Source organism: Pelodiscus sinensis, unplaced genomic scaffold (genome assembly GCF_049634645.1).
Source record: "Pelodiscus sinensis isolate JC-2024 unplaced genomic scaffold, ASM4963464v1 ctg181, whole genome shotgun sequence".
Classification (NCBI taxonomy): Eukaryota; Metazoa; Chordata; order Testudines; family Trionychidae; genus Pelodiscus; species Pelodiscus sinensis.
Genome location: NW_027466014.1, coordinates 249 through 110,655, shown reverse-complemented (window position 1 = coordinate 110,655; position 110,407 = coordinate 249). Strand labels below are relative to the sequence as shown.

The 110,407-nt window shown below is 69.1% G+C and overlaps 2 protein-coding genes and 1 long non-coding RNA gene across 5 annotated transcripts; 2 read left to right on the top strand and 1 right to left on the bottom strand.

Moving 5' to 3' along the window:
* The first annotated feature begins 19,492 nt into the window (after positions 1-19,492).
* LOC112544361 (uncharacterized) lies at positions 19,493-23,807 on the top strand. Its single transcript, XR_003087715.2, has 3 exons — positions 19,493-19,631; positions 19,915-20,472; positions 22,189-23,807. It is a non-coding gene; the product is annotated as an uncharacterized LOC112544361 (long non-coding RNA).
* A 32,502-nt stretch (positions 23,808-56,309) lies between these two features.
* SPAG8 (sperm associated antigen 8) lies at positions 56,310-79,868 on the top strand. 3 transcript variants are annotated; one of them, XM_075918192.1, is made up of 7 exons: positions 56,314-56,472; positions 57,777-58,122; positions 75,200-75,374; positions 76,496-76,541; positions 77,905-78,019; positions 78,242-78,304; positions 79,714-79,868. In XM_075918192.1, exons 1-7 carry the CDS (start codon positions 56,363-56,365, stop codon positions 79,834-79,836), a joined length of 978 nt encoding a protein of 325 aa, XP_075774307.1. In that variant the 5' UTR covers positions 56,314-56,362; the 3' UTR covers positions 79,837-79,868. The 3 variants fall into 3 exon arrangements, with proteins under 3 accessions (XP_075774308.1, XP_075774307.1, XP_075774309.1); XM_075918194.1 differs by lacking the exon at positions 56,314-56,472 and adding an exon at positions 57,567-57,629; XM_075918193.1 differs by lacking the exon at positions 77,905-78,019 and having other exon boundaries at positions 56,310-56,472.
* Positions 79,869-81,143: 1,275 nt separating this feature from the next.
* LOC142825943 (atrial natriuretic peptide receptor 2-like) lies at positions 81,144-108,187 on the bottom strand. The gene is given in 22 exon segments (XM_075918191.1): positions 81,144-81,727; positions 83,016-83,107; positions 83,259-83,357; positions 83,844-84,018; positions 84,102-84,170; positions 88,588-88,711; positions 89,791-89,937; positions 91,860-92,028; positions 92,710-92,865; positions 98,542-98,701; positions 99,032-99,103; positions 100,108-100,121; positions 100,124-100,211; positions 100,394-100,431; positions 100,434-100,470; positions 100,904-100,920; positions 100,923-100,977; positions 102,991-103,111; positions 104,877-104,961; positions 106,107-106,239; positions 107,601-107,695; positions 107,895-108,187. Coding segments are annotated over 22 exon segments (2,145 nt in total). The 5' UTR covers positions 108,031-108,187; the 3' UTR covers positions 81,144-81,664.
* Between the last annotated feature and the right edge of the window lie 2,220 nt (positions 108,188-110,407).

The window sequence follows — 110,407 nt, the reverse complement described above, 5'->3', positions numbered from 1 at the left end:
GTCTGCAGAAGAGAAGAGTGAGGGGGGATTTGAGAGCAGCCTGCAGCTCCCTGCAGGGGGGTCCAAAGAGGCTGGCGAGAGGCTGTTCTCAGTGGGGGCAGGTGGCAGAACAAGGAGCAATGGGGGCTGCAGGCAGGGGGGTAACGTGGGGACAATGGGGGTGACACAGGCAGGAACCAGGGATGTGGGGGGGGGGAACGTGAGGAGGGGCAGAGGCACAGGGCCGGGGCCATGGGCCATAATGTGAGCTGGGGGGGACTCAGGAGAGAACCAGGGGCCGTGGGACATGAGGTAATATGAGGAGGAACAGGGAATAACGGGTCAAGTTATTGGATTTTAAAGGGAGCAGGCAGGTCACTGCTGCGCCCACGGGGGAGGGGGTGCCCCGAAGTCTGTACAAAGGGGCCATGTGAGGAGTCGAATGAAAGCTTCTGTCCTGCTGACTCTGTGTCTGCTCCTCGTGTCCGTGTGCGGGGTTATGGATACGGGCTCCGGGCTGGCGTGGGACGTTCTCTGCCGGAGACAGAGCCATGGGCCTGCGCGCTGCAGTTACGGGTTGTCTGGTCAGTGACTGTGCTGACGAGCGCAGCTCCGGGGACAGTGGCCTCATGGTCGCCTGAGGGACGTGTCTGGAACCTGCAGACCAGTCAGCACCTCGTGGCTGCTGGCTTGTGACTCCCGCCGTCGTGTGACCAGCTCCAGTTGGGAGACCCAACGAGGCGTCTTCATCTTGTCTTCAATTCTGCTCCTGATCCCAGACACAGCCTTGCGAGGACAGAGCCGGGAAGGAGGCCGACCCGTCCTGACACGGGACGTGCACCAGAGACTGCTGAGCTGGCAGCTTGGAACATCTCTGCTCAGAGCCTGCGTCGAGAACAACCCCACTCTCCACCTTTTCCTTCTTTTCTTAATAAACCTTTAGGCTACGTCTACTCTGCCCAGTCTTGCGCAAGAACACATGCAAGGAAGCGCAGCGATGTATATTGCTGTGCCTCATCTGCATACTTAATGAACCGCCATTTTGTGCAAGAGGCTTTTGCACAAGAACGAGAAGTCTACACTGCTCCGTCTTGCGTAAAACCCCCCTTGCACAAGAACCCTTCTGCCTGAAAATAATATGGGACCCGTTCCAAACCCCTCATCATTTTTGCTGCTCTTCTCTAATCCTGAGATAAATAGGATGAAGTTTAATAAGGACAAATGCAAAATCCGTTTCACACACACAGAATGGGAAGTGACTGTCTGGGAAGGGGAACGGCAGAAAGGGATCTAGGGGTTATCGTGGACCACAAGCTGAATGAGTGAGCAGTGTGACGCTGTTGCAAAAAAAGCAAATATGATTCTGGGCTGTGTTAACAGGAGCGTTGTGAGCAAGACACGAGGAGTCGTTCTTCCGCTCTACTCTGCTCTGGTCAGGCCTCAGCTGGAGGATTGTGTCCAGTTCTGGGCACCGCATTTTAGGAAAGGTGTGGGGAAATTGGAGAGGGTCCAGAGAAGAGCAACAAGAATGATAAAAGGTGGAGAGAACATGAGCTATGAGGGAAGACTGGAGAAAAGCGCCAGTCTAGACAGGTATCGTGCGGAAAATAAACCCTTTTCCGGAAGATCCCTTATTCCTACTTTCTCCGGCAAAGCCCCGAGCCGGAAAAAAGCAGCAGCCATGTTCTTGCAAATGCCGCGGGGGATATTTAAATCCCCGGGGAATTTGCAATTCCGACTGGTCTCATTAGCATCCCTTTTCCGGAAAAGGGGTCCAGTGTAGACACAGCCCTGGAGTTTGTTTCCAGCCTTTGTTTCCAGGGACTGTGGGATTGTGACAGATCAGGCTGGTCTGGGCACAGCTGAGGGCGTCCGCTCAGGGCGAATTGCTCAAATCCAGGGCTCCTTACAGCCCCCAGACTGGTGACCTCTCCAACCAGGCCACACACCAGTCGCACAGAGCGCTTCAGCTGCCAATCCGGCCAGCAGCAACCTCATGAGCAAAACCCCTCCGACACCCCAGCTCTCCCTGTGCCCCAACAGCCCCAGGCCTGCACACAGGTGAGGGGTTACAGAACCCAATCTCACCCACCCTGAACAGGTCATTCCAGTCCCAAGAGACCAGCCCCAGGTCCCGGGTCAATGTACACTCTGGATCTACCCACAAGATCACGCTGAGCCAATCCGTTAGAATCTACAATCAGAGGCTGTCTACACTCGCGGCTTCTTGCACAAGTACAGCCGTTCTTGCACAACAATCCGCAGAGCGTCTACACTGCCCGCCCGCTCTTGCACAAGGGAATTTACACTCCGGCGTGGGAAGAGAGGGCGTCTCGCCCAAGAGCGATGCTCTTTTTTATCAGGTGTAAGCCCTCTTGTGCAGGAACTCTTGCGCACGAGGACAGCCTGGATGCTCAGCAGGGATTTCTTGTGCAAGAGAGCGTCCACACTGCCATGGGCGCTCTTGTGCAAAAGCACAGCTCACACATGGCAGTGTGGAGGTTTTCTTGTGCAAGACTCCTTGCACAAGAACCCTTGCACAAGATGTTCTTGCGCAAGAAGCCGCAAGTGTAGACAGAGCCTAAAGGTTTATTATTACAATAAAGAAAAGCATGAGAGTGAGGTTGTTAAAGTACAGTACATTACAGGCATCGAATCTCCCAGTTCTTGATGCAGGCTCTAGCAGAGATGTTATAAACTGCTGGCTTAAAAGTCTCTGGTTACATCCTATGTCAGGACGGGCCCGCGGTTCTTTCCAGCTTGCTGTTCCCTGCAAGGTTGTCTCTGGGATTCAGAGCAAAACTGAAGACAGAAAATGGAGTCTGCCACGTGGCATTTTATATCCATCCTGGCATCCTCCTGGCCATAGACGGTCACATGGTCCTTGTGTCCCAAGTCAGCAACCATGCTCCTGGCCGGCTTGCAGATATCCAGGCGTTCCTTCAGGTGTGTCTCTGGCACTAAGGGTCTGTTTGCACTGCCACACTAGTTCGAACTAGGGAGGCTAATGTAGGCATTCCAAGTTGCAAATGAAGCCCAGGATTTAAATATCCCAGACTTCATTTGCAACTTGGAATGCCTACATTAGCCACCTTAGTTCGAACTAGGCGGCAGTGCAGACAGACCCTTAGAGATCTATTGTCCCTGGAGCCCTGCTAATTAGCATGGCCATTGGCTGAGTTTTCCTTGCCCAATGCTCAGCCTCAGACAGAGGATTTTCCAGCATCACACAGAGTGCGTGTTCCTAACTCCACACACAGCCGTTATTCCGATATATGAAGAGCAGACACAGGATCAGGAGACCAGAAGCTTTTGTTTGACACCTCACAGGGCCCCCTTTGTACAGACTTTGGGACCCCCCCATGGGTGCAGCAGTGACCTGTCTGCTCCCCTTAAAATCCAGTAACATGACCAGGATTTCTTCAGCTAATTCCTCACGTGCCCTGGTGTGGCGCCGGGCCCTGCCCATGTGAATTGATGCCAACTGGTCGGAAGCCATGAGCTCCCCTCTCCCGCTCGGCTCTTTCCAGGGCAGGTTTAACGGGAGCCGGCGTTCCCACACCAGAACTGCCTGGAGTCTGACCCGTCCCGCCCGCGCTGCTAGGCAGGCGCCCACGGCGACACAGCCAGCGAGCCCCGGGCGCAGGCAGAGCCGCAGGCGATGGGCAGAGACCATGGCAGAGCCAGCGAGGAACAGAAACCCCAAGACGTCTCCCTGCGCTCGCTGGCGCCGCGGTGTGACGTAGTGGGGGGTAACCTGGTAACTCTCTGGCTGCTGTCTGTACCACCACCGAGCAGACAAGCAATGAGTCACTATGCAAAGGGTATCCCGACTGGTTTGGCCAGCTGACCCCCATGGAGAGGAACAAAGGAAGGTGGATGCTGCCCTGGATGGAGGGCAGGGCTGGAGGAGAGTTAGGGAGTGTGACGTAGTGGGGGTACTTGCTGGGATGTGGTGACCTCTGCTGTCTGGAGCAAGACCCAGCAGGGAAAACCTCACTAGGCAGAGGTAATGCCAAACTTGTTGAACCAGTGGCCAGACACCCCCCATGGAGAGGAACAAAGGAAGGTGAATGCGGCCCTGGCTGGGGGGCAGGGCTGGAAGTGGGTTAGTTGGTTGGTGGCTGTCTGTGAGGATGGATGAGACAGCCTAGGGAGAGGAGCTGGAGTTTAGGGGCCCAGTCTCCCCCATCTCAAGGGGGCCTGAGGCATCCTAGCCCAGTTCCTGTAACCAGATTACATCTGTGCTGCGCTGTGCTGGAGGAGCAATAAACCACCCTCAATTCCACTGGCTGGTACAGTCTGTTTGTGCCATTTCGGGGTGCAGGAGACGGGGAACCCCCAACGTGCCGTCACAGGGAGTTCCTGGCTGGAAAGCAGGGGAGAAGTAACTGGGGAGGGGGCTGGGATTCCCCTATCTCCAGGGGGGCACTGAGGCCTCTTAGCCCCAGTTCCTGAAACCTGATGACATCTGTGCTGTGCTGTATCCTGGAGGAGCAATAAACCCTCTCTATTCTACTGGCTGGTGGAGTCTGTTTGTGCCATTTCGGGGTGCAGGAGACGGGGGACCCCCAACGCGCCGTCACACTGGTGTCAGGAGTGGGATGCACTGCACCCCGTGGATGGAGCTCCCAACGGCGAGCGACAAGGCACTGTAGAAGCAAGAGCCCTGGAGCCAGGCGTGCTGGAGACAGAGCGAAGCGGTTCCTGGGAATCGTGGGGCGCTGCAGCACTAGACTGGTGAGTCTGCACCGAGGGGCCCAGCGGGCAGATGGCCTACGCCCGACTCTTGAAGGCAGAGCTGGTGGGGCTGTGCAGAGAGAGGGGCTTGCCTGTGCGGAAAGCAACCAAGGCCCAGCTGATTGCCCAGCTAGAAGAGAATGTCCAGCCACAGAGCCAGGATCTTGTCCCCAGGGGAAGCAGCCAGACCCCTCCTGAGAGTGTGTCAGGCTCAGAGAGGGGGAGGAGCGCTGGAACCCAACGGAGAGATGGGACAGCGTCTCCCGGGAGGCCTGCAAGCCGTAGCCCATCTAGGGCAGGGGCCAGCCCAGCGGAGCTGCAGCGGCTGGAGATCCAGCTGCGGATCAAGGAATTGGAAGTAGAGGACCGAGAGAGGGACCACCAGGACCGAGAGAAGGAGCGCCAAGATCGAGAAAGGGATCGCCAGGACCGAGAGAGGCAGCGGCAGCATGAGCTGGCCGTGGCAGAGCGGAGAACCGGCGGGGCACCGGCTGCGCCAAGTGCAGATGGGCCCCAGGGTCCGGGGACTGCAAGACGCTTGGAGAGGCTCGTGGTGGCCCAATTGAAGAACATGGGCGACATAGACGGGTTCCTCAGCTCCTTTGAGAGGGCCTGTGGACTGCTACGGGTTCCCCCAGCTGACTGGCTGCAGGAGCTCATCCCCGCACTGAACCAGGAGGCGGCCGGAGTGCTCAGTCAGCTGGGAGACCTACAGCCAGGGGATTACAACCGAGTCAAGGAGGCCCTGCTGCACAAGTTCGGGCTGACCCCTGACATGTACAGGAAGAGGTTCCGGGGGGTACAGAAAGGGCCACAGGAGACCTATGTGGATCTGGCCTCCCGCCTGTCACAATACGGCCGCAAGTGGGTGTCTGGAGTCAGAGCCCAGACTGCAGAGGAGCTGCTCAAGCTGGACCTGATGGAGCAGTTCTATGAAGCGTGCCCACCCAAACTGAGGCTCTGGCTCAAGGACCGGAGACCAGAGAACCCCCAGGAGGCTGGGAGACTGGCGGACGAGTTCACGGAGAGCCGGTCCGGGTGTGAACGGGAGTCCCAGAGAGAAAGGGAACCGCGCAGAGACCGGATCTCGGCTGAGCGACGGAGGGAGTCAACTACGGGGCGAGACCAAGGAACAGGTCATCTGCGCCCCAGAGAACCAGCCAGGGCCTGGACAGAGATAGCCCAAAGCCTAACTTGCCAGCGCTGTGGGCAAAAAGGCCACAAGAGGGCTCAGTGCACCAGGTCCCAGGACCGGGGACTTTCCAGGGTTAACTGGCTGGGGCGGGAGGAAGGGCAGGCTGCCCCAGAGGCAGGGGCTGGCAGGCAAACCTCAGCTCAGAGAGAGGGGAAGGATGCTCAGTGCACCTCCCCTGGGAGGTCTGATTCTCAGGAGGCGGATTTCTCCGTGTACCGGGTGGGGGCAGGACGGCCCCTGCGGAGCGAGTGCCTCATACCTCTGGAGGTGGATGGTAGGAAGGTGACGGGTTTCTGGGACACGGGGGCAGAGGTGACTCTGGCCCGATCCGACATAGTGGCCCTAGAGCGGATACTACCCCACGCGCAGCTGACCCTGAAGGGCATAGACGGGTCCCCGTTTAAGGTGCCTGTAGCCCGGGTGCATCTGAAATGGGGGGCCAAGGAAGGCCTCAAGGAAGTGGGGGTGCACCCGCACTTGCTCACCGAGGTGCTGATGGGGAATGACCTAGAGGAGTGGCCCCATGAATCCCAGCGGGCTCTAGTCACTACCCGGAGCCAGAGCCAGCGGGGGGCTGACAACGTGGGTCCAGGGAAGGACTCCTGGCAGCAGCCTCAGGGTCCCATCCCAGTGGACACGGGGTCCAGCCAGGCTGGGACTCCGGACCTAGGTAAAGGTGGGGGACAGGTCCTGATCCCTGCCTCAGCAGCTGAATTCCAGGCTGAGGTGCAGGCAGACCCCTCCTTGCAGAGGCTGAGGGACCAGGCTGGCCTCCGTGCAGCCCAGCCCCGGGGGAGAGGTGGCCAGGAGAGATTCCTGTGGGAGCGGGGATTCCTGTTCCGTGAATGGCTTCCCCCCAGGAAGGCGAGGGCATGGGGGGTCCAGCGGCAGCTGGTCGTCCCCCGAAAGTATCGCCTCAAGCTGCTGTATTTGGCCCACGACGTCCCCGTTGCGGGCCACCGGGGGATCCGGAGCACCCGGCTGAGGCTGCTCCAACACTTCTATTGGCCGGGAATCTTTACAGCCGTGCGGCGGTACTGCCGGTCCTGTGACTCCTGCCAGAGGGGCGGGAAGGCCCAAGACAGGAGGAAAGCGGCTTGGGGGTCTCTACCCCAGATAAAGGACCCTCTGGGCTTGCTGAGAGAGTTATGGGAGGGGAAGACCCCCCTGGATGGAGCGTCGGGTGTGGAAGCCGCCCTGGCTGTCCAGAGAAGGCTCACTGGGCTCATGGCCCCGGCCCGAGAGACCCTGGCCAGAGATCAAGGCCAGCGGAAGGGTGGGTGTGACCCCCGAGGACAGGCCTGCGCCAGTCGCCCTGGAGCGGTGCAGCGAGTGGACAGAGGGAAGCCAATTCATGTGGGGCCTCGCCACGGCCGGCCTGAGTCAAGGGGAGCACCCATGTCCCCAGGGCGGGTTCCCACGCAGAGGACCCGAACTTCCCTAGGTCACGAGCGGAGTGACCCTGCTCAGTTCGCTCTCGGAGGAGGGAGAACTGTGACGTAGTGGGGGGTAACCTGCTAACTCTCTGGCTGCTGTCTGTAGCACCACCGAGCAGACAAGCGATGAGTCACTATGCAAAGAGGGTATCCCAACTGGTTTGGCCAGCTGACCCCCATGGAGAGGAACAAAGGAAGGTGGATGCTGCCCTGGCTGGGGGCAGGGCTGGGGGAGAGTGAGTTAGGTCCTGGCTGGAAAGCAGGGGAGACGGAGCTGGGGAGGGGGCTGGGACTCTCCCCATCTCAAGGGGCGCACTGAGGGCTCTTAGCCCCAGTTCCTGTAACCAGATTACATCTGTGCTGTGCTGTGTCCTGGAGGAGCAATAAACTCCCTCTGTTCTACTGGTTGGTGGAGTCTGTTTGTGCCACTACGAGGGTGGAGGAGACGGGGGACCCCCAACGCGCCGTCACACTTGGGTTCGTGGTACCGAGCCCCTGGCCCACGCGTGGGAACTGGGGCTCACGTCCCTTTCACCACATCGGCTTAGAAGGGTAAAAGCACTTGCTGAAAACGATTCTCTTGGCACGCTCGGGTCTTGGCTTGGGCCTGTGACGCCCTTAAAAGCTTCCTGGGGAGTCGGGAGCCTCGCTGGGGAGCAAGGAGCCGGCGGCTGAGCCTCAGCGGGGGAGGAGGGGCGAGCGCTGCAGGGGGCATGCGGAGCGGGGACGGACTCGCCCGTCGTCTCTGGGGAAGCCGGGCTGGGTTGGCCGCACCACAGGGCTGGGCCGCGCTGGGCCACACGTGCCGTCCTGCAGCCAGCGCTCTGGGGGCGCAGCTCGTGCACCCTGCTGGGGGGCACTGACCCCCGGACACGCGCCAAGGGGGCGCCCGTCTGGCTCTTTCCGTCTCTTTGCTGCTTCTCTCAGGCTCCAGTAGATGGCACCGGCGCATCACCGAATACTCCCCCGCCGCTTCCTGGGGCCGTGAGCCCCGCCCCTGCCCAACTAGCCCAGCCCAGCCAGGGCTCTGCTGGCCCCTTGTGGGGCCATTCACCTGCCGCCCTTGGGGCCGGGAGCTCAGCTCATCGCAAGGAGCAGGAGACGCATGGAGGGGCACAGGGCCCCATACGCCCCACAGCGGGAGGGCCAGTGCCTGTGGAAGCACAGTGCCACGCACACCACCCACCGACAGCACCGTCCTGCTACGCACCCCCCCCACCGACAGCACCGTCCTGCCACGCACCCCCCCCACTGACAGCACCGCCCTGCCACGCACCCCCCCCCCACCGACAGCACCGTCCTGCCACGCACCCCCCCCCACCGACAGCACCGCCCTGCCACGCACCCCCCCCACCGACAGCACCGTCCTGCCACGCACCCCCCCCACTGACAGCACCGTCCTGCCACGCACCCCCCCCACTGACAGCACCGTCCTGCCACGCACCCCCCCCACCGACAGCACCGCCCTGCCACACACACCCCCCACGGACAGCACCGTCCTGCCACGCACCCCCCCCACCGACAGCACCGCCCTGCCACAAACCCCCCCCACCGACAGCACCGCCCTGCCCCGCATCCCACCCACTGACAGCACCGCCCTGCCACGCGCCCCACTCACCGACAGCACCGCCCTGCCACAAACCCCCCCCACCGACAGCACCGCCCTGCCCCGCATCCCACCCACAGACAGCACCGTCCTGCCATGCACCCCCCCCACCGACAGCACCGTCCTGCCATGCACCCCCCCCACCGACAGCACCGCCCTGCCACGCGCCCCACTCACCGACAGCACCGCCCTGCCACGCACCCCACCCACAGACAGCACCGCCCTGCCACAACCCCCCCCCACCGACAGCACCGCCCTGCCACAAACCCCCCCCACAGACAGCACCGCCCTGCCATGCACCCCCCCCACCGACAGCACCGCCCTGCCCCGCATCCCACCCACAGACAGCACCGCCCTGCCACGCACCCCCCCACAGACAGCACCACCCTGCCATGCACCCCCCCCACCGACAGCACCGCCCTGCCCCGCATCCCACCCACCGACAGCACCGTCCTGCCACGCGCCCCACTCACCGACAGCACCGCCCTGCCACAAACCCCCCCCACCGACAGCACCGCCCTGCCCCGCATCCCACCCACAGACAGCACCGTCCTGCCATGCACCCCCCCCACCGACAGCACCGTCCTGCCATGCACCCCCCCCACCGACAGCACCGCCCTGCCACGCGCCCCACTCACCGACAGCACCGCCCTGCCACGCACCCCACCCACAGACAGCACCGCCCTGCCACAACCCCCCCCACCGACAGCACCGCCCTGCCACAAACCCCCCCCACAGACAGCACCGCCCTGCCATGCACCCCCCCCACCGACAGCACCGCCCTGCCCCGCATCCCACCCACAGACAGCACCGCCCTGCCACGCACCCCCCCACAGACAGCACCACCCTGCCATGCACCCCCCCCACCGACAGCACCGTCCTGCCACAAACCCCCCCCACCGACAGCACCGCCCTGCCCCGCATCCCACCCACCGACAGCACCGTCCTGCCACGCGCCCCACTCACCGACAGCACCGCCCTGCCCCGCATCCCACCCACAGACAGCACCGTCCTGCCACGCGCCCCACTCACCGACAGCACCGCCCTGCCCCGCATCCCACCCACAGACAGCACCGCCCTGCCACGCGCCCCACTCACCGACAGCACCGTCCTGCCCCGCGCCCCACTCACCGACAGCACCGCCCTGCCCCGCATCCCACCCACCGACAGCACGGTCCTGCCACGCGCCCCACTCACCGACAGCACCGCCCTGCCCCGCACCCCCGCCACCGACAGCACCGCCCTGCCCCGCGCCCCACTCACCGACAGCACCGTCCTGCCCCGCGCCCCACTCACCGACAGCACCGCCCTGCCCCGCGCCCCACTCACCGACAGCACCGCCCTGCCCCGCACCCCCGCCACCGACAGCAATGCCCTGCCCTGCACCCCCCCCACAGACAGCACCGTCCTGCCACGCACCCCCCCCACCGACAGCAATGCCCTGCCCTGCACCCCCCCCCACAGACAGCACCGTCCTGCCACGCACCCCCCCCACCGACAGCACCGTCCTGCCACGCACCCCCCCCACCGACAGCACCGTCCTGCCACGCACCCCCCCGCACCGACAGCACCGTCCTGCCACGCACCCCCCCCACCGACAGCACTGCTCTGCCCCGCACCCCAGCCACCGACAGCACCGCCCTGCCCCGCACCTCCCCACCGACAGCACCACCCTGCCCCGCACCCCCCCCCACCGACAGCACCGCCCTGCCCCGCACCCCACTCACCGACAGCACTGCCCTGCCCCGCACCCCAGCCACCGACAGCACCACCCTGCCCCGCACCTCCCCACCGACAGCACCACCCTGCCCCGCACCCCCCCCCACTGACAGCACCACCCTGCCCCACACCCCACCCACCGACAGCACCGCCCTGCCCCCCCCCCACCGACAGCACCGCCCTGCCCCACACCCCCCCCCACCGACAGCACCACCTTGCCCCACACCCCACCCACCGACAGCACCGCCCTGCCCCGCACCCCCCCCACTGACAGCACCACCCTGTCCCACACCCCACCCACCGACAGCACCGCCCTGCCCCGCACCCCCCCCACAGACGGCACCGCCCTGCCCCACACCCCACTCACTGACAGCACTGCCCTGCCCCACACCCCACCCACCGACAGCACCGCCCTGCCCCACACCCCACTCACCGACAGCACTGCCCTGCCCCGCACCCCCCCACTGACAGCACCACCCTGCCCCACACCCCACCCACCGACAGCACCGCCCTGCCCCGCACCCCCCCCACAGACAGCACCGCCCTGCCCCACACCCCACTCACCGACAGCACTGCCCTGCCCCACACCCCACCCACCGACAGCACCGCCCTGCCCCACACCCCACTCACCGACAGCACTGCCCTGCCCCGCACCCCCCCCACTGACAGCACCACCCTGCCCCACACCCCACCCACCGACAGCACCGCCCTGCCCCGCACCCCCCCCACAGACAGCACCGCCCTGCCCCACACCCCACTCACCGACAGCACTGCCCTGCCCCACACCCCACCCACCGACAGCACCGCCCTGCCCCGCACCCCCCGACCGACAGCACCGCCCTGCCCCGCACCCTACTCACCGACAGCACCGCCCTGCCCCGCACCCCACTCACCGACAGCACCACCCTGCCCCGCACCCCACTCACCGACAGCACCGCCCTGCCCCGCACCCCACTCACCGACAGCACCGCCCTGCCCCGCACCCCCCGACCGACAGCACCGCCCTGCCCCGCACCCCACTCACCGACAGCACCGCCCTGCCCCGCACCCCACTCACCGACAGCTCCGCCCTGCCCCGCGCCCCACTTACCCAAGCAGGGTGCTGCTGCCGGTGAGTGGGGCTGCCTCGCGAGGGCAGCTGGTGTGACTGAGGCCCAGGGGCCAGCCACGGTCACTGGTGGGGCCAGACTGCAAAGAATGGGGCTGCCCCCTTCCCCAGATACTCACCAGGACAGCCAAGTCACAGAGCCCAGTGCTGCAGGGCCCTCAGGAGGCACCGAGCCCGGCCCCCTGCCCAGAGCAGGGCCAGCCCCGACTCCATCAGCCAGGCCAGGGCTGAGCCCAGCTGGGAGTTAAGCCCCTCTAGGGATGGGGATTCCCCCCCCCCCCTCGGGAACCCTCCCAGCGCATCCCCACTCTCCTAGGGAAACAGGTTTTCCTAATCTCCGACCTAGACCTCCCCCCCCACTGCAACTTGAGCCCATTGCTCCTTGTTCTGCCACCTGCCCCCACTGAGAACAGCCTCTCGCCAGCCTCTCTGGACCCCCCTGCAGGGAGCTGCAGGATGCTCTCAAACCCCCCCCTCCCCACTCTGCTCTTCTGCAAACTGAACAAACCCAAATCCCTCGGCCTCCCCTCATAGGCCATGTGCTCCAGCTCCCAAATCATTCTGGTTGCCCTCCGCTGGCCCCTCTCCAATGCACCCACATCCTTTTTGTAGTGGGGGGCCCAGAACTGGACACACACTCCAGATGTGGCCTCACCAGAGCCGAATAAAGGGGAATAATCACGTCTCTGGATCTGCTGGCAATGCTCCTCTTAATGCACCTAATATGCCACTGAGGATCTTATTGAACACACCAGAAAATTCTACCCATCCCAAAGGATCAGACCCACCCCCCGGCCACCAATCAATGCATGTCTCAGATCTTACCTATCGCCTATTCTGAATAACTCAAGGTGGGGATCCCATGGCCTGTGGCCAGATCAGTCTCCCAGATTACTTGGATCTGGCCCACCATGAAACTTGGGGCTTCCCCCATGGGGTGAGTCGGTGTTCACGCTCCATCCCTGTGTCAAGTCTCTGAGCCTCAGCAGGTACTGAGTACTGGTGGAAGGAGTGTGGGTGCTGAGTACCGGTGGAAGGAATGCAGGAATTGATTACCTGTGGAAGGAGCGTGGGTGCTGAGTACCGGTGGAAGGAGTGAGGGAAGTGAGTACTGGTGGAAGGAGCACGGGAAGTGAGTACCAGTGGAAGGAGCGTGGGTGGTGAGTACCGATGGAAGGAGTGCAGGTCCTGAGTACTGGTGGAAGGAATGCAGGTACTGGGTACCGGTGGAAGGAGCAGGGATGCTGAGTACCAGTGGAAAGAGCAGGGGTTCTGAGTACCGGTGGAAGGAGTCGGAGTACTGAGTACTGATGGAAGGAGCGGGGGTGCTGGGTACAGGTGGAAGGAGTGGGGGTGCTGGGTACAGGTGGAAGGAGCGGGGCTACTGAGTACCTGTGGAAGGAGCAGGGGTGCTGAGTACTGGTGGAAGGAGCAGGGGTTCTGGGTACAGGTGGAAGGAGCGGGGGTACTGGGTACAGGTGGAAGGAGCGGGGGTTCTGAGTACCAGTGGAAGGAGCGTGGGTGCTGAGTACTGGTGGAAGGAGCATGGGAAGTGAGTACCGGTGGAAGGAGTGGGGATGCTGGGTACAGGTGGAAGGAGCGGGGGTACTGAGTACCGGTGGAAGTAGCGTGGGTACTGAGTACCAATGGAAGGAGTACAGGTGCTGAGTACTGGTGGAAGGAGCGCGGGTACTGGGTACCAGTGGAAGGAGCGGGGGTACTGGGTACAGGTGGAAGGAGCGGGGGTACTGAGTACCGGTGGAAGGAGCGTGGGTGCTGAGTACTGGTGGAAGGAGCACGGGAAGTGAGTACCGGTGGAAGGAGCGGGGATGCTGGGTACAGGTGGAAGGAGCGGGTGTACTGAGTACCGGTGGAAGGAGCAGGGATATTGGGTACCAGTGGAAGGAGCAGGGGTACTGGGTACCGGTGGAAGGAGCGTGGGTGCTGGGTACTGGTGGAAGTAGCGTGGGTACTGAGTACCGATGGAAGGAGTACAGGTGCTGAGTACTGGTGGAAGGAGCGCGGGTACTGGGTACCAGTGGAAGGAGCAGGGGTGCTGGGTACAGGTGGAAGGAGCGGGAATGCTGGGTACAGGTGGAAGGAGCGGGGGTACTGAGTACTGGTGGAAGGAGCACGGGAAGTGAGTACCGGTGGAAGGAGCGGGGATGCTGGGTACAGGTGGAAGGAGCGGGTGTACTGAGTACCGGTGGAAGGAGCAGGGATATTGGGTACCAGTGGAAGGAGCAGGGGTACTGGGTACCGGTGGAAGGAGCGTGGGTGCTGGGTACAGGTGGAAGGAGCGGGGGTACTGAGTACCGGTGGAAGTAGCGTGGGTACTGAGTACCAATGGAAGGAGTACAGGTGCTGAGTACTGGTGGAAGGAGCGCGGGTACTGGGTACCAGTGGAAGGAGCGGGGGTACTGGGTACAGGTGGAAGGAGCGGGGGTACTGAGTACCGGTGGAAGGAGCGTGGGTGCTGAGTACTGGTGGAAGGAGCACGGGAAGTGAGTACCGGTGGAAGGAGCGGGGATGCTGGGTACAGGTGGAAGGAGCGGGTGTACTGAGTACCGGTGGAAGGAGCAGGGATATTGGGTACCAGTGGAAGGAGCAGGGGTACTGGGTACCGGTGGAAGGAGCGTGGGTGCTGGGTACTGGTGGAAGTAGCGTGGGTACTGAGTACCGATGGAAGGAGTACAGGTGCTGAGTACTGGTGGAAGGAGCGCGGGTACTGGGTACCAGTGGAAGGAGCAGGGGTGCTGGGTACAGGTGGAAGGAGCGGGAATGCTGGGTACAGGTGGAAGGAGCGGGGGTACTGAGTACCGGTGGAAGGAGCGGGGGTACTGAGTACCGGTGGAAGGAGTACAGGTGCTGGGTACAGATGGAAGGAGCGGGGGTACTGGGTACAGGTGGAAGAAGCATGGGTGCTGAGTACCGGTGGAAGGAGTGGGGGTGCTGGGTACAGGTGGAAGGACCGTGGGTGCTGAGTACTGGTGGAAGGAGCACGGGAAATGAGTACCGGTGGAAGGAGCGGGATGCTGGGTACAGGTGGAAGGAGCGGGGGTGCTGAGTACCGGTGGAAGGAGTGGGGGTACTGAGTACCGGTGGAAGGAGTGGGGGTGCTGAGTACCGGTGGAAGGAGTGGGGGTACTGAGTACCGGTGGAAGGAGCAGGGGTGCTGAGTACCGGTGGAAGGAGCGGGGGTACTGAGTACCGGTGGAAGGAGCGGGGGTGCTGAGTACCGGTGGAAGGAGTGGGGGTACTGAGTACCGGTGGAAGGAGCAGGGGTGCTGAGTACCGGTGGAAGGAGCGGGGGTGCTGGGTACCAGTGAAAGGAGCGGGGGTACTGAGTACCGGTGGAAGGAGCGGGGGTACTGAGTACCAGTGGAAGGAGCAGAGGTGCTGAGTACCGGTGGAAGGAGCGGGGGTGCTGGGTACCAGTGAAAGGAGCGGGGGTACTGAGTACCGGTGGAAGGAGCGGGGGTACTGAGTACCGGTGGAAGGAGCGGGGGTACTGAGTACCGGTGGAAGGAGCGGAGGTGCTGAGTACCGGTGGAAGGAGCGGGTGTACTGAGTACCGGTGAAAGGAGCGGGGGTACTGAGTACCGGTGGAAGGAGCGGGGGTACTGAGTACCAGTGGAAGGAGCGGGGGTACTGAGTACCGGTGGAAGGAGCGGAGGTGCTGAGTACCGGTGGAAGGAGCGGGGGTACTGAGTACCGGTGGAAGGAGCGGAGGTGCTCAGTACCGGTGAAAGGAGCGGGGGTACTGAGTACCGGTGGAAGGAGCGGGGGTACTGAGTACTGGTGGAAGGAGCGGGGGTACTGAGTACCGGTGGAAGGAGCGGGGGTACTCGGTAGCGGTGAAAGGAGCGGGGGTACTGAGTACCGGTGGAAGGACAGGTGTCCTAGAACGCCTGAATCCCGCCCTGAGAGCCACTTTCCTGGCAGAGTCGCTGAGCTCTGTTGCTACCAGCGGCTCGTGCAGCGCCGTCCAGCGTGCTCCTGGCCGTGTCCACGGGGGCCCCGGGATATCCTGGGGTCTCAGCCTGGGACGGGACCTTCCCCATCCAGCATCCAAGCGGAGAGGAGCCAGGACCGGGCGAGGCGTCTTCACCCAGCTCCAGGCCGCCCGGCGAGTCACTCGCCCGTGTCAGCATGAGGCCCTGCCCCTCCGCCCCCAGCGGGGATTCGAGTTCCCTGCCCGCCAGTGCGCCGTGGCTCAGGGACAGCTTGTCTCGGTGCCAGTCCCTGCCCGGCAGGCACCCCTCCGGCCGGGCTACGCTGCGCCCGAGCAGGACATGCACAAAGCCCCAGAGCACCCCTTGTCCCCCAGTGCCCGGGGGGCAGAACTCAGGCCCTGCCCCTGCTGACCCCGCCGGGCCACGGCCGCCCTGGGGTTCTCGCGTGGGGCTGCATGGCCAAGTCTCCGGCCTGCCTGGCGCGTGTTCCTGAGCGAGCGGCGTGGCGGCCTGTGGCTGGGGGACGTGCCTGCTGTGGCGGCTGCAGAGCTGTGAACGTGATGCTCCCTGAGCAGCGCCGGGGTCTGTTTTCTCTCCGGGGCTCCGTGCAGCTCTGGCAAGCGCCAGGAGGGCGGGCGTGGGCCTGTCTGGGAGCGGGGGGGGGGGGGGGGGGCTCCTCGTCTCAGCTGCAAACCTCATCCAGGCCCTGCCAGGGCGGCTCTGCGGCCAGCAACGCGGATTCCCTGCCCCCGCTGCCGCGGGACCCGCCTGCTGCCTGGTGCCAGGGGAAGGGGAAGGGCTTGTCTGGCCCCTGCCTGCCCGGGACGTGCCCCGGGGAAGGTGCAATTCCAGCGCTAGCGGCCCTGCAGCCCACCCTTCCGTGGGCGCGGGTACCAGAGGGGCTGGGCCGCTGGGCCGGGCTCCGCGCTGTGTCGTCTGCGCGGACCCTGGCCTGGCCGGAGGGGCCTGGAGTGACAAGCCAGGTCGGGGCCCGCAGGGGCGGCTGGACAGAGACAGCGGAGCCGCTTCCTGCTCACATCACGGGGGGGGGGGGGAGAGCCCCGGGACGCGCCCTGCAGAAGTGTCTGTGAGGAGACAGCAGCTGGTGGCAGAAGAGCTGTGGGGAGGGGCGAGTGTCACGGTCCCGGCCCCCACCCCGGGGAGAAGGGTCCTTATCTTCCACTGCCTTGCCTCTTGAATAACCCCCCGGTATCCGAGCGGGGCGGAGGGGGACCTGGGCCCGCCCCCTCTCCAGGTCCCAGCCCAGGACCCTAAGGGTGGGCGTCTGAGACCGGGGAGGCTACGGGGGGGTTCCCTCCGTCCTGGGCTGCTCCCTCCGTCCCTTTCGGGCCCGTTCGTCTCAGTCTGGTTCAGCGGGTGCCGGGGGTGACTCACCCACTGGGGCCGTGGGACCCTCGGTTGCCCGTCCTGGGGCCGCCGTCCGGGGCGATTGTCCGTTCTCCGTCCCGCCGGAGCTCCCTCGTTCTTCCTCTTGCGCCCTGGCCGTCCGGCCTTTAAACCTGGCGCCCCTGCTCAGGGACGCCGGCGCCTGCCCCCGGTGGGAGGGGCTGGCGAGTACGTGGGCGGCCCGTCGGGGGGAAGCTCCTGCGCCGGCAGCCGTCCCTGGGCCGGCGCGATGGGGCCGCTCGGGCATCCCAGCGGCAGTTTCCCGCGGCGCCCCTGGCGCGGGGCGTAGGGTTGGGGCCTAAACTCCCTGCTGCCCTGCCCCCGCCTACGCCGGCGGCCACCACCGAACAGGCGCGACAGAGCCGCTCAGGCGTTTCGGCGCCTGTCTCCCGCGGTGCCCAGTGCGGGGTTGGGGCTCGCGATCCCCGCCGCCCCGTCACAGCGAGCCAGCTGCAGCCTGGCTGACCCCTCCTTCTAGCCCCATTGTAGCCATGGATCTCGGCCCCACACCCCAGCCTGCCCGGCCCTGGAGCTCCATCTCCCCAGAGGAGTCGCACAGGGCTGGGGATCCAAGGCTGGCCGGGGGGAGGGGGAGCTGGATACGGGGCAGGAGGTTTGGGGGCAGGGGGCAGGGAATGGATAGGAGTCAGGTCCAGGGGGCACCAGGGCACAGGGAGCGGAAGGGTAAGGATGGGGGGCAGGGGTGCTTGGGTCAGTCGGGGCGGGGAGCGGGGCTCTTGCTACATTTCAAAGGCAGAAGCGCAGCAGTCGGAACACGGGGTGAGCAGGGAACGGCTTCGGTCCCTCGCCCGCGCTCCCCGCTGCTCTGCAGCCTTTGCAATGTTGTAAGAGCCGCGGAGTTTAAAAGACCCGGACTTTTCAGCTTAGAACAGAGGAGACTGAGGGGGGATATGACAGAGGTCTGTAAAATCACGAGTGGGGTGGAGAAAGTGAATAAGGAAAAGTTATTTGCTTGTTCCCAAAACATAAGAACTAGGGGTCACCAAGTGCAATGAATAGGCAGCAGTTTTAAAACAAACTAAAGGAAGTTTTTCTTCACTCAGTGCACAACCTGTGGAACTCCTCGCCAGAGGATGTGGTGAAGGCCAGGACTGGAAGAGGGTTCAAAGCAGAGCTAGATAGATTCATGGAGGTTAGGTGCATCAATAGTTATTAGCCAGGCTGGGTAGGGATGGGGTCCCTAACCTCTGTCTGGAAATGGGCGACAGGGGAGGGATCACGTGAGGGTTCCCTGGTCTGTTCCCTCCCTCTCGGGCCTCTGACCACTGTGGGCAGACAGACACTGGGCTGGACGGGCCTTTGCTCTGACCCCGCCTGGCCGCTCTTATGTAAAGGCAGAGGGGGCGTGGGAATAGCGAGCGCCCCACCTCCCCCTCATCGACTAACCGAGCAGTGGAGGGAAATTCCATCAACTACTCACTTAGCTGATTCGTCGCAGGGTAACACCCCTCCTCCCGCAGCACCCTCGGGCGCATTCCACCCGGCCCCGGGTCTGTGCACGTCCGGCTTTACTAAATCGTTCGCAACCTGCCCTTCCTCTGCTCAGGGCTGCTCCCCCCCCCTGCGCTGCCCAGTGCAGGCGTCTGGAGCTGCCCTGTCGGCGGAGGAAATACTCCCTTTGTTTGAAACCCGCGGCGACGCAGCTCGCTCCGTGGCCCCTAGTTCCCGTGTCATGACAGAGTCGATAACGCTCCGTATTCACTTCCTGCACCCTCGCGACAGCACGGACCCGATCAGATCCCCTTCGCTGAGCTGCCAAGCCCCGTCTCCGTAAGCCCCGTTCCAAACCCCCACTCTTTGTGCTGCCCTTCTCTGACCCTTTCCAGCGCCAAGAGATCTGTTCGGGGAGGGGCCGACCACGTCTGCCCGCGGGGCCCGGGCTGTGGGCGGCCCAGGGATTCACACAGAGGCATTTGGATATTTTTGCCTGATCTCTCCCTTTCCGGAGGGTCTCTGACGGTCTCTTTGCCCTCTGCCGGCGGCTGCACACGGCGTGGAAGTTTCCAGAGCCCTGGCCACGCTGCCACTAAGCTCAGAGGGGCGGGGGCTGGTTCCTTCCTCGGTTTCACGCCGCTAGGTAGGAGTGCAAGGCAAAGGGCACTGTCCGGTGCGCCGTGGGGGAGGAGTGTTTGCTTAGGGTCACCTGCCTTTGGACGCCTGGGGCGGCGTCTTCCCGGGTTCCCTTTCCTGCCAACAGAAGGTTTTCGCTGTCCCCAGACGCGCTGCTGGCGGGTGCAGGCGCCGGGGACGGTGGCCAGTTCTCCCAGGTGACCGGGTGGGGACCTGAGCTGGGTCTGTGTTGTGCTGCTAACAGGATCCCTTGACCAGGGTTTCCCCAAGTGCGCTCTGTGCAGCCCTGAGGTGCCGCGCGATGGGCCCAGGCTCCGCGAGAAAATCGTAGTGACGGTTTCTATGAGCCTGCTACTTCGTTACTCATTGTCTGAGCCTTTTCTTGGAAAAATGGGTAAGAAATGAAAACAGGGTCCCAAGCCCCGGCCTGTTCCTTGGGTACCCACTGAGCCGACAATCGCCCCGTGCGAGGGGCTCTGCGGGTGCTCAGAGCCCTGTCAGGGGCCCGGCCCTCCGGACTGGTGGCCTCGCTGTGCACATGGGCTACACTGGAGCAGGCTGAAGGCAGTTGCAGAGGAAAACCCTCCGCCAAGCAGCCCAGCTCCCTTGGTGGTGTTCAGCTTCCGAGGGAAATGCCGCCTGTGCGGCATCCTCAGGCAGCGCTGTCTCTCCGCCAGGCGTGCGAGCCATGGGACACGAGACACAACCCTGGTGAGACACAGGCGTGAGGCGTGCGAGCCACAGGACACGGAGACACAACCCTGGTGAGACACAGGCGTGAGGCGTGCGAGCCATGGGACACGAGACACAACCCTGATGAGACACAGGCATGAGGCGTGCGAGCCACGGGACACGAGACACAACCCTGGTGAGACACAGGCATGAGGCGTGCGAGCCACGGGACACGAGACACAACCCTGATGAGACACAGGCATGAGGCGTGCGAGCCACGGGACACGAGACACAATCCTGGTGAGACACAGGCGTGAGGCGTGCGAGCCACGGGACACGAGACACAACCCTGGTGAGACACAGGAGTGAGGCGTGCAAGCCACGGGACACGAGACACAACCCTGGTGAGACACAGGCGTGAGGCGTGCGAGCCGGGAAGCCGTTCCACAGAGACACGGCACCACGCCGAGCTGCCCCACCTTCGCCACCTGCTAAGCGCGTGGGCGTGGCCGGGCAAACCCCACACGTCTTCCCACCCACCGCGGGGGGCAGCTCTGGCCAAGGTAAGGTGCTGAAATGAACCCAGCCAGCAAAGGGGGGCTCGCGGCCAGGGGCGGTGCCAAAGGAGGCGCCTTCTCGCCGCTCCTGCTCCCCCCGGCACCGGGCACTGCCGGACACCCCCGCCCCACCCCCGCAGAGAGCTGCCCCATGGCCCGGGAGCCGGGTGTGGGGAGGGGAGGGACACTCAGCTGCAAGCACACGGCCCCTTTCAGGGACCTGAGCCCTCGGCTGCCGCGGCCCATTGCCCCTCCCACCGCCCCACTGGGCTACGGTTCGGAGCCGCTGTCAGGGACCCTGGTGTCACCGCTGTCAGGGACCCTGGTGACGTGCAACAGCTCCCGGCGCCCGTCCCCTTCCTCTCCTCCACTGAGCGTATGGTGCGAGGCCAGTCGGGGCCTTCTCTTGCCCTTTAACCAGGCCAGTGTTTAACACTGCTCCCCCCCGCTTCCCCCGTGTGTGCTTCCTGGGCCTGCTCCCCCCGCCATGGGCCCTTCCTGGGCCTTAAGGACATCAGAGCGGCCAGGCGGGGTCAGACCAACGGCCCATCCAGCCCAGGGTCCCGTCTGCCCACAATGGCCAGTGCCAGGTGTCCCAGAGGGAGGGAACACACCAGGGAATCCTCACGTGATCCCTCCCCTGTCACCCACCTCCAGACAAACAGAGGCCAGGGACCCCATCCCTACCCAGCCTGGCTCACAGCCATCGATGGACCTACCCTCCTTGAAACTAGCTAGCTCTTTTTTGAACCCTATTCAAGTCCTGGCCTTCACTACATCCTCCGGCAAGGAGTTCCACAGGTTGACTGCACTGAGTGAAGAAAAACTTTCTTTGGTTTGTTTTAAACCTGCTGCCTGTTCATTTCATTTGCTGACCCCTTGTTCTTATATTGTGGGAACAAGTAAATAACGTTTCCTTATTCACTTTTTCCACACCAGTCACAATTTTATAGACCTCGGCCAGATCCCCCCTTAGTCGCCTCTCTTCTAAGCTGAAAAGTCCAAGTCTCTTTAATCTCTCTTCATACGGGACCCGTTCCAAACCCCTCATCAGTTTTATTGCCCTTTTCTGAACCCTTTCCAATGCCAAGAGATCTTTTTTGAGATGAGGCAACCACATCTGTGCGCAGGATTCCAGACGTGGGTGTCCCAGGGTTTTATGTAGAGGCAGGGAGATATTCTCTGGCTTATTCTCTGTCCCTTTTTAAACAATTCTTAACGTTCTATTTGCTTTTTTGACGGCCGCTGCTCACGGCGTGGATGTTTTCAGAGAACGCTCCACAGTGACTCCAAGATCTCTCTTGAGCAGTTGGAGCTAAATTAGCCCCCATCATATTGTCTGTCGAGTTGGGATTCTGTTTCCCAATGTGCATTGCTTTACATTTACCCACATTACATTTTATTCGCCATTTTGTTGCCCAGTCACTTTGTGAAGAGCTTCAAAAAGATCTCACCGAGTGTCTGCTTTGGTCTGAACTCCCTCGAGCAGTTTGGGATCATCTGCACATTTTGCCACCTCCCTGTTTCCCCTTTTCTCCAGACCCTTGATAAATCAGTTGAACAGGATGGTCCCAGGACAGACCCTTGGGGGACCCCGCTAGTTACCTCTCTCCACTGGGGAAACTGACCATTGATTCCTCCCCTTTGGTTCATGTCTCTTAACCAGTTTCCAATCCAGTTACTTCCCTCTTATCCCATGACAACGTACTTTACTTTACTCAGATGACATCTTCAGCATCTGGACCCATGGGAAGGAGGCTGTGGAAGAATTCCCCTGTGATTTCTACAGTTTCCACCCCACCGTCAACCTCAGCCTGGACCAGTTTACACAAGAGATCCACTTCCTGGACACTACAGTGTGAATCAGTGATGGTCACATTAACACCACCCCAGACCGAAAACCTACCGAGCGCTATGCTTACCTACACGCCGCCAGCTTCCATCCCGGACACACCACACGCTCCATTGTCTAAAGCCAAGCACTATGGCAAAAAAGCAGCAGTCTGGACGGGGATCTGCAAGGAGGGTTACAGGATCTGTTGAAAAAGCCTTTCTTTCTTGGCAGATCCGCCTCTACACTGCTTTTTGCCGACAAAGTGCTGAGTTGGCAAAACGCGGTGGCCATTTTTATGCAAATTAGGCATGGGATATTTAAATCCCTACCTAATTTGCAATGTCGACCTGCCTAATCTGCATCCCCCTGCCGACAGAGGACAAACACCTACAAGATCTTCACCGAGCCTTCTTAAAACTACACTATCCGCCCGAGGAAGGGAGGGAAGAGAGTGACAGAGCCAGACGTGCACCCACCAGCCTCCTGCTACAAGACAGGCCCAGCAAAGAAAATAACAGGACCTCACTGGCCATCACCTACAGTCCCCAGCTAAGACCGCTCCAAGAGTGACCTGCAACCCACCCTGGCCAACGATCCCTCGCTTTCACAGGCCTTAAATGCGAGTCAGCGTCCTCGCCGTGTGGACACGCTAGCTTGAACTAGAAAAACGCTATTTCGAAAGGCATTCTGTGTGTAGAGGCGTCGTTTCGAAACAAGCTATTTCAAACTAACGCCGTAGTGCAGACACGCCGCCGTCTGGAAGGTGCCCCAGGACTCCTCCTTGTTTATGCAGATTCAGACTAACACGGCTCCCCTGACACTTTTAAACACCTTTTTATCTGTCACTGCTTTTTTTGCCTGGTTGTTAAGTGGCACTTTCTTGGGTCTCTTACTGTGTTTTTTAATTTGGGGGACACGTTTAAGTTGGGCCTCTATTTATGGTGCCTTCTCCCCCGTGGGCTCCCCAGGGTTTTGGGGTGGGAAGCTTGGGGCTCTGTCCCAGCCGGCAGCAGCAGGCCCCATAGCAGTGGGGCCAGAATCCTCTTGCTCTGGGTCTGGGGGCGACTGGGTCTCCCTACCCCATGGCGAGAGCGGCCACAGAGCCCCGGAGCCCCATTGTGTGGGCCTCGCGCTGGGGGGGGGCTCTCTGGCACAGCTCCTGATACAGCCTCTCCTGCCCCCTACCCCCCACAGCAGGACCAGGCCAGGCGCCCCGCCGGCCCACGCCCCACTGCACCCCCTGCACCAGCCACAGCCCCTGCGCTGCCCCAAGCCCCTGGCACAAGGGAGGCAGGAGGGGCCCTGGGCTGCCCCGTCCCGCCCCCTCGCCCTTCCCTGGCGCGGGCGGGAGGCGCCAGGGCTCACAGCAGCAGCTTGGCTCCCAGCCCACGGGCTATTTTTGGCCTGCCCCGGCTCCGGCTCAAGGGCACAGCCTGGGCTTGCATCAGGCCGGTTCCTGCTCAGCACGCCCGGGCCGGCCCCTCCCCCGCCCCCTCCCCCGGCCCCTTCCCCGGCCCCCAGCCTGGGCATTCCCCTCCCCCGGCCCCCGGCCCCTCCCCCGGCCCCCGGCCCCTCCCCCGGCCCCCAGCCTGGGCATTCCCCTCCCCCGGCCCCCGGCCCCTCCCCCGGCCCCCGGCCCCTCCCCCGGCCCCCAGCCTGGGCATTCCCCTCCCTCGGCCCCCGGCCCCCAGCCTGGGCATTCCCCTCCCCCAGCCCCCGGCCCCTCCCCCGGCCCCCAGCCTGGGCATTCCCCTCCCCCAGCCCCCGGCCCCTCCCTCGGCCCCCAGCCTGGGCATTCCCCTCCCCCGGCCCCCAGCCTGGGCATTCCCCTCCCCCAGCCCCCCGGCCCCTCCCTCGGCCCCCAGCCTGGGCATTCCCCTCCCCCGGCCCCCAGCCTGGGCATTCCCCTCCCGCAGCCCCCGGCCCTTCCCTCGGCCCCCAGCCTGGGCATTCCCCTCCCCCGGCCCCCGGCCCCTCCCCCGGCCCCCAGCCTGGGCATTCCCCTCCCCCAGCCCCCGGCCCCTCCCTCGGCCCCCAGCCTGGGCATTCCCCTCCCCCGGCCCCCAGCCTGGGCATTCCCCTCCCCCAGCCCCCGGCCCCTCCCCCGGCCCCCAGCCTGGGCATTCCCCTCCCCCAGCCCCCGGCCCGGCCCCTGGGCCCTGCACGCTCGGGCATTCCCCCCACCCGTCACCAGCCCAGCCTCTGCCCCTGGGCCCGACGCCCACACTCCCTGGTCAGTGCCGTGCACACAGCACCCCGCCACACGCCGGCGTGTACACGCACTGGCACCCCCACCCCTGCGCCGCTGGGCCCAGCGACCGTGGGCGGAAGGCCCGGTGATCGGCGTCACTCGCGTAAACGCGTTAACGAGAAGAACTGTGCGCCTAGTTGAGAACGCTAAACGCTATCTCTGGGTTGCTCATGAAAAACAAAACGGAGGCCGTGTACCAGTGACCCAGGCAGGGAGGGGTTCCCCGCCCCGAGGCTTTAGAAGTGGGGACTCGGCCCATACGGGGGCTGCGTTCCCGCGGTCGTCAGCACTCGCCTGAGCCCACCGAGGGATCCGACGGGGGTTGCCAGATGGTTTAACCCAAAATACCGAACACCCCCAACCCCCAAAAGAAACACCTGGGAAAAAATTCTGTTGAGGAAAAGAAAAGGGGGAGACCAAAGTTGTTGAGCAAAAAAAAAAGGGACCCCGAGAATTGTTAAGCAAAAAAAATTAAAACATTAAAAAAACCAGCCTGGCCCCTTTAAGAAATGCGTTAGAGGCTTTTTCTGCCAGCGGCCGTCCACCATCCCGTCTTCCTGCTCCGGCCAGACAGCTCCCCTGCGGGACCCGGTGAGCACCCGGGATTGTCGCCTCCTGGCCGGGAATAAATCAGAAAGCACCAGACATTTTAGGACATTTCAGGTGTCCGGTATTTTCTGAATTCTTTTACTGGACAGGAGGCAAAAATAGCGGCTTGTCCGGGTCAATACCAGGCACCTGGCAACCCTCGATCCGCCACAGCCACAAGCCAGTCCGAGGGAGAGACGAGGACACCCCAGTGGCTCCCAGCCTCTTCGAGCATATCGACCCCTTTTCAATCTACTAACATTTCAGGGACCCCCCCCCCCCGCCCCGGGGGAGGAAAAAAGTCAGGAAAAGTCTAGTGAGGAAAGAAAGAGAAAACTTCAAACTTTCCACAGAGCCCCTGCAGTACCACTGTGGACCACCAGGGATCCATGGACCACCGTTTGGGAACCACTGGGACACCCCCGCCACCACCCACCCGCTGCACCAGTGTCATGAGCCTGCATCCTCGCCAGGGCCCCCCCCACACACCCGCAGGCGCTCAGCCAGCCCAACGGCTGCAGGTGCTGGGCACCGCCTCTGGCCACGCCGGCCCACGGGAGTCGCGTGGTCACTCACACTAGTGGGTCCAACTCGCCATTTGCTTTCGCGCGTCCGGCTGGGGCGGTCCGGGCCCCGCAGGTGTTTGACTCTCACTGCCCCATTTGCTGACGGGTCGCCCCCCGGACACGGGGCAAACCCCCAGGACAGTTGCCTTCTGTTTTCACCCTTATTTTGCGTCTCGTCTTTACCCGCTCAACTCACAGGTGCTAGACCCTGCGGGGGGGCGGCTGTTTTCTTTTGACTGGGGCGTCCCCCACAGGCTCTGTCTGAGCGTCACCAGGCCCCTGGGGTAACAGTTCCTGGCGACCGCGGCAGGACCCCTCCGGCGTCAGGCCCCGAACCCGGCGGCGGAGTCCTTAGGGTTCCGCTGTGTTTAGCGACAGTGGGCCCGCGAGCCCGAGGGAGGGACTGAACCGACTCTGAGGGTCCTCCCCACCACTCACCCCGGCAAGACCGGACAGCCGGGGGGCGCCTGGGCCCAGGAGTAGGTGTCAGCAGCTGGGTCCCCTTTGGGACAATGGCTCTCAATGGGCCAAGGACACACCTAAAGAATGGGGGCTGTCACCAGAGGGCTGCCAGCAGGGAACACAGGGATAGGCCACTGGCCAGGTGACCTGCTGCAGCCAAGAAGAGACCAGGAAGGAGGGATAAAGAGGCCATGTGGTCGACTCCATCTTAGGACTCAGCTCAGCACTTCATCCCAGAGGCAGCACTGCAGGGATTGAAGAGCCCGGAAGACCTGTGGACCCATCCTGATCGTAGGATGTGCAATAAGAACTTTTAACCAGCAGCTGCAACATCTCTGCTAGAGCCTGCATCGAGGACTGGGAGATTCGGTGCATGTAACGTACTGTACTTTTAACAACCTCACTCTCATGCTTTTTTTTATTGTAATAATAAATCTTTAGATGTTAGATTCTAAAGGATTGGCCCAGCGTGATTTGTGGTAAGGTCCAGAGGGTAAATTGACCAGGGATCTGTGGCTGGTTTCTTGGAACCGGACAGAACTTGTTCGGGGTAGGTGGGATTGGGTGCTAGGACCCCCCACCTGTGTATGAGGCCCGGGACCATCTGGGGCACGGATATTGCTGGAGTGTCGGAGGGGTTTTGCTCGGGAGGCTTCAGGCAGGCGGCTGAAGCGCTCTATGGGACTGGTTTGTGGCCTGTTTGGTGAGGTCACCGGTCTGGGGCTGTAAGGAGCCCCGGATTTGAGCAATTCGCCCTGAGCGGACGCCCTCAGCTGTGCCCAGACTCGGCCCGGTCTGTCACAGGTACCACTCCAGCAAAGCAATCCCTGGGAAAGCTGCAAGACGCCTTGCTGTACGCCTTGGCACCTGTCAGCCGAGAACAGGACCACCGAGCGTCCTTGTTGCAGGGACAGGCTGATCCGGCTGTGAGTCCGACAAGGAAAAGGGGAAGGCAATTGAACAGCGAGCTGCTGAGCTGAGAGCAGAAAAGCAACGGTGACCTCCCTGAGGCTGCAAGTGTCCCAGCTCGATGTGCAGCTGCCAGAGCTCACCCAGCGGGTGGCAATAGCAGAGCAGGCAGCTGAGAGAAGGGCCGTGGGGGCCCGAGAATCGCAAGCGGCTGTAGGGCAGTCACTCAAAGAGGCTCGAAATGCAGAGGCGAAGGCAGAAAGGCGGCGGGTGTGTCAGCAGCTGATCACCCGTCACAGCTGCTCAAGGGCGGGGGGGGGCGGGGGGAATGATCCCGGAGCCGCCTGTGAAGACGGGAATGAGGGTGGATCTCTCCTGTCCCAGGCTGAGCTATGGGTGCCAATGTGTAAGGGAAAAGATGGTGGGGACGCAGAGCCAGCTGCATGGGCGGCAGTCCCCCAGCGCGTGGGAAAAGGGAGTCCACCGTCAGCCCCTGGGGTCACCGCTGTGGCTACCTATGGCGGGAATCAGCAGCCAGCCTCCGTCGAGAGGACTCTAAACACCGTGACACATGCTGGGCACCAGTGGCGCAAGCTTTCCGGAGGGGATACCGCCGGAGCACAGCAGGATACCAAGTTAGACATGGCGGATGTGTTCTTCCCCTCCCATTCTCCTGGCTTGTCAGCACACGCTGGCATTTACCTTCGATGAGGGCCAGCTAACGCCCACCAGAGCACCCGAGAACTACATAATGCACCAGCCTTGGTCATCACACGGAGCATGGAAGGAACGTGGGTGCTATCTTAACTGCAACACGGACACGGGAGGAAAACTTGTCAGCAATAACAGAAATATTAGAAAGAATGCAAGACACGGGAGTTGGGGTTTTCCCGTCTCCCGCACCCCCATAGTGGCACGAACAGACTCCACCAGCCAGTAGAACAGAGGGAGTTTATTGCCTCTCCAGGATACAGCACAGCACAGATGGAATCTGGTTACAGGAACTGGGGCTAGGAGGCCTCAGTGCCCCCCTTGAGATGGGGGGTGGCTGGGCCCTACAATCCCAGCCCCCTCCCCAGCTCCTTCTCCCCTGCTTCCCTGACAGAAACTAACCAACTCACTTCCAGCTCTGCCCCCAGCCAGGGCTCCACTCCCCTTCTTCCCATTGTTCCGCTCCCTGGGCGATACCTGAGTTTTGAAGCCCCCTCGCATAATGACTCACCCCCTGCCCTGCTGGGCCGTGCTGCAGCCAGTGGAGGTCACTCACAACCCACTGCCCAGCATAGCAGCCAGCAAGGTACCCCCACTACGTCACACACTGGCTTCCTGATTAATCCTGCGAAAGCCCAGAGGGTGCAGCCTGAGGTTACTTACCTGGAGCACAGCTTGGTCCACACGGCAGGAGGCCAGGTGCTGAACGAATCAAATTACTATCCAGGTTACCGGCTCTCACCGACGTGAGCACCCTGCAGTCACGTTTGGGTCTGGTTGGTGTCTCGCGACGTCCTAGCAGGGTAGGGTGAAAAAGCCAGGCCTTTATACAAGCGGCTACCCAACGATCAGCAATGGCAGCGGGGCACAGAGGAACACGTGGCATTTGTGCAGTTACGCAATGCTACTGAACTGCCCCAGCTCTGGCTTTCCCGAGACCTAACGAGCCATTCCGTCTACGACTCCCCCCACCGAGACGGCAATGGGAGCAGTTTCGCTGCAACAGCCGGGAACATCTCTCAAGCCCATTGCACGTGAGCCAAAGGTTCCTAGAGCAGGGGAAGCACAACATACCCAATGCACAAAGGAAGCATTAGCACGGGCGTGGGCGCTCTCACTTTGGGAGTTCGTAGGGCTGGCCCGGTACACTGCAAACATCGCATTCTCCTGTGAAGTATGCGTTGGTGGGGAAAGCCAACCCGGGGAGAGTCAGCCATCCGAGGCTGGCCAGCTGGACTCTTGCGCTAACAAAGAAGAGGATCACTGTAAAGAACAGCCAGCCACTCAACATGGTGCCATTTGCGCTGTGCCCTGCAGTTCCTGATTCTGCCACCGCTGAGGACCAGGAGTGTCCAGTTCCTGAAATCACTGATAGGACTGACTACGTTTCCCCTTCTCATTCGGAACGATCTTCTGTGGAAGCAGTTTCTGGGTGGTAGACGGAAGCAGTCTCTTTATGGGTGGAAAAGCAGCAAGTGGATCTGCTGTGCTCCCTGTAGCCACGAACAAGGTCTACCAGGGACCTGTCCCGCATCACTCTGCTCAAGCTGCTGAGGTGGTGGCCATCGTAGCTTTGGAGCATGCGGATCAAGAGGCCGATATATCAACATGCACAGACTCTGACTGGGTCACTAGAGCCCTAAGGGACTGGATGGTCCCTTGGTTATAACGAGGGATGACCACGGCTGACGGGAAGCCGGCTGCACATGTGGGATACCTTCCATACGCTTGGTAGAAAAGGAGCCACTTGCCTGTTAAAAGTGCATGAGCACAGAAAGGACGTGGCAGAGGTCTCGGTGCTCCACAACAGCGTGGATGGTTGGCAGAGCAACTTCGGTCTGGAATAGTCAGTTCACAGATCAGTGTGTAGGTAGCATCAAAGGATCCGGACACTCAGGATATTTTGTTTCTCCAGAATAATGACCCTGAGACTCAACAGCTGGTGGGATCACAACAATACCTACCTTGGAAGATTTATAAACATCCATCTGGCTTAATCATGACGGAAAAGGAAGATCCTGGCTCAAAAGAGGAGTCTGTTTCGCTGTTAGTAATTCCAACAATCATCAGAAGTAAGTGAGTGAGAGCAGCTAGCCCACAACCCAGGGATTATGGGTCGGAGAAGACACTGCAGAGAATACGGACAGTCGGATGGTGGCCCACCATGGAAAAGGATGTGAACCACCACCTCAAGAACTACAATGCACAGGAAACAACCCCGATACCAAGGCCTGGAAAGGGCCACTATTGCATCAGCCAGTAGAGGGACCATGGTACCAAGTACAACTAGATCACATAGGGCAAGAATGGCAAGATTTACCGTTTGGTCAGACAGGCGCCATTTACCAAGAGGGTTGAGGCCTCCCCATCCCGGAACTGCACTGCCCTGACTTCGGCACGTTTCCCTCTGGAGCAAACGTTAGCAGGTTCGGGATGCCAAGGGCGATAGATTCATACCAGGGAAGCTACTTTACGGCAGAAGTTACGTGTCAACCAGGCATCGCACTGAAGTCTCAACAACAGTCCCATGTGGCCAGACATCCCCAATCGCCCCAGAGCGCTGAACCAACAAATCGCACTTTAAAACTGCATTGTGACTGGGAAGGACTGGGCTCATAAACTGCCTTTGATTCTAATGGCTATCGGGTCCACCGCCGGAGCACACGGTGATACAACAACCGAGGTCATGTCTGGACGGCCCATGAACGCGCCGGGGCTTGGGGGATCCACGGAGGGGTGCTGCCTGAGGGATATTCCCGGAGAATTGCCATTGATAATTCAACATAATCCATGTTGTAAAGTATCGCTCTGCCCCAGCGTCTGGAGAACAAAACACGTCAAATGGGTCAGAGACTCTCTGAAAACCTGAGCTCTCAAGAGTGGGATGGAGGGGCAGCGTTCTTTTCAAACAGCATTCGGAAAAGAATCACGTCTTAAGCCCAAAATGGGTGGGGCCGATGCGAGTCATTCAAGAAGCTAGTCCCACGGTGGAGCAAACTGAGTTGAAAAACAGCAAGAAAAACGTTCAGAAATGGTTCCACAGCTCCCAGGCATGGGGCGGCCCCTCCTCTCTCCCAGGGGTAGGATCCCGTGTCCCTGGGCTGTCCCTGCCCCGCACGACTGATAAAACACCTGTGTTCAGGCCCCTCTCCTCGGGGCCCGACGGCCTCATGGCCAGAATCGAGGGGTGGCCCTTTCAAGCAGGGAGGGAAGGCCTACGAAGGTAAAGTCAGAGCCTGGCCCTTTCACATCGGGTCAGTAAGTTAAAGTCAAACCTGGCCCAAGAGCCAGGGCCAGTGAGTGGAAGTCCAAGGCTGGCCCTTTAAGGCAGGCCTAGATGGACTAATGACCAAAGTCACAGGGGGCGGGGGCTGTGTCCCGGTAGGGGGACCGGGGCCCACTTACTCCACTGGGTGTTGGCCCAGAGCCCTGTGAGTGGCAGGATGGCTCACCACTCTCCCGGCAGGGAATCTGACCGAAGATCTCTGAGCAGGAGAGGCTGCGTCTGCACCCTTGGCCGCTTCCTACCAGATCCAACGGGTCGACATCCTACGTGGCAGCGGGGTCCTCCGGCTGGGACCCTGGACCCAGCCAAATCCACGTAAGCAAGAAGCATTCGAATGAGTCTGCTTTGTCTCTTCCAGCGAGGAGAAGGAATGCCGACTGTTGCACCATGGGTAGCTGTAGCTCGAGTAGGAGCGTTGCCTGTTGGCCAAAAGAAATCCGAAATGTGGAGATGGGAAAACAGACACTTTTTCTGTGCTAAGAAGAATGAGACTTTGGTTTGGAATTTACCCCAGTTTAGTTATGAAGAAGATTATGCAGAATCTGCCGGAAGAGGGTTGAAACCTTTGGAAGACCAACGACAAGAATTCTTTAATGGGGAGTAGGACAAATACGAAGAGGTCGTCTCCACTCCAGAAATGAGCCCTGAGAAAAGGCTAAATGATCCGTTACGCCCCCCCGTTACCTATGGACAATGGATCCCACCACCACGGGGATGACAAAGGCCAAGGTCCCAAGGTTCGGAGAATTCCTCGAGCAGCAACCGTGCTCCAGTCGGAAAGGGAAACAGCGATGCAGCAAGATGCGGTAGCTAGGCGGAGAGCATCCCCCAACCTGAAGATGGACCTGGTGCTGCTCCACTCCGACTTGTGTGCAGGACGGTGTTACCTTGTCCTCAGGGAACCACAGGAAAGCAAAACCGTCGTGTCGCTTGCCGTGCACGTGGTGGGTGCCAGCCCCCTCTGCCTGGCTCTATAACAGAAGGGCGTGTGGGTTATCGGCCCAAATCCCTTTTCCGAGAGCACAAAGACCCTGCTTATCGGGGGGCTTCTAAACGCAGCAAGAGCAGGCCAAGGTGCCCACAGTGTTCAACCTGAGCCCGTCAGTTTCCTCGCCTACGTTTATTCCCACGGCGGCCAGGCAGTCTCGTACATGGACTGGTGTCAGCACCCAAAGAAGAGCCCGTTTTAGTGACCCGGCAATGCAAGATGCGCCCCACTGCATGCACCCTCCGCTCTCCACTCGGGTGTGCAGAACGAGATGAAGTTCTACGCTCCAACACAGCACGTCACGGCCTGGGAAATGTGTAAGGACCAATCACGCCTTCCAGATTCTGGGCCTTCCAAAACCACGAGCCATGTTCCCGTTCGTGCTGCCGGCTCCCACGGTGAGGAGACAGGGGCCGACCTCAATGAGGAAAGACGTCACCAGAACTGTGCTGCCGTGCCCAGCGCGCCACAGGAAATCATAATGCCCATGCAGATTTCACGCCACGCCACAAATCCGGAGGGCTGAGCCTCGTGGGTGGGGCAGTGTGGCTCCCCGGGGCATTGCCTTCCCCAGAGGGACGAGGTGCAGGGACGTCGGGGACAGTCCTTGGTGGGGTAGGTACAGGACTGAGGTCATCAACCCCGTAGGCAGGAGCTACTGTCCTGATGTAATGCATCCCAGGATACTCAAGGAGCTGATAGAGGAGGTATCTGAGCCTTTAGCTATGATCTTTGAAAAATCATGGCAGACAGGGGAGATTCCAGAAGACTGGAAAAGGGCAAATATTGTGCCCATCTATAAAAAGGGGAATAAGAACAACCCAGGAAATTATAGACCGGTCAGTTTAACGTCTGTCCCAGGGAAGATAATGGAGCAGGTAATTAAGGAAATCATATGCAAACACTTGGAAGGTAATAAAGTGATAGGGAATAGCCAGCATGGGTTTGTGAAGAACAAGTCATGCCAAACTAATCTGATAGCTTTCTTTGATAGGATAACGAGCCTTGTGGATAAGGGAGAAGCGGTGGATGTCATATACCTAGACTTTAGTAAGGCATTTGATACGGTCTCGCATGATATTCTTATTGATAAACTAGGCAAATATAACTTAGATAGGGCCACGATAAGGTGGGTGCATAATTGGCTGGATAACCGTAGTCAGAGAGTTGTTGTTAACGGTTCTAAATCCTGCTGGAAAGGGATAACAAGTGGAGTTCCTCAAGGGTCTGTTTTGGGGCCCGTACTGTTCAATATCTTCATCAATGATGTAGATATTGGGATAGAGAGTACGCCTAGTAAGTTTGCAGATGATACCAAACTGGGTGGGGTTGCGACTTCTTTGGAGGATAGGGACATAATTCAAAATGACCTTAGCAAGTTAGAGAAATGGTCAGAGGTAAACAGGATGAGGTTTAATAAAGAGAAATGCAAAGTGCTCCACTTAGGAAGGAACAATCAGTTCCATACATACAAGATGGGAAGCGACTGTCTAGGAAGGAGCATGGCGGAAAGGGATCTAGGGGTCATAGTGGACCACAAGTTGAATATGAGTCAACAGTGTGATGCTGTTGCAAAAAAAGCAAATATGATTCTAGGTTGTATCAACAGGTGTGTTGTAAGCAAAACTCGTGAAGTCATTCTGCCGCTCTACTCTGCACTAGTTAGGCCTCAGCTGGAGTACTGTGTCCAGTTCTGGGCGCCACATTTCAAGAAAGATGTGGAGAAATTGGAAAGGGTACAGAGAAGAGCGACAAGAATGATTAAAGGTTTAGAGAACATGACCTATGAAGCCAGGCTTCATGAACTGGGCTTGTTTAGTTTGGAAAAAAGAAGATTAAGGGGGGACATGAGAGCGGTTTTCAAATATCTAAAAGGGTGTCACAAGGAGGAAGGAGAAAATTTGTTCCTCTTGGTTTCTGAGGACAGGACAAGGAGTAATGGGCTTAAAGTGCAGCAGGGGAGGTTTAGATTGGACATTAGGAAAAAATTCCTAACTGTCAGGGTGGTCAAATATTGGAATCAATTGCCAAGGGAGGTGGTGGAATCTCCCTCTCTGGAGATATTTAAGAACAGGTTAGATAGACATCTGTCAGGGATGGTGTAGACGGAGCTTGGTCCTGCCTTGAGGGCGGGGGGCTGGACTCGATGACCTCTCGAGGTCCCTTCCAGTCCTATTATTCTATGATTCTATGAAAACAGCAAGTATGGGCCATGCTACGTCCTCACAGCGTGGTCCAGTCACTTCGGCTTCCTTTCCATGTGGGGGGGGGCACCAACGCGCTGTATTGGAACGTGAGCCAGGCCGCAGGGGTAACCGTGCCCAGCGGGAACCAGCAGCCATCGTGGTGGGGAGGCGGCATGTGAAGCCATCGTCAGAACCATCACGGGTGGGTAATGGGGGGTGCCATGGGGGGCTGTGGGACACTGCGTGGGGCTGTGTGGGGCACTGAAGGGGAACCGTGTGGGGTACTGGAGGGGCGCTAGAGGGGGACCATGTGGGGCACTGGAGGGGCACTAGAGGTGGGCTGTGTGGGGCACTGGAGGGGAACCGTGTGGGGCACTGGAGGGGCGCTAGAGGGGGACCATGTGGGGCACTGGAGGGGCACTAGAGGGGGGGCTGTGTGGGGCACTGGAGGGGGGCTGTGTGGGGCACTGGAGGGGCGCTAGAGGGGGGGCTGTGTGGGGCACTAGAGGGGGGCCATGTGGGGCACTGGAGGGGCACTAGAGGGGGACCATGTGGGGCACTGGAGGGGCACTAGAGGGGGGGCTGTGTGGGGCACTGGAGGGGGGCTGTGTGGGGCACTGGAGGGGCGCTAGAGGGGGGGCTGTGTGGGGCACTAGAGGGGGGCCATGTGGGGCACTGGAGGGGCACTAGAGGGGGGCCGTGTGGGGCACTGGAGGGGCACCAGAGGGGGGCTGTGTGGGGCACTGGAGCCAGCAGCTCTCATGGGGGTGCTGTGTGGAGTGTCAGACCTGGCATCTCCCATGGGGGGCTTCGTGCAGACCCCACATCCGTCACAAGGGGGCTCCATGTGGAACTGGAGCTCTCACAGGGAACCCTGAGCAGAACCGGAGCCAGCGCTATCTGGGAGGGGGGTGAGTGGCGCCAGCAGCTGTCAGGGGACGGGGGAGAGCTGTGTGTGACGCCGGAGCCAGCAGCTGTTGGGGGAGGGGGCGCGCGGGGGGGGGGCTGTGTGCGATGCCGGAGCCAGCAGCGGTTGGGGGAGGGAGCGCGGGGGGGGGCTGTGTGCGATGCCGGAGCCAGCAGCAGTTGGGGGAGGGAGCGCGGGGGGGGGGGGCTGTGTGCGACGCCGGAGCCAGCAGCGGTTGGGGGAGGGGGCGCGGGGGGGGTGCCGGAGCCAGCAGCCGTGCGGGGGGAGGTGTGTGCGGAGCCAGACTCCAGGGCTGTTTGTTTCTTTTCCCAGCAGCTGCTCGGCAGATGGACGCAGACGAGCCGTGTCCACGGGAGCCCCCCGCCTGGCAGCACCACCCGCCCCCCCGCCGGGACCGGCCCCAGCCCTCTCCCTGGCCAGCCTGGGCTGGGGCTGCTGCCCTGGCCTGGGCCGGGTGCCGGCTGGCTGAGGGCTCGGGCAGGCCCCCGGCCCCTTGCTGGCGCCCCTCGCGCAGCCTCGTCCCCTCTGCACACACCGCAGAGCGCCTGGAATAACAGCCTGCGTCAGGCGCCCGGCACTCAGCAATCAAAGGGCCCTTCTTCTCCCCGGGCAGGGCTGGGACTCGCGTCTGGCAGCGCCCGCCGGCCTGGGGCAGCCCCTCTGCCCCGCCGGGGTGGACGGAGGGATCTGGCCCCCTGCTCTGCCCTGCCACCCGGCCTAGCCCAGCGTCCCCGGGCGGAGCCGTCGGCAGCGAGAGTGCAGGACGCAGGCCTGCGGCGGGCCCACCTCGTGGGTCGCTCTGGGGCAGCCGGACTGGGCAGGGGCGTTCTCACCAGCCCCGGGCCGGACAGGGGAGCTGCCTGGCTTGCCTGGCCCAGCTCCTCTGCTAACGCCCAGGGGCAGCTGGCGCACGCCCAGGAAGGAGGACACAGCCAGTCACACCTGTTGAACCCAGGGGGTTAATTTAAAGCGGGGGGGGGGGCGCTTTGCCCCAGGGGAGCAGCTCCCCTTGGGGCTTGGCTGGAGCTGGTCAGGGACGGGGGGGGGGGTAGACCCCAGTGAGCGGTTAGGGACCTGGTGTCAGAGCCCCCACCTGCTCAGGGTGGCCCCACAGCCTGTGTGCGGCATGAGTGCCACCAGCAATGCCTGGCGGGATCACGGGGCCATAGCCACCTGTGCACGAGTGGAAAGGGTGTGCATGGGTGTGAGTGCACGAGTGGGATTGGAGTGCGTGGGCATGTGAGTGCACCAGTGGGATTGGAGTGCGTGGGCATGTGAGTGCACCAGTGGGACGGGAGTGCCTGGGCGTGTGAGCGCACCAGTGGGACGGGAGTGCGTGGGCATGTGAGTGCACCAGTGGGACGGGAGTGCGTGGGCTTGTGAGTGCACCAGTGGGACGGGAGTGCGTGGGCGTGTGAGTGCACCAGTGGGACGGGAGTGCGTGGGCGTGTGAGTGCACCAGTGGGACGGCAGTGCCTGGGCGTGTGAGCGCACCAGTGGGACGGGAGTGCGTGGGCATGTGAGTGCACCAGTGGGACGGGAGTGCGTGGGCTTGTGAGTGCACCAGTGGGACGGGAGTGCGTGGGCGTGTGAGTGCACGAGTGGGATGGGAGTGCGTGGGCGTGTGAGTGCACCAGTGGGACGGGAGTGCGTGGGTGTGTGAGTGCACGAGTGGGATGGGAGTGCGTGGGCGTGTGAGTGCACCAGTGGAATGGGAGTGCGTGGGCGTGTGAGTGCACCAGTGGGATGGGAGTGCGTGGGCGTGTGAGTGCAAGAGTGGGATGGGAGTGCGTGGGCGTGTGAGTGCACCAGTGGGACGGGAGTGCGTGGGCGTGTGAGTGCACCAGTGGGACGGGAGTGGGTGGGCGTGTGAGTGCACCAGTGGGACGGGAGTGGGTGGGCGTGTGAGTGCACCAGTGGGACGGGAGTGCGTGGGCGTGTGAGTGCACCAGTGGGATGGGAGTGCGTGCGTGTGTGAGTGCACCAGTGGGACGGGAGTGCGTGGGCGTGTGAGTGCACCAGTGGGACGGGAGTGCGTGCGTGTGTGAGCGCACCAGTGGGACGGGAGTGCGTGGGCGTGTGAGCGCACCAGTGGGACGGCAGTGCCTGGGCGTGTGAGCGCACCAGTGGGACGGGAGTGCGTGGGCGTGTGAGTGCACCAGTGGGATGGGAGTGCGTGGGCGTGTGAGTGCACCAGTGGGACGGGAGTGCGTGGGCGTGTGAGTGCACCAGTGGGACGGGAGTGGGTGGGCGTGTGAGTGCACCAGTGGGACGGGAGTGCGTGGGCGTGTGAGTGCACCAGTGGGACGGGAGTGCGTGCGTGTGTGAGTGCACCAGTGGGACGGGAGTGCGTGGGCGTGTGAGTGCACCAGTGGGACGGGAGTGCGTGGGCGTGTGAGCGCACCAGTGGGATGGGAGTGCGTGGGCGTGTGAGTGCACCAGTGGGACGGGAGTGGGTGGGCGTGTGAGTGCACCAGTGGGATGGGAGTGCGTGGGCGTGTGAGTGCACCAGTGGGATGGGAGTGCGTGGGCGTGTGAGTGCACCAGTGGGATGGGAGTGCGTGGGCGTGTGAGTGCACCAGTGGGATGGGAGTGCGTGGGCGTGTGAGTGCACCAGTGGGATTGGAGTGCGTGGGCATGTGAGCGCACCAGTGGGACGGGAGTGCGTGGGCGTGTGAGCGCACCAGTGGGACGGGAGTGCGTGGGCGTGTGAGCGCACCAGTGGGACGGGAGTGCGTGGGCATGTGAGTGCACCAGTGGGACGGGAGTGGGTGGGCGTGTGAGTGCACGAGTGTGACGGGAGTGCGTGGGCATGTGAGTGCACCAGTGGGACGGGAGTGGGTGGGCGTGTGAGCGCACCAGTGGGATGGGAGTGCGTGGGCGTGTGAGTGCACCAGTGGGACGGGAGTGGGTGGGCGTGTGAGTGCACGAGTGGGACGGGAGTGCGTGGGCGTGTGAGTGCACCAGTGGGATGGGAGTGCGTGGGCGTGTGAGTGCACCAGTGGGATGGGAGTGGGTGGGCGTGTGAGTGCACCAGTGGGATGGGAGTGCGTGGGCGTGTGAGTGCACCAGTGGGATGGGAGTGCGTGGGCGTGTGAGTGCACCAGTGGGATTGGAGTGCGTGGGCATGTGAGCGCACCAGTGGGACGGGAGTGCGTGGGCGTGTGAGCGCACCAGTGGGACGGGAGTGCGTGGGCGTGTGAGCGCACCAGTGGGACGGGAGTGCGTGGGCATGTGAGTGCACCAGTGGGACGGGAGTGGGTGGGCGTGTGAGTGCACGAGTGTGACGGGAGTGCGTGGGCATGTGAGTGCACCAGTGGGACGGGAGTGGGTGGGCGTGTGAGTGCACGAGTGGGACGGGAGTGCGTGGGCATGTGAGTGCACCAGTGGGATGGGAGTGCGTGGGCGTGTGAGTGCACCAGTGGGATGGGAGTGGGTGGGCGTGTGAGTGCACCAGTGTGATGGGAGTGCGTGGGCATGTGAGTGCACCAGTGGGATGGGAGTGCGTGGGCGTGTGAGCGCACCAGTGGGACGGGTGTGCGTGGGCGTGTGAGCGCACCAGTGGGACGGGAGTGCGTGGGCGTGTGAGCGCACCAGTGGGACGGGAGTGCGTGGGCGTGTGAGTGCACCAGTGGGACGGGAGTGCGTGGGCGTGTGAGTGCACCAGTGGGACGGGAGTGCGTGGGCGTGTGAGTGCACCAGTGGGATGGGAGTGGGTGGGCGTGTGAGTGCACCAGTGGGACGGGAGTGGGTGGGCGTGTGAGTGCACCAGTGGGATCGGAGTGCGTGGGCGTGTGAGTGCACCAGTGGGACGGGAGTGCGTGGGCGTGTGAGTGCACCAGTGGGACGGGAGTGGGTGGGCGTGTGAGTGCACCAGTGGGATGGGAGTGCGTGGGCGTGTGAGCGCACCAGTGGGACGGGAGTGGGTGGGCGTGTGAGCGCACCAGTGGGACGGGAGTGCGTGGGCGTGTGAGTGCACGAGTGGGACGGGAGTGCGTGGGCGTGTGAGTGCACCAGTGGGACGGGAGTGCGTGGGCGTGTGAGTGCACCAGTGGGACGGGAGTGAGTGGGCATGTGAGTGCACCAGTGGGATGGGAGTGGGTGGGTGTGTGAGCGCACCAGTGGGACGGGAGTGAGTGGGCATGTGAGTGCACCAGTGGGACGGGAGTGCGTGGGTGTGTGAGTGCACGAGTGGGACGGGAGTGCATGGGCGTGTGAGTGCACGAGTGGGACAGGAGCGCGTGGGCGTGTGAGTGCACCAGTGGGACGGGAGCGCGTGGGCGTGTGAGTGCACCAGTGGGACGGGAGCGCGTGGGCGTGTGAGTGCACCAGTGGGACGGGAGTGCGTGGGCGTGTGAGTGCACGAGTGGGACGGGAGTGCGTGGGCGTGTGAGTGCACCAGTGGGATGGGAGTGTGTGTGCAGGGCCACGTGCGTGGCAGGCGATTCACTGAGGCACGGGCCATGCTTGCAGAGCCACCTGGCGCTGCTCCCCGGCAGGATCACTTTTCCATCCACATCACTCCCGGCCCGGGTCCCACGGCAGGAGGGGCGGCGCAGAGCCCTGCTGCAGAGCTGAAAGCCAGAAAGGGGCAAATGGGGCCACGGAGCCCCTGGGTCTGGCTCCCAGCAGCGTGGGCCGGGCTGGGATTGCAGAGAGAGCAAGAGCCCTCGCTGGGCCCACGTCCCGGGCAGTTCAGACGCGCGTCGGCGGGCAGGAGAATCAGGAAGAAGGGTGGCGGGAGCTGCAGTGAACCAGGCCGGTCTGGGGCAGCGCTGGGGAGCGGGCCAGGGCGAGGGGCTCAGAGCCAGGGCTGCTCACAGCCCCAGCCTGGGTCCCCCCGCATGGCACCGAACCAGCCACACCCAGCGCCCCCCCCCCCGGCCGGCAAGGAGCCTCCCCAGCAAATCCCCTCGGACACCCCAGTGCTCCCTGTGCCCCCCCAGCCCCCCTCACACAGGGGAGAGGTTATAACCCATCCCCCACCTCCCCTCACACACCCCAGCGCTCCCTGTGCCCCCTAACCCCCCTTACACAGGGGAGAGGTTCTAACCCATCCCCCACCTCCCCTCACACACCCCAGTGCTCCCTGTGCCCCCCAGCCCCCCTTACACAGGGGAGAGGTTATAACCCATCCCCCACCTCCCCTCAGACACCCCAGTGCTCCCTGTGCCCCCCCCAGCCCCCCTTACACAGGAGAGAGGTTCTAACCCATCCCCCACCTCCCCTCAGACACCCCAGTGCTCCCTGTGCCCCCCCCCAGCCCCCCTCACACAGGGGAGAGGTTATAACCCATCCCCCACCTCCCCTCACACACCCCAGCGCTCCCCGTGCCCCCCCAGCCCCCTCACACAGGGGAGAGGTTATAACCCATCCCCCACCTCCCCTCTGACACCCCAGTGCTCCCTGTGCCCCCCCAGCCCCCCTTACACAGGGGAGAGGTTATAACCCATCCCCCACCTCCCCTCACACACCCCAGTGCTCCCTGTGCCCCCCAGCCCCCCTCTCACAGGGGAGAGGTTATAACCCATCCCCCCACCTCCCCTCACACACCCCAGTGCTCCCTGTGCCCCCCAGCCCCCCTCTCACAGGGGAGAGGTTATAACCCATCCCCCCACCTCCCCTCACACACCCCAGTGCTCCCTGTTCCCCCCAGCCCCCCCTCACACAGGGGAGAGGTTATAACCCATCCCCCACCTCCCCTCAGACACCCCAGTGCTCCCTGTGCCCCCCAGCCCCCCTCACACAGGGGAGAGGTTATAACCCATCCCCCCCCTCCCCTCAGACACCCCAGTGCTCCCTGTGCCCCCCCAGCCCCCCTTACACAGGGGAGAGGTTATAACCCATCCCCCACCTCCCCTCAGACACCCCAGTGCTCCCTGTGCCCCCCCAGCCCGCCTCACACAGGAGAGAGGTTATAACCCATCCCCTACCCCCCTCACACACCCCAGTGCTCCCTGTACCCCCCAGCCCCCCTTACACAGGGGAGAGGTTATAACCCATCCCCCACCTCCCCTCACACACCCCAGTGCTCCCTGTGCCCCCCCCAACCCCCCTCACACAGGGGAGAGGTTCTAACCCATCCCCCACCTCCCCTCTGACACCCCAGTGCTCCCTGTGCCCCCCAGCCCCCCTTACACAGGAGAGAGGTTCTAACCCATCCCCCACCTCCCCTCAGACACCCCAGTGCTCCCTGTGCCCCCCAGCCCCCCTTACACAGGGGAGAGGTTCTAACCCATCCCCCACCTCCCCTCACACACCCCAGTGCTCCCTGTGCCCCCCAGCCCCTCCTTACACAGGGGAGAGGTCGTAACCCATCCCCCACCTCCCCTCAGACACCCCAGTGCTCCCTGTGCCCCCCCCAACCCCCCTTACACAGGGGAGAGGTTATAACCCATCCCCCACCTCCCCTCAGACACCCCAGTGCTCCCTGTGCCCCCCAGCCCCCCTCACACAGGGGAGAGGTTATAACCCATCCCCCACCTCCCCTCACACACCCCAGTGCTCCCTGTGCCCCCCCAGCCCCCCTTACACAGGGGAGAGGTTATAACCCATCCCCCACCTCCCCTCAGACACCCCAGTGCTCCCTGTGCCCCCCCAGCCCCCCTCACACAGGGGAGAGGTTATAACCCATCCCCCACCTCCCCTCAGACACCCCAGTGCTCCCTGTGCCCCCCCAGGCCCCCTCACACAGGGGAGAGGTTATAACCCATCCCCCACCTCCCCTCAGACACCCCAGTGCTCCCTGTGCCCCCCAGCCCCCCTTACACAGGGGAGAGGTTCTAACCCATCCCCCACCTCCCAGCAGGCTCTCCCAGTCCCAAGGGCCCAGCCCCAGTTCCAGGTCGGATCCCACCCCACCGAGCTCGCTGGGCCCGTCCTGTAGCATCTGCCAGGGGACGGTTCATTATCAGAGAGAAAAGGCTGCGGGGGGGCCGGCTGCAGAAAGCGCCCCCCCCCCCCCCAAGGGCTTGGGGCAGGCGCTGAGCAGAGAGGAACAAGCTGCCGGGGTCACAGCCCCTGGGGCCCGTCCCGACTCAGGCTGGTCAGCAAACCCCTCCCGGCTCTGTCCTGCGAGGCTGCTGGAGCGGAGGGCAGGGAGACGAGAGGGAGGGGCCCCCAGGACCCTGTTGCCCCTGGGCCGTGGAGGGGAATCCTCTGCTCTCCTGGGCGCTGCTCATGTGACCCGACCCCCCCCAGCTTCTCCCCTTTTTAGGCCAGGAGCCCCCCGGCGCGTCCTTCCGGGCTGGGCCCTGGCGCGCCCCTCAGGCGTCAGTCGGCCACGCTCCCGGGCCACGGTCCCTGCCACGGAGCCAGCGCCCCCACGCGAAATGCCAATGCACCGCCGGTCGGACACCGACAGGAGCAGCCTGGACAGCCCAGCCCCACCCGAGCTTTGTGTGACCCCTCCCCCGGCCGCCCTCCCCCCAACGTGGGGCCAACGCGCCCCTGGGCGCAGCCGGGACCTGCCGGCTCCCACTCCAACCCGCACTGCGGCTGGGCAGGGGGCTGCCTGGTGGGGGAGGGGAGAAAACGGTGCTGCCAGCTCCTGGGGAAGAGGGGACGTGGGGGAACCCCAGGGGATCTGAAATGGGGGGGTTGGGGGCCCGCAGAGCCGCTGGCTGCTGAGACTCCCGGGGGCTGCAGTCGCAAGGAGCTGCGAGACTCAGAGGAGCTCCCAGGGCTAAGGGGCCCCCCAGGACCTTGAGGGCTGCCCTGCCCAGGTCTCCGCCGCAGCAGCCCCCTGAGAGAGCCCCCCAGCGAGGGCACAGCCGGGACGCTGCTCCCAGGCTCCCGCACCTGTTACCGCTGACGCTGGAGCCTTGTAGCTGGTCCCTCCCCCGCCACGTCCCCGGCACCCACGTCCGGGCTCCGGCGCATTCTGGCTTCACACTGGGGACTCCCGGCCAGCTCCTCCGCTCGCTGGCCCCCAAAGCCCTTCTCAGTCCCTGGGCTCCAGGGCAGGGTCCACGCCTCTGGCTCCGTGGTGCCAGCCTGGATCCCCGACTCTGGCTCCGTGGTTCCTACCTGGGTCCCCTTCTCTGGCTCCATGGTTCCTACCTGGGTTCCCGCCTCCGGCTCCATTGTGCCAGCCTGGGACCCTGGGGGCCTGGGGACATTGCGGCGGGAAGCAGGAACGTCCCCTGGTCTGGGGACAAGAGCAGTCCAGAGCCCTGCTTCTCCGAGCACGGGCGGGGGAGGGGGCCGAGAACGAAGGGAGCAGCTCCTTGGCTTTCAGCCCCCAGCTGGCTCCACGCTCCCACTGCTCACAGGCACCTGCTTGGCCTTCCCGCGTCCCCTCCTCCCTCCCGTCGCTTTCAGGGGCGCCGGGCTCTCCCCAAGAGCAGTGCTCAGCCACAGGCTCCCACGCTGGGACCCCCGCCCAGCCCCCAGGGGGTTTCAGGCCCAGCAAGGTGTCAGCCGGCTCACAACACGGAGTGGATCCCCGCAGGCCCACAGGGCGCTGACTCCCCATCACCAGCTGCTAGTGACAGGGGGTCGCAAACAATGTTACACCCCCCAGGAGTGTGCTGGCTATGGTCTGTAGCCCCCAGACACAACACGCCAATAGCAGTGTCCCGTCCCCCCCCACACACACCCTCTTCCACAGTGGGTGCACCAGTGAGCTGCATTTTCCTGTTAAAATCCAGGAATGTGACAAACGAATATGACTAGAACCCAATGGGGTCAGCGTCCGGGCGCTAGCGCCGGGACCCCCCAGCCGGTGGGGTCGGCGTCCGGGCGCTAGAGCCGGGACCCCACAGCCGGTGGGGTCGGCGTCCGGGTGCCACAGCCGGGACCCCACAGCCGGTGGGGTCGGCGTCCGGGCGCTAGAGCCGGGACCCCCCAGCCAGTGGGGTCGGCGTCCGGGCGCCAGAGACGGGACCCCCCAGCCAGTGGGGTCGGCGTCCGGGCGCTAGAGCCGGGACCCCCCAGCCAGTGGGGTCGGCGTCCGGGCGCCAGAGACGGGACCCCCCAGCCGGTAGGGTCGGCGTCCGGGTGCTAGAGCCGGGACCCCCCCAGCCGGTGGAGTCGGCGTCCGGGCGCTAGAGCCGGGACCCCCCCAGCCGGTGGGGTCGGCGTCCGGGTGCTAGAGCCGGGACCCCCCCAGCCGGTGGGGTCGGCGTCCGGGCGCTAGAGCCGGGACCCCGCCAGCCGGTGGGGTCGGCGTCCGGGCGCTAGTGCCGGGACCCCCCAGCTGGTGGGGTCGGCGTCTGGGCGCTAGCGCTGGGATCCACCAGCCGGTGGGGTCAGCGTCCAGGCGCAAGAGCCGGGACCCCCCAGCCAGTAGGGTCAGCATCCGGGTGCCAGAGCCAGGACCCCCCAGCCGGTAGGGTCAGCGTCCGGGTGCCAGAGCTGGGACCCCCCAGGGGTGGGGTCGGCGTCCGGGTGCCAGAGCTGGGAACCCCCAGCCGGTGGGGTCGGCGTCCGGGCGCTAGAGCCGGGACCCCCCAGCCGGTGGGGTCAGTGTCCGGGCGCTAGAGCCGGGACCCCCCAGCCGGTGGGGTCGGTGTCCGGGCGCTAGAGCCGGGATCCCCCAGCCGGTGGGGTCGGTGTCCGGGTGCTAGAGCCGGGACCCCCCAGCCGGTGGGGTCGGCGTCCGGGTGCTAGAGCCGGGATCCCCCAGCCGGTGGGGTCGGTGTCCGGGCGCTAGAGCCGGGACCCCCCAGCCGGTGGGGTCGGCGTCCGGGTGCCAGAGCCGGGATCCCCCAGCCGGTGGGGTCGGTGTCCGGGCGCTAGAGCCGGGATCCCCCAGCCGGTGGGGTCGGTGTCCGGGCGCTAGAGCCGGGACCCCCCAGCCGGTGGGGTCGGCGTCCGGGTGCCAGAGCCGGGACCCCCCAGCCGGTGGGGTCGGTGTCCGGGCGCTAGAGCCGGGACCCCCCAGCCGGTGGGGTCGGTGTCCGGGCGCTAGAGCCGGGATCCCCCAGCCGGTGGGGTCGGTGTCCGGGCGCTAGAGCCGGGACCCCCCAGCCGGTGGGGTCGGTGTCCGGGTGCCAGAGCCGGGATCCCCCAGCCGGTGGGGTCGGTGTCCGGGCGCTAGAGCCGGGACCCCCCAGCCGGTGGGGTCGGCGTCCGGGTGCTAGAGCCGGGATCCCCCAGCCGGTGGGGTCGGTGTCCGGGTGCCAGAGCCGGGATCCCCCAGCCGGTGGGGTCGGCGTCCGGGTGCCAGAGCCGGGATCCCCCAGCCGGTGGGGTCGGTGTCCGGGCGCTAGAGCCGGGATCCCCCAGCCGGTGGGGTCGGTGTCCGGGCGCTAGAGCCGGGACCCCCCAGCCGGTGGGGTCGGCGTCCGGGTGCCAGAGCCGGGACCCCCCAGCCGGTGGGGTCGGTGTCCGGGCGCTAGAGCCGGGACCCCCCAGCCGGTGGGGTCGGTGTCCGGGCGCTAGAGCCGGGACCCCCCAGCCGGTGGGGTCGGCATCCGGGCGCCAGAGCCGGGATCCCCCAGCCGGTGGGGTCGGTGTCCGGGCGCTAGAGCCGGGACCCCCCAGCCGGTGGGGTCGGCGTCCGGGTGCTAGAGCCGGGATCCCCCAGCCGGTGGGGTCGGCGTCCGGGTGCTAGAGCCGGGATCCCCCAGCCGGTGGGGTCGGTGTCCGGGCGCTAGAGCCGGGACCCCCCAGCCGGTGGGGTCGGTGTCCGGGTGCCAGAGCCGGGATCCCCCAGCCGGTGGGGTCGGTGTCCGGGCGCTAGAGCCGGGACCCCCCAGCCGGTGGGGTCGGCGTCCGGGTGCTAGAGCCGGGATCCCCCAGCCGGTGGGGTCGGTGTCCGGGCGCTAGAGCCGGGACCCCCCAGCCGGTGGGGTCGGTGTCCGGGTGCCAGAGCCGGGATCCCCCAGCCGGTGGGGTCGGTGTCCGGGCGCTAGAGCCGGGACCCCCCAGCCGGTGGGGTCGGCGTCCGGGTGCCAGAGCCGGGATCCCCCAGCCGGTGGGGTCGGCGTCCGGGCGCTAGCACAGACGCTGCAGCTCCCTTCACTGGTCTGCAATCCCAGCAGGGCCCGTGTTTGGGCCTGGCTGCCGGGCAGAGCGCTGCCAGCCCGTAGCCTGCTCTGCAAAGCTGCCGTCAGGAGCAGGGCCGGGCGCGTGCCAGCTCGCCCTGCGCCCAGCGCTCCAGGCGCAGCTTGTGTCTATAAATATCCCCCGTGGCAGGCGGGCGCGGGGGCCTGGGCTTTGTGGCATTTGGCTGGGGCTCAGGCCTCCTCCTGCCATTGGCTCTGGGCTGCCAGGGCGCCTGGCCAGAGGCTGCTTGTGGGTTTGGGGAGGGGAGGCGGCTGGTCTCAGCGCAGCCCTGGGACAGCTCCTGCTCCCAAAGAAAACACCCAGCTGGGTGTTTCTCTCAGCAGCACATGGCCCGGCCTGTGCCGGCTGCAGGGTCCTGGGCTGGGCTGTGGGGCTGGGTCCCGGCCTGTGTCGGCTGCAGGGTCCTGGGCTGGGCTGTGGGGCTGGGGCCCGGCCTGTGTCGGCTGCAGGGTCCTGGGCTGGGCTGTGGGGCTGGGGCCCGGCCTGTGTCGGCTGCAGGGTCCTGGGCTGGGCTGTGGGGCTGGGGCCCGGCCCGTGTGCTGCAGGGTCCTGGGCTGGGCTGTGGGGCTGGGGCCCGGCCCGTGTGCTGCAGGGTCCTGGGCTGGGCTGTGGGGCTGGGGCCCGGCCCGCGTGCTGCAGGGTCCTGGGCTGGGCTGTGGGGCTGGGGCCCGGCCCGCGTGCTGTAGGGTCCTGGGCTGGGCTGTGGGGCTGGGGCCCGGCCTGTGCCGGCTGCAGGGTCCTGGGCTGGGCTGTGGGGCTGGGGCCCGGCCCGTGTGCTGCAGGGTCCTGGGGCTGGGCTGTGGGGCTGGGGCCCGGCCCGCGTGCTGCAGGGTCCTGGGCTGGGCTGTGGGGCTGGGGCCCGGCCTGTGCCGGCTGCAGGGTCCTGGGCTGGGCTGTGGGGCTGGGGCCCGGCCCGTGTGCTGCAGGGTCCTGGGCTGGGCTGTGGGGCTGGGGCCCGGCCCGCGTGCTGTAGGGTCCTGGGCTGGGCTGTGGGGCTGGGGCCCGGCCCGTGTGCTGTAGGGTCCTGGGCTGGGCTGTGGGGCTCGGGCCCGGCCCACGTGCTGCAGGGTCCTGGGGCTGGGCTGTGCGGCTGGGGCCCGGCCCACGTGCTGCAGGGTCCTGGGGCTGGGCTGTGGGGCTGGGGCCCGGCCCGCGTGCTGCAGGGTCCTGGGGCTGGGCTGTGGGGCTGGGGCCCGGCCCGCGTGCTGCAGGGTCCTGGGCTGGGCTGTGCGGCTGGGGCCCGGCCCACGTGCTGCAGGGTCCTGGGGCTGGGCTGTGGGGCTGGGGCCCGGCCCGCGTGCTGCAGGGTCCTGGGCTGGGCTGTGGGGCTGGGGCCCGGCCCGCGTGCTGCAGGGTCCTGGGCTGGGCTGTGGGGCTGGGGCCCGGCCCGCGTGCTGCAGGGTCCTGGGGCTGGGCTGTGGGGCTGGGGCCCGGCCCGCGTGCTGTAGGGTCCTGGGCTGGGCTGTGGGGCTGGGGCCCGGCCCGTGTGCTGTAGGGTCCTGGGCTGGGCTGTGGGGCTGGGGCCCGGCCCGCGTGCTGCAGGGTCCTGGGGCTGGGCTGTGGGGCTGGGGCCCGGCCCGCGTGCTGCAGGGTCCTGGGGCTGGGCTGTGGGGCTGGGGCCCGGCCCGCGTGCTGTAGGGTCCTGGGCTGGGCTGTGGGGCTGGGGCCCGGCCCGTGTGCTGTAGGGTCCTGGGCTGGGCTGTGGGGCTGGGGCCCGGCCCGCGTGCTGCAGGGTCCTGGGGCTGGGCTGTGGGGCTGGGGCCCGGCCCGCGTGCTGCAGGGTCCTGGGCTGGGCTGTGCGGCTGGGGCCCGGCCCACGTGCTGCAGGGTCCTGGGGCTGGGCTGTGGGGCTGGGGCCCGGCCCGCGTGCTGCAGGGTCCTGGGCTGGGCTGTGGGGCTGGGGCCCGGCCCGCGTGCTGCAGGGTCCTGGGCTGGGCTGTGGGGCTGGGGCCCGGCCCGCGTGCTGCAGGGTCCTGGGGCTGGGCTGTGGGGCTGGGGCCCGGCCCGCGTGCTGTAGGGTCCTGGGCTGGGCTGTGGGGCTGGGGCCCGGCCCGTGTGCTGTAGGGTCCTGGGCTGGGCTGTGGGGCTCGGGCCCGGCCCACGTGCTGCAGGGTCCTGGGGCTGGGCTGTGCGGCTGGGGCCCGGCCCACGTGCTGCAGGGTCCTGGGGCTGGGCTGTGGGGCTGGGGCCCGGCCCGCGTGCTGCAGGGTCCTGGGGCTGGGCTGTGGGGCTGGGGCCCGGCCCGCGTGCTGCAGGGTCCTGGGCTGGGCTGTGCGGCTGGGGCCCGGCCCACGTGCTGCAGGGTCCTGGGGCTGGGCTGTGGGGCTGGGGCCCGGCCCGCGTGCTGCAGGGTCCTGGGCTGGGCTGTGGGGCTGGGGCCCGGCCCGCGTGCTGCAGGGTCCTGGGCTGGGCTGTGGGGCTGGGGCCCGGCCCGCGTGCTGCAGGGTCCTGGGGCTGGGCTGTGGGGCTGGGGCCCGGCCCGCGTGCTGTAGGGTCCTGGGCTGGGCTGTGGGGCTGGGGCCCGGCCCGCGTGCTGCAGGGTCCTGGGGCTGGGCTGTGGGGCTGGGGCCCGGCCCGCGTGCTGTAGGGTCCTGGGCTGGGCTGTGGGGCTGGGGCCCGGCCCGCGTGCTGCAGGGTCCTGGGCTGGGCTGTGGGGCTGGGGCCCGGCCCGCGTGCTGCAGGGTCCTGGGGCTGGGCTGTGGGGCTGGGGCCCGGCCCGCGTGCTGCAGGGTCCTGGGGCTGGGCTGTGGGGCTGGGGCCCAGCCCGCGTGCTGCAGGGTCCTGGGGCTGGGCTGTGGGGCTGGGGCCCGGCCCGCGTGCTGCAGGGTCCTGGGCTGGGCTGTGGGGCTGGGGCCCGGCCCGCGTGCTGCAGGGTCCTGGGCTGGGCTGTGGGGCTGGGGCCCGGCCCGCGTGCTGCAGGGTCCTGGGGCTGGGCTGTGGGGCTGGGGCCCGGCCCGCGTGCTGCAGGGTCCTGGGGCCAGGCCCTGAGTCTGGGGCCCGGCCTGCATGGGGGGTTGCAGGACGTAGGGGCTGGGTGGGAGGTAGGCAGCCAGCTGGGGGCGAGGACATGCCACAGGGCAAGGACACGGACTCCTGCAGGTGAAGAAGTGATCACCGGGCAGCGGGGGGCTGGACACTGGGGAGGAAAGGCAGGCAGCTGGACTTGGGGCGGGGGGGGGTGGGCATGGGCCAGGGCGGGCAGCCACTGTGGGGGAGGTAGGCAGCTGGACATGCGGTGGGGGGGGCTGGACACAGGGCAGTGGGGGGCGAGGTGGGTAGCCGGACGCTGTGGGGGAGGCAGGCAGCTGGACATGGGGTGGGGGGGGCTGGACACAGGGCAGCGGGGGGCGAGGTGGGTAGCCAGACACTGTGGGGGAGGCAGGCAGTGGCGGGGGAGGGGTGGAAGAGGCTGAGACGCTCCCCCAGCACAGAGCCCGTCCGGATGGAAGTTGCCCGCCTGGACCCGGCGCGCGGGGCAGGAAGGACGGGGGGGGGCTGGGCATAGGGCAGCGGGGGGCAGGGCGGGTAGCTGGACGGGCGGGGGCTGGGCATAGGGCAGCGGGGGGCAGGGCGGGTAGCTGGACGGGCGGGGGCTGGGCATAGGGCAGCGGGGGGCAGGGCGGGTAGCCGGACGGGGGGGGGCTGGGCATAGGGCAGCGGGGGGCAGGGGGGTAGCCGGACGGGGGGGGGCTGGGCATAGGGCAGCGGGGGGCAGGGCGGGTAGCCGGACGGGGGGGGGGCTGGGCATAGGGCAGCGGGGGGCAGGGCGGGGTAGCCGGACGGGGGGGGGCTGGGCATAGGGCAGCGGGGGGCAGGGGGGTAGCCGGACAGGGGGGGGCTGGGCATAGGGCAGCGGGGGGCAGGGCGGGTAGCTGGACGGGGGGGGGCTGGGCATAGGGCAGCGGGGGGCAGGGCGGGTAGCCGGACGGGGGGGGGCTGGGCATAGGGCAGCGGGGGGCAGGCGGGTAGCCGGATGGGCGGGGGCTGGGCATAGGGCAGCGGGGGGCAGGGTGGGTAGCCGGACGGGGGGGGGGCTGGGCATAGGGCAGCGGGGGGCAGGGGGGTAGCCGGACGGGGGGGGCTGGGCATAGGGCAGCGGGGGGCAGGGCGGGTAGCCGGATGGGCGGGGGCTGGGCATAGGGCAGCGGGGGGCAGGGTGGGTAGCCGGACGGGGGGGGGCTGGGCATAGGGCAGCGGGGGGCAGGGGGGTAGCCGGACGGGGGGGGGCTGGGCATAGGGCAGCGGGGGGCAGGGCGGGTAGCCGGACGGGGGGGGGCTGGGCATAGGGCAGCGGGGGGCAGGGCGGTAGCCGGACGGGGGGGGGCTGGGCATAGGGCAGCGGGGGGCAGGGCGGGTAGCCGGACGGGGGGGGGCTGGGCATAGGGCAGCGGGGGGCAGGGCGGGTAGCCGGACCGGGGGGGGGCTGGGCATAGGGCAGCGGGGGGCAGGGCGGGTAGCCGGACGGGGGGGGGGGCTGGGCATAGGGCAGCGGGGGGCAGGGGGGTAGCCGGACGGGGGGGGGCTGGGCATAGGGCAGCGGGGGGCAGGGTGGGTAGCCGGACGGGGGGGGGCTGGGCATAGGGCAGCGGGGGGCAGGGCGGGTAGCCGGACGGGGGGGGGGGGCTGGGCATAGGGCAGCGGGGGGCAGGGCGGGTAGCCGGACGGGGGGGGGCTGGGCATAGGGCAGCGGGGGGCAGGGCGGGTAGCCGGACGGGGGGGGGCTGGGCATAGGGCAGCGGGGGGCAGGGCGGGTAGCCGGACGGGGGGGGCTGGGCATAGGGCAGCGGGGGGCAGGGCGGGTAGCTGGACGGGCGGGGGGCTGGGCATAGGGCAGCGGGGGCAGGGCGGGTAGCTGGACGGGCGGGGGCTGGGCATAGGGCAGCGGGGGGCAGGGCGGGTAGCCGGACGGGGGGGGGGGCTGGGCATAGGGCAGCGGGGGGCAGGGGGGTAGCCGGACGGGGGGGGGCTGGGCATAGGGCAGCGGGGGGCAGGGCGGGGTAGCCGGACGGGGGGGGGGGCTGGGCATAGGGCAGCGGGGGCAGGGCGGGTAGCCGGACGGGGGGGGGCTGGGCATAGGGCAGCGGGGGGCAGGGGGGGTAGCCGGACGGGGGGGGCTGGGCATAGGGCAGCGGGGGGCAGGGCGGGTAGCTGGACGGGGGGGGGGCTGGGCATAGGGCAGCGGGGGGCAGGGCGGGTAGCCGGACGGGGGGGGGGCTGGGCATAGGGCAGCGGGGGGCAGGCGGGTAGCCGGAATGGGCGGGGGCTGGGCATAGGGCAGCGGGGGGCAGGGTGGGTAGCCGGACGGGGGGGGGGGCTGGGCATAGGGCAGCGGGGGGCAGGGGGGTAGCCGGACGGGGGGGGCTGGGCATAGGGCAGCGGGGGGCAGGGCGGGGTAGCCGGTATGGGCGGGGGCTGGGCATAGGGCAGCGGGGGGCAGGGCGGGTAGCCGGACGGGGGGGGGCTGGGCATAGGGCAGCGGGGGGCAGGGCGGTAGCCGGACGGGGGGGGGCTGGGCATAGGGCAGCGGGGGGCAGGGCGGGTAGCCGGACGGGGGGGGGCTGGGCATAGGGCAGCGGGGGGCAGGGCGGGTAGCCGGACCGGGGGGGGGGCTGGCAATAGGCAGCGGGGGGCAGGGCGGGTAGCCGGACGGGGGGGGGCTGGGCATAGGGCAGCGGGGGGCAGGGCGGGTAGCCGGACCGGGGGGGGGCTGGGCATAGGGCAGCGGGGGGCAGGGCGGGTAGCCGGACGGGGGGGGGCTGGGCATAGGGCAGCGGGGGGCAGGGGGGTAGCCGGACGGGGGGGGGCTGGGCATAGGGCAGCGGGGGGCAGGGCGGGTAGCCGGACGGGGGGGGCTGGGCATAGGGCAGCGGGGGCAGGGCGGGTAGCCGGACGGGGGGGGGGGGGGCTGGCATAGGGCAGCGGGGGGCAGGGCGGGTAGCCGGACGGGGGGGGGCTGGGCATAGGGCAGCGGGGGGCAGGGCGGGGTAGCCGGACGGGGGGGGCTGGGCATAGGGCAGCGGGGGGCAGGGCGGGTAGCCGGACGGGGGGGGCTGGGCATAGGGCAGCGGGGGGCAGGGCGGGTAGCCGGACGGGGGGGGGGCTGGGCATAGGGCAGCGGGGGGCAGGGCGGTAGCCGGACGGGGGGGGCTGGGCATAGGGCAGCGGGGGGCAGGGCGGGTAGCCGGACGGGGGGGGGCTGGGCATAGGGCAGCGGGGGGCAGGGCGGGTAGCCGGACGGGGGGGGGCTGGGCATAGGGCAGCGGGGGGCAGGGCGGGTAGCCGGACGGGGGGGGCTGGGCATAGGGCAGCGGGGGGCAGGGCGGGTAGCCGGACGGGGGGGGGCTGGGCATAGGGCAGCGGGGGGCAGGGCGGGTAGCCGGACAGGGGGGGGCTGGGCATAGGGCAGCGGGGGGCAGGGCGGGTAGCCGGATGGGGGGGGCTGGGCATAGGGCAGCGGGGGGCAGGGCGGGTAGCCGGACGGGGGGGGCTGGGCATAGGGCAGCGGGGGGGCAGGGCGGGTAGCCGGACGGGGGGTGGGGGGGCTGGGCATAGGGCAGCGGGGGGCAGGGGGGTAGCCGGACGGGGGGGGCTGGGCATAGGGCAGCGGGGGGCAGGGCGGGTAGCCGGACGGGGGGGGCTGGGCATAGGGCAGCGGGGGGCAGGGCGGGTAGCCGGACGGGGGGGGCTGGGCATAGGGCAGCGGGGGGCAGGGCGGGTAGCCGGACGGGGGGGGGGGGGCTGGCGCAGGGCCGTCTGGGGAGAGCCCCGCAGGTGGAGGCCCCTTTCCGGGTCACACGCAGCCCAAGCGGGGCCCCGGCCGACAGGTCTGCTCAGCCCCTGGCCTGGGGCCCGGCTCCCGCCCTGAGGTAGCTGCACGGCCAGGGGAGCCCGAGGCAGCTCCCACCCCGCCCCGCGGCCGAGCGGCTCACGCAGCCCTGGCAGCAGAGCAGAGGGGCCCAGCTCGCACCAGGAACCCCCGGAGCCGCTGCTCCAGGCAGGGCAGGGCAGGGCCGCTCTGCCACCCGGTGTGGAACCTGGGGGGGGCAGGGAGCGAGGGCAGGCCGGCGGGCACAGGGCTCTGCTCCCCCCAGAGGTGGCTGCATTTCAGAGCTGCTGGGTGGCCCTGGCGCTGCGCTGCCCTTGCTGCCAGCAGGGAGGACCTGGGGGGGGCTCTGCTTTGCAGGCAGGCCCAGGGGGTGACAGACTCTCCCTGTGCCCCGTGCCTCGCTGGCCAGGCCTGGCTCGGTAACTGCGGCAGGCGGGGCTGTGAGCAGCCCGCCCCAGAGCCCCGCGCACAGCGACCTCCCCCACCCGCAGAGCCAGCGCGGGCGGCGCCGCTGGCACAGGAGCGGGTCGGCGCCGGGCTCTTCACTGAGGCGCCCCAGGCGGCGGGGAGCGCGTGGGGGGCAGGGCTCCGGTTTGGAACCGCACAGTCCGGTACTGGAGGGTTCTGTCCGGGAAACACGGAGAAAACGCTGGACATAGAAACGTCGGGACTTTCCAATTAGCGCAGTTTATTGTTCTCAGGAGCATCCGTCCGTAGCTGCGAACCGCCTGGCTGGTAGAAACGCTCGCGCTGCGTCACCGTGTCGCCAGCCAGGCAGTCGCAGCTACGTGGGGGGGGGATCCCTGGGGCCGGACTCACTCACGCTTGGCCGGGCCCCTGCGTGGGACAGGCAGCACCCCAGGATCTCTGCATGCCCGGGTCAGTCCCGCTCCCCGCCGGCCAATTCTCTCCACCCACTCCGCCCTCCCGGCCAGCCCTGCTTCCTGCCAGCCAGTTCTCCCCCCTCCTCCCAATCTCCCCCGGCCCCGACCAACCCTGCTTCCCCCCCTCCTCCTGGCCAGCCCCGCTCCCCTCCCCGTTGGTCCCCACCCCCATCTGAGATCAAGTGTGTCCGGTATTTTTTTTGACACCACCTGGTAACCCCTAGGAGCGCTCCCCTGGGCTGGCCAGTCCTCAGCCGGGCCTGAGCTGCGCAGGAGGAACAAGGGGCTACAGGCGTCCCCTTCCGCCTCGCCGGCGCAGCCGAAGGACACCGAAGAACCAGCCCGCAGGCCCCAAAGCCTGAGCCCCGATTCCCCTGGAGTGGCACCTTTGCACCCGGCTTCCAGCTCGACCCCTCGCTCCCCCCTCGCTCTGCTCCCCCCTCGCCCCCGTCACTCTGCTCCCCCCTCGCTCTGCTCCCCCCTCGCTCCCCGTCACCCTGCTCCCCCCTCGCCCCCCCATCACCCTGCTCCCCCCTTGCTCTGCTCCCCCCTCGCTCCCCCCATCGCTCTGCTCCCCCCTCGCCCCCCGTCACTCTGCTCCCCCCTCGCTCTGCTCCCCCCTCGCCCCCCGTCACCCTGCTCCCCCCTTGCCCCCCCATCACTCTGCTCCCCCCTCGCCCCCCCGTCGCTCTGCTCCCCCACATGAGACTTCTGGAAAGTCTGAGCAAAACCCCTCCACCCTGAACGATCCTGCAGCTGGGTGCGGCGGGAGGCCCCGCAGCTCTCCCTGCACTCGGCTGCTGGGCAGGGCTGCAGCAGCCTGGGCAAGCCGCTGCCTGGAGCAGATCCCTGCTGCAGTGCACAGGGCTCGCCTGGCTTTCCTTACTGACCAGGACGCAGGGCGGGGTGGGCACAGGCACGTGGCCAGAGACAGCGCCTGTCCTGCGGCTCTCCCGCTGGGCCTAACACAAAAGGCAGAGACAGCCTCTCCATCCGGCCGTGGCTGCAAGCCCAGCAGCCTGCCCTCCACAAGCAGCACTGTTGGCACCCTCAGTAGGGTTCAGAGTGAACCAGAGCATGGGGCAGCCCCCAACACACAGACAGGAACGCATCACACTGCACCAGCGCCTGCTTGGCCACGCCCCTTCCTGCTGAATGCCCATTGCCCCGCCCAGCCCCCATTACCTCCCTCTGGTCCCACTGCTCCGCCCCTTCCCACCCAACCCCCACCACCCCCCCCACTGCCCCGCCCCTTCCCACCCAACCTCCACTGCCCCCCACTGCCCCGCCCCTTCCCACCCAGCCCCCACTGCCCCCCCCCACTGCCCCGCCCCTTCCCACCCAGCCCCCACTGCCCCCCCCACTGCCCCGCCCCTTCCCACCCAGCCCCCACTGCCCCCCACTGCCCCGCCCCTTCCCACCCAACCCCCACCGCCCCCCCACTGCCCCGCCCCTTCCCACCCAACCCCCACTGCCCCGCCCCTTCCCACCCAGCCCCCACTGCCCCCCACTGCCCCGCCCCTTCCCACCCAACCCCCACCGCCCCCCCACTGCCCCGCCCCTTCCCACCCAACCTCCACTGCCCCCCACTGCCCCGCCCCTTCCCACCCAACCCCCACCGCCCCCCCACTGCCCCGCCCCTTCCCACCCAACCTCCACTGCCCCCCACTGCCCCGCCCCTTCCCACCCAACCCCCACCGCCCCCCCACTGCCCCGCCCCTTCCCACCCAACCTCCACCGCCCCCCACTGCCCCGCCCCTTCCCACCCAACCTCCACTGCCCCCCCACTGCCCCGCCCCTTCCCACCCAACCTCCACCGCCCCCCACTGCCCCGCCCCTTCCCACCCAACCTCCACTGCCCCCCACTGCCCCGCCCCTTCCCACCCAACCTCCACTGCCCCCCACTGCCCCGCCCCTTCCCACCCAGCCCCCACTGCCCCCCCACTGCCCCGCCCCTTCCCACCCAGCCCCCACTGCCCCCCCACTGCCCCGCCCCTTCCCACCCAACCCCCACTGCCCCCCCACTGCCCCGCCCCTTCCCACCCAACCTCCACTGCCCCCCACTGCCCCGCCCCTTCCCACCCAACCTCCACCGCCCCCCACTGCCCCGCCCCTTCCCACCCAACCCCCACCCAGCCCCCACTGCCCCGCCCCTCCCCACCCAGCCCCCACTGCCCCAGCTTGGCCCCGCCCTTTCCACATAACCCCGCCCATCAGCCCGACCCCTCCCTTACCTGCCCCCAGTCGGCTGTTGGGGCGGGGCGGGGCGGGCCCCGTGCTGGGGGCGGGGCGGGGGGAGGAGCGATCTCTGGTCACGTGGGGGGAGGGGCTAAACGCTCGCCCTGCAGCCACCCAACGCGGGGGGCGGGGGGGCGCGCGCGTGTTTCAGGCCACGTGCTCTGAACAGCCAATGGGCGGGTAGCGTTCCGTCGCTGACGAGACAAGACTGCGGGGCCGGAAGCGCATGCGCGCCCCCCACTGTGTTTACTGTGTCCATGGAAACAGCGAGGCCGTGTGCGCAGGCGCAGAAGTGATGGAGCCAGAGCGGCCGCGCCAGGGCGGGAGCCCGCAGGGGTGAGAGGTGCCAGGGCAACGGGGTCACGGGTGGGGTCAGAGGTCACCTGTATCCGCGGCCCGGTCGGGGCGGGGCTTGGTCTGGGGGCAGGGCACGTGGGGGCGGGGCTTGGTCTGGGGGGGCAGGGCACGTGGGGGCGGGGCTTGGTCTGGGGGGGAGGGCATGGGGCGGGGCTTGGTCTGGGGGGCAGGGCACGTGGGGGCGGGGCTTGGTCTAGGGGGCAGGGCACGTGGGGGCGGGGCTTGGTCTGGGGGGCAGGGCATGGGGCGGGGCTTGGTTTGGGGGCAGGGCACGTGGGGGCGGGGCTTGGTCTGGGGGGCAGGGCACGTGGGGGCAGGGCTTGGTCTGGGGGGCAGGGCATGGGGCGGGGCTTGGTTTGGGGGCAGGGCACGTGGGGGCGGGGCTTGGTCTGGGGGGCAGGGCATGGGGTGGGGCTTGGTCTGGGGGCAGGGCATGGGGTGGGGCTTGGTCTGGGGGGCAGGGCATGGGGCGGGGCTTGGTTTGGGGGCAGGGCACGTGGGGGCGGGGCTTGGTCTGGGGGCAGGGCGTGGGGTGGGGCTTGGTCTGGGGGGCAGGGCACGTGGGGGCGGGGCTTGGTCTGGGGGGCAGGGCATGAGGCGGGGCTTGGTTTGGGGGCAGGGCATGGGGTGGGGCTTGGTCTGGGGGGCAGGGCACGTGGGGGCGGGGCTTGGTCTGGGGGCAGGGCGTGGGGCGGGGCTTGGTCTGGGGGCAGGGCGTGGGGTGGGGCTTGGTCTGGGGGGCAGGGCATGGGGCTGGGTGTGGGGCCATGGCCTGAGGGGGCAGGAGTCAGGACCAATGTTCCCACTAATCTTTGCCGTCCGCGTGCAGAATACGTTTGTTCTGTGCACCGAGGCGTGTGCGGATGGGCACCTCCGCTGGGGGCGCTCTGCGAATCAGCTGGGCAGCGCTGGAGTCTGCTCGGGGGCCACACAAGGGCCCGGCTCACAGGGACACTGGTCAGGCCCTGGGGCACACGTGGATTCAGGGTACCGCTGTCAGGAGTGCCTGCAGATGGGGCACGAGCGGGGCTGGATCGAGCCTCGGCCCTGCCCCCACAGCACAACCTGCCTTTGCATTTACAGAAGGGATGTTCGCGGCTCTTGCAGCCATAAAATAGAGCTGGAACCTGGCCCAGGTGAGCCTTGCAGCGGGGCTGCCTGAGGCTGCAGAGAGCCTGAGCTGAGCACTGAGAGCCGGGTCTGCCTGGGTCTGAGCTGACTGCTGGGCTAGGGAAGCTCCCTCTGCTGACCTGGTTTGAATGAGGCACTTTCTCCTTCCTCAGGGCAAACGGGCCGGCTCCGACGGAGCAAGCTGAGCCTCACAGCTGGGGAGAGATGCGGGCGTGCAATGGAGAGATAGAGACGCCACCCAGCATGCCTGAGCTGCTACCCTGCCACGGAGAGAGATCGCCCTGCCCGGCAGTGATGGCTGGAGAAATGCCACCCGGCCAGGCAGAGATGGAGCCTTGTCTGGTTGAGATGCCCCCCTGCCATGGACACCCGGGGCGCAGCCTTGGAGAGCTGCCACCCTGCATGGTCGAGATGCTGCCCAGCAAGGCTGAGCAGCCCGAGGAGCAGCCGAGGCCGGTGCCCCGAGGGAAGTGCCTAATCCATAACTGGCAGGAGGAGGTAATTTCCCCTGGGTTTGCTGCAGAGCTGCTGCCTGCTGGTATGTGCAAATGCCGCATCCAGGCAGAGCACTGCCACATCCCTGCGGCCGCAGCCTGGCGTTGTCCCTGACCTACCACGCTGCATCAGACCAGTGGTCCGGCTGCTCTCCCCAGTGGGCTGGCCGCTGGAGCCGAGAAGCAGCACGCAGTTGCTGGGACCATGAAATGTGCTGCAAGCGTCGCTGTGGTGCCGTCCATGGCTGCAGGTTGTGGATTGGTCGGGCCAGCCCCAGCGTGTCTGCCTGAGCTTGCAGGTCCCTGCTGCTCTGGTCAGCATCCCAGGGAGCAGGGGGATGCTACAGAGTCCCATGGCAGTGTGGAGGGGCGCTGGAGGTTACACTGGAACATTCCTGGTAGGAGGGCACATTTCTTACATTCTCCCCAGGCCGGCCAGGGCCATAACCTCCCCCCATCTTCCCCTCAGGCACTTCTGGCTCCTCACGCCCAGGCTAGGGCCAAATCTTGCTGCATCACGTCTCACAGATCCAGCTTTTTCCAGCCCATGCACACAGCTGAAACACCCCCGGGCTCCCATCCAACTGCCATCCCTCTCTCTGGCCTTGCCCACTGCAGTCCTGCCCCACTGGGACCCAGGGCTTTCCCCTAGCCCCTCACTTCCACCTCGTCACTCCTGCATGGGCGCCCCAGCGCACCTCAGCTGCTTGCCTGCACCTTCAAGGGCTTGCGAGGCCCATCTCCGCCCTCATATTATTGACGTGTCAACTTCAGCGCACCCCGGGACAAGACTCAGTGCATGTTTGGTCCGAACCCAGCCGCTCAGCGCTGGCCCCAATGTCCTGTCCTCCGCCATAGCCCCAGTGCCTGCTGGGATAAGGACCCACACGGTGTGGGGATTCAGAGACCCAAAGGGTTTGTCCTCTGGTAGATCCCCAGCTGGTTAAAAGACAGGAAACAAAGGGTCCTCTCCGACTGGAGAGAAGTAACTAGCGGTGTCCCCAAAGATCTGTCCTGGGCAAGCAGTGAGGCGACAACGTGCAGCTGATAAAAATCTGATTGATAAGATAGGTAAGTCCCAAGCAGACTGTGAAGGGATTTCACCAGACTAGGTGGGCGTGCAACAGAGCGGCAGATGGCATGCAGGGCTGATAAGTGCAAAGTAACGCGCAATCCCAACTGCACAAACGCAATGGTGGGGACTCAGTTAGCTGCTGTCACTCGAGAGAGATCCTGGGGTCACTGTGGCTAGTTCCTTGAAGACATCCACTCCGAGGGCAGCAGCCGCCATACGCAGACAGAACGTTGGGACTCACTGAGGGAGGGATACGGAATAAGACCGACGATGCCTGGGTATAAATCCACGGTTACTCCCACACCGTGAGCGCTGCGCGCAGATGTGGTCACATCTCAACACTGGACTCAGGAAACATTCAGAAAAGGGCAACAAATGGTCAGGGTGTGGAAGGCTGCCATGGCAGAAGAGATTAAGAAGAGAGGGACTTCTCAGCCGGGGAAAGAAAGGAGTAGCGAGCAGGGGAGCTGGGCGAAGGAGTCCTCCAGGTGAAGGAGGAGCCATTACTTGATCCCTGCTTGCCTGGACTGTACTGTGTGCTGAGTTTCTTTGGAGGACCATGTGCTGAGGCTAATGGCCTGCTAAGCAAAGCTGAGAGCTTCTTCACTAAGCTTTGATACCGTGGGGCCCCTGGACGATCGAGGTGCTAAAGGAGCACTCAGAGATGATAAAGTCCTAGTACAGAAGCGAAATGAATTCTTTGCTTCAGTCTTCACGGCTGAAGATATTGGGAAGTTTCCCAAACCTGAACCATTTTTGTTTAGGTGACAAATCTGAGGAATTGTCCCAGACTGAGGTGTCATTAGAGGAGGTTTTGGAACAACGCGATAAACTGAACAGTAACAAGTCCCCAGGCCCAGATGGCATCACCCCACAGTTCTGACAGAACTCCCATGGGAAACTGCGGAACTATTAACTGTGGCTTGTAACCTAGCCTGTAAATCAGCCTCCGTACCTAACATGACGCCAATCTTTAAAAAAGTCTCTAGCGGTGATCCTGGCAATTGCAGACCAGTAAGTCTAATGTCAGTACCGGGCAAATTAGCTGTAACTATAGTAAAGAAAAGAATTGTCAGAGACATGGGTGAGCATAATTTGTTGGACCAATGAGGACTTCTGTGGCTCCTTAAAGACTGACACGTTTATTTGGCAATAAGCTTTTGAGGGTCAAAACTACTTCATCAGATAAATCTGTTAATCTTTAAGGGCCCAGAGGACTCCTGATTGTTTTCACACATACAGACTAACACAGCGATGTCTCTCATAATTTGCTGGGGAAACGTCACCCTGATTAGTGGTATGGAACGGATGCCATTTGAAGCAAGATTAATAAGACTGGGACTTTTCAACTAAGATGAGCTGTGATCGAGGTCTATAAAATCATGACTGGTGGAAAAAGTGAATAAGGAAAAGTTCTTTACTCCTTCCCACAACTTAAGAACTAGGGGTCAGCCAATGAAATGAGTAGGGACAGGGTTAAAACAAAAGGAAGTTCCTTTTCACACAATGCACAGTCGAGCCGTGGGACTCCTTCCAGGGGATGTTGTGAACACCAAGACTACAACAGGATTCAAAACAGCTAGATAAATCCATGGGGGTGAGTCCATCAGGACGGGCAGGGATGCTGGCCCTGGCCTCTGCTTGTCAGAGGCTGGGAATGGTGACGGGGAGGGAGCATGTGGTGAGTCTCTGCTCTGTTCCCTCCCTCTGGGGCACCTGGCACTGGCCACTGTGGGCAGACAGGACACTGGGCTGGACGGGCCTTTGCTCTGCCCCAGCCTGGCCGCTCTTCTCTCTCTCTTGTGGTGAGGCAGCCCCTGGCCGATTCATCAGCTCAGGGGTGGCTCAGTGACGTGAGCTCTGCAATGGGAGGGTCCAGGGCCCCGGTGCCAATTTTACATCATCAGTGCCACACACCAAGGATGGAAGCAACCAGTGAGACCATCCAGTCGAGCCCCCGCCCGGCACAGGCCCTAGAGCCGCTCTGACCCCCTGCCCCGCACAGGCCCTAGAGCCGCTCTGACCCCCCGCCCGGCACAGACCCTAGGGCCGCTCTGACCCCCCGCCCGGCACAGGCCCTAGAGCCGCTCTGACCCCCCGCCCGGCACAGGCCCTAGAGCCGCTCTGACCCCCCGCCCGGCACAGGCCCTAGGGCCGCTCTGACCCCCCGCCCGGCACAGGCCCTAGGGCCGCTCTGACCCCCTGCCAGGCACAGGCCCTAGAGCCGCTCTGACCCCCTGCCCGGCACAGGCCCTAGGGCCGCTCTGATCCCCTGCCAGGCACAGGCCCTAGAACCGCTCTGACCCCCCGCCCGGCACAGGCCCTAGAGCCGCTCTGACCCCCCGCCCGGCACAGGCCCTAGAGCCGCTCTGACCCCCTGCCCGGCACAGGCCCTAGGGCCGCTCTGATCCCCCGCCAGGCACAGGCCCTAGAACCGCTCTGACCCCCCGCCCGGCACAGGCCCTAGAGCCGCTCTGACCCCCCGCCCGGCACAGGCCCTAGAGCCGCTCTGACCCCCCGCCCGGCACAGGCCCTAGGGCCGCTCTGACCCCCCGCCCGGCACAGGCCCTAGGGCCGCTCTGACCCCCCGCCCGGCACAGGCCCTAGAGCCGCTCTGACCCCCCGCCCGGCACAGGCCCTAGAGCCGCTCTGACCCCCCGCCCGGCACAGGCCCTAGAGCCGCTCTGACCCCCTGCCAGGCACAGGCCCTAGAGCCGCTCTGACCCCCTGCCCCGCACAGGCCCTAGAGCCGCTCTGACCCCCTGCCAGGCACAGGCCCTAGAGCCGCTCTGACCCCCTGCCAGGCACAGGCCCTAGAGCCGCTCTGACCCCCTGCCCGGCACAGGCCCTAGAGCCGCTCTGACCCCTTGCCAGGCACAGGCCCTAGAGCCGCTCTGACCCCCCGCCCGGCACAGGCCCTAGAGCCGCTCTGACCCCCCGCCCGGCACAGGCCCTAGGGCCGCTCTGACCCCCCCGCCCGGCACAGGACCTAGGGCCGCTCTGACCCCCCGCCCGGCACAGGCCCTAGAGCCGCTCTGACCCCCCGCCCGGCACAGGCCCTAGAGCCGCTCTGACCCCCCTGCCCGGCACAGGCCCTAGGGCCGCTCTGACCCCCTGCCCCGCACAGGCCCTAGGGCCGCTCTGACCCCGCTGCCCGGCACAGGCCCTAGGGCCGCTCTGACCCCCCTGCCCGGCACAGGCCCTAGGGCCGCTCTGACCCCCCGCCCGGCACAGGCCCTAGGGCCGCTCTGACCCCCCGCCCGGCACAGGCCCTAGGGCCGCTCTGAACCCCCGCCCGGCACAGGCCCTAGGGCCGCTCTGACCCCCCGCCCGGCACAGGCCCTAGAGCCGCTCTGACCCCCCGCCCGGCACAGGCCCTAGAGCCGCTCTGACCCCCCTGCCCGGCACAGGCCCTAGGGCCGCTCTGACCCCCCGCCCGGCACAGGCCCTAGAGCCGCTCTGACCCCCCTGCCCGGCACAGGCCCTAGAGCCGCTCTGACCCCCCTGCCCGGCACAGGCCCTAGGGCCGCTCTGACCCCCCGCCCGGCACAGGCCCTAGGGCCGCTCTGACCCCCCGCCCGGCACAGGCCCTAGAGCCGCTCTGACCCCCCGCCCGGCACAGGCCCTAGAGCCGCTCTGACCCCCTGCCAGGCACAGGCCCTAGAGCCGCTCTGACCCCCTGCCCCGCACAGGCCCTAGAGCCGCTCTGACCCCCTGCCAGGCACAGGCCCTAGAGCCGCTCTGACCCCCTGCCAGGCACAGGCCCTAGAGCCGCTCTGACCCCCTGCCAGGCACAGGCCCTAGAGCCGCTCTGACCCCCTGCCCGGCACAGGCCCTAGAGCCGCTCTGACCCCTTGCCAGGTGTGACGGCGTGTTGGGGGTTCCCCGTCTCCTGCACCCCGAGATGTCACAAACAGACTGCACCAGCCAGTGGAATAGAGGAAGTTTATTGCCTCTCCAGGATACAGCACAGCACAGATGTAGTCTGGTCACAGAACTGGGCTAGGATGCCTCAGGCCCCCTTGAGTTGGGGGGAGACTGGGCCCCTAAACTCCAGCTCCTCTCCCTAGGCTGTCTCCTCCATGCTCTCCCACAGTAACAACTAAATTTCCTTGCAGCCCTGCCCCCCAGTCCAGGGCAGCATTCACCTTCCTTTGTTCCTCTCCATGGGGGGTGTCTGGCCACTGGTTCGACAAGTTTGTCCTTATCTCTGCCTAGCGAGATTTTCCCTGCTGGGTCTTGCTCCAGACAGCAGGGGTCACCACAGCCCAGCAAGTACCCCCACTACGTCACACCAGGCACAGGCCCTAGAGCCGCTCTGACCCCCCGCCCGGCACAGGCCCTAGAGCCGCTCTGACCCCCCGCCCGGCACAGGCCCTAGGGCCGCTCTGACCCCCCGCCCGGCACAGGCCCTAGGGCCGCTCTGACCCCCCGCCCGGCACAGGCCCTAGGGCCGCTCTGACCCCCCGCCCGGCACAGGCCCTAGAGCCGCTCTGACCCCCCGCCCGGCACAGGCCCTAGAGCCGCTCTGACCCCCCGCCCGGCACAGGCCCTAGGGCCGCTCTGACCCCCTGCCCCGCACAGGCCCTAGGGCCGCTCTGACCCCCCTGCCCGGCACAGGCCCTAGAGCCGCTCTGACCCCCCTGCCCGGCACAGGCCCTAGAGCCGCTCTGACCCCCCGCCCGGCACAGGCCCTAGGGCCGCTCTGACCCCCCGCCAGGCACAGGCCCTAGGGCCGCTCTGACCCCCCGCCCGGCACAGGCCCTAGGGCCGCTCTGACCCCCCGCCCGGCACAGGCCCTAGAGCCGCTCTGACCCCCCGCCCGGCACAGGCCCTAGAGCCGCTCTGACCCCCCTGCCCGGCACAGGCCCTAGGGCCGCTCTGACCCCCCGCCCGGCACAGGCCCTAGAGCCGCTCTGACCCCCCTGCCCGGCACAGGCCCTAGAGCCGCTCTGACCCCCCGCCCGGCACAGGCCCTAGAGCCGCTCTGACCCCCCGCCCGGCACAGGCCCTAGGGCCGCTCTGACCCCCTGCCCGGCACAGGCCCTAGAGCCGCTCTGACCCCCCTGCCCGGCACAGGCCCTAGAGCCGCTCTGACCCCCCGCCCGGCACAGGCCCTAGAGCCGCTCTGACCCCCCGCCCGGCACAGGCCCTAGAGCCGCTCTGACCCCCTGCCCGGCACAGGCCCTAGAGCCGCTCTGACCCCCCGCCCGGCACAGGCCCTAGGGCCGCTCTGACCCCCCGCCCGGCACAGGCCCTAGAGCCGCTCTGACCCCCCGCCCGGCACAGGCCCTAGAGCCGCTCTGACCCCCCGCCCGGCACAGGCCCTAGAGCCGCTCTGACCCCCCGCCCGGCACAGGCCCTAGAGCCGCTCTGACCCCCTGCCAGGCACAGGCCCTAGAGCCGCTCTGACCCCCTGCCAGGCACAGGCCCTAGAGCCGCTCTGACCCCCTGCCCGGCACAGGCCCTAGAGCCGCTCTGACCCCCCGCCCGGCACAGGCCCTAGAGCCGCTCTGACCCCCCGCCCGGCACAGGCCCTAGAGCCGCTCTGACCCCCCGCCCGGCACAGGCCCTAGAGCCGCTCTGACCCCCCGCCCGGCACAGGCCCTAGGGCCGCTCTGACCCCCCGCCCGGCACAGGCCCTAGGGCCGCTCTGACCCCCCGCCCGGCACAGGCCCTAGGGCCGCTCTGACCCCCCGCCCGGCACAGGCCCTAGAGCCGCTCTGACCCCCCGCCCGGCACAGGCCCTAGAGCCGCTCTGACCCCCCGCCCGGCACAGGCCCTAGGGCCGCTCTGACCCCCTGCCCCGCACAGGCCCTAGGGCCGCTCTGACCCCCCTGCCCGGCACAGGCCCTAGAGCCGCTCTGACCCCCCTGCCCGGCACAGGCCCTAGGGCCGCTCTGACCCCCCGCCCGGCACAGGCCCTAGGGCCGCTCTGAACCCCCGCCCGGCACAGGCCCTAGGGCCGCTCTGAACCCCCGCCCGGCACAGGCCCTAGAGCCGCTCTGACCCCCCTGCCCGGCACAGGCCCTAGGGCCGCTCTGACCCCCCGCCCGGCACAGGCCCTAGGGCCGCTCTGACCCCCCGCCCGGCACAGGCCCTAGAGCCGCTCTGACCCCCCTGCCCGGCACAGGCCCTAGAGCCGCTCTGACCCCCCGCCCGGCACAGGCCCTAGGGCCGCTCTGACCCCCCGCCCGGCACAGGCCCTAGAGCCGCTCTGACCCCCCGCCCGGCACAGGCCCTAGGGCCGCTCTGACCCCCCGCCCGGCACAGGCCCTAGGGCCGCTCTGACCCCCCGCCCGGCACAGGCCCTAGGGCCGCTCTGACCCCCCGCCCGGCACAGGCCCTAGGGCCGCTCTGACCCCCCGCCCGGCACAGGCCCTAGAGCCGCTCTGACCCCCCGCCCGGCACAGGCCCTAGAGCCGCTCTGACCCCCCGCCCGGCACAGGCCCTAGGGCCGCTCTGACCCCCTGCCCCGCACAGGCCCTAGGGCCGCTCTGACCCCCCTGCCCGGCACAGGCCCTAGAGCCGCTCTGACCCCCCTGCCCGGCACAGGCCCTAGGGCCGCTCTGACCCCCCGCCCGGCACAGGCCCTAGGGCCGCTCTGAACCCCCGCCCGGCACAGGCCCTAGGGCCGCTCTGAACCCCCGCCCGGCACAGGCCCTAGAGCCGCTCTGACCCCCCTGCCCGGCACAGGCCCTAGGGCCGCTCTGACCCCCCGCCCGGCACAGGCCCTAGGGCCGCTCTGACCCCCCGCCCGGCACAGGCCCTAGAGCCGCTCTGACCCCCCTGCCCGGCACAGGCCCTAGAGCCGCTCTGACCCCCCGCCCGGCACAGGCCCTAGGGCCGCTCTGACCCCCCGCCCGGCACAGGCCCTAGAGCCGCTCTGACCCCCCGCCCGGCACAGGCCCTAGGGCCGCTCTGACCCCCCGCCCGGCACAGGCCCTAGGGCCGCTCTGACCCCCCGCCCGGCACAGGCCCTAGAGCCGCTCTGACCCCCCGCCCGGCACAGGCCCTAGAGCCGCTCTGACCCCCCGCCCGGCACAGGCCCTAGGGCCGCTCTGACCCCCCGCCCGGCACAGGCCCTAGAGCCGCTCTGACCCCCCGCCCGGCACAGGCCCTAGAGCCGCTCTGACCCCCCGCCCGGCACAGGCCCTAGGGCCGCCCTGACCCCCCGCCCGGCACAGGCCCTAGAGCCGCTCTGACCCCCCTGCCCGGCACAGGCCCTAGGGCCGCTCTGACCCCCTGCCCCGCACAGGCCCTAGGGCCGCTCTGACCCCCTGCCCCGCACAGGCCCTAGGGCCGCTCTGACCCCCCTGCCCGGCACAGGCCCTAGGGCCGCTCTGACCCCCCTGCCCGGCACAGGCCCTAGGGCCGCTCTGACCCCCCGCCCGGCACAGGCCCTAGGGCCGCTCTGACCCCCCGCCCGGCACAGGCCCTAGGGCCGCTCTGACCCCCCGCCCGGCACAGGCCCTAGGGCCGCTCTGACCCCCCGCCCGGCACAGGCCCTAGAGCCGCTCTGACCCCCCGCCCGGCACAGGCCCTAGAGCCGCTCTGACCCCCCTGCCCGGCACAGGCCCTAGGGCCGCTCTGACCCCCCGCCCGGCACAGGCCCTAGAGCCGCTCTGACCCCCCTGCCCGGCACAGGCCCTAGAGCCGCTCTGACCCCCCGCCCGGCACAGGCCCTAGAGCCGCTCTGACCCCCCGCCCGGCACAGGCCCTAGAGCCGCTCTGACCCCCCGCCCGGCACAGGCCCTAGAGCCGCTCTGACCCCCCGCCCGGCACAGGCCCTAGAGCCGCTCTGACCCCCTGCCAGGCACAGGCCCTAGAGCCGCTCTGACCCCCTGCCCGGCACAGGCCCTAGAGCCGCTCTGACCCCCCGCCCGGCACAGGCCCTAGAGCCGCTCTGACCCCCCGCCCGGCACAGGCCCTAGAGCCGCTCTGACCCCCCGCCCGGCACAGGCCCTAGAGCCGCTCTGACCCCCCGCCCGGCACAGGCCCTAGAGCCGCTCTGACCCCCCGCCCGGCACAGGCCCTAGGGCCGCTCTGACCCCCCGCCCGGCACAGGCCCTAGGGCCGCTCTGACCCCCCGCCCGGCACAGGCCCTAGGGCCGCTCTGACCCCCCGCCCGGCACAGGCCCTAGAGCCGCTCTGACCCCCCGCCCGGCACAGGCCCTAGAGCCGCTCTGACCCCCCGCCCGGCACAGGCCCTAGGGCCGCTCTGACCCCCTGCCCCGCACAGGCCCTAGGGCCGCTCTGACCCCCCTGCCCGGCACAGGCCCTAGAGCCGCTCTGACCCCCCTGCCCGGCACAGGCCCTAGGGCCGCTCTGACCCCCCGCCCGGCACAGGCCCTAGGGCCGCTCTGAACCCCCGCCCGGCACAGGCCCTAGGGCCGCTCTGAACCCCCGCCCGGCACAGGCCCTAGAGCCGCTCTGACCCCCCTGCCCGGCACAGGCCCTAGGGCCGCTCTGACCCCCCGCCCGGCACAGGCCCTAGGGCCGCTCTGACCCCCCGCCCGGCACAGGCCCTAGAGCCGCTCTGACCCCCCTGCCCGGCACAGGCCCTAGAGCCGCTCTGACCCCCCGCCCGGCACAGGCCCTAGGGCCGCTCTGACCCCCCGCCCGGCACAGGCCCTAGAGCCGCTCTGACCCCCCGCCCGGCACAGGCCCTAGGGCCGCTCTGACCCCCCGCCCGGCACAGGCCCTAGGGCCGCTCTGACCCCCCGCCCGGCACAGGCCCTAGGGCCGCTCTGACCCCCCGCCCGGCACAGGCCCTAGGGCCGCTCTGACCCCCCGCCCGGCACAGGCCCTAGAGCCGCTCTGACCCCCCGCCCGGCACAGGCCCTAGAGCCGCTCTGACCCCCCGCCCGGCACAGGCCCTAGGGCCGCTCTGACCCCCCGCCCGGCACAGGCCCTAGAGCCGCTCTGACCCCCCGCCCGGCACAGGCCCTAGAGCCGCTCTGACCCCCCGCCCGGCACAGGCCCTAGGGCCGCCCTGACCCCCCGCCCGGCACAGGCCCTAGAGCCGCTCTGACCCCCCTGCCCGGCACAGGCCCTAGGGCCGCTCTGACCCCCTGCCCCGCACAGGCCCTAGGGCCGCTCTGACCCCCTGCCCCGCACAGGCCCTAGGGCCGCTCTGACTCCCCTGCCCGGCACAGGCCCTAGGGCCGCTCTGACCCCCCTGCCCGGCACAGGCCCTAGGGCCGCTCTGACCCCCCGCCCGGCACAGGCCCTAGGGCCGCTCTGACCCCCCGCCCGGCACAGGCCCTAGGGCCGCTCTGACCCCCCGCCCGGCACAGGCCCTAGGGCCGCTCTGACCCCCCGCCCGGCACAGGCCCTAGGGCCGCTCTGACCCCCCGCCCGGCACAGGCCCTAGGGCCGCTCTGACCCCCCCGCCCGGCACAGGCCCTAGGGCCGCTCTGACCCCCCGCCCGGCACAGGCCCTAGGGCCGCTCTGACCCCCCGCCCGGCACAGGCCCTAGAGCCGCTCTGACCCCCCGCCCGGCACAGGCCCTAGAGCCGCTCTGACCCCCCGCCCGGCACAGGCCCTAGGGCCGCCCTGACCCCCCGCCCGGCACAGGCCCTAGGGCCGCCCTGACCCCCCGCCCGGCACAGGCCCTAGAGCCGCTCTGACCCCCCTGCCCGGCACAGGCCCTAGGGCCGCTCTGACCCCCTGCCCCGCACAGGCCCTAGGGCCGCTCTGACCCCCTGCCCCGCACAGGCCCTAGGGCCGCTCTGACCCCCCTGCCCGGCACAGGCCCTAGGGCCGCTCTGACCCCCCGCCCGGCACAGGCCCTAGGGCCGCTCTGACCCCCCGCCCGGCACAGGCCCTAGGGCCGCTCTGACCCCCCGCCCGGCACAGGCCCTAGGGCCGCTCTGACCCCCCGCCCGGCACAGGCCCTAGAGCCGCTCTGACCCCCCGCCCGGCACAGGCCCTAGAGCCGCTCTGACCCCCCTGCCCGGCACAGGCCCTAGGGCCGCTCTGACCCCCCGCCCGGCACAGGCCCTAGAGCCGCTCTGACCCCCCTGCCCGGCACAGGCCCTAGAGCCGCTCTGACCCCCCGCCCGGCACAGGCCCTAGAGCCGCTCTGACCCCCCGCCCGGCACAGGCCCTAGAGCCGCTCTGACCCCCCGCCCGGCACAGGCCCTAGAGCCGCTCTGACCCCCCGCCCGGCACAGGCCCTAGAGCCGCTCTGACCCCCTGCCAGGCACAGGCCCTAGAGCCGCTCTGACCCCCTGCCAGGCACAGGCCCTAGAGCCGCTCTGACCCCCTGCCCGGCACAGGCCCTAGAGCCGCTCTGACCCCCCGCCCGGCACAGGCCCTAGGGCCGCTCTGACCCCCCGCCCGGCACAGGCCCTAGAGCCGCTCTGACCCCCCGCCCGGCACAGGCCCTAGAGCCGCTCTGACCCCCCGCCCGGCACAGGCCCTAGGGCCGCTCTGACCCCCCGCCCGGCACAGGCCCTAGGGCCGCTCTGACCCCCCTGCCCGGCACAGGCCCTAGAGCCGCTCTGACCCCCCTGCCCGGCACAGGCCCTAGGGCCGCTCTGACCCCCCGCCCGGCACAGGCCCTAGGGCCGCTCTGAACCCCCGCCCGGCACAGGCCCTAGGGCCGCTCTGAACCCCCGCCCGGCACAGGCCCTAGAGCCGCTCTGACCCCCCTGCCCGGCACAGGCCCTAGGGCCGCTCTGACCCCCCGCCCGGCACAGGCCCTAGGGCCGCTCTGACCCCCCGCCCGGCACAGGCCCTAGAGCCGCTCTGACCCCCCTGCCCGGCACAGGCCCTAGAGCCGCTCTGACCCCCCGCCCGGCACAGGCCCTAGGGCCGCTCTGACCCCCCGCCCGGCACAGGCCCTAGAGCCGCTCTGACCCCCCGCCCGGCACAGGCCCTAGGGCCGCTCTGACCCCCCGCCCGGCACAGGCCCTAGGGCCGCTCTGACCCCCCGCCCGGCACAGGCCCTAGGGCCGCTCTGACCCCCCGCCCGGCACAGGCCCTAGGGCCGCTCTGACCCCCCGCCCGGCACAGGCCCTAGAGCCGCTCTGACCCCCCGCCCGGCACAGGCCCTAGAGCCGCTCTGACCCCCCGCCCGGCACAGGCCCTAGGGCCGCTCTGACCCCCCGCCCGGCACAGGCCCTAGAGCCGCTCTGACCCCCCGCCCGGCACAGGCCCTAGAGCCGCTCTGACCCCCCGCCCGGCACAGGCCCTAGGGCCGCCCTGACCCCCCGCCCGGCACAGGCCCTAGAGCCGCTCTGACCCCCCTGCCCGGCACAGGCCCTAGGGCCGCTCTGACCCCCTGCCCCGCACAGGCCCTAGGGCCGCTCTGACCCCCTGCCCCGCACAGGCCCTAGGGCCGCTCTGACCCCCCTGCCCGGCACAGGCCCTAGGGCCGCTCTGACCCCCCTGCCCGGCACAGGCCCTAGGGCCGCTCTGACCCCCCGCCCGGCACAGGCCCTAGGGCCGCTCTGACCCCCCGCCCGGCACAGGCCCTAGGGCCGCTCTGACCCCCCGCCCGGCACAGGCCCTAGGGCCGCTCTGAACCCCCGCCCGGCACAGGCCCTAGGGCCGCTCTGACCCCCCGCCCGGCACAGGCCCTAGAGCCGCTCTGACCCCCCGCCCGGCACAGGCCCTAGAGCCGCTCTGACCCCCCTGCCCGGCACAGGCCCTAGGGCCGCTCTGACCCCCCGCCCGGCACAGGCCCTAGAGCCGCTCTGACCCCCCTGCCCGGCACAGGCCCTAGAGCCGCTCTGACCCCCCGCCCGGCACAGGCCCTAGAGCCGCTCTGACCCCCCGCCCGGCACAGGCCCTAGAGCCGCTCTGACCCCCCGCCCGGCACAGGCCCTAGAGCCGCTCTGACCCCCCGCCCGGCACAGGCCCTAGAGCCGCTCTGACCCCCTGCCAGGCACAGGCCCTAGAGCCGCTCTGACCCCCTGCCAGGCACAGGCCCTAGAGCCGCTCTGACCCCCCGCCCGGCACAGGCCCTAGAGCCGCTCTGACCCCCCGCCCGGCACAGGCCCTAGAGCCGCTCTGACCCCCCGCCCGGCACAGGCCCTAGAGCCGCTCTGACCCCCCGCCCGGCACAGGCCCTAGAGCCGCTCTGACCCCCCGCCCGGCACAGGCCCTAGGGCCGCTCTGACCCCCCGCCCGGCACAGGCCCTAGGGCCGCTCTGACCCCCCGCCCGGCACAGGCCCTAGGGCCGCTCTGACCCCCCGCCCGGCACAGGCCCTAGAGCCGCTCTGACCCCCCGCCCGGCACAGGCCCTAGAGCCGCTCTGACCCCCCGCCCGGCACAGGCCCTAGGGCCGCTCTGACCCCCTGCCCCGCACAGGCCCTAGGGCCGCTCTGACCCCCCGCCCGGCACAGGCCCTAGAGCCGCTCTGACCCCCCGCCCGGCACAGGCCCTAGGGCCGCTCTGACCCCCCGCCCGGCACAGGCCCTAGGGCCGCTCTGAACCCCCGCCCGGCACAGGCCCTAGGGCCGCTCTGAACCCCCGCCCGGCACAGGCCCTAGAGCCGCTCTGACCCCCCTGCCCGGCACAGGCCCTAGGGCCGCTCTGACCCCCCGCCCGGCACAGGCCCTAGGGCCGCTCTGACCCCCCGCCCGGCACAGGCCCTAGAGCCGCTCTGACCCCCCTGCCCGGCACAGGCCCTAGAGCCGCTCTGACCCCCCGCCCGGCACAGGCCCTAGGGCCGCTCTGACCCCCCGCCCGGCACAGGCCCTAGAGCCGCTCTGACCCCCCGCCCGGCACAGGCCCTAGGGCCGCTCTGACCCCCCGCCCGGCACAGGCCCTAGGGCCGCTCTGACCCCCCGCCCGGCACAGGCCCTAGGGCCGCTCTGACCCCCCGCCCGGCACAGGCCCTAGGGCCGCTCTGACCCCCCGCCCGGCACAGGCCCTAGAGCCGCTCTGACCCCCCGCCCGGCACAGGCCCTAGAGCCGCTCTGACCCCCCGCCCGGCACAGGCCCTAGGGCCGCTCTGACCCCCCGCCCGGCACAGGCCCTAGAGCCGCTCTGACCCCCCGCCCGGCACAGGCCCTAGAGCCGCTCTGACCCCCCGCCCGGCACAGGCCCTAGGGCCGCCCTGACCCCCCGCCCGGCACAGGCCCTAGAGCCGCTCTGACCCCCCTGCCCGGCACAGGCCCTAGGGCCGCTCTGACCCCCTGCCCCGCACAGGCCCTAGGGCCGCTCTGACCCCCTGCCCCGCACAGGCCCTAGGGCCGCTCTGACCCCCCTGCCCGGCACAGGCCCTAGGGCCGCTCTGACCCCCCTGCCCGGCACAGGCCCTAGGGCCGCTCTGACCCCCCGCCCGGCACAGGCCCTAGGGCCGCTCTGACCCCCCGCCCGGCACAGGCCCTAGGGCCGCTCTGACCCCCCGCCCGGCACAGGCCCTAGGGCCGCTCTGAACCCCCGCCCGGCACAGGCCCTAGGGCCGCTCTGACCCCCCGCCCGGCACAGGCCCTAGAGCCGCTCTGACCCCCCGCCCGGCACAGGCCCTAGAGCCGCTCTGACCCCCCTGCCCGGCACAGGCCCTAGGGCCGCTCTGACCCCCCGCCCGGCACAGGCCCTAGAGCCGCTCTGACCCCCCTGCCCGGCACAGGCCCTAGAGCCGCTCTGACCCCCCGCCCGGCACAGGCCCTAGAGCCGCTCTGACCCCCCGCCCGGCACAGGCCCTAGAGCCGCTCTGACCCCCCGCCCGGCACAGGCCCTAGAGCCGCTCTGACCCCCCGCCCGGCACAGGCCCTAGAGCCGCTCTGACCCCCTGCCAGGCACAGGCCCTAGAGCCGCTCTGACCCCCTGCCAGGCACAGGCCCTAGAGCCGCTCTGACCCCCTGCCCGGCACAGGCCCTAGAGCCGCTCTGACCCCCCGCCCGGCACAGGCCCTAGAGCCGCTCTGACCCCCCGCCCGGCACAGGCCCTAGAGCCGCTCTGACCCCCCGCCCGGCACAGGCCCTAGGGCCGCTCTGACCCCCCGCCCGGCACAGGCCCTAGGGCCGCTCTGACCCCCCGCCCGGCACAGGCCCTAGGGCCGCTCTGACCCCCCGCCCGGCACAGGCCCTAGAGCCGCTCTGACCCCCCGCCCGGCACAGGCCCTAGAGCCGCTCTGACCCCCCGCCCGGCACAGGCCCTAGGGCCGCTCTGACCCCCTGCCCCGCACAGGCCCTAGGGCCGCTCTGACCCCCCTGCCCGGCACAGGCCCTAGAGCCGCTCTGACCCCCCTGCCCGGCACAGGCCCTAGGGCCGCTCTGACCCCCCGCCCGGCACAGGCCCTAGGGCCGCTCTGACCCCCCGCCCGGCACAGGCCCTAGGGCCGCTCTGAACCCCCGCCCGGCACAGGCCCTAGAGCCGCTCTGACCCCCCGCCCGGCACAGGCCCTAGAGCCGCTCTGACCCCCCTGCCCGGCACAGGCCCTAGGGCCGCTCTGACCCCCCGCCCGGCACAGGCCCTAGGGCCGCTCTGACCCTCCGCCCGGCACAGGCCCTAGAGCCGCTCTGACCCCCCTGCCCGGCACAGGCCCTAGAGCCGCTCTGACCCCCCGCCCGGCACAGGCCCTAGGGCCGCTCTGACCCCCCGCCCGGCACAGGCCCTAGAGCCGCTCTGACCCCCCGCCCGGCACAGGCCCTAGGGCCGCTCTGACCCCCCGCCCGGCACAGGCCCTAGGGCCGCTCTGACCCCCCGCCCGGCACAGGCCCTAGGGCCGCTCTGACCCCCCGCCCGGCACAGGCCCTAGGGCCGCTCTGACCCCCCGCCCGGCACAGGCCCTAGGGCCGCTCTGACCCCCCGCCCGGCACAGGCCCTAGGGCCGCTCTGACCCCCCGCCAGGCACAGGCCCTAGGGCCGCTCTGACCCCCCGCCCGGCACAGGCCCTAGGGCCGCTCTGACCCCCTGCCCGGCACAGGCCCTAGAGCCGCTCTGACCCCCCGCCCGGCACAGGCCCTAGAGCCGCTCTGACCCCCCGCCCGGCACAGGCCCTAGAGCCGCTCTGACCCCCTGCCCGGCACAGGCCCTAGAGCCGCTCTGACCCCCCTGCCCGGCACAGGCCCTAGAGCCGCTCTGACCCCCTGCCCCGCACAGGCCCTAGAGCCGCTCTGACCCCCCTGCCCGGCACAGGCCCTAGGGCCGCTCTGACCCCCCTGCCCGGCACAGGCCCTAGGGCCGCTCTGACCCCCCTGCCCGGCACAGGCCCTAGAGCCGCTCTGACCCCCTGCCCGGCACAGGCCCTAGAGCCGCTCTGACCCCCTGCCCGGCACAGGCCCTAGGGCCGCTCTGACCCCCTGCCCGGCACAGGCCCTAGGGTTAATCTGACCCCTTTCTGGGCGAGGCTGGAGCAGTCTCTTGGTTTAATTCGTGTTTGGCGGAGGCTGGACTTTTAGGAGCCGGTCCAGCCTGGCGTTAACTCTGCTGGAGCATCCCCGCGCCGAGCAGTAAACAGTAGCTCCCCGCACCGTGAAACGTCGTCACTTCAGTTCCTGTCTGGCTTCGGCATCCAGCTGTTGTGTTACAGCTTCCCCTGCGACCGCGAGCCCCGTCAGCACGGCCGCCTTGCAGACACGAACCCGGCACCTCGGCCGGCTTTCTGCCAGGGCCTGCCCCAGGAGGAGTCATCGGGCAGCGTGGCGGGGCAAGGGGAGCGTGGGGTGGGATGCCTGGCGGGTGGGGGACGGACTGGGCGGTTTGGTGCCATCCACACCCCTTTCCGTCCCCAGGGCCAAGGGCTGGCGCTCCTCTGGGCCCAACGGGATGGTCCGGGCCCCGTGTGTCCCTGCTGCACTGTCGGGGCTTGTGCTGGGCTCGGTCTCCTGGCCGCTGCTGCAGTGTGGGAGGCTGCCGAGGGGCAGGTGTGGCGCAGAGCGCAGGGGCTCCCCGGGAGCATGGAGCGCGGGGGAAGCAGCTGCTGAGCTTGGGGTGAGCCGCGCTCCGAACCCCGTCTTCACAGGCTGCCTAGCTCCGGCCCCGCATGGCTTCCCCCCTCCCCCATGGCGTGTGCCCCCTGGAGCAATGCTGCTTGTTTGCAGAGAGCCACGGAGGAGCTGGATCGCGTGCCGAGCGCGGTGCCGCTCAGCGAGGGCTTCGTCTACCGGCACGGGCACCGCGGGCTGCTCACCCTGCAGTACCTCTTGCAGCTGGCCGACAGCACCACCATGAAGGATTCCTACCGCAGCCCCCGCAGCACCGGGCTGCCTGTGCGAGGTGAGGCCCGGGGCAGGCGCCGTGGGGGTTTCGCCAGCCGGGCGTGAGGGCGCTCATCTGCTCTGGGGCCTGCAGGCTGTCTGCCTGGGCAGCGTGGGAACTGGCAGCCACGTCTGTGGCAGGATGGGTGCCCCACCTCTGCCGTGGCAGGGAGCCCGCCTGGCATGGGGCAGTGTCAGGCCATCTTAGCCCTTCCCCCCACTACTGCCCTGTGTGTATGCCACTGGGCTGCGGCTGGCTCTGGGGTGGGGCATGCCAGCTGCCTCACATGGGACAGGAACCGAAGACATCAGTGCGCAGACCAAGCTGTGCCGTGGTGGGCGGGGCCCAGGCTGTCTGGCGGTGGGCCGGCCCAGCGCCCCAGCATCCCGTGTGGCAGTGGGGGCCAGAGGGACGCAGTGGGAACGGCCTGTGCTCCATGCTGCTGTAATGCTGTGTGAACAGCCCCTGCCTTACAGCCAGCTCCCCACCCACCCACGGGGGGCCCTGAAAGTAAACCTCTGGCTGGCTGCCATGTGACCCCCCCAAGCCACTCCCTGTGCAGCTGGTGCTCGTGGGCTCCCCCAATGCCCTTCACCCCCTCCCCCAGAGCAGTGAGGGGCAGCCTAGGCCCGGGAGCAGCCTCCTTCACCGCAGGGGGCTGCCGATTGTCCTACCCCAGACGCCGTCCCGGGCCAGGCAGTTCTGCTCCCTGCGCTCACGTGCCTAGAACATGCGGGGGGAGGCTGAACCGGAGCAGCACTGTGACCGGCTGCAGAGGGAGCGCCCGGCTCCCACAGTCAGTGCTGGGTGCAGTCAGCAGGCACCTCCCTCTACGTGCCGGGGTGCGGTGACGGCGGTAGGGAAAGCGGCAGGGACGGACGCCAGCCGCATCTGGCAGCCCTGCACAGGGGCACCAGCCACAGAACGACTCACGCCCCCCACACAGACCCCCGGGGCTGCATGTGGCCTCAGGCACCCACCACTGCCCTGGGCCTGGAGGCAGCTGCAGGCCCTGTCCTGGTGTAGGACTGTGCCGCCCTGCCCCTCCTGGGCTGCCCACCCCGCGCCGCACCCTCAGCGGGGCTCAGTCCAGCCCCGGCGTTGTGACCCCAGGCGCTGACGTACCCTTCTCCCTGCAGGCCCGCGGGAGGCCATGCTGGAGTTCATGCTGTACCAGAAATACCGGTGAGTCTGCTGCCCCTTCCCCGCCCAGGGCAGGCCCCAGCGGGCAGGGCAGGGCCGGCGGGAGTGGCAAGGGGCTGGCCCCTAGCTCCGCTGAGCCCTGTGGGAACATCCCCAGCCTGGGGGGCAAGGGGGTCAGCTGCATCGGGCACCTGGCCGGCCGTGCCGCAGCCCAGACGGGCTTCCCAGCTCGGGCAGCAGCTCCGCCGGCCTGTTCTGACCCGCAGTGCGGACGTGGGGCTCCAGCAGAGGCAGGGCCACCCCCTCCCCAGCACTGCAGTGTCCCCCCTGGCTCTCCTGAGCACATGGGGCCTAAGCACACGGGGCCTGAGCACTAGCCCCCCCCCCCCGCCAGCTGCCCCGGGAACGCAGGCGAGGCCTGAGGCGCGGAGCCACTGGGCCACATCACGCTCTGGGCCTGGGGGTTTCCTGTTGCTTTTCCTGCCGGTGGCCAGGCGCCCGGCCCTGCGATAAGGGGCCTGGGAAAGCAGAGCGACTGGGACGGCGCCGGGAGGACTGGCCGGGGGGGTGGGGCAGAGGCACCTCATGCTGCTGTCGCTGGGCCTGGGGGGTACAGGGCAGGGCACTGGGCTGCCAGGACTGAGGAGTCTGTCCAGCTCCCCGCAGAGCCAGCCCCTGGGGGCGCAGCCAAGCCCTGCTCACTGACATCTGCCTGCTCACCCAGGCTGGGGCTCTGGCGCCCTGGGGTGTGGGGGGGTGCTCTAGGCTCTGCCCCGGGGGCAGCTGGGCGAGGCTCCACGCAGGCCCCACCCACTGGGGGTGGGGCTCTGGCACCCTGGGGTGTGGGGGGATGCTCTAGGCTCTGCCCCGGGGGCAGCTGGGCGAGGCTCCACGCAGGCCCCACCCACTGGGGGTGGGGCTCTGGCACCCTGGGGTGTGGGGGGTGCTCTAGGCTCCGCCCCGGGGGCAGCTGGGCGAGGCTCCACGCAGGCCCCACCCACTGGGGGTGGGGCTCTGGCACCCTGGGGTGTGGGGGATGCTCTAGGCTCTGCCCCGGGGGCAGCTGGGCGAGGCTCCACGCAGGCCCCACCCACTGGGGGTGGGGCTCTGGCACCCTGGGGTGTGGGGGGATGCTCTAGGCTCTGCCCCGGGGGCAGCTGGGCGAGGCTCCACGCAGGCCCCACCCACTGGGGGTGGGGCTCTGGCACCCTGGGGTGTGGGGGATGCTCTAGGCTCCGCCCCGGGGGGCAGCTGGGCGAGGCTCCATGCAGGCCCCACCCACTGGGGGTGGGGCTCTGAAGCCTGGCCCCGCGAGGCGACAGGATGGTCCCCTGGGGCAGGCCTGGGGAGCCCCGGCCAGCACGTGGCTGCGGCCAGTCGCTCGGTGACCCGGGTCTCTCTGCAGGAAGGAGACCCTGACGGAGCTTGACCCTCCCGCCGGGCCCATGGCGTCGCTCTCCACCACCCACCGGGACTTCCGCAAGGAGGGCTTCCGGCCCGCACCGCCACCCCCCAGCAGGGTGAGGGCTGGGCCCAGGGCTCTGCCCCCCGGACCGCTGGGGGCATGGGCAGCTGGCAGGACACGGGGCCGGCCTGTTCCTGGGGCCCAGCAGGGTTGGGGGTGCCCAGGGGGTGGCTGGGACATGCCGGGGAGTCCCAGGGGCACTGCGACGGACGCGGCTCCCTGTGCAGTGACTGGCACTCACGGCTGATGGGCACCGTCTGCCTTCTGCCTCTGCCAGCCCCACGACTATTGCCGGGAGCAGCCCCAGACCTTCTGGCTGGAGAGCGCCCGCCAGCTGCCTGTAAGTACCCCGCTCCCTGTGAGCACCCCGCTCCCCGCCAGCTCCCTGTGAGTACCCCCGCTCCCTGCCAGCTGCCTGTGAGTACCCCTCTCCCAGTGAGCACCCCGCTCCCCGCCAGCTCCCTGTGAGCACCGCGCTCCCCCCCAGCTGCCTGTGAGCACCCCGCTCCCCGCCAGCTGCCTGTGAGCACCCCGCTCCCTGTGAGCACCCCGCTCCCCGCCAGCTCCCTGTGAGCACCCCGCTCCCTGTGAGCACCCCGCTCCCTGCCAGTTGCCTGTGAGTACCCCGCTCCCCGCCAGCTGCCTGTAAGTACCCCGCTCCCTGTGAGTACCCCGCTCCCCGCCAGCTCCCTGTGAGTACCCCGCTCCCTGCCAGCTGCCTGTGAGTACCCCTCTCCCTGTGAGCACCCCGCTCCCCGCCAGCTCCCTGTGAGCACCGCGCTCCCCCCCAGCTGCCTGTGAGCACCCCGCTCCCCGCCAGCTGCCTGTGAGCACCCCGCTCCCTGTGAGCACCCCGCTCCCCGCCAGCTCCCTGTGAGCACCCCGCTCCCTGTGAGCACCCCGCTCCCCGCCAGCTCCCTGTGAGCACCCCGCTCCCCGCCAGCTCCCTGTGAGCACCCCGCTCCCTGCCAGTTGCCTGTGAGTACCCCGCTCCCCGCCAGCTGCCTGTAAGTACCCCGCTCCCTGTGAGCACCCCGCTCCCCACCAGCTCCCTGTGAGCACCCCGCTCCCTGTGAGCACCCTGCTCCCTGCCAGTTGCCTGTGAGTACCCCGCTCCCCGCCAGCTGCCTGTAAGTACCCCCGCTCCCTGTGAGCACCCCGCTCCCCACCAGCTGCCTGTGAGTACCCCGCTCCCCGCCAGCTGCCTGTAAGTACCCCGCTCCCTGTGAGCACCCCGCTCCCTGCCAGCTGCCTGTGAGCACCGTGCTCCCCGCCAGCTGCCTGTGAGCACCCCGCTCCCCGCCAGCTGCCTGTGAGTACCCCGCTCCCCGCCAGCTGCCTGTGAGTACCCCACTCTGTCAGCTGCCTGTGAGTACCCCGCTCCCCGCCAGCTGCCTGTGAGTACCCCGCTCCCTGTGAGCACCCCGCTCCCCGCCAGCTGCCTGTGAGTACCCCGCTCCCCGCCAGCTGCCTGTGAGTACCCCACTCTGTCAGCTGCCTGTGAGTACCCCCGCTCCCCGCCAGCAAGGCTGCCTCAGGCTACCCCCTCCCCAGCCACTCCTACCTGCATCCCAGGCAGCTGCTGGCAGCCCTGGGCCTGACCCCCCCCCCCCTTCTTTTGCTCCGGACTGAGCACAGCAAGCCAAACCCAGAGCACTGCCCTGTCACTACCACCCTCTCCGGCTGCAGCTGTCTGCCCCGCCCCCTGCTCTGTCCACCTGGGTCGCTGCCCAATTCCTCTTCTTTCAGGGCGTCTCCAACATCCGCGCGGAGGACACCCCCTTCCGACGGAACGCGGCCTTCAGCACCCCCGTCAGCGAGTCCCTGGACCAGCCCCTGCCCTACGCCCCCGAGAACTACCCCAAGCTCTAGCGCCTGCGGGCAATAAAGAGTGGATGGGCCCAGCTGTGGGCGTGAGGCTGGGGGCTCCGCGCTGGGCAGGCGTGGCTGTGGGCAGACCTGGCATTGCCACTCATCTGCACTGTGCTCAGCCTGCGGGCAGTTCCACAAGGCGAGGCCGGTGGCCGCTGGGGGGCAGAGGCAGCAGTGGTCAGCCCTGCCTCCCGTGGGCCTGCACAGGGCTCCGCCCGCCCTCGCTCTCCGGCCCCAGAGCCTCCCCTGCGGAGCAGACACGGACCCTGCTCAGGCCCCTCCCGCCTTGCAGAGTCCTGCAGGGAGGGCCCGGCCCGGCCCACTGCCCCCCCAAGGTCAGGAATGGAGGGGGGGGGCGAATATCAGTCCTGCCAGGCAGGGCCCCGTGGGCGCCAGCAAAGGGACTGGCTGGGCGGCCAGCGCTGAGCTTACGGACGGGATCCAGCCACACGGGCAGGGCAGCGAGCGGGCCCCTCCCACAGCACAGGAATGAGCACACCCCCTAAGCAGCCAAGGCACCCAGCCCCCCCCAGGACAGCCGCGCGGGGCGGGGTCTCTGCCCCCCCCCAGGACAGCCGCGCGGGGCGGGGTCTCTGCCCCTCCCCCAGGACAGCCGCGCGGGGCGGGGTCTCTGCCCCTCCCCCAGGACAGCCGCGCAGGGCGGGGTCTCTGCCCCCCCCCAGGACAGCCGCGCGGGGCGGTGTCTCTGCCCACCCCTCCAGGACAGCCGCGCGGGGCGGTGTCTCTGCCCACCCCCCCAGGACAGCCGCGCGGGGCGGTGTCTCTGCCCACCCCCCAGGACAGCCGCGCGGGGCGGTGTCTCTGCTCCCCCCCCAGGACAGCCGCGCGGGGCGGTGTCTCTGCCCACCCCCCAGGACAGCCGCGCGGGGCGGTGTCTCTGCCCACCCCCCCAGGACAGCCGCGCGGGGCGGTGTCTCTGCTCCCCCCCCAGGACAGCCGCGCGGGGCGGTGTCTCTGCCCACCCCCCAGGACAGCCGCGCAGGGCGGTGTCTCTGCCCACCCCCCCAGGACAGCCGCGCGGGGCGGTGTCTCTGCTCCCCCCCAGGACAGCCGCGCGGGGCGGTGTCTCTGCTCCCCCCCAGGACAGCCGCGCGGGGCGGTGTCTCTGCTCCCCCCCAGGACAGCCGCGCGGGGCGGTGTCTCTGCTCCCCCCCCAGGACAGCCGCGCGGGGCGGTGTCTCTGCTCCCCCCCAGGACAGCCGCGCGGGGCGGTGTCTCTGCTCCCCCCCAGGACAGCCGCGCGGGGCGGTGTCTCTGCCCCCCCAGGAAGAGGCAGGGCCAGGCGCTCCGGTTCAGGAAGTCTGTATTTCAGCCCAGTCGTGCCGTTTGATCCCGCTGTTTCCTCCCCGGCGATCGTGGGCCCTTGGCCAGCCCACGGGGAGTCCCGGGCTAGGGGCTGGCTGCCTTGGGCCTGAACCAGGCCCCTGCAGTGGCGGAGGGAGCCACTCCCCCCCCCCCCAGCCAAGGGCCAGCCCTGGCCCTCCCCCCCGCCCGGGGCTGCGCCCTGCAGAGCGAGGGCAGGTGCCCCGGGGGAGCAGCCAGGCCCTGGGGCGATGGGCTCAGAGCCAGCTGGGCCCGGGGGCGAGGCTGGTGGGCTCAGAGCCAGCCGAGCCTGTAGGGGGCCGGGTTACGGAGACGCCGGGCCCCGGCCCAGGGCTCTCCGCGCCCCACGTCTGCCAGCAGAGCAGGGCCCCTGGCCGGCTGGGTGGGGCTGCAGTCCGTCGGCACAGCCGCTGCCAGCCTGCGTGCTGGGCGCCCCTGCCAGAGGCGGGGCTCAGCGCCGGATCCCGCTCGGGGCAGGGCGGCCTCAGATGACGCCGTCGTCCGTCCGCTCGCCCAGCAGCCAGTACGTCCGCATCTTCCCTTTGCCCTGCAAGCCAGGGGGCGGGTCAGGCCGGCGCCGGGGCCCCAGAGCGTCTTCCCCGCGCCTGGGCGGGAGCCACGTTCCCCTCCGTGGAGCTGGGCTGCCCACGCCCAGGCGCTGCCCGCCCTCCGGGGGCCGTCGGCTCCGGCTCCATCCCCGCCGGACCCGCCCCCTCACCTTCATCTCCACGTCCCCGCCAGCCCCGCCCCCTGGCTGGACCCGCCCCCTCACCTTCATCTCCAAGTCCCCGCTGGGCCCGCCCCGCCCGTCCCGCCAGCCCCGCCCCCCAGCTGGACCCGCCCCCTCACCTTTATCTCCATGTCCCCGCCAGCCCCGCCCCCCGGCGGGACCCGCCCCCTCACCTTCATCTCCACGTCCCCGCCGGACCCGCCCCCTCACCTTCATCTCCATGTCCCCGCTGGGCCCGGCCGGCCCGTCCCGCCAGCCCCGCCCCCCGGCTGGACCCGCCCCCTCACCTTCATCTCCACGTCCCCGCTGGGCCCAGCCGGCCCGTCTCGCCAGCCCCGCCCCCCGGCTGGACCCGCCCCCTCACCTTCATCTCCACATCCCCGCTGGGCCCAGCCGGCCCGTCCCGCCAGCCCCGCCCCCTGGCTGGACCCGCCCCCTCACTTTCATCTCCACGTCCCCGCTGGGCCCGGCCGGCCCGTCTCGCCAGCCCCGCCCCCCGGCTGGACCCGCCCCCTCACCTTCATCTCCACATCCCCGCTGGGCCCGCCCCACCTGTCCCGCCAGCCCCGCCCCCCGGCTGGACCCGCCCCCTCACATTCATCTCCAGGTCCCCACTGGGCCCGGCCGGCCCGTCCCGCCAGCCCCGCCCCCCCGGCTGGACCCGCCCCCTCACCTTCATCTCCACGTCCCCGCTGGGCCCGTCTGGCCCGTCCCGCCCCCCGTCTGGACCCGCCCCCTCACCTTCATCTCCACATCCCCGCTGGGCCCGGCCGGCCCGTCCCGCCAGCCCCGCCCCCCGGCTGGACCTGCCCCCTCACCTTCATCTCCACGTCCCCGCTGGACCCGCCCCCTCACCTTCATCTCCACGTCCCCGCTGGGCCCGTCTGGCCCGTCCCGCCCCCCGGCGGGACCCGCCCCCTCACCTTCATCTCCACATCCCCGCTGGGCCCGGCCGGCCCGTCCCGCCAGCCCCGCCCCCCGGCTGGACCTGCCCCCTCACCTTCATCTCCACGTCCCCGCTGGACCCGCCCCCTCACCTTCATCTCCACGTCCCCGCTGGGCCCGTCTGGCCCGTCCCGCCCCCCGGCGGGACCCGCCCCCTCACCTTCATCTCCACGTCCCCGCGCAGCCCCAGCTCGAAGCAGCCAAACTCGTCCAGGATCCCCTTGGTGGCGGCCGAGACGTGGATCTTCAGCGCTGGGGCACAGAGGGGGAGGGTCACCCGGGGCCGAAGGGGCGGGGCGGGGCTGCTCGGGGGGCTGCTGGGCAGTTCCCGCGGCCTCTCCCTCCTCCCTGGGGCCAGGCCCAGACCATGCCCGTTGCTGTACCCCCGGCGTGGGGCACTCACCCTGACCGCTGGACTCCATGCGCGAGGCCGTGTTCACCGTGTCCCCGAACAGGCAGTACCGGGGCATCTTCAGGCCCACCACCCCGGCGCAGACAGGGCCTGTGGGGCAGGGAGCCGTCACCTCTGCCCGACCCCAGCCCCCTCCCCTCCGCCAGGCCCCCGTCCTGCTGGTGACTTGGGTGTGGGGGGAGCAGTGGGGCCAGTCCCTCCTGCTGCGTGTGGGGCGGGGATCGTATTCCCGCTGGTTGCTTGGTGGTGCGTGATTCCACTGTCCTGTGCAGCTGTGCTGACTCGGGGGGGCCCAGCGGGGCACGGGATGGGCCCAGGCCTCCTGCCCCCCGATCCTAGGGGGAGATGCAGCCAGTGACGGTCAGACCACCGGAGGCCTGGGACGCAGGCGACGGGGCGGCCTGGAGATCGGAGACCAGTGCCTGGGGGCGGGGTTAGTTCTTGGGCTGGCTGGGGGAGGAGAGTCTAGCTGGCCTGGGGGGCCAGGTCCCAGAGCGGGGGCACAGCCCCCCAAGATGGATGGCCCTGGGTCCCTGCGCTACGCGGTGTCTGGCCGGGCCCCGGGGCCGCGCTCACCGGTGTGGATGCCGATGCGCAGGTGGAGCTGGTCGCTGGGCCGATGGCGGATTTTGAAGGTTCTCACGGCCTCCAGCAGCGCCAGCGCCATGCGGCCGACCTCGCGGGCGTGCAGCTTCCCGTTCCGCACCGGCAGCCCCGACACCACCATGTAGGCGTCGCCGATGGTCTCCACCTGGGGGCCAGCAGCGTCAGGGCCGCGCACGGCACCGGCACCGGCACCGGCACGCCCCCCTCCCCGCCAGCGCCGCCCCTCACCTTGTACACGTCGAAGTTATCGATGATGGCGTCAAAGCAGGTGTAGAGATCGTTCAGCAGGGTCACCACCTGGGGGGGCAGGGCGGGTTGGGGGCACAGCGTCCTCGGCCACTCGCTGTGGGGCGCTGCCCGGGGGCCCCTGCTCTGCCCCCTGCTCAGGGACGCTGCCCGGGGGCCCCTGCTCTGCCCCCTCCATCCACCCCCTGCCCCAGGGACGCTACCCGGGGGCCCCTGCTCTGCCCCCTCCATCTACCCCCCGCTCAGGGACGCTGCCCGGGGGCCTCAGCTCTGCCCCCTCCATCCACCCCCTGCCCCAGGGACGCTACCCGGGGGCCCCTGCTCTGCCCCCTCCATCCACCCCCCGCTCAGGGATGCTGCCCGGGGGCCCCTGCTCTGCCCCCTCCATCCACCCCCTGCCCCAGGGACGCTGCCCGGGGGCCCCTGCTCTGCCCCCTCCATCCACCCCCTGCCCCAGGGACGCTGCCCGGGGGCCTCAGCTCTGCCCCCTCCATCCACCCCCTGCCCCAGGGACGCTGCCCGGGGAGCCGTGCTCCATCCCCTCCTCTGCCCCCTCCCATCCACCCCGTGTCCCGTGGCGCAGCTCAGGGGTCCCTCCTCCGGGCCCCATGGAGTCCCCCAAAAGACAGGGCTGGGGGATTGCCCCAAAGTGTCCTATGAATGGGAGCGCTCTGCCTCCCCCATTACCTGCCGGGGGGGGGGGTCACGATGTTTGGTCAATTGGGGGGGATGTGGGCCTGGTGAGAGCTAAAAGGGGATGTGTGTGTGTGTGTGTGTGTGTGTGTGTGAGGGCCTGGTGAGAGCTAAAGGGGGATGTGTGTGTGTGTGTGTGTGTGTGAGGGCCTGGTGAGAGCTAAAGGGGGATGTGTGTGTGTGTGTGTGTGTGTGTGTGAGGGCCTGGTGAGAGCTAAAGGGGGATGTGTGTGTGTGTGTGTGTGTGTGTGTGAGGGCCTGGTGAGAGCTAAAGGGGGATGTGTGCGTGTGCGTGTGCGTGTGTGCGTGTGTGTTCCCATCCCATGGACACGGACACGGACACGTCACTTGATCCCAGTTTGGGAGGTGCCAGGAGAGCAGAGGCTTCCCCTCCGCAGGGCCCAGGGGTACAGGATCCTGGGGGCGCCTCCCTCCGCTCCAGCCTGGGAGCCCTGTGGCCTCTGCGAGAGGCTCCCAGCACCGATCGCGGCCCCGCCCCCCAGTCGCTCCCCTGGCTCCCCCCCAGCTCTGCTTCCTGCCCCTCCCCCCCACCCACGATCAAGCGTTTCCGGTTTTTTGGCAGGGGGGTCTACCTGAAAACCCTATTTGCTGACCAGCCTGAGTCGGGACGAGCCCCAGGGGCTGTGACCCCGGCAGCTTGTTCCTCTCCACTCAGCGCCTGCCCCAAGCCCTTGGGGATGGGGGGGGGGGGGGGCAGGGCAGGGAGCACTGGGGTGTCTGAAGGGAGGTGGGGGATGGGTTATAACCTCTCCCCTGTGTGAGGGGGGCTGGGGGGGCACAGGGAGCACTGGGGTGTGAGGGGAGGTGGGGGGATGGGTTATAACCTCTCCCCTGTGTGAGGGGGGCCTGGGGGGCACAGGGAGCACTGGGGTGTCTGAAGGGAGGTGGGGGATGGGTTATAACCTCTCCCCTGTGTAAGGGGGGCTGGGGGGCACAGGGAGCACTGGGGAGTGTGAGGGGAGGTGGGGGATGGGTTATAACCTCTCCCCTGTGTAAGGGGGCTGGGGGGCACAGGGAGCACTGGGGTGTCTGAGGGGAGGTGGGGGATGGGTTATAACCTCTCCCCTGTGTAAGGGGGCTGGGGGGCACAGGGAGCACTGGGGTGTCTGAGGGGAGGTGGGGGATGGGTTATAACCTCTCCCCTGTGTAAGGGGGCTGGGGGGCACAGGGAGCACTGGGGTGTCTGAGGGGAGGTGGGGGATGGGTTATAACCTCTCCCCTGTGTAAGGGGGGCTGGGGGGGCACAGAGAGCACTGGGGTGTCTGAGGGGAGGCGGGGGGATGGGTTATAACCTCTCCCCTGTGTAAGGGGTGCTGGGGGGGCACAGGGAGCACTGGGGTGTCTGAGGGGAGGTGGGGGAGGGGTTATAACCTCTCCCCTGTGTGAGGGGGGCTGGGGGGCACAGGGAGCACTGGGGTGTCTGAGGGGAGGTGGGGGATGGGTTATAACCTCTCCCCTGTGTAAGGGGGCTGGGGGGGGGCACAGGGAGCACTGGGGTCTCTGAGGGGAGGTGGGGGATGGGTTATAACCTCTCCCCTGTGTAAGGGGGCTGGGGGGCACAGGGAGCACTGGGGTGTGTGAGGGGAGGTGGGGGATGGGTTATAACCTCTCCCCTGTGTAAGGAGGGCTGGGGGGCACAGGGAGCACTGGGGTGTCTGAGGGGAGGTGGGGGATGGGTTATAACCTCTCCCCTGTGTAAGGGGGCTGGGGGGCACAGGGAGCACTGGGGTGTCTGAGGGGAGGTGGGGGATGGGTTATAACCTCTCCCCTGTGTAAGGGGGGCTGGGGGGCACAGGGAACACTGGGGTGTCTGAGGGGAGGTGGGGGATGGGTTATAACCTCTCCCCTGTGTAAGGGGGGGCTGGGGGGCACAGGGCGCACTGGGGTGTGTGAGGGGAGGTGGGGGATGGGTTATAACCTCTCCCCTGTGTGAGGCGGGTTGGGGGGCACAGGGAGCACTGGGGTGTCTGAGGGGAGGTGGGGGATGGGTTATAACCTCTCCCCTGTGTGAGGCGGGTTGGGGGGCACAGGGAGCACTGGGGTGTGAGGGGAGGTGGGGGGATGGGTTATAACCTCTCCCCTGTGTAAGGGGGGGCTGGGGGGGGCACAGGGAGCACTGGGGTGTCTGAGGGGAGGTGGGGGATGGGTTATAACCTCTCCCCTGTGTGAGGGGGGCTGGGGGGGCACAGGGAGCACCGGGGTGTGTGAGGGGAGGTGGGGGATGGTTTATAACCTCTCCCCTGGGTAAGGGGGGTTGGGGGGGGCACAGGGAGCACTGGGGTGTCTGAGGGGAGGTGGGGGATGGGTTATAACCTCTCCTCTGTGTGAGGGGGGCTGGGGGGCACAGGGAGCACTGGGGTGTCTGAGGGGAGGTGGGGGATGGGTTATAACCTCTCCCCTGTGTGAGGGGGACTGGGGGACACAGGGAGCACTGGGGTGTCTGAGGGGAGGTGGGGGATGGGCTATAACCTCTCCCCTGTGTAAGGGGTGCTGGGGGGCACAGGGAGCACTGGGGTGTCTGAGGGGAGGTGGGGGATGGGTTATAACCTCTCCCCTGTGTAAGGGGGGTTGGGGGGGCACAGGGAGCACTGGGGTGTCTGAGGGGAGGTGGGGGGATGGGTTATAACCTCTCCCCTGTGTAAGGGGGGCTGGGGGGCACAGGGAACACTGGGGTGTGAGGGGAGGTGGGGGATGGGTTATAACCTCTCCCCTGTGTAAGGGGGGCTGGGGGGCACAGGGCGCACTGGGGTGTCTGAGGGGAGGTGGGGGATGGGTTATAACCTCTCCCCTGTGTAAGGGGGGCTGGGGGGCACAGGGAGCACTGGGGTATGTGAGGGGAGGTGGGGGATGGGTTATAACCTCTCCCCTGTGTAAGGGGGGCTGGGGGGCACAGGGAGCACTGGGGTGTCTGAGGGGAGGTGGGGGATGGGTTATAACCTCTCCCCTGTGTAAGGGGGGCTGGGGGGCACAGGGAGCACTGGGGTATGTGAGGGGAGGTGGGGGATGGGTTATAACCTCTCCCCTGTGTAAGGGGGGCTGGGGGGCACAGGGAGCACTGGGGTGTGTGAGGGGAGGTGGGGGGATGGGTTATAACCTCTCCCCTGTGTAAGGGGGGGCTGGGGGGCACAGGGAGCACTGGGGTGTGTGAGGGGAGGTGGGGGATGGGTTATAACCTCTCCCCTGTGTGAGGGGGGCTGGGGGGGCACAGGGAGCACTGGGGTGTGTGAGGGGAGGTGGGGGATGGGTTATAACCTCTCCCCTGTGTAAGGGGGGTTGGGGGGCACAGGGAGCACTGGGGTGTCTGAGGGGAGGTGGGGGGATGGGTTATAACCTCTCTCCTGTGTAAGGGGGCTGGGGGGGGGGCACAGGGAGCACTGGGGTGTCCGAGGGGATTTGCTGGGGAGGCTCCTTGGTGGCTGGGGGGGGGGGGCGCTGGATGCGACTGGTTCGGTGCCGTGCGGGGGGGGCCCAGGCTGGGGCTGTGGCTCTGAGCCCCTCGCCCTGACCCGCCCCCAGCGCTGCCCCAGACCGGCCTTTCATATTACAGAGGGCTTCCCCCCCCCCCGTTACCTGCATGGGGGTGCTCTCCCCCCCCCCGTTACCTGCAGGGGGGTGCCCTCTCCCCCCCCGTTACCTGCATGGGGGCGCTCTCCCCCCCATTACCTGCATGGGGGGGTGCTCTCCCCCCCCGTTACCTGCCTGGGGGGCCCTCTCCCCCCCGTTACCTGCCTGGGGGCCCTCTCCCCCCCGTTACCTGCATGGGGGTGCTCTCCGCCGACAGGGCCGTGAACCCCACGATGTCGCTGAAGTAGATGGTGACGCTGTCGAAGGCCTCGGCCCGCACGGTCTCCCCGCGTTTCAGCTGCTCGGCCACAGAGCTGGGGGGCGGGGGGGGGGGGCGTTCTCAGAGCAGCCACCCCCCACCCCCAGCCCAGCAGGAGAGTCCCTGGCAGCCCCGGCCAGGCCGAGGGAGGGTCTCAGGGGCTGGGGCAGGGCCCAGCTGGTGCCCAGTGGTGGCTCAGGCATCTGCTGTGGGGCACCCCCTCCCCGACCCATCCCCCGACCAGCCGCCCCAGGCCCAGCCAGACCAGCCTCTGGGCGGACCCCCCATGACCCCCCGACTAAGGGCAGGGCACGTGCCCCCCACCTCCGGGAGTCCCTGACTTAGACCCATTCCTCTGTCCCCCCCCACCGGGGCACTGCCGGGGCACCCTGCCCCCCCCACCAGGGCACTGCCGGGGCACCCTGCCCCCCCCACCGGGGCACTCCCGGGGCACCCTGCCCCCCCTCACCAGGGCACTGCCGGGGCACCCTGGCCCCCCCTCACCAGGGCACTCCTAGAGCACCCTGCCCCCCCCACCGGTGCACTGCCGGGGCACCCTGCCCCCCCCACCGGGGCACTCCCGGGGCACCCTGCCCCCCCTCACCGGGGCACCCTGACCCCCCCACTGGGGCACTCCCAGAGCACCCTGCCCCCCCCCACCAGGGCACTCCCGGGGCACCCTGCCCCCCCCACCAGGGCACTCCCAGAGCACCCTGCCCCCCCCACCAGGGCACTGCCGGGGCACCCTGCCCCCCCCACCAGGGCACTGCCGGGGCACCCTGCCCCCCCCCACCGGGGCACTCCCGGGGCACCCTGCCCCCCCTCACTGGGGCACTGCCGGGGCACCCTGCCCCCCCCACCGGGGCACTCCCGGGGCACCCTGCCCCCCCCACCAGGGCACTGCCGGGGCACCCTGCCCCCCCCACCGGGGCACTCCCGGGGCACCCTGCCCCCCCTCACTGGGGCACTGCCGGGGCACCCTGACCCCCCCACTGGGGCACTCCCAGAGCACCCTGCCCCCCCCCACTGGGGCACTCCCAGAGCACCCTGCCCCCCCTCACCAGGGCACTCCCAGAGCACCCTGTCCCCCGCACCTCCGCACACCCAACCCTGCCCTCTGGCCACGGGTCTCACTGGGGCAGGATCTGGTAGAGCAGGGCCTCGGCCTTGCGCTTCTCCTCCAGGTAGGCCTGGGTCCGCTCCTCCACCAGCTTCTCCAGGTTGTTGGCGTATTGCTCCATGCGCGACAGCAGGTTGTCCAGGATGCTGGTGCTGCCCTCCCTGCGGACACGGGCGCAGCGGGCAGGGTACCGATCCGCACCGCAGCCCCCCGGGTACCCCCCGCCCCTCCCCTGGTACCCCACTGCACCCCCCGGGTACCACACCTCCCCTGGTACCCCCCCACCACACTTCCCCGCCCCCCCCGGGTACCCCCCAGCCACACCACACTTCCCCGCCCCCCCGGGTACCACCCCGCCACACCACACTTCCCCGCCCCCCCGGGTACCCCCCCACCACACCACACTTCCCCGCCCCCTCGGGTACCACCCCGCCACACCACACTTCCCCGCCCCTCCCCTGGTACCCCCTCGCCATACCACACTTCCCCACCCCTCCCCTGGTACCCCACTGCACCCCCAGGGTACCACACCTCCCCTGGTACCCCCCCACCACACCACACTTCCCTGCCCCCCGCGGGTACCCCCCCCGCCACACCACACTTCCCCGCCCCCTCGGGTACCACCCCGCCACACCACACTTCCCCGCCCCCCCGGGTACCCCCCCCCGCCACACCACACTTCCCCGCCCCCCCGGGTACCCCCCCCGCCACACCACACTTCCCCGCCCCCTCGGGTACCACCCCGCCATACCACACTTCCCCGCCCCTCCCCTGGTACCCCCTCGCCATACCACACTTCCCCACCCCTCCCCTGGTACCCCACTGCACCCCCAGGGTACCACACCTCCCCTGGTACCCCCCCACCACACCACACTTCCCTGCCCCCCGCGGGTACCCCCCCGCCACACCACACTTCCCCGCCCCCCCGGGTACCACCCTGCCAAACCACACTTCCCCGCCCCCCCGGGTACCTCCCCGCCACACCACACTTCCCCGCCCCTCCCCTGGTACCCCCTCGCCATACCACACTTCCCCGCCCCTCCCCTGGTACCCCACTGCACCCCCCGGGTACCACACCTCCCCTGGTACCCCCCCGCCATACCACACTTCCCTGCCCCTCCCCTGGTACCGCACTGCACCCCCCCAGGTACCACACCTCCCCTGGTACCCCCCCCGCCATACCACATTTCCCCGTCCCTCCCCTGGTACCCCACTGCACCCCCCGGGTACCACACCTCCCCTGGTACCCCCCCGCCACACCACACTTCCCTGCCCCTCCCCTGGTACCGCACTGCACCCCCCGGGTACCACACCTCCCCTGGTACCCCCCCGCCATACCACACTTCCCCGCCCCTCCCCTGGTACCCCACTGCACCCCCCGGGTACCACACCTCCCCTGGTACCCCCCCCGCCACACCACACTTCCCTGCCCCTCCCCTGGTACCCCCCCGCCATACCACACTTCCCTGCCCCTCCCCTGGTACCGCACTGCACCCCCCCAGGTACCACACCTCCCCTGGTACCCCCCCCCGCCATACCACATTTCCCCGCCCCTCCCCTGGTACCCCACTGCACCCCCCCAGGTACCACACCTCCCCTGGTACCCCCCCGCCATACCACACTTCCCTGCCCCTCCCCTGGTACCGCACTGCACCCCCCCAGGTACCACACCTCCCCTGGTACCCCCCCCGCCATTCAATCTAACGCTATTTAACATCCCTAAACCCCACTGGGGACCCTCGTGCGGCACCACAACCCCACCACGGACCCTCGTGCGGCACCACAACCCCACCACGGACCCTCGTGCGCACCACAACCCCACCACGGACCCTCGTGCGGCACCACAACCCCACCACGGACCCTCGTGCGGCACCACAACCCCACCACGGACCCTCGTGCGCACCACAACCCCACCACGGACCCTCGTGCGCACCACAACCCCACCACGGACCCTCGTGCGCACCACAACCCCACCACAGATTCTCATCCCTGCCCCACCTTTGCAGAGCCTGCCCCTGCCCCCGCCGGGCCTGCCCAGACCTGCCCCGCCCCGCCCCCAGCCCTGCCCCGCCCAGGCACCCACTTGTTGAATCTGCGGATGAAGATCTTGATCTGGCCGAAGTCGGGGCGGTCGGCCGGCTCCTGCGCCCAGCAGCGCTCCATGAGCACGGCCAGCTCCGGGCTGTGCAGCCCCGTGTCCACGGCCGGCCGGAAATGGGGCTTCTGGCTGTTCCGCACCTTCTGCACGATCTCTGCAGGGACAGGGCGTCACCGGGCAAAGGGCCACTGGGCTGCCGGGGGACAGGCTCCCCCCTCCGCACTGCCCCCCCCAGGGCCCCGGCCCCACACTGCCCCCCCCCCAGGGCCCCGGCCACCGCACTGCCCCCCCCCAGGGCCCCGGCCCCGCACTGCCCCCCCCCTCAGGGCCCCGGCCCCGCACTGCCCCCCCAGGGGCCCGGCCGCGCACTGCCCCCCCCCGCACTACCCCCCCAGGGCCCCGACCCCGCACTGCCCCCCCCAGGGGCCCGGCCCCGCACTGCCCCCCTCCGCACTGCCCCCCCCAGGGCCCCGACCCCGCACTGCCCCCCCCAGGGGCCCGGCCCCGCACTGCCCCCTCCGCACTGCCCCCCCCAGGGCCCGGCCCCGCACTGCCCCCCCCAGGGGCCCAGCCCCGCACTGCCCCCCCCCCCTCAGGGCCCCGACCCCGCACTGCCCCCCCCAGTGCCCCGGCCCCGCACTGCCCCCCTCGCGCTCGGGGTCCTGCCCCCCCCTCCTAGGGCCCCGGCCCCGCACTGCCCCCCCGCGCTCGGGGTCCTGCCCCCCCTCCTAGGGCCCCGGCCCCGCACTGCCCCCCCCGTGCTCGGGGTCCAGGACCCTGCCACCCTGACCCTAGGGGCCCAACCCCCACTCACTGTAGGGACCCCGCCCCTCACCCTTGGGGCTCAGGTCCATGCCCTCGATGTAGAAGGGCCCGTTGCGCAGGGCGATCTCCTGCAGGATGATGCCGAAGCTGTACACGTCGCCCTTCTGCATGGCCTGGGGAGCCAGGGGCCCCTTCTGCAGCAGCTCCGGGGCCGTCCACAGCTTCTCTGGGGAGCAAGGGCACAGCCAGGTCCAGGCGGGACCCACGTCCCCAGCACCGGGCCCCTTCTCCCCCCAACAGGGACGGGCAGGCTCCGGAGAAGGATGGGGACGGGGCAGGCTCCGGAGAAGGATGGGGACGGGGGCAGGCTCCAGAGAAGGATGGGGAGGGGGCAGGCTCCGGAGAAGGATGGGGAGGGGGCAGGCTCCGGAGAAGAATGGGGAGGGGCAGGCTCCGGGAGGCCGGAGAGGGGCAGGCTCTGGAGAAGGATGGGGAGGGGGCAGGCTCCGGAGAAGGATGGGGAGGGGGCAGGCTCCGGAGAAGGATGGGGAGGGGCAGGCTCCGGAGAAGGATGGGGACGGGGCAGGCTCCGGAGAAGAATGGGGAGGGGGCAGGCTCCGGAGAAGGATGGGGACGGGGCAGGCTCCGGAGAAGGATGGGGAGGGGGCAGGCTCGGAGAAGGATGGGGAGGGGGCAGGCTCCGGAGAAGGATGGGGAGGGGGCAGGCTCCGGAGAAGGATGGGGAGGGGGCAGGCTCCGGAGAAGGATGGGGAGGGGCAGGCTCCGGAGAAGGATGGGTGACGGGGGCAGGCTCCAGAGAAGGATGGGGAGGGGCAGGCTCCGGAGAAGGATGGGGAGGGGGCAGGCTCCGGAGAAGGATGGGGAGGGGGCAGGCTCCGGAGAAGGATGGGGAGGGGCAGGCTCCGGAGAAGGATGGGGACGGGGCAGGCTCCAGAGAAGGATGGGGAGGGGGCAGGCTCCGGAGAAGGATGGGGAGGGGCAGGCTCCGGGGAGGCCGAGAGGGGCAGGCTCCGGAGAAGGATGGGGACGGGCAGGCTCGGAGAAGGATGGGGACGGGGCAGGCTCCAGAGAAGGATGGGGAGGGGGCAGGCTCCGGAGAAGGATGGGGACGGGGCAGGCTCCAGAGAAGGATGGGGAGGGGCAGGCTCCGGGGAGGCCGGAGAGGGGCAGGCTCCGGAGAAGGATGGGGACGGGGCAGGCTCCGGAGAAGATGGGGACGGGGCAGGCTCCAGAGAAGGATGGGGAGGGGGCAGGCTCCGGAGAAGATGGGGAGGGGGCAGGCTCCGGAGAAGGATGGGGACGGGGCAGGCTCCGGAGAAGAATGGGGAGGGGCAGGCTCCGGGGAGGCCGGAGAGGGGCAGGCTCCGGAGAAGGATGGGGAGGGGGCAGGCTCCGGAGAAGGATGGGGAGGGGGCAGGCTCCGGAGAAGGATGGGGAGGGGCAGGCTCCGGAGAAGGATGGGGACGGGGCAGGCTCCGGAGAAGAATGGGGAGGGGGCAGGCTCCGGAGAAGGATGGGGACGGGGCAGGCTCCGGAGAAGGATGGGGAGGGGGCAGGCTCCGGAGAAGGATGGGGAGGGGGCAGGCTCCGGAGAAGGATGGGGAGGGGGCAGGCTCCGGAGAAGGATGGGGAGGGGGCAGGCTCCGGAGAAGGATGGGGAGGGGCAGGCTCCGGAGAAGGATGGGGACGGGGCAGGCTCCAGAGAAGGATGGGGAGGGGGCAGGCTCCGGAGAAGGATGGGGAGGGGGCAGGCTCCGGAGAAGGATGGGGAGGGGGCAGGCTCCGGAGAAGGATGGGGAGGGGCAGGCTCCGGAGAAGGATGGGGACGGGGCAGGCTCCAGAGAAGGATGGGGAGGGGGCAGGCTCCGGAGAAGGATGGGGAGGGGCAGGCTCCGGGGAGGCCGGAGAGGGGCAGGCTCCGGAGAAGGATGGGGACGGGGCAGGCTCCAGAGAAGGATGGGGAGGGGGCAGGCTCCGGAGAAGGATGGGGACGGGGCAGGCTCCAGAGAAGGATGGGGAGGGGCAGGCTCCGGGGAGGCCGGAGAGGGGCAGGCTCCGGAGAAGGATGGGGACGGGGCAGGCTCCGGAGAAGGATGGGGACGGGGCAGGCTCCAGAGAAGGATGGGGAGGGGCAGGCTCCGGGGAGGCCGGAGAGGGGCAGGCTCCGGAGAAGGATGGGGAGGGGGCAGGCTCCGGAGAAGGATGGGGAGGGGGCAGGCTCCGGAGAAGAATGGGGAGGGGCAGGCTCCGGGGAGGCCGGAGAGGGGCAGGCTCCGGAGAAGGATGGGGAGGGGGCAGGCTCCGGAGAAGGATGGGGAGGGGGCAGGCTCCGGAGAAGGATGGGGAGGGGCAGGCTCCGGAGAAGGATGGGGACGGGGCAGGCTCCGGAGAAGAATGGGGAGGGGGCAGGCTCCGGAGAAGGATGGGGACGGGGCAGGCTCCGGAGAAGGATGGGGAGGGGGCAGGCTCCGGAGAAGGATGGGGAGGGGGCAGGCTCCGGAGAAGGATGGGGAGGGGGCAGGCTCCGGAGAAGGATGGGGAGGGGGCAGGCTCCGGAGAAGGATGGGGAGGGGGCAGGCTCCGGAGAAGGATGGGGAGGGGGCAGGTTCCGGAGAAGGATGGGGAGGGGGCAGGCTCCGGAGAAGGATGGGGACGGGGCAGGCTCCAGAGAAGGATGGGGAGGGGGCAGGCTCCGGAGAAGGATGGGGAGGGGGCAGGCTCCGGAGAAGGATGGGGAGGGGGCAGGCTCCGGAGAAGGATGGGGAGGGGCAGGCTCCGGAGAAGGATGGGGACGGGGCAGGCTCCAGAGAAGGATGGGGAGGGGGCAGGCTCCGGAGAAGGATGGGGAGGGGGCAGGCTCCGGGGAGGCCGGAGAGGGGCAGGCTCCGGAGAAGGATGGGGAGGGGGCAGGCTCCGGGGAGGCCGGAGAGGGGCAGGCTCCGGAGAAGGATGGGGAGGGGGCAGGCTCCGGAGAAGGATGGGGAGGGGGCAGGCTCCGGAGAAGGATGGGGAGGGGGCAGGCTCCGGAGAAGGATGGGGAGGGGGCAGGCTCCGGAGAAGGTTGGGGAGGGGGCAGGCTCCGGAGAAGGATGGGGAGGGGGCAGGCTCCGGAGAAGGATGGGGAGGGGGCAGGCTCCGGAGAAGGATGGGGAGGGGCAGGCTCCGGAGAAGGATGGGGACGGGGCAGGCTCCAGAGAAGGATGGGGAGGGGGCAGGCTCCGGAGAAGGATGGGGAGGGGGCAGGCTCCGGAGAAGGATGGGGAGGGGGCAGGCTCCGGAGAAGGATGGGGAGGGGGCAGGCTCCGGAGAAGGATGGGGAGGGGCAGGCTCCGGAGAAGGATGGGGACGGGGCAGGCTCCAGAGAAGGATGGGGAGGGGGCAGGCTCCGGAGAAGGATGGGGAGGGGGCAGGCTCCGGAGAAGGATGGGGAGGGGGCAGGCTCCGGAGAAGGATGGGGAGGGGGCAGGCTCCGGAGAAGGATGGGGAGGGGGCAGGCTCCGGAGAAGGATGGGGAGGGGCAGGCTCCGGAGAAGGATGGGGACGGGGCAGGCTCCAGAGAAGGATGGGGAGGGGGCAGGCTCCGGGGAGGCCGGAGAGGGGCAGGCTCCGGAGAAGGATGGGGAGGGGGCAGGCTCCGAAGAAGGATGGGGAGGGGGCAGGCTCCGGGGAGGCCGGAGAGGGGCAGGCTCCGGAGAAGGATGGGGACGGGGCAGGCTCCGGAGAAGGATGGGGACGGGGCAGGCTCCGGGGAGGCCGGAGAGGGGCAGGCTCCGGAGAAGGATGGGGACGGGGCAGGCTCCGGAGAAGGATGGGGAGGGGGCAGGCTCCGGAGAAGGATGGGGAGGGGGCAGGCTCCGGAGAAGGATGGGGAGGGGCAGGCTCCGGAGAAGGATGGGGACGGGGCAGGCTCCGGAGAAGGATGGGGACGGGGCAGGCTCCGGAGAAGGATGGGGAGGGGGCAGGCTCCGGAGAAGGATGGGGAGGGGCAGGCTCCGGAGAAGGATGGGGACGGGGCAGGCTCCGGAGAAGGATGGGGAGGGGGCAGGCTCCGGGGAGGCCGGAGAGGGGCAGGCTCCGGAGAAGGATGGGGAGGGGGCAGGCTCCGGGGAGGCCGGAGAGGGGCAGGCTCCGGAGAAGGATGGGGAGGGGGCAGGCTCCGGAGAAGGATGGGGAGGGGCAGGCTCCGGAGAAGGATGGGGAGGGGGGCAGGCTCCGGGGAGGCCGGAGAGGGGCAGGCTCCGGAGAAGGATGGGGAGGGGGCAGGCTCCGGAGAAGGATGGGGAGGGGGCAGGCTCCGGAGAAGGATGGGGAGGGGCAGGCTCCGGAGAAGGATGGGGACGGGGCAGGCTCCAGAGAAGGATGGGGAGGGGGCAGGCTCCGGAGAAGGATGGGGAGGGGGCAGGCTCCGGAGAAGGATGGGGAGGGGGCAGGCTCCGGAGAAGGATGGGGAGGGGGCAGGCTCCGGAGAAGGATGGGGAGGGGCAGGCTCCGGAGAAGGATGGGGACGGGGCAGGCTCCAGAGAAGGATGGGGAGGGGGCAGGCTCCGGAGAAGGATGGGGAGGGGGCAGGCTCCGGAGAAGGATGGGGAGGGGGCAGGCTCCGGAGAAGGATGGGGAGGGGGCAGGCTCCGGAGAAGGATGGGGAGGGGCAGGCTCCGGAGAAGGATGGGGACGGGGCAGGCTCCAGAGAAGGATGGGGAGGGGGCAGGCTCCGGAGAAGGATGGGGAGGGGGGCAGGCTCCGGAGAAGGATGGGGAGGGGGCAGGCTCCGGAGAAGGATGGGGACGGGGCAGGCTCCAGAGAAGGATGGGGAGGGGGCAGGCTCCGGGGAGGCCGGAGAGGGGCAGGCTCCGGAGAAGGATGGGGAGGGGGCAGGCTCCGAAGAAGGATGGGGAGGGGGCAGGCTCCGGGGAGGCCGGAGAGGGGCAGGCTCCGGAGAAGGATGGGGACGGGGCAGGCTCCGGAGAAGGATGGGGACGGGGCAGGCTCCGGGGAGGCCGGAGAGGGGCAGGCTCCGGAGAAGGATGGGGACGGGGCAGGCTCCGGAGAAGGATGGGGAGGGGGCAGGCTCCGGAGAAGGATGGGGAGGGGGCAGGCTCCGGAGAAGGATGGGGAGGGGCAGGCTCCGGAGAAGGATGGGGACGGGGCAGGCTCCGGAGAAGGATGGGGACGGGGCAGGCTCCGGAGAAGGATGGGGAGGGGGCAGGCTCCGGAGAAGGATGGGGAGGGGCAGGCTCCGGAGAAGGATGGGGACGGGGCAGGCTCCGGAGAAGGATGGGGAGGGGGCAGGCTCCGGGGAGGCCGGAGAGGGGCAGGCTCCGGAGAAGGATGGGGACGGGGCAGGCTCCGGAGAAGGATGGGGACGGGGCAGGCTCCGGGGAGGCCGGAGAGGGGCAGGCTCTGGAGAAGGATGGGGACGGGGCAGGCTCCGGAGAAGGATGGGGACGGGGCAGGCTCCGGGGAGGCCGGAGAGGGGCAGGCTCCGGAGAAGGATGGGGGGATGGGGACGGGGCAGGCTCCGGAGAAGGATGGGGACGGGGCAGGCTCCGGGGAGGCCGGAGAGGGGCAGGCTCCGGAGAAGGATGGGGACGGGGCAGGCTCCGGAGAAGGATGGGGACGGGGCAGGCTCCGGAGAAGGATGGGGACGGGGCAGGCTCCGGGGAGGCCGGAGAGGGGCAGGCTCCGGAGAAGGATGGGGAGGGGGCAGGCTCCGGAGAAGGATGGGGAGGGGGCAGGCTCCGGAGAAGGATGGGGAGGGGGCAGGCTCCGGAGAAGGATGGGGACGGAGCAGGCTCCGGGGAGGCCGGAGAGGGGCAGGCTCCGGAGAAGGATGGGGACGGGGCAGGCTCCGGGGAGGGGGGCAGCGCCCCAGGGCACTCACTGGCGTACAGCGCGTGGCTGTCCTCGGCGTCGCAGCTGGCGCGGAAGCTGGCCAGCCCGTAGTCCGTGATCTTGAGCACGAAGCGACTGTCCACCACGCAGTTGGAGGACTTGAGGCTGCCGTGGTACCCGATGATGCTGTTGTGCAGAAAGGCCATTCCCTGCGCCAGACACGCTGCTGAGGCCCCGGGCGTCCGACCAGCCTGGCCCCCCTGCCTGGGGCAGCCCATCGGGGCAGAGCGACAGAGCTGGCAGGTCCCAGCCACGGCGGCCAAGGGGTTGCCAGTGTCCTGGCCTGGCGAGGGGGCTGGTACCGGGGCAGATGGGGGGGGCCGTTGCACCCTCCCTCGTGGGTGGGGTGGGGATAAGGGGGGTCCCCCCAGCTCTGAGCAGGGAGGGGCGCCCGCAGGGCCGTGATGCTCGCTGGGGGGCACCGGAGCCCATGGCGGGGGGGGGCCTGGCTCCGGGACGCGCCCGCCCCACGCTCCTACCTTCACGATGTCGTTGATGAGCGAGTAGCGGAACATCCAGTCCAGGTTGATGCTCTCGTTCTCCAGGATGTCCTGGGGGGGCGGAGGGGGCCTCAGGCAGGCTCCGGGTCCCAGCCGGGCTCCCTGGCCTGTGCTGGGGGGTTGTCACACCGGCCCAGGCCCTGCCCCCGCCGGCTCCCGTTTCTGACCCGATGCCTCCCCGCCCCCGCCCGATGGCGGGTCGTCTGGGCCAGCAGCAAACTCGCTGCCAACCCCACCCCCGGCTCCGGCATGTTCCTCCAGCTCCAGCTCCCCTCCGCGCTGGGGAGCCCTCTGGAAGCGGCGGCCCCCGGCCTGGAGCTGCCTCTGCTTGCCCAGTGACTGGGGCCTGGTCTCGCCCACTGGCCCTGGGCAAGTACCAGCCGCCAGGCCAGGGGCTAACTCGCCCGCACCCGCCTCGTGCGCCCCGGGCGGCCGACCCGCCCGACGCTCCTGCAGCGGCCGGACGTGCGGCTCTGGCTCCGGCTCCCTGCGTCGAGGCGACTCCCCCGCCCGCGCGCCCCTCCCCCGACCAGGCGACTCCCCCGCCCGCGCGCCCCTCCCCCGACCAGGCCCCTCCCCCGACCTGGCGACTCCCCCCCCAGCGTGCCCCTCCCCCGACCAGGCGACTCCCCCGCCCGCGCGCCCCTCCCCCGACCAGGCCCCTCCCCCGACCAGGCGACTCCCCCCCCAGCGTGCCCCTCCCCCGACCAGGCGACTCCCCCCCCCAGCGTGCCCCTCCCCCGACCAGGCGACTCCCCCGCCCGCGCGCCCCTCCCCCGACCAGGCCCCTCCCCCGACCAGGCGACTCCCCCCCCCGCGTGCCCCTCCTCCGACCAGGCGACTCCCCCCCCGCGCGCCCCTCCCCCGACCAGGCGACTCCCCCCCCCGCGTGCCCCTCCTCCGACCAGGCGACTCCCCCCCCCGCGCCCCTCCCCCGACCAGGCGACTCCCCCCCCCCGCGCGCCCCTCCCCCGACCAGGCGACTCCCCCGCCCGCGTGCCCCTCCCCCGCCCCCCCCCCCGAGGCCGGCGCCCGCAGCTCCCGCGCCGGCTCACCTGCAGGCTGCCCCGGGGCAGTACTCCGTCACGATGCAGATGTTGGGGGGGTCGATGCAGGCGCCGATGAACCGGGTCAGGTGGTTGAACTGGATGTCTCGCATCTAGGGCCGAGGCAGAGGCGGGAGCCTGAGCATCGGGGCCCCGGGGCCGGCGGGGGGGCCCTGCACTGCCAATGCAAAGGACGCCGGCGGCTCCTAGCCCCGGGCCCCGCCGGTGTCTCGTGGGGGCCACAGGCCGGGCTCCGAGCAGCCGGGTCCCCTCCCCGGCCCAGCCCGGTACCTACGTGTTTGAGCTCGAAGAGCACCTGGCGCGTCAGCTCGATCGCTTCTTGTTCGTGTGCTTGATCGCCACCACGTTCCCCTGGGGGCGGGGACAGGTCAGCATGGGGCTGGGCGGGGGGCGGAGTGTGGGGCAGGGGCGCGGGGCAGGAAGGGGCAGGGATAGGTCAGCGGGGGAGGGGCCAGGGTGGGGGCGCAGGGTGGGGGTGCGGGGTAGGGACAGGTCAGTGCGGGGCAGGGGCGCAGGGTGGGGGCACAGAGTGGGGGTGCGGGGCAGGGGGTGGGGCAGGGACGCAGGGGGGCGGGGCAGGGACAGGTCAGGTCGGCGGGGCGGGGCAGGGGCGCAGTGGGGCGGGGCAGGGACAGGTCGGGGGCGGGCAGGGACAGGTTGGGGCGGGGGCGGGGCAGGGGCGCAGGGGGGCGGGGCAGGGACAGGTCGGGGCGGGGGGGCGGGGGGGGCGCGGGCAGGGGTGCAGGGGGGGGGGGCGCAAAGGGCACGATGCCCCTGGACTCACCTTGAAGTGGCCGGTGTGGCGAAGATCTGGTACTTGCCGTGGGCCGTCATGAGGGAGCCGTAGCTGGAGCCCCGCTGGAGGGAACAGGGCGTTAGCGGGGGGGGGGGGGGGGCGGTGCAGGGCCTGGCAGGGAGGGGACAAGTCGGGATGGTCCGTGGGCGCCTGCAGGTGACAGGGGCGTTCCAGGAGCCTCGGGGGCTGGCTGGGGAGGCACCTGGCCAGGTCCTGCGTGGGGCGCTGAGGGGGGCCGAGGGGGGTTGAGGGGGGCTGAGGAGGCCGAGGGGGGCCGAGGGGGCTGAGGGAGGCTGAGGGGCGCCGAGGGGGGTTGAGGGGGGCTGAGGGAGGACGAGGGATGGCCGAGGGATGGCCGAGGGGGCGCCGAGGGGGGCCGAGGGGGGCTGACGGGGGCCGTGGGGGCCGAGGGGGGCTGACGGGGGCCGTGGGGGGCTGACGGGGGCCGAGGGGGCCGAGGGGGCTGACGGGGGCGAGGGGGGCTGACGGGGGCCGAGGGGGCCGTGGGGGGTTGACGGGGGCCGAGGGGGCCGAGGAGGGTCGTGGGGGGCTGACGGAGGCCGAGGGGGGCCGAGGGGGGCAGACGGAGGCCGAGGGGGCCGAGGGGGGCTGACGGAGGCCGAGGGGGGCCGAGGGGGCCGAGGGGGCCGGGGGGGCTGACGGGGGCTGAGGGGGCCGAGGGAGGCTGAGGGGGGCTGACGGGGGCCGAGGGGGCCGACGGAGGCCGAGGGGCCCGGGGGGGCTGACGGGGGCCGAGGGGGCCGAGGGGGCCGAGGGGGGCTGACGGAGGCCGAGGGGGCCGAGGGAGGCCGAGGGGGGCTGACGGAGGCCGAGGGGGGCCGAGGGGGGCTGAGGGAGGCCAAGGGGGGCTGAGGGGGGCCGAGGGGGGCTGACGGAGGCCGAGGGGGGCCAAGGGGGGCCGAGGGGGGCTGACGGAGGCCGAGGGGGCCGAGGGAGGCGGAGGGAGGCCGAGGGGGGCCGAGGGGGGCTGACGGAGGCCGAGGGGGCCGAGGGGGGCTGACGGAGGCCGAGGGGGCCGAGGGAGGCCGAGGGGGCCGAGGGGGGCTGACGGAAGCCGAGGGTGGTTGAGGGGGGCTGAGGGAGGACGAGGGATGGCCGAGGGATGGCCGAGGGGGGCTGAGGAAGGCTGAGGGGCGCCGAGGGGGGCCGAGGGGGGCTGTGGGGGGCTGACGGGGGCCGTGGGGGCCGAGGGGGGCTGACGGGGGCCGTGGGGGGCTGACGGGGGCCGAGGGGGCCGAGGGGGGCCGAGGGGGGCCGTGGGGGGCTGACGGAGGCCGAGGGGGCCGAGGGGGGCAGACGGAGGCGAGGGGGCCGAGGGGGGCTGACGGAGGCCGAGGGGGGCCGAGGGGGCCGAGGGGCCGGGGGGGCTGACGGGGGCTGAGGGGGCGAGGGAGGCCGAGGGGGGCTGACGGGGGCCGAGGGGGGCTGACGGAGGCCGAGGGGCCCGGGGGGCTGACGGGGGCCGAGGGGGCCGAGGGGGGCTGACGGAGGCCGAGGGGCCGAGGGAGGCCGAGGGGGGCCGACGGAGGCCGAGGGGGGGCCGAGGGAGGCCGACGGAGGCCGAGGGGGGGCCGAGGGAGGCCGAGGGGGGCTGACGGAGGCCGAGGGGGCCGAGGGAGGCCGAGGGGGGCTGACGGAGGCCGAGGGGGGCCCAGGGGGGCTGACGGAGGCCGAGGGGGGCCGAGGGGGGCTGACGGAGGCCGAGGGGGGCCGAGGGGGGCCGAGGGGGGCTGACGGAGGCCGAGGGGGGCTGACGGAGGCCGAGGGGGCTGACGGGGGCCGAGGGGGGCCGAGGGGGGCGAGGGGGGCGAGGGGGGCCGAGGGAGGCGGAGGGAGGCCGAGGGGGGCCGAGGGGGGCTGACGGAGGCCGAGGGGGCCGAGGGGGGCTGACGGAGGCCGAGGGGGGCTGACGGAGGCCGAGGGGGCCGAGGGGGGGCTGACGGAGGCCGAGGGGGCCGAGGGAGGCCGAGGGGGGCTGAGGGGGGCGAGGGGGCGAGGGGGGCGAGGCACAGGGCTCCCCGGGAGGCGCGGGGCGAGGGGACGGGCGTTCTCACCAGCGACAGGGTGAGCCGGCTGCCGGCCCCTTTGTGGTAGCGCTCGGCACTGCCGAACTGCAGCTCCTCCCAGCGGATCCGCCACAGCATGCTGGCCAGCTCCTTCTCCAGCAGCAGCTTCCTGGGGGCGCAGGGCGTCGGGGTGACACCTCGGGGGGTCCCAAGGCCCTGGCCCCAGGGCGCAGACAGACCCCGGTGCCAGAGCCGTGCGCGGTGCCGACGTGCGCGGTGCACCCTGGGGCCCTGTGACCGTGAGCCAAAGGGGGGGAGGGGCGCTGTCCCTGGGAGCAGCATCCCCAGACCCCGGGCCGCACTGGGGGGCCGCGGCGAGAGGGCAGACGGGAGGGGCCACTGCCGGCACGGTCCCGAGCTGCGCTGCATGAGCTGCGCTGCATCCGGCTCCTCGGCCCTGGCGGGGGGGGGGGCGCCAAGGGCCTGGCCCCCTGCCGCGGGGGGTCACCCCAATGCTCTGTGCTAACTGGCCCTGCCGCACGGAGCCCCCCGCCTGAGGGTGACACACGGGGGGGGCACCAACCCCCAGACAAGCCAGTCGGGGGCCCCTCGCACGAGAGACGAAACCGACCCCCCCCCCCCCCCCGGTCTGGGAACGCGGCGCAGCCAGGCTGGGTCAGAGCAGGAGCCGCCCAGCCACCCCTCCCCCGCCCGGCCCACAGGCACCGAGGGACCCACCCGCCCCGGACCTGCCAGGCTCCAGGCTGGGCCCTGCCCCCTCCCTCCCCCCCGCGGGGCTGGAGCTCAGAGCGGGGGGGGCCGGGCCCCGGCTCTGGGGGAACATGGGGAGGGCCCTCGGCTTGGGGGGGGCAGCCCCCGACTGAGTCTTTTGGGCGTCAGCGGCCCCCGACCCAAAACCAGTTCCCACCCCGGGCAGGAGAATTGCTGGGGGGGCTCCTTGCCGGCCGGGGGGGCGCTGGGTGCGGCTGGTTCGGTGCCGTGCGGGGGGGACCCAGGCTGGCTCTGAGCCCCTCGCCCGGACCCGCCCCCCAGCGCTGCCCCAGACCCGCCTGGTTCACTGCAGTGACCCCTCGGCGTCTGGCTCCTGCTGAGGGGCTGCCGAGGAGCCCCCCACGCACACGGCCTGGCTGTGGGGGGATGGGACACGGGCCCTTCTCCCCCGGGGGCCGGGATCTGACCCGGCTGGGGTGCAGGCGGCCTGGGAGCCCGGAGGCTGGGCCCAGGGATGAGCCCCAACCTGGTCGCTGGGGAAGAGCCTGGCCGGGGTCTCCGGGAGCAGGGGGGTGCCAGCAGTGGCCTGGGAGCTGGGGGGGGCGCCGGGAGCGAGGGCCCGGGAGCAGGGGGGGCGCCGGCAGTGAGGGCCCGGGAGCGGGGGAGGGGGGCGCCGGGAGCGAGGGCCCGGGAGCGGGGGAGGGGGGCGCCGGCAGTGAGGGCCCGGGAGCGGGGGAGGGGGGCGCCGGCAGTGAGGGCCCGGGAGCGGGGGGGGGGGGGGCGCGCCGGCAGTGAGGGCCCGGGAGCGGGGGAGGGGGGCGCCGGCAGTGAGGGCCCGGGAGCGGGGGAGGGGGGCGCCGGCAGTGAGGGCCCGGGAGCGGGGGGGGGGGGCGCGCCGGCAGTGAGGGCCCGGGAGCGGGGGAGGGGGGCGCCGGCAGTGAGGGCCCGGGAGCGGGGGAGGGGGGCGCCGGCAGTGAGGGCCCGGGAGCGGGGGGGGGGGGCGCGCCGGCAGTGAGGGCCCGGGAGCGGGGGAGGGGGGCGCCGGCAGTGAGGGCCCGGGAGCGGGGGGGGGGCGCCGGCAGTGAGGGCCCGGGAGCGGGGGGGGGGGGCGCGCCGGCAGTGAGGGCCCGGGAGCGGGGGGGGGGGGCGCGCCGGCAGTGAGGGCCCGGGAGCAGGGGGCGGGCACCGTGGCTGGGTCTCACCTGAAAATCAGGAAGCTGGAGATGCCGAACATGACGAGCGTGAGGCCGGTGCCCAGCGCCACGATGGCCAGCGTGGAGACCGGGGCTGCGGACGGGAGCGCAGGGCTCGTCAGGGGGCAGGGCTCGTCGGGGGGCAGGGCTCGTCGGGGGCAGGGCTCGTCGGGGGGGCAGGGCTCGTCGGGGGGCAGGGCTCAGGGCTCGTCGGGGGGCAGGGCTCGTCGGGGGGCAGGGCTCAGGGCTCGTCGGGGGCAGGGCTCGTCGGGGGGCAGGGCTCATCGGGGGCAGGGCTCAGGGCTCGTCGGGGGGCAGGGCTCGTCGGGGGCAGGGCTCAGGGCTCGTCGGGGGCAGGGCTCGTCGGGGGGCAGGGCTCGTCGGGGGGCAGGGCTCAGGGCTCGTCGGGGGGCAGGGCTCGTCGAGGGGCAGGGCTCGTCGGGGGGGCAGGGCTCATCGGGGGGCAGGGCTCAGGGCTCGTCGGGGGGCAGGGCTCGTCGGGGGGCAGGGCTCAGGGCTCGTCGGGGGCAGGGCTCGTCGGGGGGCAGGGCTCAGGGCTCGTCGGGGGGCAGGGCTCGTCGGGGGCAGGGCTCGTCGGGGGGCAGGGCTCAGGGCTCGTCGGGGGGCAGGGCTCGTCGGGGGCAGGGCTCGTCGGGGGGCAGGGCTCAGGGCTCGTCGGGGGGCAGGGCTCGTCGGGGGGCAGGGCTCAGGGCTCGTCGGGGGCAGGACTCGTCGGGGGGCAGGGCTCAGGGCTCGTCAGGGGGCAGGGCTCGTCGGGGGGCAGGGCTCGTCGGGGGGCAGGGCTCAGGGCTCGTCGGGGGCAGGGCTCGTCGGGGGGCAGGGCTCAGGGCTCGTCGGGGGCAGGGCTCGTCGGGGGCAGGGCTCGTCGGGGGGCAGGGCTCGTCGGGGGGCAGGGCTCCCCACAGGCCCCCAGCTCGCCCTGCGCCCTGGCGAATCTCAGCCCCTCCCTTGGGGCTCCCGTCACGTGTCGCCCGGGCAGCCACAGGCCTGGTGGGCTCCCGGTACCCAGGGACGGGTCCAGGGGGCTGCAGCCCGGGGGGGGCCTGGGAGGCCGGGCAGGGCAGCAGGCTGCCTACAGCTCTCAGGCTCCTGGCCCACCTGGGCACTTTCCTGCAGGGGGGCCAGGAGCCCTGGCCCCTGTCCCCAGGGCAGCCGAACGGGAGGCGGGACACCGGGGCTCAGAGACAGGCCGGGGGGGGCAGCCCCCCTCACACCCACTTTTGTCACAGGAGGGGTCGTCCGCATCGAAGACGCAGGGCGGGTTGTCGAGGGGGGGCGCCCCCTTCACCCAGCGGATGGGTCTCCCCAGCCAGATCAGCCTCTTCTCCGCGCCCACGTAGTGCCCGACCACCTGCACAGAGAGGGCACGGCTGGGCCTCTGCTCCACCGCCCCCCCCGGAAGCCCCCCAGCCGGAGCGTGGGAATCCCAGCCTCCCGCCCCCCCCCCGGGCAGCCCCCCAGCCCGGAGCGTGGGAATCCCAGCCTCCCGCCCCCCCCCGGGAGCCCCCCAGCCCGGAGCGTGGAATCCCAGCCTCCCGCCCCCCCCCGGGAGCCCCCCAGCCCGGAGCGTGGGAATCCCAGCCTCCCGCCCCCCCCCCCGGGAGCCCCCCAGCCCGGAGCGTGGGAATCCCAGCCTCCCGCCCCCCCGGACAGCCCCCCAGCCCGGAGCGTGGGAATCCCAGCCTCCCGCCCCCCCGGGAGCCCCACAGCCCGGAGCGTGGGAATCCCAGCCTCCCGCCCCCCCCCGGGAGCCCCCCAGCCCGGAGCGTGGGAATCCAGCCTCCCGCCCCCCCGGACAGCCCCCCAGCCCGGAGCGTGGGAATCCCAGCCTCCCGCCCCCCCCGGGAGCCCCACAGCCCGGAGCGTGGGAATCCCAGCCTCCCGCCCCCCCCGGGAGCCCCCCAGCCCGGAGCGTGGGAATCCCAGCCTCCCGCCCCCCCCCGGGAGTCCCCCAGCCCGGAGCGTGGGGAATCCCAGCCTCCCGCCCCCCCCCCCCCCGGGCAGCCCCCCAGCCCGGAGCGTGGGAATCCCAGCCTCCCGCCCCCCCCCCGGGCAGCCCCCCAGCCCGGAGCGTGGGAATCCCAGCCTCCCGCCCCCCCCCGGCAGCCCCCCAGCCCGGAGCGTGTGAATCCCAGCCTCCCGCCCCCCCGGGAGCCCCCCAGCCCGGAGCGTGGGAATCCCAGCCTCCCGCCCCCCCCCCCAGCCCGGAGCGTGGGAATCCCAGCCTCCCGCCCCCCCCGGGAGCCCCCCAGCCCGGAGCGTGGGAATCCCAGCCTCCCGCCCCCCCCCCCCCGGGAGCCCCCCAGCCCGGAGCGTGGGAATCCCAGCCTCCCGCCCCCCCCCCCGGGAGCCCCCCAGCCCGGAGCGTGGGAATCCCAGCCTCCCGCCCCCCCGGGAGCCCCCCGGCCCAGAGCGTGGGAATCCCAGCCTCCCGCCCCCCCCGGGAGCCCCCCAGCCCGGAGCGTGGGAATCCCAGCCTCCCGCCCCCCCCCCCCCCGGGAGCCCCCCAGCCCGGAGCGTGGGAATCCCAGCCTCCCGCCCCCCCGGGAGCCCCCCGGCCCAGAGCGTGGGAATCCCAGCCTCCCGCCCCCCCCCCCGGGAGCCCCCCAGCCCGGAGCGTGGGAATCCCAGCCTCCCGCCCCCCCCGGGCAGCCCCCAGCCCGGAGTGTGGGAATCCCAGCCTCCCGCCCCCCGCCTCCCGCCCGCACCCACCTCGTACTCCCCGCTGGCGGGGTCGCCCATCGCCCACAGGCTGAAGTCCGTTTCCCGGTCGTTGTTGCTGTCCATGCTCACCAGGCCCGTGACCCCTGCAGGGGGAGGGGAGGGGAGGGGTGAGCCCCTGGGGACCCAGAGGGGCCGTGGGGACCACGCGGTGCCAGCTCCCCCCGAACGAGGACCAGCAGCAGCTGGGCCTAGGGCCCTTCCCCCCCCAGGCCGGGCGCCCATGGGCCCCGCTGGCACAGGGACGCGGCACCGCCCCTCCCCCACAGCTCCCCAGGCCGGTACCCTGGAACTTCCGGTCCCGCATCTTCCGCACGATGCGAGCACCGTCCTTCTTGGAGCCGCCCTCGGCCAGCGTCTCGTTGAGCGCCAGGGCGTAGAGCAGCACGCCGTCGTAGAAGCAGCCGGCCACCAGGTTCATCTGCCCACAGGGGAGACACGTCAGAGGCCCCGAGCCATCCCCGACCCTGCGCTAGAGACAGCCCCGCCCCCGGCACTGCCCCCTGGCTCCATAGCCCTGATCCCGGACCCTGCGCTAGAGACAGCCCCACCTCCGGCACCGCCCCTGGCTCCATAGCCCTGATCCCGGACCCTGCGCCAGAGACAGCCCCGCCCCCGGCACTGCCCCTGGCTCCATAACCCTGATCCCGGACCCTGCGCCAGAGACAGCCCCGCCCCCGGCACTGCCCCCTGGCTCCATAGCCCTGATCCCGGACCCTGCGCTAGAGACAGCCCCACCTCCGGCACCGCCCCCTGGCTCCATAGCCCTGATCCCGGACCCTGCGCCAGAGACAGCCCCGCCCCCGGCACTGCCCCCTGGCTCCATAACCCTGATCCCGGACCCTGTGCCAGAGACAGCCGCGCCCCCGGCACCGCCCCCTGGCTCCATAGCCCTGATCCCCGACCCTGTGCCAGAGACAGCCCCGCCCCCGGCACCGCCCCTGGCTCCATAGCCCTGATCCCCGACCCTGTGCTAGAGACAGCCCCGCCCCCGGCACCACCCCCTGGCTCCATAGCCCTTATCCCCGACCCTGCGCTAGAGACAGCCCCGCCCCCGGCACCACCCCCTGGCTCCATAGCCCTGATCCAGTAAGGATGCAGCAGGGATCAGGGCTTCTCAGAAGCAGCGGGGGCTGGGCGACTCGGTACAGGCGGGGGCTGTGCAAGAGGGACCCGGTGCGGGGGGGGGCGAGGGCTGACGCGTATCCATCCAAGGCCGGATTTCCCGATTTCCACCCCCACGGCCTGAGCGACGGGCCCAGGCATGCCGGTGGCCGTGCTCATTAGCAGGGAGACAATGACTGTGGGTGCCGATACACCCTCAGGAACGGGACTGACTTGGGACACTTGGATAGTGGAAGCACCATGTGACCTGCAGTGACCTGCTCTGGCCAGGAGGATGCCAGGGCAGGTACAAGGGCCATGTGGCGCCTCCGTCTGGTCTTGAGTTCAGCTCCTCATCCCAGAAGCATCCTGGCAGGGAATGAGCCGGGAAGAACCGTGGATCCATCCTGCCACAGGATGTAACCAGAGACTTTTAAGCCAGCAGCTGTAACATCTCTGCTAGAGCCTGCATCGAGAACTGGGAGATTCGAGGCTTGTAACGTATTCTCCTTAACAACCCCGCTCAGGCTTTTCTTCCTTTTAATAATAAACCTTTCGATTTTAAGATCTTCAGGGGGTAGCTGAGTTCGTCTGTTACCAATGGGCTGGTAGAATCATAGAATCATAGAACTGGAAGGGACCTCGAGAGGTCATCGAGTCCAGCCCCCCGCCCTCAAGGCAGGATCAAGCTCCGTCTACACCATCCCTGACAGATGTCTATCTAACCTGTTCTTAATATCTCCAGAGAGGGAGATTCCACCACCTCCCTTGGCAATTTATTCCAATATTTGACCACCCTGACAGTTAGGAATTTTTTCCTAATGTCCAATCTAAACCTCCCCTGCTGCACTTTAAGCCCATTACTCCTTGTCCTGTCCTCAGTAACCAAGAGGAACAAATTTTCTCCTTCCTCCTTGTGACACCCTTTTAGATATTTGAAAACCGCTCTCATGTCCCCCCTTAATCTTCTTTTTCAAACTAAACAAGCCCAGTTCATGAAGCCTGGCTTCATAGGTCATGTTCTCTAAACCTTTAATCATTCTTGTCGCTCTTCTCTGTACCCTTTCCAATTTCTCCACCTCTTTCTTGAAATGTGGCGCCCAGAACTGGACACAGTACTCCAGCTGAGGCCTAACTAGTGCAGAGTAGAGCGGCAGAATGACTTCACGAGTTTTGCTTACAACACACCTGTTGATACAACCTAGAATCATATTTGCTTTTTTTGCAACAGCATCACACTGTTGACTCATATTCAACTTGTGGTCCACTATGACCCCTAGATCCCTTTCCGCATGCTCCTTCCTAGACAGTCGCTTCCCATCTTGTATGTATGGAACTGATTGTTCCTTCCTAAGTGGAGCACTTTGCATTTCTCTTTATTAAACCTCATCCTGTTTACCTCTGACCATTTCTCTAACTTGCTAAGGTCATTTTGAATTATGTCCCTATCCTCCAAAGAAGTCGCAACCCCACCCAGTTTGGTATCATCTGCAAACTTAATAAGCGTACTCTCTATCCCAATATCTACATCATTGATGAAGATATTGAACAGTACGGGCCCCAAAACAGACCCTTGAGGAACTCCACTTGCTATCCCTTTCCAGCAGGATTTAGCACCGTTAACAACAACTCTCTGACTACGGTTATCCAGCCAATTATGCACCCACCTTATCGTGGCCCTATCTAAGTTATAT

What these genes read in the sequence shown, in the direction of transcription:
- SPAG8 (XM_075918192.1), top strand. Translation starts at nt 56,363, where the DNA reads ATGCGCGCCCCCCACTGTGTTTACTGTGTCCATGGAAACAGCGAGGCC. An exon ending in CAGGGCGGGAGCCCGCAGGG is followed by an intron (nt 56,473 to 57,776) that starts GTGAGAGGTGCC and finishes CTCCTTCCTCAG; the next exon opens with GGCAAACGGGCCGGCTCCGA. An exon ending in CACCGCCACCCCCCAGCAGG is followed by an intron (nt 78,020 to 78,241) that starts GTGAGGGCTGGG and finishes TGCCTCTGCCAG; the next exon opens with CCCCACGACTATTGCCGGGA.